At 53.7% G+C, this 137389-nt stretch overlaps 8 protein-coding genes and 1 pseudogene across 23 annotated transcripts; 2 read left to right on the forward strand and 7 right to left on the reverse strand.

Annotated features, from left to right (window-relative positions):
* Positions 1–721: 721 nt before the first annotated feature.
* LOC142014956 (uncharacterized) lies at positions 722–1538 on the reverse strand (annotated as a pseudogene).
* A 6568-nt stretch (positions 1539–8106) lies between these two features.
* LOC142014937 (uncharacterized) lies at positions 8107–20926 on the reverse strand. 3 transcript variants are annotated; one of them, XM_074998238.1, is made up of 4 exons: positions 20697–20920; positions 18707–18858; positions 16742–17995; positions 8107–9095 (listed from the first exon to the last, which is right to left on the reverse strand). In XM_074998238.1, the coding sequence occupies exons 2-4, from the start codon at positions 18843–18845 to the stop codon at positions 8359–8361; spliced, it is 2130 nt and encodes a 709-aa protein (XP_074854339.1). In that variant the 5' UTR covers positions 18846–18858; positions 20697–20920; the 3' UTR covers positions 8107–8358. The 3 variants fall into 3 exon arrangements, with proteins under 3 accessions (XP_074854339.1, XP_074854337.1, XP_074854338.1); XM_074998236.1 differs by lacking the exon at positions 8107–9095 and having other exon boundaries at positions 16073–17995; positions 20807–20926; XM_074998237.1 differs by lacking the exon at positions 8107–9095 and having other exon boundaries at positions 16073–17992.
* Positions 20927–27090: 6164 nt separating this feature from the next.
* Positions 27091–37456, reverse strand: RNF40 (ring finger protein 40). The gene is made up of 20 exons (XM_074998185.1): positions 37379–37456; positions 36575–36777; positions 36205–36372; positions 35645–35810; positions 35218–35451; positions 34979–35100; positions 34673–34819; positions 34348–34422; positions 34012–34131; positions 33596–33775; positions 33202–33337; positions 32614–32735; positions 31766–32199; positions 31543–31660; positions 30475–30624; positions 30121–30333; positions 29032–29157; positions 27995–28135; positions 27807–27908; positions 27091–27712 (listed from the first exon to the last, which is right to left on the reverse strand). Exons 2-20 carry the CDS (start codon positions 36704–36706, stop codon positions 27536–27538), a joined length of 3063 nt encoding a protein of 1020 aa, XP_074854286.1. The 5' UTR covers positions 36707–36777; positions 37379–37456; the 3' UTR covers positions 27091–27535.
* A 959-nt stretch (positions 37457–38415) lies between these two features.
* LOC142014922 (general transcription factor II-I repeat domain-containing protein 2A-like) lies at positions 38416–41149 on the forward strand. 2 transcript variants are annotated; one of them, XM_074998204.1, is made up of 2 exons: positions 38416–39095; positions 39656–41149. In XM_074998204.1, the coding sequence occupies exons 1-2, from the start codon at positions 39048–39050 to the stop codon at positions 40772–40774; spliced, it is 1167 nt and encodes a 388-aa protein (XP_074854305.1). In that variant the 5' UTR covers positions 38416–39047; the 3' UTR covers positions 40775–41149. The 2 variants fall into 2 exon arrangements, with proteins under 2 accessions (XP_074854305.1, XP_074854304.1); XM_074998203.1 differs by having other exon boundaries at positions 38416–40781; positions 40924–41147.
* A 9847-nt stretch (positions 41150–50996) lies between these two features.
* On the reverse strand, positions 50997–75087 carry PHKG2 (phosphorylase kinase catalytic subunit gamma 2). 4 transcript variants are annotated; one of them, XR_012646073.1, is made up of 10 exons: positions 74128–74264; positions 72054–72229; positions 65560–65614; positions 65158–65223; positions 64868–65031; positions 64442–64532; positions 63788–63941; positions 63451–63576; positions 62082–62598; positions 50997–51024 (listed from the first exon to the last, which is right to left on the reverse strand). XR_012646073.1 is itself a non-coding variant. In XM_074998245.1 (10 exons), the coding sequence occupies exons 2-10, from the start codon at positions 74220–74222 to the stop codon at positions 62287–62289; spliced, it is 1239 nt and encodes a 412-aa protein (XP_074854346.1). In that variant the 5' UTR covers positions 74223–74264; positions 75063–75087; the 3' UTR covers positions 61722–62286. The 4 variants fall into 4 exon arrangements, 3 of the variants coding, with proteins under 3 accessions (XP_074854346.1, XP_074854344.1, XP_074854345.1); XM_074998245.1 differs by lacking the exon at positions 50997–51024 and adding an exon at positions 75063–75087 and having other exon boundaries at positions 61722–62598; XM_074998243.1 differs by lacking the exon at positions 50997–51024 and adding an exon at positions 74509–74893 and having other exon boundaries at positions 61722–62598.
* CFAP119 (cilia and flagella associated protein 119) lies at positions 51217–61542 on the forward strand. 7 transcript variants are annotated; one of them, XM_074998268.1, is made up of 9 exons: positions 51217–51321; positions 58006–58037; positions 59120–59185; positions 59415–59584; positions 59960–60030; positions 60180–60296; positions 60708–60765; positions 61070–61156; positions 61334–61542. In XM_074998268.1, exons 1-9 carry the CDS (start codon positions 51295–51297, stop codon positions 61510–61512), a joined length of 807 nt encoding a protein of 268 aa, XP_074854369.1. In that variant the 5' UTR covers positions 51217–51294; the 3' UTR covers positions 61513–61542. The 7 variants fall into 7 exon arrangements, with proteins under 7 accessions (XP_074854369.1, XP_074854367.1, XP_074854366.1 ...); XM_074998266.1 differs by having other exon boundaries at positions 51219–51321; positions 60708–60789; XM_074998265.1 differs by lacking the exon at positions 51217–51321 and adding an exon at positions 52148–52535 and having other exon boundaries at positions 60708–60789.
* Positions 75088–78158: 3071 nt separating the features above from the next.
* On the reverse strand, positions 78159–84264 carry TMEM265 (transmembrane protein 265). The gene is made up of 2 exons (XM_074998291.1): positions 79082–84264; positions 78159–78332 (listed from the first exon to the last, which is right to left on the reverse strand). Exons 1-2 carry the CDS (start codon positions 79295–79297, stop codon positions 78174–78176), a joined length of 375 nt encoding a protein of 124 aa, XP_074854392.1. The 5' UTR covers positions 79298–84264; the 3' UTR covers positions 78159–78173.
* A 300-nt stretch (positions 84265–84564) lies between these two features.
* LOC142014918 (uncharacterized) lies at positions 84565–93438 on the reverse strand. Its single transcript, XM_074998195.1, has 2 exons — positions 93421–93438; positions 84565–93133 (listed from the first exon to the last, which is right to left on the reverse strand). The coding sequence occupies exons 1-2, from the start codon at positions 93421–93423 to the stop codon at positions 90962–90964; spliced, it is 2175 nt and encodes a 724-aa protein (XP_074854296.1). The 5' UTR covers positions 93424–93438; the 3' UTR covers positions 84565–90961.
* Positions 93439–103489: 10051 nt separating this feature from the next.
* SRCAP (Snf2 related CREBBP activator protein) lies at positions 103490–133140 on the reverse strand. Of its 4 annotated transcripts, none has more exons than XM_074998169.1 (35): positions 130695–132692; positions 130372–130492; positions 130176–130249; positions 128697–128929; positions 126529–126768; positions 125933–126118; positions 122612–122752; positions 121945–122179; positions 121381–121634; positions 120973–121060; positions 120756–120845; positions 119912–120067; positions 119558–119829; positions 119304–119481; positions 118860–118996; positions 117110–117279; positions 116807–116999; positions 116169–116305; positions 115525–115711; positions 115078–115247; positions 114271–114602; positions 113702–113992; positions 113447–113611; positions 112341–112565; positions 111842–112165; positions 111516–111760; positions 110823–111163; positions 110322–110524; positions 109982–110151; positions 109550–109746; positions 109309–109423; positions 108806–108934; positions 108539–108721; positions 107497–107580; positions 103490–106826 (listed from the first exon to the last, which is right to left on the reverse strand). In XM_074998169.1, exons 2-35 carry the CDS (start codon positions 130410–130412, stop codon positions 103545–103547), a joined length of 9468 nt encoding a protein of 3155 aa, XP_074854270.1. In that variant the 5' UTR covers positions 130413–130492; positions 130695–132692; the 3' UTR covers positions 103490–103544. The 4 variants fall into 4 exon arrangements, with proteins under 4 accessions (XP_074854270.1, XP_074854269.1, XP_074854272.1 ...); XM_074998168.1 differs by having other exon boundaries at positions 120973–121063; XM_074998171.1 differs by lacking the exons at positions 130372–130492; positions 130695–132692 and adding an exon at positions 133120–133140 and having other exon boundaries at positions 120973–121063.
* Between the last annotated feature and the right edge of the window lie 4249 nt (positions 133141–137389).

Here is a 137389-nt window from a genome sequence, read left to right on the forward strand (position 1 = left end):
ACCTCATTTTCTAGATCATTGATGAACAAGTTGAACAGGATCGGTCCCAGGACTGACCCCTGGGGAACACCACTAGTTACCCCCCTCCATTGTGAAAATTTACCATTTATTCCCACCCTTTGTTTTCTGTCTTTTAACCAATTCCCGATCCACGAAAGGATCTTTCCTCCTATCCCATGACCGCCTAATTTACATAAAAGCCTTTGGTGTGGGACCGTGTCAAAGGATCAAAGCAGATTACACTTGAAATCATACAAAACACACAAACTAAGCTTAAAATACCAAAGAAACTGGGTACAGGTAGTAATTTCTCACCCTAAATGTTGTTTTAAGCAGGTTGCAAACAGCAGGGATGACAGGCACTGCAGACCCCAGGGTCAGGTGGTAGGGGCAGTACCGTGCTGCCAGAAGGGACGTGGCCAAGTGTGGAAGAGGTGGGAAGGCAGTCAACTTTTAGCGCTACTCCCTCCACCTTCACAGCCGCATAAGGCAGCAGTGGGGCCTGGAGCTCAGGCCGCCACTGCTGCTGAAGTAGGGGAACTGCCCTGGCTTAGCTCTTCAGCAGTTCTTTTCACAGGCCAATCGCTTTCCAGCCTAGGTTCAGCTACCTGCCTTCTCCCCCTCTGCCCAAGCTGAGTCTCCCTGTTCTCCCATGTTTTCAGTCATAGACAAGACCTCTGATTACCTCATGGCCTGGCATGAAATCGGATTTACGTGTGGCCGGAATCCTCTCTTTCTCAGTGTGGTTGCCCGCCTGCCCAGTCCCTGAGGTGCTTGCTCTGGTGTCTCTTCAGGTGTGAGCTCTGCGGAAAGCTCCTGCCACAAGCAGCACAGCGGTACAGCCGCTCCCTGGTGTGCGTGTACTGGTGCGTTCTGAGTGTCGAGCTCTCTGCAAAGCCCCTGCTGCAGCTGACGCAGTGGAATGGTTGCTCCCCTGTGTGCACTCACTGGTGCGAGCTGAGCTTTGACCTCTCTGCAAAGCTCTTGCCGCAATGGGCGCAGTGGTAAGGACGCTCTCCGGTGTGCGTGTGCTGGTGTCGTTGCAGGTTTGATCTCTGTGCAAAGGCCTTCCCGCAGCTGGCACAGCGGTACGGCCGCTCCCTGGTGTGCGCACGCTGGTGTGTCTGCAGAGTTGAGTTCCGTGCAAAGCCCTGGCCGCAATTGGCACACCGGTACGGCCGCTCCCTCGTGTGCATGCGCTGATGGGTTCTCAGGACTGAGCTCTGTGCAAAGCTCCAGCCGCAGCTGGCACAGTGGTACGGCCGCTCCCCCGTGTGCGCACGCTGGTGCACTCTCAAGTGCGAGCTCTGTGCAAAGCCCTTGCCGCAATTGGCACAGCAAAGTGGCTGCTCCCCTGTGTGCGTGCACTGGGGCCGGGTCAGTGTGGAGGTGTTACTGAACATCTGGCAGCCGTCAGTGCAGTGGTGGGGAAGCCAGGCCATGGGGAGTCGCTGGCACGTGGCCGTGTCTGGTGCCTGGCTGAGTCTATCCTGAGGAAGGGCTCTGTCCTGCACCTGGCTCCCCCTGTAGGATGCGGGATCCTGCTTTCCTGCCGCGCTCTCCCCACATGCAGACTGTGTCCTCGTTCCTCCTGGGACCCTGCACCCTGCTGGAGAGAGCAGAGGCCACCACAGCGTTAGCTCATGGGTAGGGCTGCAGGTGCATCAAGGAAGGAAAAAGTCACTGAGTGATTTCCCCATTTATCTGTGACTGTTTTAGGGGTGGGCACCTCCTGCTGCGAGGCCGCCCCTGTCCCACAGAGCTGGGCCCAACACCTCCCACCGGACCCCAGGACCCGGCCTGTGTTGTTCTACTGCCACGCCGCTCTGCCACTGCTGCCTGCAGCCATGATGGTGGGGGAAGAAGGTCAAATTCAGGGAGTGGCATCACCACCCAGCTGCACTCTGGCCTGCCCCGACTTCTCTGGGCCAGGCGGGGTTTAGGTGTGTGATGGGGGTCAGGGGTCCCCCAGTACTGCACCCCATTTGCAGGCAGGAGTGACTCTCACTCAGCAGGTAGAACGGGGAGTTTATTAGTCGACAGAGGCACAGCTCAGCACAGAGGTGTCAGTACAGCAGGCAGAGACAGTCATTCCAACCCATCCTGGGGAGAGCAGCCCGAGGGGTGCCCCATCTGGGGTGTAGCTTCTCCCTAGCCAGGCTGGCTCCTTCCAACTCTCTCCCCCACACCTTCTAACTGCCGCCCCCCATTCAAACCCAGCTCGGCTCCTCCCTGCTCTTTGGTCAGGTCAGAGGAGTTACCTGCCAGCTTAGGTTACAGCCCCAGGGGGTCGTCCTGAGCTGCCCTGAGCTGCTCTGCCTGTCACACACACATCCAGCCCGAGTCTCTCACGCACCCCCCACGCTCCGTCACAAGGCTGCAATGCTGCAGGGAGCTGGATCGTCCCCACTGAGAAGCAAAATATGGAGCTGCGTAGGGCACCCAGAGGAAAGCTTCCCAACTCTAAAGGTAGTTAAACACCAGAGCGAGTGATCTAGGGAGGCTGCAGAATTTGCAGCACTGGAGATTACTACAAGTAGGTGAGGGCAATGTGACCAGGACGATCTAGGAACGTGGTCCCCAACCTTCTCATGCCCAAGATCACTGCTGGAATTTAAGGGCAGCCCAAGATCTATCCTGGCCCTTTCCTGGGGTCCAGCCCCTTCCCCGAAGCCCTGCTCAACTCACTCCATCCCCACCTCTCTGACACTCATTCTCCCTCCTTCGCTTTTACTGGGCTGGAGAATGGGCTTTCGCTGCAGGCTCCGAAAGAGGGCTCGGGGTGGGGCTTGGAGTGCTTGAAGGGCCATGGGGGGCAGGCTCTTGGGGGGGTGCAGGCTGGTGCAGGTGTGTAGGGTACAGGAGAGAGCTCAGGGTGCAAGAGTGGTATGGATGCTGGCTCTGGGCATAGAGTCAGGGCAGGGGTGCAGGAGGCGGCATAGGGTGTTAGCTCTGGGTGGAGGGTCAGGATTTGTTGGAAGGGGTTATGGGGTGAACAATGTGGGGCAGGGGGGCAGGAGGAGGTGCTGGCTCTCAAGGAGTCTGGGGTCACAGGTCAGACTCCTGCCGGGTGGCACTTACCTGTCCTGACACGGTGCGCTGCGAGGTACTATTAAAGTGGCGCCCCTTTGCCTGGCCCAAGTATTTTAGCAACACCAACATAAGCTTACAGAACTGGAAAACTTGATGCATGTGTAACCCGCACACCTGGGCGTGGGTCACTGTCCCAGGGAGCCGCACCTCAACCACTTACACAGAGCAAGAGGGAGTCTCCTCCACAGCCCTAGCTGAGAGCCGGCTGCCTTTTGGCTCAAGCACTACGCTGCAGAGGCGCCAGGTTCTGTTCCGCCTGGGGGTGGTTACACTTGCTCTGCCTTGTACAGCAAGGAGCCCTCTCCTAGCCATTCGGTAACTCAGAAAGAACTGGATTATTATGACTCACCTGAGGAGGGGCCCTCAGGCTCTGATCTCCCTCTGGACTCCTCAGCATCCCGGATCCAGAGCTCTGCCTCCCCCAGCTTGATGCGGCAGATTAAGTCGGGTGCGGAACCAGAGCAGCCTGTTTGAGGGGATGCAACGAGTTTGATCACTAACATTTCGTTGATGCCTTCGAGCCGCCCAGCACAACAGGGCCTCGGTCACGGTGTGTCTGCACAGCACCTGGCACAACAAGGCCCCAATCCCAGACTCTGCTTCAGGGGCAGAAGCAAAGATCTCAAGCAGGAGCGTAACGAAATAAACCTGCCTTAGCGGAGAGCTCTTCCTGTCTCCCACCGGGCAAGTCCACTTCCTACTGGGAACTGACAACATCTATGATCCTTCTTAATATTCTTTGGGGGCAGGTGTGGACAGGGGCCGCCATTACAGACCTGCCTGTTGCTTTGCTAAGGGGGCAAGCATTGTTCAGCTGTACGGTGGTTAAATTGACACCCTTCTTCATTCCTTTGGGGAAGGGAGGGAGCAGTTACAAGCAGAAGGAGAGTTTTCTCCATACCCTGTTTCCCCAAATGCAGCCAGCCCCTGAGACAGAGCCACTGCCCTGGGCAGCTGGGGGGAGGGCAGGGAGGCGGTCCTGGAGGAGGTTGTTGGTCAGTGACTGTTGATGACCACCTCTGTGCCAGGCCTGAGGTCCACAGCGCAAGTAAACCAATGACACTCCAGGCTCTGCAGCCCTGAGCTCTGCTCTACCAAGAGGCCAACCTGGCCGGGGCTGAGATGTGCCACCGAGCGGTAGCACGTGGCAGCTGTGGCTGGGGGCAGCCCGGACGTTTCCCTGCAGGCAGTACAGAGGGAATGGGCCTTACCCAGGGACAGGAGGGCCCGGTAATTGCTCAGCATCTAGTCACGGTACAGCCGCTGCTCTGGCAGGGACGGGAGCTCCCGCTCCTCCCGGCTGAAATACAAAGCCACGGCCTCGAACGCCGCCTCCAGCTGCGGGCACAAGTCATACACTCGGCACCGCCCGCTCCAGCCCACCCGGGGCCCCGCGGGGGAGACCCCAGGGACCCCCACCCGCCTGTGCCCCGCCCCGCCCAGCTCCCCCGGGCCCCGCCTGGCCACTGCCGCTGCCCCGGGCCCGACCCTGCTCTGCCCCCACCAGGAGCAGCCAGAGCCCGGCAAGCCCCGACCCCCCAGCCCCTACCTGCCCCGACCCCGCCGCAGCCATCGCCTGGCAGCGCCTCCCGCCCCGCGCCTGCGCCGCCAGCTCCAGCCGCGGGGGTAGAGGGGCGAACCCAGCCCAGCCCCCCTCCACCCCCGGACGCCTGTGTCCAGCGCTGCCCCTGGTGCCCGGCGCCCGGGCCCCACCAGGGGGACGTGTCCTGCGACGGGGGGTGGGGGGCAGTAGGAGTGGGCGGTGCGCTGGGGGAGACGGCGCGATGCTGGCGGGTGGGGTGCCGGGGATCACACCCGGCCACGCTGGAGGCTCCAACCCACCCACCCTGGCTGGGCTCCCCCCGACCCCACGTGAGCTAACTCCGGTACTGTGACAACCACCAGACCTGTCACTATGGCAACCCAATACCCAACCAGCCCAGGCTGTGCCGTGCACACAGGCTGCAGGGGGGCTGCAGATGGGCGTGTGTTGCACGCGGCTGTGTGTTCTCCAGCGGGTGCGCGCCACGTGCAGGCCCGGGGCTCGCGCATGGCTGGAGTGTGTGTGTGGCGGGAGGCTGTGGAGCTGGGTGGTAGTTACCCTTAGGGGAGCTCACACACGGGTGCTGCGTGTGGTGCAGGAGCTCACGCCCAGGTCCCAGCCCAGCTGCCCCATAGAGAAGCGTTGTTGTGGCTGGGGGGTGGGGGCTGGTACAGCCTCCCCCCGCCTTCCCTACCTGGTCCTCCCTACCATTTCTGTACCAACCCGGCCAGCAGGCTGAAAAGTTTGCCCCTCCCAGCCTAGAGGCTGCAGGGACCTGGCAGTCACTTCCAAGGAGCACCAGCCTGGAGCCCCCTCCCACACCCAAACTCCCTCCTCGAGCCTGCACCCCCTACACCCCTCCAGTCCAGCCTGGAGTCCCCTCCTGCAGCCCAGCCCTCTTCTCCCTGGTCCCCCTGCAGTTCCCTGTGAGCTCAGCGCCCGGGACCTCACCCAGAAGACATTCAAGGGCCGCCCAGCTGATTGGCAGAGAGCACACTGGGCCCACAGCCAGCAGCATGTTTCTATGGCTGGTCCACCCCCGCTTGCACCTCAGTGCACAGGACATTTATTCCACACTGGGGTGGAGGAGAAATGGAACATTGGCCCACATGCCCAGCAGGAGCCCACGCCCGCTCCCCCACCTTCTGAACCTCTGGCCCAGTCCAAGCCCCCTAGTGCACCCCAAATACTGGCCCCACACCCTCCCCTCCCCTCCCCTCCCCAGCCTGGTGAGAGAAAGGGTGGAGAAGAGCGAGAATAAGGAAGAAGGGGCGGCAGGGTGTTCAGTTTAGTGAGATTATAAAGTTGGTGGACCCAGGTGAAGCCCAGCAGGTGCCTACAGGCAGAGGCTGAACTACAGAGGGTGTATGTGGCTAGGAAGAATGCTAGAGACAGAGCAAAACAAGGCTGTATAGGGATAGAGATGAGAGGCAATAGAGGGCTCTAAGGTGTGTGTGGAGATAGTTATCCCTCCTGCCAGCAGCTAGCCAGGGCCCTATGCTCAGAGCTGTGCACCCTGCCCCCACAGCACCAACAGCCTGAGGCCCATGGGGCTGCCAGTCAGGGGCATCTTGCACCCCATTTGCAGCAGTCAGGAACTCTCCTAGCATCAGCCTCAGCCCAGGCTGCTGGCACACAGCAGAACAGCCCTGGCTGGGATTCCAACCCAGGGCCTTCCCTTCCAAATCACAACACGTTGCTACTGGCAGCAGAGCATCACCCCTTGCAGGCAGCCACAGTAAGCTCTTATCTTCCCTGTAGAGCCAGCCCCTGCCCTGAGGCACCAACACCAATGAATCTGAAGCCTTTGGGAGACTCCTCCCTCTGGCTTTCTCCTGTTTGAGCCAAGCAGCAGTAGGAGGTTGTTATTCTTCCTGAGCTGCCCATCAGCTCTGAGTTCTGCAAGGTGTTCCCCTTTGCTGGTAGCAGCAGTGAGCTGTTATTCACAACGCAGGTTGGCTGCGGGGCACAGGGGGGTGGTACGGCAGAGAACTGGGAAGAGAGGATTCGTCGATCACTACTAGCTCGAGACGGTTTACGTGGTTTGTCCTGGACACCCTGTTGGCTCCCTCACCCATGTTTCCTGTCAGCGGAACGCTTGGGCAGCTGACCAGAAGAAATTCAGAGCTACCCAGCTGATTAGCAGAGCAGCACAGCACCCAGAGCGAGCAGCGTGGGTTCCTCTGGGTGGTGCAGATCCTCACCCGCCCGAGTGCACAGAACAAAATTTATTCCATCCGATCTGGAAAAAATTAGAGGGAGCCCCACCCTGCACCTCCCGCACAATCCAACAAAGCCCCTACCACAGGGATCCCTCACCTCTGACCCCTTCAGTCAGACCCCAACCATGACCAGGGTTCCCTTGTGCCAGTTGCTGCACAGACCCCAGCTGACCTCAGGGCCCCATTGTGTTGGCATTACACAGAACCTGGATGAGGTCCGTGTCCCATTGGTCCAGGTGCTGCCCAGACCCTGACTCAGCTCAGGGCCCCGTTGTGTGAGCGCTGCACTGATCAGGGGACTGATATCAGCCAATGGGACGATTCCCAGGGGTTATCACATGATGCTGCAAAACAGATGATGTCCAAAATTACGCAGGAAGCTGGAGCTCAGCGAATGGGGAGGCAGGATTTGCGTCTCTCACCCCCAGCCCTGCAAATGGAGGATCTCCCAAACAGGAAGATTTCTGCAGCTGCTCTGTATGCCTGGCTCTAGCACCCCAGGGGAGCTGGGCTGGAACTGCTGGGTGCAAACCTTGGCTTGGGGAGGGGAGCAGGGCCTGAATCCTGGGGATCAGAGCAGGGGGTGGGTGCCAGGATTGCAGGGGCAGACTACGCTCCCTTCCTCACCAGCAGCTAGTCTCGTGTTTCTGCTCTTGGACCAAAGCTGCTTTACTTGCCCCCTGGATTTCAAGGGGGTTGAAAGAGCAAGGAGGGATTTTGTGAGGGGCAGGGGGGAAGCATCTGGTATTCCCACCTCAATACAGACCCACGCTGGTACTCCACAAGAGCACAGCACGCATCCACACACACTCCCACTTCCTTCTAGGAGAGAGCAGTGCTGTGCACGCACAGCCCTGAATCCCTCCAGCAGGGGGCAGTGTTGCAGCAAACAACTCATGCATCAGACGAATCGGGTCTTTGCCCACGAAAGCTCATGCTCCAAAATCTCTGTTAGTCTGTAAGGTCCCACAGGACTTCTTGCTGTTTTTGAAGACACAGACTAACCCGGCTCCCTCTGTGACAGCAAACAACCGATTCTCCCCCGTAGAGGGCACTGCTGTATAGGCACAGGGACACAGTCTTACTGTACGCCAGTGTTCCCTGTAAGCTGAGCGTGCGGGCTGCTGCTCAGCAGAGAGCCACGTGCCGCCCAGCTGAGTAGCAGAGTGCACACAGCTGCCCACAGTGAGCACCACAGGTGGTGCACATCCACACCTGCCGTGGTGCGCATAATATTTATTCTGCACATGGATGGAAAAATTAGCAGGAACAGTGCTGTGCGCCCTTTATTAACAAAGTCCCCAGCCCTCCTCTCCAGCACATGAACTCCCCTCTGGAAGCCTGTTCAGTTCACTGCCCAATCTCCCAGCAGCACATCCGAGTGACGGCCAATGGGGCTGTCTGTGCCGCAAGTCCTGGCTGGACGTCTGACAGAGTCTGACCTCTAACCTCAGGCTGAACGGTGGTTCTTCCTCCTCTCTGACCCCTGCCATCCCTAAACTACATGGTTATCTGCAGCTGTTCAGCCAGGCCCTGGGCAGAGCGATGGAGGGCCTGGTGCTGCAACAGGTTGGATCTCTGGGTGAAGGCCTTGCCGCACTGGGGGCACTGGTAGGGCCGCTCCCCTGTGTGGACGCGCCGGTGCTGCGCCAGGTGTGAGCTCCAGTTGAAGCCCTTGCCGCAGTCAGGACAGCGGTGGGATTTCTGGCCCGTGTGCAGGGAACGGTGCTGGGCCAGGTGCTTGGCGTGGCGGAAGCCGCGCCCGCACTCGGGGCACTGGTAGGGGCGCTCCGGCGTGTGGGTGCGCAGGTGCTGCAGCAGGTTGGAGCTGTCGCCAAAGCCCTTCCCGCAGTGGGTGCAGACGAAGGGGCGCTCGCCGGTGTGGGTGCGCCGGTGCTGCAGCAGGTTGGAGCGCTGGCTGAAGGCCTTGCCGCACTGGGCGCAGGGGAAGGGGCGCTCGCCGGTGTGGGTGCGCCGGTGCTGCGCTAGGTGGGCGTTGTGGCGGAAGCCGCGCCCGCAGTCGGGGCAGCAGTAGGGCTTCTCCTCGGTGTGGGTGCGCCGGTGCTGCGCCAGGTTGGAGCTCTGGTAAAAGCTCTTCCCGCACTCCCCACACTTGTAGGGCTTCTCGCCTGTGTGGATCCGCTGGTGCCGGATCAGGAGGGTGCTGCGGACAAAGCTCTTCCCACACTCGGGGCACCGGTAGGGCCGACCCAGCCCGCCCTGCCCCTGTTCCTGCTCTGGAGAGGTCCCAGGTAGCTCTGCTCCCACAGGCCCAGCCTGCTGGGGCTTCTTCTCCATCCCGGCACCTGCTGGGACAGAGACAATCTAGCCAGTACGGGGGGGTGGGGTGGGGTGGCCAAGGGCTTTGTGACACAGCAGGAAAGCAGACGGGCAGGAAGCCAGTCCCCCAAACCCTTCCCTAGAGAGGAGAGGGGCCAGGGCTGCCCCAAGAGCCCAGCTGGGGGCAGGAAGGCTGGGGGAGGAGGAGGCTCCTGCCAGGGGTGGGATCGAGGCGTGACTCCTGCCATGAGGACAGGGGGTGACACCCAGGGAGACAGGCCAGGACTGGCTGCGCTGGGACCCAGCTTCCCCCTTCCCTCCCAGCCGGCGTTGCGCCTTCCTCTCCTGTCTGGGCACCTCTGGGGACCCCACTCCCTCAGGGCCCTGGAGATCCACGGCCCTCAGCTATGGAGCGGGGGGATCACATCCAGACTGGGGGACCCTGCTCCATGGGGAGTGGGGAAACAGGCATAGCAGAGCAGGGTGCAGTCTCCCCCAGCACGGGGTGCAGAGAACACGTCCAAGGCTTTAACCCCAGCCCCACTCTCTGCCAGGGGGACACGGGATCTGCCTTGTGGGGTGACCATCCCTGCCCTGCTGGATCTGGGGGCAGCAGCGCCGATCCCCAGGAAATCTGAGCAGGGAAGAGCCCTGAGCCAAAGCTGCCCAGGGCCCATCAAAGCCCCCGGAGATCCTGATCCCTTGGGGGGGGGCGGGCAGGGGCAGCAGCTCCTCACCCTGCGAGGTCAGAGTCTGGCAATTCTCCTGCATGAGGTCCCTGCAGAGCTGCCTCCGCCCTGGAGAAACCCTCGGCCCCTCCCGGACCCACAGGGGCAGGGAGCCGCTCAGCACCTGCCGCTCTGGGTAGGAACGCAGCGGGGTGGGAAGGTGCTGGGAGCCCGCCCCCCTTTTAGGGCTGCCCTCCCGTTGCAAGGGACGCTGGGAAATGGAGTTCCCTGAGCAATGCACCACGAGCACGGTGGGCGGTGTGGCGCTTTCTGACCCACCTCCTCTTGCATATTCATCACGGGGGCGGGGCCTGGCAGGGGCCGGGCGGAAAGGAGCCTCAATGGAGCAATATCAGGGAGGGGGCCGGGTTCGTCTGTAGCTTCGAGGACGAGAAGTCCTGGGGCACCTTAGAGACTGACAGAGATTTTGGAGCAGAAGCTTTCGTGGGCAAAGACCTGCTTCATCGGATGCATGAGTGGGGGGAGGGGCTTCAGGGGGGTATTTAAGGAGTGGGGTCCCACTAAGAGGGAGGGTCAGAGCTGCCAAGGTCTGTTCAGCAGGGTGGAAATGGCCCAGTGTCAACAGCACTTATCAAAAGAGGGGAAAACAGGTCAGATAAGACAGGGGGGTGGGGATATGACCCACTGTCAGTCAAATGTGGAGATATTAACACCCAGGGCAGAGAAGCTCCTTTTGTAAGCTGTGAGCCACTCCCAGTCTCTGTTTAATCCCTGGTTAATGTAGTCAAATTTGCAAATACATTGCAGCTCAGAGATTTCTGTCTCCATTTGATTTTTGAAATGTCTTTGTTTCAGGACGGCTACTTTTAAATCTGTTACTGAGTGGCCAGGGAGATTGAAGTGTTCACCCACAGGCTTCTGTACATTACCGTTCCTGATGTCTGATTTATGTCCATTTATTCTTTTACATAGAGACTGTCCAGTTTGGCCCATGTAAATTGCAGTGGGGCATTACTGGCACATGATGGCATATATTACACTAGTAGACGTGTAGGTAAAGGAGCCCCTGATGGTATGGTTGACGTTAGGTCCTGTGATGATATCACTGGTGTAGATATGTGAGCAGAGTTGGCAGCGAGGTTTGTTGCAGGGATTAGTTCCAGGTTTAGAGTTACTGTGTTGTGATCTATAGTGGCTGGTGAGGATTTGTAGGCGAGGATTTGTAGGCCCAGGCCTGCCTCCCAAGGTCTGTGAGAGTGAAGGATCATTGTTCAGGATGGGTTGCAGATCACTGATGATGCGTTGGAGAGGCCTTAGGTTGGGGCTGTACGTGATGGCCAGTGGTGTTCTCTTGTTTTCCTTGCAAGGCCTGGCTTGTAGCAGGTGGCTTCTGGGTACCTGTCTGGTTCTGTCAATCTGTTTCCTCACTTCCTTAGGTGGGTATTGTCGTTTGAGGAAAGCTTAGTAAAGGTCTTGCAGTTGTTTGTCTCTGTCTGATAGATTGGAGCAAATACGGTTGTACCTTAGCGCCTGGCTGTATACAACGGATTGTGTAATGCACCCTGGATGGAAGCTGGAGGTGCGTAGATAAGCATAGCGGTCTGTGGGTTTTCGGAATAGGGTGGTATTTATGTGACCATCGCTTATCTGCACAGTGGCATCCAGGAAGTGGATCTCTTGTGTGGACTAGTCCAGGCTAAGATTGATGGTGGGGTGGAAACTGTTGAAATCACGGTGGAACTCTTCAAGATCCTCATTACCCTGGGTGCCGATGATAAAGATGTGATCAGTGTAGCGCAGGTAGAAGAGGCGCGCAAGGGGACGAGAACAGAGAGGCGTTGCTCCAGGTCAGCCATACAGATGTCAGTATATTGTGGGGCCATGGGGGTGACTATACCAGTGCCACTGATTTGAAGGTATAATTTGTCCTCAAATCTGAAATAGTTGTGGGTGAGGACAAAGTCACAAAGCTCCGCCACCATTTGTGCTTCGGTCTTATCAACGATAATGTTCCTAACAGCTTGGAGTCCATCTTCATGTGGGATATTGGCGTAAAGGGCCTCTACATCCACGGTGGCCAGGATGGTGTTTTCAGGAAAGTCACCAATGGATTGTAGTTTCCTGAGGAAGTCGGTGGTATCTCGAAGAAAGCTGGGGGTGCTGGTAGCCTAGGGTCTGAGTAGAGAGTCCACATATCCAGACAATCCTGTGGCGAGGGTGCCAATGCCTGAGATGATGGGTTTGGGTTCAAGGGGTTCAAACCTGGTTTGGGTTCAAGGGGTGTGTCTGTGTAAATTTGTTCCTGTGTTTTTATAGGGAGGGTCTTGAGCAGATGCTGTAGTTTCTTCGTGTATTCCTCAGTGGGATCCTGGGACAGAGGCCTGTAGAATGTGGTATTGGAGAGTTGCCTGGTGGCCTCCTTTCAGTAGTCTGTCCTATTCATGATGACAACAGCGCTTCCCTTGTCGGCCTCTTGGATGACAATGTCAGAGTTGTTTCTGAGGCTGTTGATGGTGTTGTGTTCTGCACGCCTGAGGTTATGGGGTAAGCGATGCTGCTTTTCCACAATTTCTGTCTGTGGACGCCGGCGGAAGCATTCTATGTACAGGTCCAGTTTGTCATTTTGACCATCGGGGGAGTCCATGAGGAATTCTTTTCCTTGTCCCCTAGATGGGAGGGTACCTGTGGGTCAGTGCGCTGTTCCATGTCATGTTGGAAGTATTCCTTGAGTCAGAGATGGCGAAAGAAGGCTTCCAGATCACCACAGAACTGTATCAAGTTTGTGGGGGTAGTGGGGCAGAAAGAGTCCTCGGGAAAGGGCAGATTCTTCTGCCAGGCTCAATGTGTAGTTGGATAGATTGACAATATTGCTGGGTGAATTAAGGGTACCACTGGTGTAGCCCCATGTGGAAAGCAGGAGCTTAGATGGAGAGCAGAGGTACTGCCTTGATCCTGCCCCAGGGCAAGGCCTGGCTGACCTGCCACCTGCCCGTCCTCCCCAGGGGCACCTCTGCCAACCTGGCTGAAGGGCAGGGCCTGGCTGGCTCTGGGAGTGGGGGATGGGACACAGGGCCTTTGTGCCCTAAGCAGTGCTGCCCCTGCTGACTGGGGTCTGTTACACACACTCAGAGAGACTCTTGTTGGGGAGGTTGAAACCTGAGAAGATGGACAAGCACCCGGCTGTGCCTCTGCCGGAGGCCGACAAGGGGCACGGGCAGTACTGCTAAGCTCGACTGCCCGGATACCGCAAGTCAGGCTCAGCAAAGAGCGTGAGATTGGCTTTCAGGGCATGAGATTATGTAAAAATAACAGATTTAGTCGTTTGCTTTGCCTTCAGCTTTGCAAGCCTTTAGGCTGCCCTGGGGTGGCATTTTGAAGCTTTTCTCTGTTGCCACAAGAGCTAGAAACTTACTTTGTCTGTAAAAGTAAAGGCTGAAGTCATCATGTAAACATGAGAGTCGAGGAAGTGGGGCTTAAAACAACCCCGAGACCTCCCACTCCAACCTACGCGCACCCACACAATCCCCTGCCCTGAGCCCACCATGCTCCAACCGACATTCCCTCCGTTTTTTACCATCCACGTGGGAAATAAGTTTTGTTACGCGCGCCAGTACGTAAGTGGATGTGCATCACCAGTGGACACAGGCTGCCAACCATGGGGGCGCTGTTAATCAGCTGGGTGGCATTTGAATCTCTCTTGAGCCCAAGCACTCAGATTACAGAAAACGCTGCCCCGCCCCCACTGGCCTGAGGGTCCCCCGCCCTCATATCCCAACCCCCTGGCCTGAGTCCCTGCACCCAGAAACCCCTCCCCTGACTCCTGCACCCCTCCCCTGCCCAGTGGCCCCACATGGGGATTGTGATATGAGAGTACCTGTAAGAAATGTAAGTTGCTTTCACCCCTGCTCTGCCAAACCACGTTTCCCGAAGTCCAACCCCTCCCTCCCAGGGCTCCCTGACGATACAGCCCTGATCCCCCACAGCATAGAGATGTGGCTAGAGTAGCTGCCTGCATTGGTCCACTCTATCCATCACTTCACCCAAGTCACTAGCATTCTCTCTGGCTGCAGGCCAGCGGGGAGAAGTCCTAGGGTAGTCTCTATGGGGACTCTTCCAGGTGTCCTGCAGGGCTCTAATAACCACAGAGTCTTCTCCAGGCTGCAGAATTACGGCTAGAATGATCACCTATGTAGTACACCTAGCCTTGTCACTATCTACCTCTATGGCTAGGGGTTGGGGAGTATTAAGATCTAGGGCAGAGCTGGTTCTAGGAATAAGCACACTGAGCAAGTCCTTAGGGCCCCAAGCAACTGGGGGGGGATGACCTCCGTTCATTTGTTTTAGTGAGGGGCCAGCCCAAAAATATTTCTGTGTGGGTTCCCCAATGGGCCAGTCACATGCACTGATCTAGGTATCACGACACCACGAAACCGCTTGCTGCCTTCCTAAACTGTATGCGGGAGATCTCAGGGACCAGCACTAGTCCAGAGACCAGTCGTTGAGAAGTGCTGTTCAAGGGTATGGCGCTCTGGAGCTTGTTACGGCCTAAGTACACTCCTGCAGAGCCTCTGCTATTTGGTTTCCTGTTGCAGGTACGCTCTGGGACGTCTTGGATGCACCTCTATGGTTTACAGAATCCTGAAGGAGTCTCGGAGGGTGCAGGAGGGTTGCTATGACGTTGAGACCCGAAGGGATTGCATGGTGGGAGGATCTCTGAGGGGTCTCTACGATTCAGCGTTCTGATGGGGTTACATGAGGTAGAGCTGAAAGGGTCTCTATGGTTTAGAATCTTGGAGGCGGTTCCATTCTGGAATGTGGCAGATCTCCCAGGGGTCTCTATGGTTTAGAATCTCGGAGGCAGTTCCATTCTGGAATGTGGCAGATCTCCCAGGGGTCTCCTGGTGGTGGTGAGGGGGTTGCAGTCTGGAAGATCTCCCAGATGTCTCTATCAAAACAGTCTGCCCGCAGCACAAACCTGAGAAGCTCCTCGCCCACCTGGAAGCCCAAACAACTTCTGAGCTGCCCAGCTGGCACACCGACACATGCAAGGCCATTCTCACCCCCAAGGTGGGTTCACAGCACAGCACAGCACAGCACAGCACAGCACAAAGGGAGGCAAATCACAAGGGAAAGGAGTTTATTTCCTATCAGACACAACTTGCTAAAACAACAAGAGACTCCATCAGTCACAAAATCCAGCAGGGGAGCAGGATCCAGGCGCCTGTTGGGAACAGAGAGTTATGGCTGCGGCCAAACAGATTTCTGGGGAACCACTCTGGCTGCTCAGGGCCCTGGAAGGGACAATCCCCAGGTGTCACTAGGCTCCTGAAAGAGTATCTCTGTGCACTGCAAAGAGAGGCGCCAGGCACTGCAGTGGAGCCAGGCTGCCCCGTCTGGATCCATCCATTGTCCAGCTTCTCGGGGAGCAGCTTCTCCAGTACACAGCAATCTCATATGCCTGTGAGAGGGGAAGGAGCGGAGAGCGGGGTCCAGAGGTAGCGAGATTCTGGAGAGTGAACATGTCCCCACTGGGATGGCAACAGACAAGGGGACAGGATGTTAAAGGTTAACTGGTTACTCAGCAGGCGTTAGGCTTACTGCACTGTTTCTGGGTAACTGGTTAACGAAACCGTCCCCAAACCCAGTGGGCAGCCAGTCACCTCAGGCCAGAGCAGCCCCAGATGTGTTGGGGCGGCAGGCAGGGCCATGTGGCAGGCATGCAGGATCCTAGGTCCAGCAGGCAGGTGCGACCTGGCCCTGGCAGGCAGGACTCTAGCCAAGGCCACACTAGAGCAGCCTGGCCCCATCGGCAATGGGCTGGTTGGCCTGGAGCAGCCCTCACTAGGCCTGCCCCATAGACCCAGCAGTGCCACAGCCCTGGGGGGACCCCAGACCCAGCTGCCCGGCGCCGGCCCACCACAGATAACCGGTTAAACGATATCACTTTCATCATGAATCGGTTAACTGTTCCCGCTGCTATTTACATCCATTGCTAACGATCCTCACTGAGCGGGTGTGGGGAAGCGAGAGCAGGACCCCAACCTGGGGCACTCTGCCCCCAGCTCCTGCGCAGATGGGATTCCCAGAACACCCAGGGAACCTCAGCTCCTTCCTTTCTCTACCCTTCCCCTACGCCCTCCTCTTCCACCGAGCCCCCCCCCGACCCAACCCTCCTCCCCATCCGCCAGGTGAATTCCAAGGCACCCACCTGCCCCCAGTGCAGCTGCCCCCACCCCCATTCTGCTCTGAGCCTCTTCGGAGGCGCCTGCTCATCAAACCTCATTCCCAAGCCAATGCTTCTCAGCCCTGCATCCCGAGGCACTGTGCCCCCAAGGAACCTGAGCGGCCCGGCTCCCTTTGTCTAGCTGAGGCCCTGAGGCACAGACCAAGGAAAAAACTTACCAAGGGCACAAAAGCCAGAATCAGAGCCGGGTTAGAACCCAGGAGTCCTGTCTCCCAACCTCCACCTTGTTCTCACTACTAGGCCCCACTCCCCTCCCAGAGCCAGGAGGAGAACCCAGGTGTCTTGTCTCCCTGCAACTTTCTCTCCCCTCTGGACCCTGCTCCTCTTCCAGAGCCAGGGAACGAACCCAAGTGTCCTGACTCCCCAGCTTGCTTCTCCAGTCCATTAGAGCGGTGGTGTCCAACCCGTGCTGAGCCAGTAGCCACTAGAGTGGCTACAGCTATAGTGAACCAGCCCCATTATTCTGTATTGTCCAAGCCAAATAGCCACATTCCACCGGCCAAAAACCCCATCACGGCATTAGATGCAAGCCCCAGAGAACCCAGGAGTCCTGGTTCCCAGCCGTCTCCCCTCCCCAGGACTCCCCCGTGGGGTCCCCACGCCCCCGGCGGTCAGCCGAGGTATTTCTGGATGTGTCCGAGCAGGCCGGGTCCCCCCGCCGCGTCCTCGCGGTGGGTGCGCCGGTGCTGGCGCAGGTTGGAGCTGAGGCTGAAGGCCTTGCCGCACTGCAGGCAGGCGAAGGGCTTCTCGCCGGTGTGGGTGCGGTGGTGCTGCAGGAGGGCGGAGCTCTGGGCGAAGGCCTTGCCGCACTGGGTGCAGCGGTAGGGCCGGTGCCCGCGATGGCCGCGGCGGTGCTGCAGGAGGTTGGAGCTCTGGCTGAAGCGCTTGCCGCACTCGGGGCAGGCGTAGGGCCGCTCACCGGCGTGGCTGCGCTGGTGCTTAGCCAGGGTCGAGGAGACACTGAAGCTCTTGCCGCACTGGGGGCAGCAGTAGGGCCGCTCGCCGGTGTGGGTGCGCCGGTGCTTGGCCAGGTCGGCGCTCTGGCTGAAACCGCGCCCGCACTCGGCGCAGGCAAAGGGCTTCTCGCCCGTGTGCACCCGCCGGTGGGTGGCCAGGTGGGAGCTCTTCCCGAACACCTTCCCGCACACCCCGCAGGGGTGGGCCTTGGGGGCGGCCGGGGGGCGGCGGTGGCTCTGGCGGTGCTGCGCCAGGGCCGAGCTGAGGGGGAAGCAGCGCCCGCAGGCCCCACAGCGGTAGGGACGCCGCTCTGTGTGGTCCTGCACGTGCTGCAGGAAGGCCAGGCTGAGGGCGAAGGCCCGCCCGCAGTCGGGGCACTGGTAGGGCGGCTCGCCCCGGTGGGTGCGGCGGTGCTGGCGCAGGTGGGAGCTCTCGGCGAAGGCCTTGCCACAGTCAGCGCACCGGTAGGGCCGCTCGCCCGTGTGCGTGCGCTGGTGGCGGAGCAGGTGGGAGCTGAGCGTGAAGCTCTTGCCGCAGGCGGCGCACTGGTAGGGCCGCTCCCCGGTGTGGGTGCGCCGGTGCTGGCTGAGATTGGAGCCCCGGCTGAAGCTCTTCCCGCAGTCGGGGCACTTGTAGGGCCGCTCCCCGGTGTGGGTGCGCTGGTGGCGGGTGAGCAGCGAGCTCTGGCTGAAGGCCTTGCCGCACTCGGCGCAGGGGTAGGGCCGCTCCCCGGTGTGGGTGCGCTGGTGGCGCACGAGGTGGGAGCTCTGGTGGAAGCTCTTCCCGCACTCAGGGCACTTGTGGGTCTTCTCGCCCAGGGGGACACGCTGGGGCACCAGGATCTCCTGCCGGGGGCTCTCGCACGACAGCTCCCAGGCGGGCCGGCCCTCCGCTGGCCTGGTGCTCCCGTGGGGCTCCGCTCCTGCCGGCCCGGCCCACGGGGGAGGCTCTTCTGTTCTGGCACCTGCTGGGAGACAGAATCCAGACGGGGCTCATTCCTGATGGGCAGGACGCAGCTCTTCAGAGAAGGGAGAGGAGAGGCCACGTCTGCCCATTGGGGTCCCGTGACTGCTGCCCTCCCAGCTCCCACCGGGATCCTGTCTGCTCTGCCCTGCTAAGCAGGAGCTGGTGTGTTTGACTCCTGGATGGGAGACCCCTACACCCAGGAGGATGATGCTACCTCCAGAGATCCGCACCCTTAGGTGTCTCTCCTCTCTGCCCCCTGGGGCTGTCCTGGGAATGGGTCCCAGCTGAGCTGCAGCAAGGACACCGTCTCTGGGGCAGAGAGTGGTCATGCCCCAAGAGCCACACAAGCTGGGCAGCTGCAGTACTGCTGGCTTGGTTCCAAGGTACTTTTGGCCTTCATAAAAGTGGGGCTGTGGAGTGTGAGGGGCCCCACCAAAACCATAGAGCAAGGGCCTAGCGCACGTTTCTCTGGCCTGTCCATACCATAGAGACAGGGCCTAGGAGGTATATTGTCCTGCCTGCCCACCACCATAACCACAGAGATGAGGCCTGGAGGTCCTACCCCCATCTAATGCTAGTGATGGGGGTCCCACAGTAACAGGGTTGGAGGAGTGATAAAGAGAAGTGGGGGAGGGGCTCCCAGCAGCTTTGCAGGGATCCCAGCTTCTCTCCTCATTCCTGGTCTCTGAAGCTGGTGCCGCTCACTCCTCACCTGTGTCGGTGCCTCTCAGGATCTCCCTTCCCTCCGAGCCCTGGAGATCCGGCATCCTCCGCTCTTCCCCTGGCTCCATCTGGGAGATCGTGGCCGGGTTGAAGAATCCTGGCACAGGGCCAGGCATGATTCCAGTCATGTGGAGTGAGTTGCTGAAGTCAAACACATCATTAGGTTTCCCCCTTCTCAGTCAGGCGAGCACCTGACATCCAGAGCCTCAACCAAGAGCTTAATTATGATGGGATCTAATCACAGCACCACCACTGACTGCCTTCCAACCCTGATTTACCACCATGGAAAGATGCTTTATTCCCCACTGATTCCACTTCCCTTAATCTCAGGCCCCATACAGAACACACCACAGCTGCTCTAGGCGTTATCTAGCCCAAGGGTGAGCAAAGTAAGGGGCCAGCCTCCTCAGGGGGCATGGAGCTTCATAAGGGGTGCCCATCTCATTGCAAACATTGCAACCTTTTACTGTTTTTTTGTCTGTGCGTTTGCATTTATAAACTGATAAATAAAGTTTTCACATTCTACATGAGTTTTCTTACATGTACCAAAGGGTTTTTTCCCCCCGTATGAACATAACCAACATTTCCATCAGTTTGGTTACATGACACAGGCTTGGAGGCCCTGCTAATTGCTGGGATGAAAAGTGGGGCCCAATATAAAAAGTTTGCTCTCCCCGATCTAGCCCTAGAAAGTAGCAGCTGGTGTTGAAGAGTTTTCCATTTAAAGATGGTCATTTCCTCATTTCTGAATTGAGGCAGGCAAGATACAGAATCAGACGAAACCGAAGACCAGAAGAGATGTGTATTAGGTGCCCAGAACGCACAGATGGCAGAACAGCGTTCCCTGTTAGCTGAGTGCTCGGGCAGCCACCCAGAAGCAATTCAGATGCTGCCCAGCTGGTTAGCAGAGTGCCCACAGCCGGCAGCGTGTTTCTATTCCTAGTGCACTTCTGCACAGGCCTTGATGCAGAACAAAATTTATTCCACCTGCTGATGGAAAAAAAAATTTGAGGGAACCCTGAAGTACGACCTCAGCGGTCACTAAGGGCGAAAAATGTTTCTAGCTGTCCTACATGCACAGAAAATCCAAGAATTTGACCCAACATCTGCCTGAGTCTGCAGAGAGCCTGAACTGACCACTCCCAGGCCTGGGCCACACGGCACAGCTACATTAATCTAGGGCATTACATCCGCACAGCTCTGTGATCAGTAGCTCCCACCGATCGATGTAACTCACCCACCGCACCGACTTAATAGCTCCACCTGTGCCACAGATGTAGAGCGTAAGTCCATGGAGTCAGGTCGACACAATGCTGCCGACATTGACTGTGCTGTTCTCCAGAAACTACCCCAAGGCCCCACGCCAACAGCTAAATCACTCCCAGCGAGGATGCAAATCCCTGACACAAGGCGCACAGTGTGAACGTGTAAAACAGATTCAGTTCCTGCAGCGGCTGCACGTCGACATAACTGAGGTCGACCTAATTTTGTAGCGTTGCCTTGCCCAGAAATGCATGAATTGCCTCCACTCTTCTCCGGGGGCGCATCTCCTCTGGACCCTAACGCCGGCGTGCCAGATGGCAAACACCCGCCTCTTCCAGCTCCTGCGCTTATCACAGGCCCCACTACCCCCAACACCCGCAGCCCATTCCAGCAGACTAACAACATCCCCGGAGAAACCACTGGTGCCTGCCCAGAGAACTAGGGGTGAGGGAGAAGATTCACGCTCAGGACGCCTGAGTTCCAGGCAGTGTTCCCTGTGAGCTGCGCACTCAGGCGGCCGCCCAGCTGGTTAGCAGCGCGCCCACAGCCGGTGTTTCTATGGGTGGTGCACATCCCACGTGCCCCGGTGCACGCAATAAAATTTATTCCACCACTGGCTGGTTCAAAACAGAGGGAGCCCTGGCTCCAAGCCCGACCCGGAAACGATAGGCCCAGGGGGAGGTATTGAAACCAGCCCCTGGGACACTGGCACGTACCCGGGGGCAGCTGTGCGGGTCGGGGTTCTCTCTGCTCCCGGGAGTTCTCCCGGCCGCACCCCGGCGCCGGCAGGGGGTGTCTCCGATCCCGGCCCCCTTCGGCCCCTTACCGCTTCCTCGGGGCGGCGATTGCCTGCCCAGCCCGGCCCGGCCCGGCGGGGCCGCAGACAGCGGGGCGCTAGCCGACCCTCCGCCTCTTTGTGTGCGTGCGGCGGGCGGGCAGGCTCGCCCCACGCCGGGGGATGGCTGGGAACAGGAAGGTCCCTGCCTTATTCCGTCCCCTCCCGCCTCCGTTTCCCGATCTCCGCCAGGAATCGCCCGGCGCAGGGGTGGGGGTTGCCAGCCCGGCCCCGAGCCCGGCTGGGAAGCGAGCCGGGGGTCGGAGCAGCGTCCCTCCAGCCCAGGGCTCCCTGCCCCGCCAGCGCGCACCCTCGGCAGCGTGGCTGGATCGGGGCAGGAGTGGGAAGGGGTGGTTGCCCCCAGGCTCCACTAGGGGGCGCTGGGCCACGCACCCAGGAGCAGGGGCTGTTCTCACCCCACCCCGGCACGGGCCGACCTCCAAATGCCACACGAGGGGGGTGCTCTGTACTCCCCGCAGCACCCCCTGCTGGCTGCCCGCGGCGTTGCATGAGCCTGGCCCAGGCTCTGCTAGGGGTGCTGAAAGCTGGGCCAGTCCTGAACTTCTGGGCCATAGAGCAGCGGAGACCAGGCCCTCTGGAGCCTAGTTGCAGAGTTTGGTGTTTCTCAAGGACTCAAGAGTCTGGACCGCGGGAGGTCCCTTCCAGTTCTATGATTCTCTGACTCCCCACCTAGGGAATGAGGGGTGAGTGGGTTTGAACAGGGGTTCCTGCTGGTCTGTATATTAATGCCGGAAGGAGGAATAAACAGGAAGAACACAATGTGCGGGTGAATAATCACACTTAAGCCAAGACAGACATCACAAGGACATGGTGGGACCATGCAGGAGGCTGGCGCTGGGATAATGGTGCAGGTGATACAGCTTGTTCAGGAAGGGCAGAGGGGAAAAGGGAAGAGGCATTTGTCAAAGCTGCATCACAGTGCGACTGCAAGAGAAGGGAGGCGCATTACTGACTTTCTCCAAGAAAGGATGACAGAAGTAAAATTGAAGGGGAGGGCACAGGGAGGCCCTCAAACGAGGAAGAGGTGGATGAGGCTTTTTGAAACAAGAAGTTCTGTGGCACCTTATAGACTCTCAGATATTTTGGAGCATGAGCTTTTGTGGGCAAAGACCTGCTTTGTCAGATGCATCTGATGAAACGGGTCTTTGCCCACGCAAGCTTATGCTCCAAAATATCTGAAAGTTTGTAAGATGCCACAAGACTTTGTGTTGTTTTGGAAGATATAGACTAACTCAGCCTCCCCTCTGATACTTTGGAAGAAAAAATTGTGGATACACCTTTCCTAGAACTGGAAGGAACCTTGGGAGGTCATCTAGTCCAGCCCCCTGCCCTCTTGGCAGGGCCAAGCACCATCCCCGACATTTATTTGCCCCACTCCCTAAATGGGCTCCTCAAGGACTGAGCTTACAATGCTGGGTTTAGCAGGCCCATGTGCAAACCATTGAGCTACCCCTCCTCCAAGCACAAGCCTTGGGCAAACCTACACTTGAAGTCGTGGAGCTGCACAGCAGAGCCCGTGACTGAAGCCCTTCGCGGCTGATAGGAAGGAGCTCGCTCTTGGGCATAGTGCAATGTTCCCCAAATGGTGGTCCAAAGAACCAAAGTGAAAATTTCCACAAGAAAATTCCATCACAAGAGCTGACTCCTCGGTGGCTCCCTGCCCTGCCGCCACTCAAACAGCACCGCTCAACTGAATTGGTTTAACAGCCGGCGGGAGGGATCCAGCCCTTCAACCAACTGAATATAGTCCTGCTATTTCAGCGGTGGCAGGGCAGAGAGCCACAGAACTTCTCACTCGCCCCGCGACCCCACTGGCCCCACCCCTCCACTGGGCATGGCTCAGCTCCCCCTCCACCAGCAGAGCATCTCCCCACCAGCCTTCCCTCCCCATGGCCCATGGATGGGTGAGGGGGCCAGTTTGGGGCTGAGGTGGGTTAATCCTGGGGATGTGGGGTAAAGCCTGAAGAGAGGGGCAGGTTTGGAAGCTGAGGGAGGTAGAGCCTGGGAACAGGATTCCACAAAATTCTTTTGAGTTTAAAAGGGTTCCGTGGCCAAGTAAAACTGGGAAACCCTGGCGTAGTGAGTCCACCTCCCTGAAAGGCAGCCATGGTGTCACGGCAGAAGACCTCCTCTTGGCAGCGCTCTGGGCTATTAATGGTGCACATCCACACACGCCTCTGTGCATGTAAAATTTATTCTGCCCAGGGAAGGAAAAAAAGAGGGGACACTAGTGTGTGTGGAAGAGGAAGGAGGGGTCTGGCTTTCAGCACCCTCCTCTTAAAAGAGTTCCAGCACCACTCATGTGATTGTGACAAGGTCAAGCTCCTAATTTCAAAGACTGGCAGGACTGAAAACAGACCAGACTAAAGCCCATGGAACTTGAGAAGGCGGTGGTTGGCAGGCACAGCATGGGCAGGGAAGAACCCGTGAGCAGCAAGTTTAAGGGAGACAAGAGTGAGGGGACTTGGCAGGTTTTAAAGGAACGTTAGTGAGTAAAGTCGCACCAGTCACAGGAGGCAGGTATCACAAGTGGGGGGAGGCAGAACCCCCATCACCTGCACCCAAACAGCCTAGTACAGCCCCATCTATGTTCTGCTCCCAGCATGCCCCCTCCGGCAGGGCAAGCTTGGGTTGGACTGGGACCTGAGAGCCTGTGGCAAGGACCTGGGGAAGCTAGAGCAGGTGCCCTGACTGGTGTTGCAGTCGAGGGCACCATCCACTGGGTAATCTGCATCTTGCAGCACCCACCTTGCACTCTGGGGCTGGAGGCGTTTCTGCCTGCAACATGCTTGGGGGTGAGGCAGCCTGGCCTGGGCACAGGAGGGCCAGCAAGCGGGGAGAGGAGCCGCTGGCTGCAGCAAGGGACATAAGACAACAGGAAAGGAGGGAGCCACAGGCAGAGAGGAAAGAGGATGGAGGGTGGCGGGGTTAGCCTCCCTTTTCTGCTGATCCACCCATTTCCCCTGATCTCCAGGCTTAGGAGAGAGTAGACCACCCTAGCCAAACCCCATCATCAAAAGCAGTCATACAAAAAGTGGAAAGTAGGTCAAATTACAAAGGCTGAGTATTAAAAACAATAGAGCACGTACGTAGGGACAAAGTTCTGACGTCCGCAGCACTAAACAAGGTTCCATAGCTGGGAGCATAAAGGGTAACAAGGGAACATTTTACAACTACATTAGGAACAGGTGGAAGACCAAGGCTGGGCTGGGCCCGTTACTCTTAAGGAAGGAAAGATAATGACAAAAAGTGCACCAACAGCCAGCATTAAATTGCCTCTTTGGTTTCAGTTTCCTGGAACAGATTAGCCACGATACATGTCTAACACAGCGAACAACGCTGCAAGTGGGGTAGAATTGGAGGCTAAAACAGGGAAAGAACGAGTTAAGATGTGTTCAAGCCATCAGGGTCTGATGAAATACAAAGTGGAATAGTAAGAGAGAGAAAGCCACGCAAGTCTATATACTATCAAAACAAAAGAGCAGTCAAGTAGCACTTTAAAGACTAACAAAATAATTTATTAGGTGGTGAGCTTTCATGGGACAGACCCACTTCTTTGGACCATAGCCAGACCAGAACTGGCTATGGTCTGAAGAAGTGGGTCTGTCCCATGAAAGCTCACCTAATGAATTATTTTGTTAGTCTTTAAAGTGCTACTTGACCGCTTTTTTTGTTTTGACAACCTGAAATAGTTAATGAACCAGCTGCAGAGATCTCAGAGCCATTAACAAAGTATCTCTGAGAACTCCTGGAGGGTGGGAGAGATACCAGAAGACTGGAAAAGGGCAAATCTACTGCCTATTTGTAGAAAGGGAAATAAGGTCAGATGAGTCACACCTAGATGGGTGGTGAAATCTCCATCCTTAGAGGTTTTTAAGTCCCAACTTGACAAAGCCCTGCCTGGGATGATTTAGTTGGGGTTGGTTAGGCCAAGGGCTAGACTCGATGACCTCCTGAGGTCTCTTCTAGCCCTAGGATTCTATGACTAAATTTAACTCCAAACCCAGAAAGATAATGGAGGAAACACACAACTTGTAAGCTCCTAGAAGAAAATCAGGTGAGAAGCAACAGGCAACCTGAATTTGTCATATCAAACCAACCTAATGGCCTTTTTCGGACAGGCCTGCAAGACGTGTGGCCCAGAAGGGGGAAGCAAGTAGATGTTACACATCTCAACTCTAGTGAGGCTTTTGATCCCATCTCACAAACTTTACAGCATTGACCTTGTAAACCCAGGACTGTGAGTTCAGTCCTTGAGGAGGGCTTTCAAGACTTAGGGTGGCATTAAGGCCTGCTTGTGAGTGCAGGGGACCGGACCTGATGACCTTTCAAGGTCCCTTCCAGTTCTATATGATTCTGATTCTCTCAGGTAAACTAGGAAAATAGTGTGCAGGTGAAGGAAGCGGGTGCACAACTGGGTGGCTGTGGTTCACAGTCAAGGTGGAAGAGCCCCTCATGCGGGGTCCTTCAGGGATCTGTCCTGGGCCCAATTCCATCATCTTCATAAATGATTTGGACAATGTCACACAAAGCACATCATCACTCATCCCTCGCTACACGAGCACAATCGGTTCCCAACTTTGTGCTCGTAGGCGAAAATTCGTAAGGAGGACATTAAATTACCATTAAAATACACGTAAAAGTCTCTGATTGGTCCCTAGTGCTCCTAACTTGGGGCAGGAGCAGCAGCAGGTTGTACTGCTTCTGAAAGGTAAGTGAACCTTGGGTTTGGGGGCTGGGGAGGGTTAAAGGCTGGGGGCAGTTTGGGGTCATGAGCAGGAGGGAGGGTTAAAACTTGCTGGCGGGTTGGGTCCATGCGGGGGCAGGTGGGAAGAGGGGTTCAGGCTCTGGCAGGTCGGGTCCATGGGGGGGAGTCAGGCTGTGGCAGTTTGGGTCTATGTGGGGGTGAGGCTGTGGCAGTTTGGGTCTGCAGGGCCAGCGGGGGGTGGGTTCAGGCTGCAGTGGATTGGTGCCATGGGGAGGAGGTTAGGCTCATATGAGTGGGGAGAGTTCACTTGTGCAGTGAACAAAGGTAGATGTGTGTGTCCCTCGCTTAAGCGGGTACTTGTAAGTAAAGTACCCGTTTAACAAGGGATGAGAGTATAAAACCTGCAGGCAATGCCAAGCTGGGAAGGGTTAAAAGCACTTCAGGGGGCAAGAAACTTAATAAGATCCTGGAAAACTGGAGAAACAGTCAAAGAAATAGGGTGAAATACAATAAGGCAAATGCAAAGGACTCGAGGTAGGAGGAGGGTACAACAGGGGTGACAGTGGCCCAGAAAGGACTACCACAGAGGAGGATCTGGGGGGCGATCCTGGACCACAAACTACGCGTCAACAACACAATAGTATTGTAAAAAACCCGGATCGTTCTGAAAAAAAGGAGAAGTCCTGGGGCACTCGACAGACTAACAGAATTTTTGGAGCAAAAGCTTTTGTGGACAAAAACCCACCTCCTCAGACATAGGCAGCTGATGAAGCAGGTCTCTGCCCACCAAAGCTGATGCTCCAAAAATTCTGTTGGTCTGTAAGGTGCCCCAGGACTACCTGTTATTTTTGCAGATACAGACTAACACGGTGACTCCTCTGACACAACCATTGGGAGACGTGTCATCAGAAAGATGGGAGAAGTAATTCTTCCGCTGTACTTGGAAGTGACAAGGTCTCAAATATGGACAAGTTAGAGGACGTCCAGGCAACAACAAAGAAGTCTAGAAAACATGACAAGTTAAAAACTGGGTTTAAGACTGCAGGGGGCCATGATGACAATCTCCAAGAGGTAAGCAGTGGTTACAAAGAGAAGGAAGATATTGTCCTCTCTGTAGGCAAAGGACAGGACAAAGGTAATGGGTTTACATTAACGCAAGAGAGATTTAAGCTGGATGTTATGAACAACAGCCTGTCGGGGAGTTAAGTACTGGTACAGGTTACGAGTGAGGGTGAGGCATCTTTTTCCCTGGAGGTATTTAAGAACAGGCTGCAGTTCACACACCGGTGTGGGACAGTCTGGACGATAATACTTGACAGTCTTGCTGACCTGTGGTGGAGACCATGACCTGGGACCCTCACACCTCACAGGGTCCTAGAGCCTTGGATTCAGACCAAACCCATAACTCGATGCTGCAATTAAAGAGCCTTCAGCCCAAGTCAACCACGGGGTTAACACTGTAAAAGCTGCCCATGCTAGTGCAAGGCCCATGTATGGAGTCCTCCAGCCCTTCCCTTCGCCAGGCACCAAGACGGACTCTCCCAGGTGGGGATCTGGCCCCGGTGGGACTCTGCAACCTTTATTTCCCACATAAACATATTTAAAAATAAAATAAAATCCAAAGAGAACGAGCAGTCCCTCCCGCCACAAGCAGTGGGCTGCTGCCCTGCGACCCTTCACCCTCAAGGGGCCAGCCTCTCGGCACCACAGGGCTCTCACTCGGGTTCAAAGAGTAGCAGGAGACCAGCCCCAGGGGACCCAGCAGAACCCGGGGCAGGATGCAGAGAACTGGGAGGAGCAGATCCTCAGAGGATTGGGCACATGTGTGTCGGGGGTGGGTATCTACAGGGACAGGTCAAGTGGACCCTGGCAGCATGTGGGACAGAGGAGGGACACCTCCCCGCAGCAGACCCTGGAGTTCTGTGGAAGGGAAGGCAGGTGGGGTGGGGTGGGGTGGGGTGGGGGAAGGCTCCGCAGTGCCCTGGGGGCGCTCAGCTGATGTAGATGCGGTGGAAGTCGTTGGCACCAAAGGCTGCATTGCACTTCGGGCACTTGCGCTGGCGGGTGTCGTAGCGCGTCTTGACGCAGTCAAAGCAGAAGACGTGGAAGCACTTGGTGAGCACCGCGTCCTTCTTGCGTGTGTTGCAGCAGGGGCAGGTCAGCTTGGCCTGGGGGACAGGGAGCACACCGCCCATGTTATTGGGCTGGGTCCCTTCCCCTCAGTCCCCAGGGCCGGGGCACCGCCCATCACCCCCTCCTCACCTTGTACTCCTTGATCTCTTCCTGCAGGATCTCATCAGCGTCAGCGTACACCTCCACCTTCTTCTGCTTCTCCAGCTTCCGTCGCAGACGGGAGATGTCCTCCTGCAGGGGGGAGGAGCCAATCAGCAAGGGGATGGGGGCCTTCTCCTGCCCCTCCCCTAATATGCCCCCCAGGCCCTGCCCCCGACCTGGGCTCTCTTGAGGTTGAAGGACTCCTTCTCCTTGGCAGCCCGGTTCTCAGCCATGCAGGCCTGGATCTCCTTCAGCTTGCACTGCACATGCTCCAGCTGCACCTTCAGGTCCTCGGCCAGCTGGGCCGCTTCCACCGCCTGGAGGGGAGTTGGGGGAGAGTGTCATTGCTGTGAGCTTCCCTCAAGCAGTGGCTATGGCATAGTAATCTTCCCCCGCGGTAATATGCCCGCAGAGGAACACCTCGAAGCACGGCCAGCTTACCCAGCCTGCTTCCCCCCACTAAGGCCCCAGGCAGAAAGTCCAGCCCAATGTTGTGAGCTTCCCTCCAGCAGTGCCACCAGCAGCCATGGGCATTTCTGTACCACCTTTAAAACTAACTTCTACGAAAACAACAAGAAGTCCTGTAGCACCTTATAGACTAACCGATATTTTGGAGCATGAGGTTTCGTGGGCAAAGACCCCTCATGCATCTGATGAAGCGGGTCTTTGCCCATTAAAGCTGATGCTCCAAAATATCTGTTAGTCCAAAAGGTGCCGCAGGACTTCTTGGTGTTTTTGAAGACACAGACTAACTCAGGTACCTCTCTGATACTTGTAACGGGTGACTCGCTTTCCCCACCCTTGAGCAGAATTGGGCAGGTGACCCTTTGGGCAGAGGGAGTGAGGCCTGGCCTAGCTTCTGCAGAAGATCAGGTGCGCAGGGTCCACACCTCAGGACAGCCTGCCGTGTTATGGACCACAAGGCAGAGAGAGTCTTGAGTACAAGGCGGCTGGGCTGAGGCAGCCAAGTTAACATCTGGCTCACAAACACACAGAGCTTAAGGAGAGGCACCAACAATGGATGTCCTGCTAGGAGGGGCACTGATTAGAGAGGACTCTCCTCCCGTGCAGACAAAAACCCTCTCCAACGCTGGATCCCAGCTGACTTGTGGCTGCCTGGCTCCTGATAGGACAAAGGGCTCAGAACAGGTGCCTGACCTGCTGTGGGAGAACAGGAGGTGCTGGGACCCAGAGCCCTGTCCCCCCACCTCACCTTCCTCTTGTTGAGCTCAAGGGCCTGGCTACGCAGGGTCAACTCCTTCTCCACTGTGCCCAGGTTCCCCTGCAGCACCCGCTCCTTCTCCTCCAGCTTCTGTACCACCAGCAGCTGGGCATCCACCTGTAACACAGCCCAGTCAGGGGAGCACCACCTGCCGCCAGCCAGCTGTACACTGCCTTGCCTGCCAGGTGAGAGAACCAGTGTTCCAGCTCATTTTTAATCTCCATGTGCAGAATTCATTTTGTTAGAAGTGATACTATGGAGCTGATGCCTCCACTTGGGCGCACAGGATAAAATTCATTCTGTATGTGGATGATCAGCGGCACGGGTGGGGCTCAGGGGTTCAGAGTGTGGGAGGGGGCTCAGGCTGGGGAACGGGGGCTCTGGGGTGGGGCTGGGGTTGAGGTGTCTGGGAGGCGACTGGATGGGGATACGGGCCCTGGGTGAGAGCCCCAGGAGAGGGCTGGGGGTGTGGGGTCTAGGAGGGAGCTCAGGACTGATGCTCTCAGCGGGGAAAACAGGGGGTTCCCCAGGGCTCTTGCTGCCTGTAGGTGAGTGGGGATATTCCCACCTGCAGCTCCCATTGGTCACAACTCCCGGCCAATGAGAGATACATGGGCGAAGCCTCCGAGTGAGGGTAGGGTGGGGACAGAGCCTCCGTCGCTTGCAGGGATGCAGCCAGGCGGAAGGAACAGCAGCATGCAGAGCCACCTCCCCACCTTGCCAGGAAGGTCTGGCCGGGAACACAGGGGTTTTACTGTCTGCAGCCCCTAAAGCCCCTTGCTTATTGCAGCCGAGCTGCCACAGCTGGGGGGCGGGAAGCCACAACAGCTCCGTGCACGGCAGCCCTGAGCCCCTGCGGCCAGACAGCTGAGAGGGAACTCTGGAGAGCACCCCAGTCCTGCTCCCAGCAGCGCAGCGCCCCCTACTGCTGCTCTGGGGCACTGGACTCAGCACTGACTGTGAGGCTCCAGCCCTGCTCCCTGCAGCACAGTGCCTCCTAGTGGTGCACTGGAGCAAATTGAGCATGATGAGACAGCACCCCCTACTGAGCCCCCCTCCCACTGGCGCAGTGCCCCCTACCTGTGACTTGAGAGCCAACACCTGATCCGCCAGCTCATCCTTCTCCTCGCGCAGCAGCTTGTGGATCTGGTTGGACTTGATCCGCTCGGACATGAGCTTGAAGTTGGCATCATCCTTCTCCCGCAGCTGCTGCATGAGGCGCATGTTCTGCTCCTGCATGTCCTCGAAGGCCTGGCCCGTCACGTCCATCTCCGACAGAAGGGCCTCCTCTTCCTGCAGCAGGTGGGGCCAGGTCAGGGGGGCCAGGCCACTGCCCCAGCCAAATCCTTTCTGCCAGCTCTCCCCCACAACAAACCCTACCCATTAAAGGGAACCTCCCACAACCTGCCTGTCCCCTGCGCCCCATCCCAGCACCTGCTTGGTAGCAGCCAGTTTCTTCTGCAGGTGCTCGATCTGGTCCTCTGCCAGCTTGATCTTGCGCAGGGCATCCTCATCCGCCATCTTCTTGCTCTCCTTCTTCTCCTTCTCCTCCAGCTCCCGCACACGTCCACGCAGCTCCTCCACCTGGTAGGGCAGAGAGACAGCGTCACACCCCAGAACACACACACAACCCCGCAGGTCCTCCACCTGCCAGGGCAGAAAGACAGTGACAGTGTCCGAACACCCTCCACCTGCAGAGGGCAGAGAGACAGCATCAGACCCCAGAGGCCCCTTCTTCCTGCTGGGACAGAGAGGTCCACAGCCCCAGAACCCCCCTGCCTACCAGGGGCAGGGAGACAATGTCACACCCCAGAATGCCCTCCACCTGATAAGGGAGGAGAAACTACCACAGCCGCAGAATGCCCCCCCACCCAGCTCCTCTGCCCGCCACGAGCCCACACCCACCCATTCACAGTGCCAGGCAGATCCGATCTCTCAATCTGCACCCTACCCCAGGGGTTCCCAACCTTTTCCGTCACATGGTGCACTTCTATGGTACGAACAATTCCACGGCGCACCCACTTTTCCTGCTGAATCGATTTCTCACAAACGCCACGCTGACTTACGTTTACCAGGGTCACAGTCTCCCTAGTGAGCTTTGCAATCTACCCTCCCTGACTCTCTGCAGTGTGTGTTGCGGGAGTCGGGGGGGGATTGAGCCCCTAGGTGGCACCGTGTGGCCAAGGAGCAATGCTGCCCGGGTCCGAGCTAGCACAGGGTTGACAATTTCCTTCTCTCAGCTGCTTTGCAAAGCCTCTGTGAGGGGCAACAGACCAACCCTGCACTAGCTGGGAATCGGGCAGCCTTGGTGCTTGAACCCCGGGCTGGTTTGGGGTCATCTGAGCGTGCTGTGAAACTTCATCAATTCCCCTCCGCTCTGGCTCTGCAAAGAGCTGCAGGGAGGGGAAACTGATGAAATAGCCGCTGCACACCGGTTAAAAACAGCTGCCCTAGCCATAGACTCGCCCCCTAGACTGTCCGTCCCACAAGGGTCTCCCTCACCTCAGCTTTGGTCTTCTTCTCGGCAGCCATGAGTTGCACCTTGTCCCTCTGCTCCTTGGGGGCTGATTTGTACATGTCCAGCAGCAGCTTCATCTCCTTCTGGCTCTCCTGGGCCTTCCTGGAGAGGAGAGGAGAGGGATCAGGGCCCTGCACAGCCAGCCCAGCCCAGCCTCCCACCCCACTCCTCCCTTCCCCTTCACCCCAGACATCAGGGTTCTCTCACTTGAGCTCAATTCGCAGCTGCTTAAGCAGGTCTGAGTCCTTCTTCTTGGGGTCGTCGCTGCCCTTCTGGCGGTCGCGCTCCCGGGCTGAGCCATCCCTCTCCCGGTCCCGCGAGCGCTCCCGGTCCCCTCCGCGGCCTCCCTTGGGGCGCTCCGGCGGCTCCTTGATGCGGGGAGGTGGGGGAAGCTGGGGGGCTGGTGGAGGCGGCTCCTCCTCCTCCTTTTTCACCACCACTTCAGGCGGGGGCACCACCTCTTCCTTCTTCACCACAGCTGCCACGACCTCCTTGGGCTCCTTCTTTACCTCCAGCGAGGGTACGCCCCCCTCCTCCTCCTTCACCACCACAGCTGGGGCCCCACCCACCGGATCCTCCGGCCCAGGGGTCGGGGGCAGCACAGCTGAGCTACAGGGGAAACTGCTCGACTGCATCCGGATCTGGGACAGGGAGAGACAGCATCAGACCCCTGGGCTGCTGCCCCTCCCTAGCCCCTGCCCTGGGCATACTGCCCCTGACCTACCCGGTAATCCCAGAACACAACCCCTCCTTGCCACCCCCCACCCAGCATACCCCTAAAATTAACCCTCCCCAGTGGTCTCCTTCCTCCACAGATCCCCCGTTCCCAGCCACATGGACATGGATCCTTAAACACAACCCCGCCCCAGAGCAGACCCACTCCTGCCCCCACCGGCTCTCTGCGTACAGCCCCTCCCTTCCCGCGGCTACCCTGCTGCCCCCATAGCATCTCTCTAAAAGGCTCCCTCTCCCCTGCCCTGCCTCCAGCCCAGGCCTCCTCTCCCCCGAGAGCGGGCCACTGAGCGCCCCAATCCCTGTCCCATGGGCGCTCTCACCTTGTTGATCTCAGCCTGCACCTCGCGCAGCTTGCGCTTGTAGCGCTGCACGTCGCCTTTCAGCTGATGGTTGTGGTTCTGGAGGCTGCTGATCAGGTGGCGCATCTCCCGGTTGATGGGACCTGGGCGGGGAAGGTTACACAGGGGCATGATGGGAGCTGCTGGGAGGGGCGGGTGACTGGTGGCAGGGCACCAGTGGGGACAAAGCTCCCTACAGCGTAGAGATCCTGGGAAGCAGTGCCCAGGAAGCAGCCCGCACCAGGGCACTGCTGGGAGGAAGCTCACTGCACTGAGAGTGAGGGCAATCTCCCTGGGCGGCGTGCGGGGTACTGCTGCGAGGACACACACCACTCTGGGCCGCGGGGGCTCCAGCTGGGCGGCCAGCCACACTGGGTGAGGGGGGGGCACTGCGGCGATGGAAGCTCCCAGCAGACAGAGACAGCTTCCGCTTGCGAGGGGCCTGCCAACCCCACTGGGCTGTACTGTGGGGGAGAGGGGTGCACGCCGCACAGGGCCAAACCACTGAGCTATGCAGGGGAGTCGGGACATACCACAGGGCTGGGCATAGAGAGGGTGTGTCTGTCTCACCCGCTTGCTCGTTGGCAGCCAGGTTCTGCTCAAACTCAATGCGCAGCATCTCATACTCCTTGCGCACCTGGGCCAGCGTGTCCTCCAGCTGAATCACCTCTGTGCGCAGCTTCTTCTGCAGGTTCAGCTCATCGCTCTGCAGTGGGGCAGGCGGAAGCTGAGACATGGGGCAGGAATTGTCCTCCCCCAACCCCCGTTGGCTCGCCCACAGTCAGCAAGGCACAGACTCCTCCTTCCCCAGCCAGAATGGTACATCCCCGGACAGTGCCACACTGCAGCACAAATGGTGTGTTCCAGCACAGAGCAGTAATCAACTTATGTGCATCGGGCCCACCAGCCCCACCCCCTCAAAAAGCCCCACCCCCCAACTATGACTCCTCCCCCCCAGCCTCACCTCCATGTGCTCGATGTGGCGCAGGTGGCTGTTCTTGGTGGTGAGCAGCAGGGCGCGTGCCTCATCCAGCTGGGTCTTCACCTGCAGGCTCTCGTTGTAGAGCAGCGAGAACTGCGACTGCAGCACCTTGTAGTCCAGGGTCTCCTTCACCGCCTCCTCTGGCAGCGACCGCAGTGCCATCTGGGGGCAGGGGGTGTCACTGCCACAGGCATCACCCTCTACCTGCACCTCCCCACGGGTCTGGCCCCACCCCCTAACCCCAGTCAGGCCCCACTGCAAGCCTGGCTCCAGGGAATGCTGCCCACCAGGCCCATGGCCCAGCCTGGCCCCAAGGGATGCGGCTTTCCCCATTCTCCTCCCAGCCAGGCCCCACCAACCAGCCTGAATCCAGGGAGCACCACCCTCCACCCCGTTACCTTCAGCTTCTCATTGGTCCTGACAGCCTGTTGCAGCTCCTGCTGCAACTTCTCCAGCTCAGCCATGCGGCTGTTGGCCAGCTCCTGGTTCTCCTCCAGCTCCGCATTCAGCATCTCGAACTGCCGAGACGGGGCTCAGATGACAGAGGCTCTCTCCTACCTTAAGGCCTCCTCCCACCCAGGACTGACTCTACACCTGCCCACTCTCAAGATCCTCCCTTCTCCAAGGCACTCCCCATCCCTGTGCCAGAGACCGCCACCCCCTCTGCACTGGGTCCACACAACGCCCCCCGCCCCAATGCCAGAGATCCCCGTCTCCCCTCCCTGCCCCCTCACCTTCTGCATACTGAGCGTGATCTGCCCACCCTGGAAGCCCCCGGAGCTGCCTGACACGTAGTAACCAGAGTTCAGCTGCAAAAGATCAGAGAGAGCATCAGCAACCCCCACCCCAATCAGGCCTCCCAAGTGCTTGGGGAATGGGCACAGGCAGCAGCAGGGCCCAGACATGGGGGAGGTGGAGGGGAGCAGAAGTGGGACTCAGATACAGGCAGCAGAAACTACAGCCTGGGCTGCAACAGGGGCAGACAGGAGCAGTGAGACACAGGGATGGGACGGTGGGTGAGAGAGAAAGAAGGAATCTGTGGGCACGGGGAAAGTTCACCTGCTCCAGGGCCTCAGCAAGGTGCTTGTTGAGCTTCTGCTCCCTCTTGCGCAGCTTCTCAATGTCCCACTGCAGATCCTCCACCGTTGTCTCCATCTCCAGCACCTTGGTCTCCGACGACGTCACCTTGTCCTGCAGCTCTGTGTACTGTGTCAGGCAGAGAGAGGAGTAAGGGTGCCGGGATCCACTTCAAACCAGCTCCTGCTCTTCAAGTCAGCATTGGTGCCCTGTCAAGGGGAAAGGCCCCCTGTCCCATTCCCCATCCCTGAACCTGCCAGCCCCTCTGCCCTGGGAGCTGGCTCCTACCTCCAGCGAGATCTTGTGGTGTTTCTCCTGCAGCTGCATAGCCAAGTCCTGCAACCGCTGATTCTCTCTCATCAGCTCTTTGTTCAAGGACTTCAGTGCCTCATCCAGCTGGTCCAAATCATCTGTAAAGGAGCCAAAGCTTTAAGAACCCAGGCGTCCTGACTCCCAGTGCCCCAGCTGGAACCTGCTGGCTCCCACCCGCTCCCCAGGCTGGTGCGGAACCGGGGCATTTGGCTCACCACGGGTGTGGATCTTCTGGCACAGCTCCTCTGTGCGCCGGTGGATCTTGTTGGAGACTTCCACCACCCGGGACACAGCAGCCTTGGAGAACTCCATGCGCTCCTGCAACTGCAGCTCAATCTCCTCGCTGCTGCTGCTGGCCAGCGTGGCCAGGAACGAGAGGGCTGGCTCATTCAGCAGGAGCCCCCCGGCCTTCCAGGGCGTGGAGGGCGCTGCATCGGGTGGGGCTACATCTGGGGCGGAATGTGGCGGAGAGGAACAGAGACGAGTTACGTGCTATGAGGAGCTCAACAGAGCCTATGAGAGGAGAGCGCGAGCCATGCTGAGCGCCCCGCCCTCTCACAGCGGTGCCCTTTGGCCAAGTCACAACCCCGTCTCCTCCAAAGTCCTGTCCCAGCACTGCAGCCGGTACCCTGCCATGCTCACCTGTTCCATCTAGGCCATCAGTACTAGGGCTGGCTGTGCTCTCAGGGTCTGGGGCTGTTGGCTCCGGCCTGGGCTCCTCTGCAGGCTGGGGAGCAGGGGTCCCGGTAGGTGGAGGCTCACAGTCCCCATCGTAGCGTCTCAGCAGGACCTGCACATTTTCATCCAGCTGTAGGGAAAATGGAGATGGGGCAGGGAGTCAGCCTGGCTCATGCCTGCGGAACAAATACCACCTTTCGCCACCCCGCACTGGGAATCCATTGACTGGGGAGATGCGTGTGCAGGAGGGGAATCTATGGGAGGACAAAATCTATGGTAAAAAACTTGAGAAAGTGGCAAGGGTGGGAAGCTAGCAGAGCAAGGCTGGGGGAGATGAGTGACAGGAGTATCAGGGTGGAGGGGATTGGGACTCGACCGTGGAATGCGCAGCTAGACAGCGGTGGCTGGGATTGTACGGAGGTGGGTATGGAAAGTCCAGGTGGAGGAGGACTGGGCAGGAGAGACTGTGGGGGGAGGGCCGTGGCTGGGGAAGGGAGGGATCGTGGGAGAGGGAGTGGTCTCACCTGGCTCCAGTAGCGGTTGACAATGAGCAAGGTGGCATCATCAGTCGCCTGACGCTTCTCCAGCTTCTCGATGCGCTCACGCAGCTCATCCTCGAAGGCCTGACGCTGCTCCAACCGCTCTGCCAGCTTCTTGTTCTTAAACTGCAGCACCTTCAGGTCCATTTCCTCCTGGGGGAGCAAAAGGGTAGGTCAGCAGGGGCTCCCTGCTGTGCCCCCATCCCATAGCTCTTTGCACTCTCTTCCCCCACCAACTGCCCAATTATGGGTCCCAAATCCCTTCCATACCCGCTGGTTTCTCTTGAACTCCCCCAGATATTCTCTGTGCACCAACCCCCATGTTGTCTTGACAGTCCCCACACCAGGCACTGACCGTGGAGGAGATGCCCCCCAGGCGGATGGGTTCGATCAACGTGGTGGTTGTCTTCTCCTCTTGGTTGGCTTTTTTCTCAGGGGGCCCAGAGCCTCCATCCCCAGCCGCCCGCTTGCTTCCAGGCCCTGACATGGTGCCAGTGGTCAGGAGGCTCTGGACAGCAGGAGCAGGGCAAGGGGGTCAGCCCGGGGGTTACGCCTCACCTGGAAGGGAAGAGGTCAGGGTCAGACATCTCCCTACCCTTGTCATCTCTGCCCCACCCCACAACTCAGCATGTACCCTTCCCACCATCACTACACCACTCTTGGCCCAAGTCCATGCCACTCCTACCCCATGGCACCCTCACTCCCTTGTGATCCCCTGCCCCAGAGCACCCTCACCCCTTCCCACATCCACTCAATGCCCCGTAACACTCACACTCCTTTGTCACTCCTATCCCCTGCCCCATAGCACCCTCATCCCTCAGCACCCTCACTCCTTGGTACCCTCCCCCTCTGCCCCATAGCACCCCCACCTCCCTCCCCATAGCACCCTCACCCCTCATCACCCCCACCTCCATGGCACCCTAACTCTGTACCACACCCACCACTGCCCCATTGCGCCCACACTCCTTTGCCACTTCTACTCCCTGCCCCATAGCACCCTCATCCCTCAGCACCCCCAGGCACCCTCACTCTCTGCCCCATAGGACCCCCATCTCCTTCCCCACACCCCTCATCACCCCCACCTCCATGGCACCCCCACCCCAGGAGACCCGTCCGCAGAACTAAGAAGAGGTCGCAGCGCACTCAGCCGGGCTCTCACCTGCACCGCGCTCCCAAAAGCGCTACCCCCGAGGCCCACCCCAGGGCCTCATTGCGCACGCGCTCTCATGGCACTCCCACTACCTACCCTTTCCTCGCCCACAGGGGGGGTTCTGCACATGCGCAATTCGAGAGTTTCCTCTTTTTTTCTCCATTGGATGAGAACGAGGGAGAGGCGGGGTTTGTTGCCCGGTGTCCCGGTCGGAGAGTGGTTGAAGTTAGAGACGGGCTGGGGATTGGCTGAAGATGAAAGAGGGCTCCTGTGACGGAAACAAAGAAGTCGGCCGTCAAGAGAGGCATGCGCTGATTGGCTGAAACGCCCCTCAGGCGGAAAAATGACCCTAGAGATTGGCTGTAAAAAGGAAACCACGGGAATTGGCTAGCAGGCTCCCACGCGTCAAGTAACGTCTTCCCCGATTGGTTCCTACCTCCATACTTTCCCTGTTTGGCGTGGCAGGGTTGCCGTGGCGACGCGTGCGAAGCATTTTGGGAACCCGGCGCCGAGAAAATAATGGGACAGTGAAGCGGCGTAAAGGCAGATGAGCGCCGCCGTGAGAAAAACTACTCTGTCGCCATGGCAACCGCTCACTCGCCTCTCATGAATATTAATCGCCTCTGCACACAACTTATTAATATTCATAACCCAATGACTATAGGTGTGCGCGTCGGCCAGGAGATTGATATGCGTCGGTTAATTCGTATTCACCTCATCGCCGGGCTCGGCATGGCTCGGCTCGTTAGTATTCACCCTAATTAACACAGCGCGGCTAATTAACATCAGCCGGCCAATTAACACAGCTCGATCCATGTGTTCTGCCTACTTGGCGCTCGTCGTGTCATTCATATGCATGGTCTAATTAGTATTAATTACCTCACTTAGTTAATGAGTTTCACTTTCATGCCTCTTTAATCCTCCACTCAGCTCACGCTCCGAAGAGCCGCTCCCCGAGCCACGCCCTGGGCACGTCGTTAATATTCAGCAGCTATGAATATTCATCAGCACTTCCCTGCGTAGCAGCTGATTCGCTCAGGGGCAGCCAGCCCTTCCCAGCTCCGAGAGAGATCTCGCAGACTAGGTCAGAGGTGTGCAAACTGCGGCTCCCGAGCCCTATGCGGCTCTTTGCGAACTTCTTTGCGGCTCCTTCCTCTGTAATTGCAAAATAAAAAACCCTCCTGATTATTTTCGATAAACGGTGAACCTCTAAAAGCCCTACAAAGCACAACGCGTATTTAAACAGGAAAGAATAGGTGGTCTCAAAGGTTGGATAACTTCCCCTTTAAGATGTGCAGTGCATTGTGGGATAGGCGGCTGTTCTGGGTTTTTAACGTGCTGCTGATAAAGTCTTGATTTTACAAAGGAAAAGGAGGCTGGGGGTATTCCAGCTGTGACGGGCAACTCACCTTTGGGGAAAGAAAACTGAAATTAAACGTGAAGTAAAATTGGCAAAATTAGCCTGGGCTTGGAATGACTACAAGAAAGAGGAAAATCGAAGAGGAAAACAGAAAATTTCAAACTGAATGGACCCAATCCTATGCATTTGTATCCAGTTCAGATGGGCTCCCTATATGTCTCATCTGCGAGGAGAGCTTAGCCAACAACAAAAAATGTAACCTTGAGAGGCATTTTCTCAAAAAACACTCCACGTTTGCTGAACGGTTTCCAGCTGGAGATGCCAGAAAAGAAGCCGTGGAGGCGCTGCTGTGCAATGCACTGGAAAGTAAGTACACGTTCTCTGAATGGGTAAAATCTCCAAGTAGCATGACTGTGGCTAGTTTTGTGGCAGCTCAAGAGATCGTGAAACAGGGGAGGCCGTTCACGGATGGCAAGTATATAAAAGAGTGCTTTATCAAAGTATCCGAGCAGCTGTACAGTGATTTCGAAAACAAACATGAAATTGTTCAGAAAATTAGAGATCTGCCATTGTCTGCAAAAGCGGTGAGGGACAGAACTCTAAAAATGGCCGCAGATATCACCAGCCAGCAGATTAAGGACATTAATACAGCCCCAGGCTTCTCCCTTGCTTGTGATGAGTTAAGTGATGTTGATGACATTGTGCAAGTTGCCCTTCTGTGCAGGTACGTTAATTCTGAGGGACCCCAGGAGGAGCTTGTTAAGTTGCTGACGCTCAACGGCCAAACGCGGGGAGAAGATTTTTTTTTAGCTGTCATCGACTGCCTAAAAATGAAAGAAATAAACACCAGCCACCTCATCTCAGTTGCGACTGGTGGGGCACCAAATATGAACGGGGCACATCGAGGGTTTGTTTCTCTGTTGCAGAAGATGCTGGATCATAATGTGATATTGTTTCACTGCTTAACTCATCAAGAAGCCCTCTGCGCACAAATCTTTCCACCTGAGATCACGGAAGTAATGACCCTGGTAACACAGATCATCAACAAAATAATGAAAAAGGGCTTGAACCACTGGCAGTTCTGTGCACTTCTTGAAGAGGTCAGCTGTCAATATCCCGACCTCCAGTACAGCAAGATACGGTGGCTTTCCAAGGGAAAGGTGCTTGTGCATTTTGCAGGCTGTCTGGAAGACGTGAAGATGTTCATGCAGGAAAAGGGCTGTGCATATGCAAAGCTGAAAGATCCTGTGTGGCTGCAGAAATTTCACTTCATGGTGGACATCATCTCACATTTAAATGGCCTTAACAGAAAGCTACAAGGAAAGGGAAACACAGCTCTCTTGCTTTTAGAAGAGGTGCGATCATTTGAGCGAAAATTAACGTTGTTTGCGAGAGACATTGATACAGGTTCCCTGGTGCATTTCCCGTCACTGAAGCAATTTAAAGAGTCAACAAAGTACGAACTTAACACTGCAAACCTAAAAAATCTGATACTGAAAATGCAAGAAGTCTTTGCTGGGCAATTTCAGGAATTTAAAAAGGAAAAGGCAACTTTGTCGTTTGTGTTGAAACCCCTTGAAGCTGATACCTCTGCACTCAACTTTTCCACATTTACAGGAGTGGACCGAGCAGAACTGGAACTGGAATTGGCTGATATGCAGGACAAGGACATGTGGGCTTCTAAATTCAGAGGCTTGGTGACTGAACTCGAAGATCTAGAAAAGCAGAAATCTACCCTGGCAGTTCAGCAGAGATGGACTGAAATGCTTGATCTTAAAAAACAAGACCAAATTGTGTTTGATGTTTGGAATTCGTTACCAGATGCATATAGTAACATGAAGAGATATGCATTTAGTATCCTCTCCATCTTTGGATCTACTCACCTGTGCGAGCAAGTGTTTTCAAATATGAATTTCATAAAAAGCAAACTGAGACGCCAACTGAATGATGAAAGTCTGCAGTCCTGCTTGAAATTGAAAATGACAGCCTACTCTCCAGACTTTGAACGACTCTCTGAAGAAACTCAGCAGCAGAAATCGCACTAAAATACTGGTAATCTGAAAACTTTATCGGTTATATGTAGGATACTGAAAATAAACAAACATCCTGTTTTGTTGATATTAATTCACATTAACAGTTCATTTTGTTTGAAACATCATAACTGTTTGTCTCTCTATACTTACCGATCTGACAGGCAGAAGCAGATGACACTAGTATCCTCCAGAGAGAGAGAAAGAAAGAGAAAGAAGGTAGGGGAATTAAATCAAGAAGACAGTGGTACAAACACACACATGTCAAGTGTGAGGAAACAGAATAGGTAAAAAGTTTGTGAACATTGTACAGTAAATGTGAATCACATCACAAATCACTGTGTGCCCTGTTCTTAAAACAGGGGGACAAAACATGGTTTCATGTTATTCCTTAAGAATTGTTTTGCATTCACATGCATTGCGGCTCTTGAATTTATTGAGATTTTCACTGAATTAAAAAAAAAAAGGACTCTTCTTGCTGTTTTCGCTGCCAACTTCTGCACTGGGTGAATGGGGGTGACCTAAGACTTGGCCACTTGCTCATAGTTACCAACACGCAAATATTCACTGTCTGATTGCAGAACTGCCAGTGGCAGTTGCCTGCTAAATAGTCATCACCTCACTGAGGGGGAGCGTTCAGTAACGCACGACGTCACCTCAGTCATTAGCCATTTTGTCACTTGTACGTGATCTGATCAGCATCGCCATACCCCGACGATCAGCCCACGCCCCCCTTGTGCTACAACAGTTGCTGCCCCAGACGGCCGACAGTCTCGGGGTCAAACAAGGCACCAGATGAAACAAGACTGACCAACATGGGAGCCCAAAGGGGACGACAGTCACCTCTGTAACGGGCACACACCAGCAGCCTAATCACAGTCAAGTGTTTTAATTGTCATCATAATTCAACATGACTGTTTCCCCCATCACATTCTTAACATGCATCGTCTCCTTAAACTTCACCACCTCATTTACACTGCTCACACTTGGAATGCTCAAACACAGCCTTACCAGTAAATAAAGAATTGTCCTCGCCTGACTTCTTTTCCTTCAGTAAAATTTGTCATCTGCCAAACTTCCCCAGTTTTGCAAACATTCATCATTGTGGGTATATTTATACTGTGGACAGACACTACAGCGGCATGATTTCCTTAAACTTCACCACCTCATTTACCTGCTCATGCTTTGAATGCTCAAACACAGCTCAGCCATGGAGTTTTATTAGCATTGCAGGGGGTGGGACACTCAAAATGTTGAGAGCCTCTAGTGTAGTGTTTCTGGTGGAGGCCAACCCTTAGGCCTCTTAGTTTTGTACACCTGTGACCAACAGAAGTGCACTGCTGCACCTTTCAAGAGCAGCTCAGATGTGAATTAATAGCAGAGAGAGCAACAACATCCCATAAGAAAGTTCAGTTTCATTAACATGGAAACACTGAAACACTTGGCAGACATCTGTCGATTATAAGCCAATTTTAATAAGGTTTGGACTCCGTCCTGCGTGACATTCTCATGAGCAAACTGAGGTAGTGGGATCTATGTGAAATTACAGTCGAGCAGACCTGGTTGAAAGGCGTAAACAGTGGTTCCCTGTTAATCTTTGGGAGCGTATCCAGCTGCATCCTGCAGGGCTCAGACCTGGGTCAGGTATTAGTCAATATTTTTCAGTGACTAAGGTAATGGATCAGAGAGGATGCGTATAAGATTTGCAGAAGCCATCAAGTGGTAAGGGATTTTAAGAATTTTAGAAGGCGGGATTCAAATCCAAAAGGGCTTGACAAATTGGAGAATTGATCTGAAGTCACCAAGATGAAACTGAATAAAGGCAAATGGAAAATATTTCCCTATGGAAGGAAAATCACATGCATGACAACACAATGGGAGTGAACTGCCGGAAAGGAGCGGGAGGTGTAGGGGAAAACGAATGCGAGTGAACAATGATGCTGTTGGGGAAAAAAGGTAACATTCTGGGGAGTTATTCAGAGCCATTTTAACAGGGGCACTGCAGAAATAATTGTCGTGCTCTGGTCAGCAATGGCCCAGGCCGAGCTGGAGTACTGTGGATACTGCACTTCAGGAATGATGTGAACAAATTCGAGAGAATCCAGAGGAGAGCAACAAACAAGACAAAAGGTTTGGTAAAGCTGATCTGTGAGGAAGGGGTAAAAAGAGAAAAGAAGACTGCCGGGGACCTATTTACAGTCATTAAAACAAGATAAGGGCTGTTCTAAAGCAAACAGTGATCAGTTGTTCTCCATGTTCATCCAGGGCAGAACAAAGAATAATGGGCTTAATCTACAGCAAGTGAGATTTAGGTTGGAGATTAGGAAAAACTTCCAATTATAAGGCTAGTCCCATGGAAATCAGGTTCCGAGGGAGGCAGTAGAAATCACCATGATTGGAGGTTTTTAAGAACCGTTCTCAGGGATCATCTAGATTTGTTTGAATCCAGGAATGGGGGCTGGACTATCTGACCACTGGAGATCCTTTAAGAACATAAGAACATAAGAATGGCCATACTGGGTCAGACCAAAGGTCCATCCAGCCCAGCATCCCATCTGCCGACGGTGGCCAATGCCAGGTGCCCCAGAGAAGGAGAACAGAAGACAATGATCAAGTGATTTATCTCCTGCCATCCATCTCCTGCCCTTGTTCTGAAGGCTAGGGCACCATACTTTATCCCTGGCTAATAGCCATTTATGGACCTAACCTGCAAAAATTTATCAAGCTCTTTTTTAAACCCTAATAGAGTCCTGGCCTTCACAGCCTCCTCGGGCAAGGAGTTCCACAGGTTGACTGTGCGCTGTGTGAAGAAAAATTTCCTTTTATTAGTTTTGAACCTACTACCCATCAATTTCATTTGGTGTCCCCTAGTTCTTGTATTATGGGAAAAGGTAAATAATTTTTCTATATTCACTTTCTCCACACCATTCATGATTTTATATACCTCTATCATATCGCCCCTCAATCGCCTCTTTTCCAAACTGAAAAGTCCTAGTCTCTCTAGCCTCTCCCTATATGGGACCCGTTCCAAGCCCCTAATCATCTTAGTCGCCCTTTTCTGAACCTTTTCTAATGCCAATATATCTTTTTTGAGGTGAGGAGACCACATCTGCACGCAGTACTCAAGATGTGGGCGTACCATAGTTTTATATAGGGGAAGTATGATATCTTTTGTCTTATTATCGATCCCTTTTTTAATAATTCCTAACATCCTATTTGCCTTACTAGCTGCCGCTGCACACTGCGTGGATGTCTTCAGAGAACTATCCACTATAACTCCAAGATCCCTTTCCTGATCTGTCGTAGCTAAATTTGACCCCATCATGTAGTACGTGTAATTTGGGTTATTTTTTCCAACATGCATTACCTTACACTTACCCACATTAAACTTCATTTGCCATTTTGCTGCCCAATCACTCAGTTTGCTGAGGTCTTTTTGTAGTTCTTCACAATCTGTTTTGGTTTTGACTGTCCTGAATAACTTGGTGTCATCTGCAAACTTTGCCACCTCACTGCTTACCTCATTTTCTAGATCATTGATGAACAAGTTGAACAGGATCGGTCCCAGGACTGACCCCTGGGGAACACCACTAGTTACCCTCCTCCATTGTGAAAATTTACCATTTATTCCCACCCTTTGTTTTCTGTCTTTTAGCCAATTCCCGATCCACGAAAGGATCTTTCCTCCTATCCCATGACCACCTAATTTACATAAAAGCCTTTGGTGTGGGACCGTGTCAAAGGCTTTCTGGAAATCTAGGTATATTATGTCCACTGGGTGCCCCTTGTCCGCATGTTTATTAACCCCTTCAAAGAATTCTAATAGATTAGTTAGACACGACTTCCCTCTGCAGAAACCATGCTGACTTTTGCCCAACAATTCGTGCTCTTCTATGTGCCTTGCAATTTTATTCTTTACTAGTGTTTCTACTAATTTGCCTGGTACTGATGTTAAACTTATCGGTCTATAATTGCCAGGGTCTCCTCTAGAGCCTTGTTTAAATATTGGCGTTATATTGGCTGTCTTCCAGTCATTTGGTACCAAAGTGGATTTAAAGGATAGGTTACAAACCACTGTTAATAACTCCGCAATTTCACATTTGAGTTCTTTCAGAACCCTTGGGTGAATACCGTCTGGTCCTGGAGACTTGTTACTATTCAGCTTATCAATTAACTCCAAAACTTCCTCTAATGTCACTTCAATCTGAGTGAGTTCCTCAGATTTATCACCTAAAAAGGCTGGCTCAGATTTAGGAACCTCTGTAACATCCTCAGCCGTGAAGACTGAAGCAAAGAAATCATTTAATCGCTCCGCAACGGCACTGTCTTCCTTGATTGCTCCTTTTATATCTTTATCATCCAAGGGCCCCACTGCTTTTTTAGCGGGCTTCCTACTTCTAATGTATTTAAAAAACATTTTACTATCGTTTTTTGAATTTTTGGCTAGCTGTTCCTCAAAATCTTTTTTGGCTTTTCTTACTATATTATGACACTTAATTTGGGAGTGTTTATGTTCCTTTCTATTTTCCTCACTAGGATTTGACTTCCACTTTTTAAAAGCTGCCCTTTTCTCTCTCACTGCCTTTTTAACATGGCTGTTTAGCCATGGTGGTTCTTTGTTAGGTCTCTTACTGTGTTTTTTTATTTGGGGTATACATTTAAGTTGGGCCTCTAGTATGGTGTCTTTAAACAGTTTCCATGCAGCTTCCAGGGATTTTAGTTTAATTACTCTACCTTTTAGTTTCTGTTTAACTAGCTTCCTCATTTTAGTGTAATTCCCCTTTTTGAAATTAAATGCCAGAGTGTTTGACCGCTGCGGTGTTCTTCCCAACACAGGAATATTAAAAGTTATTATATTGTGGTCACTATTTCCAAGCGGTCCAGTAACAGTTACCTCTTGGACCAGATCCTGCGTTCCAGTCAAGACTAGATCGAGAATTGACTCTCCCCTTGTGGGTTCCTGTACTAGCTGCTCCAAGAAGCAGTCATTTAAGGCATCAAGAAATTTAATCTCTGAATCCTGTCCTGAGGTGACATGCACCCAATCAATATGGGGATAATTGAAATCTCCTATTATTACTGTGTTTTTTATTTTGATAGCCTCTCTAATCTCCCTTAACATTTCAGCATCACTATCACTGTCCTGGTTAGGTGGTCGGTAATATATTCCTAATGCCATATTCATATTAGAGGAATGAATTGTTATCCATAATGATTCTATGGAACATTTTGATTCCTTTAGGATTTTTGCTTCATTTGATTCTATATTATCCTTCACATACAGTACCACTCCGCCACCCGCACGACCTGTTCTGTCTTTCCGATATAATTTATATCCCGGTATGATAGTGTCCCACTGATTGTCCTCATTCCACCATGTTTCTGAGATGCCTATTATGTCAACTTCCTCCTTTGATATGAGGTACTCCAGTTCACCCATCTTATTAGACAGACTCCTAGCATTAGTGTAAAAGCACGTTAAAAATCTACCACTATTTATATGTCCGCCTTTCACAGACGCCTTTCAGCCCTTCATTTGTGTGATTTAATTGCAATCTTCAATAGACAAGCATCAAAACTATTTGTCTTTCCACAAGAGAAATAGTTTTCATTTCCACTTTGTTTAATATGGACTGTTTCATTCATTTTAATATATTTCTATGTAGTATTTAACATTAGGTCAAATGTTTTACCACAGATACAATGTTATATATTTCTCTTCATCACAGGGTAGTTGGGAGGACAAATGCACTAAAAGATTTTGAGAGACAAGATGAACAAAGTAATATCTTTTATTGGATCAACTTATTTTGGTGGGAGAAAGAAGGTTTGAAGCAACGCAGAGCTCTTCTTCAGGTCTGGGAAGGATACTCAGAGCATTGCTGCTAAACGCAAGGTGGAACAGGTTGCTTAGCATAGCTAGAGCTGTGACAGAAGTTGGTCCATGAAAAGATATCTCACCCGTCTTGTGTGTCTAAGATCCATGGACCAGTCCAGCTCCAAGTACACTTCATACCAGCATTTCCTGTAAGTGAGCACTTGGGCAGCTGCCCATGACAGATTCAGGTGTCACCCAGCTGGTTAGTGGACCATCCGCAGCCGGCAGCATGTATTTCTATTGGTGCACATCTGCACATGCCTTGGTACACAGAACAAAATGTATTCCGCACATGGATGGAAACAGAGGGACCACTGCTTCATATAACCACTGAAGAGTGTGCAGCACTTTGAAATTATTGAGGAGAAGCATTAAGAGCTTGGAGTTGCTAATGTGTTATTACTGCGATCAAAATAAACAATTGGATATTGGCAAAATTAGGCAATTTGATGTTATTGGAATGTAGCATTTTGATAGTTCCTGAGTGCATGTCCCATGAAAAGTCAGCATCTGCTGCTGAGTAATCATGTTCTCATGAATATTAACCATGTCATTGATCATCTCATGAATAAGCATCTTGTCCTGCCAGTTGAATGTCTCCTCAGTGATACTGAGCACGTGGATTGGCTCATGATATTTGCCATTGCACATGGGAAAATTGTCTCTTGGATTCTGATAATCTGATATTAGACTGCAGTAGTGATAACCTTGAGCTGTTACCAGACCTTAGAAACATCAACCGACTGGTTAACTGCACCCATCTTTCAGGGTTAACATGACACACACTCTCTCTCTCTCTGAATCAGGAGCACAGTGGCCAGGCCCCACTCTTGGAGGAAGGTGGGAAATGTGGGACCTGCCGTTCCCCTTAGCCCAGTGTCTCATTCCCACTCCACACTCGGATTGTACTCACTGATGCCCCACACTGCTCTCTCGTTCAGCCCCAGAACCATGAAGCCAGGATCTGCATGTGGTGAGTAGTGTCCATACCTTCCGAAGGGGCTGTTCAGAGCAACACTGCTGTGTGACTGTCACCAGCTGCTTGACTCCAGAGCTGCCTCCATCTCAACACTGGATGAGCCAGCCTCATGTTGTGCCTCTGCAGGGCTCTTACCCACCTCCCCATTCCTCAGGCAGCTCCATTTCAGTGCCATGTCCAGATGGGGCAGCTGTTAACCAGTTACCCCACCTGAACTGCAGCTTCTCAGACTTGTTGATGGTTGTCTTATGGAACTCTCAATACACAGGTACACAACAGACAAGACAGAACAAACAATGAAACAATGCAATGTGGAGAGCAAGGACAGCAGAGACATCTTAGTTTCCCTCCGCCAATCAGAGGTGTCAAAAAAGGTCAGACCAGATCTTTTCAAATTTCTCCAAAGTCCTTCATCTCTGAAGTGTTCCCCCACCTCAGCCGCCAGGTCAGCTCACTCACTGTGCCAGGGTTCTGCTCTTCCGTCTCGCGCCTTTAGGTTGTGTGGCTCCTACTGCAGCTCTAGAGACCCGAACCTCCTGGGAGCTGACATGTTTCTAAGCTGTTGGGGTTTAGCCCAAAGCCCAGTCCTGAGAAGTCCTTCTGAAGGACCCTCCTCATGTTTGTTCTCCTACTTATGTCTAGCCAAGGGGGTGCATCACACTGGGCTGGTGGCTCTCCATAGCTTACAGGCGGAGTTTGTAATGGTTTGCGTGGCACTGCCCCGTAGTCTGAGGTTCCACGCCAAGCATGCGCCACTCAAATTACACACAGTCTTGGGCCAGGGAGTCACACTGGCCTGCAGCTAGCCAGGTAAACTCTCTCCTCATCCTTTCTGGAGTGTCAGGTGCAGCTAACCTCTGTCCCTAAGCTGCAAGTTACACCACAGAGCTGGAGCAAGGAGGAGGACTACCTGGAATGACAAACTGATCCTCTTGGCTCAGCTGAGAGGCGCAAAGTATCACCTCATCCCATCCTATGAATGGTCTCTTAGCCATGTTCCACAATGAGCAGTCGAAGGTCTTCAAAATAGTACTCAGGGCATTGGGGCCCCTCTCCCTAGTGCAGGAAGTATCTGAACATTCATGCTATGGCCCTCATTGACAAAGTGCAGACCACCAACCACTTTTAGGACTCTGGGAAGGCTCTGGGTCAGTGTCCCCCAGCCCTGGGGAGAGGTGCCCATTCCCTGAGCTCCGGCTTTGGGGGCATCTCCCTATTGCTGTTCTGCTGGAGGGAAAACCACCCCCTATGCTCTCAAGGCCTGCATAGAACTCACGCTGGATGGTGCTCCTGAGGAGGGGGGAGATGCCCACCCCTGCAGTCAGTAACTTCCTCTCCGCAGGGTTCTGGCAGAGCTCTTCCAGCTCTAGGGCTGGGTGTCAGACCCATGTGCCGCCATCCTGCTGGATCTCTGCAGCTCCAGCCTGGGCCTCTGGGGACCTGTCAGCTCCTGAATGGCAGACAGCTGTCTGGGGAGGGGGAGTTCCTGGCCCATCCCCTGCCTCATGTCTCCTCTTCCCCCCAGCGACCTCTGTTCAGCATCAATCTCTTCAGCCAGGAGCAGCTGGCGCTCACGAGCGACTACATAGTGAACATGTACTTATGCCGCTTCAACCTGTACAAGTACGCCTTCACCCCGCAGATGTGGTGCCTTTGAGGAATCCCATGGGGAACGGCCCCCCAGGGGATCTGGTATATAATGATCAGCCACACACAGTAGCCACCAGCTGACTTGGCCTGCCCCACAGCTCCCATAGGGTTATCCACACATAGCCTGTCTCCTGAGTCCCAACCAGTGTTCCTTGTAAGCTGAGCTCTTGGGCAGCAGCCCAGGAGAGATTCAGGTGCCGGCCAGGTAATTAGCAAAGCGCCCACAGCTGGTAGCATGTTCTTCTACTGGTGGTGCACATAAGCACCTGCCCCAGTACACAGAACAAAATGTATTCTGCCTATGGATGGAAGCAATTGAAGAAAATCCTGGTCCCAAGCAGGGCAGGACTGACCTAGCCCAGCCAGCAAGCCTACCCAGCCCTACCCATCCCCAGCCTCAGTATCAGCCCCAGAGCTGCTCTGCTTTCTCCTCTCCTAGATCCAAAACCAAGTTCAACACCAAGCTGGCTGTGCTGGAGAAGTTGGCACCTCCCTCCAGGGGGGCAGCCGAAGCAGCCGGAAATTAGGTAGAGGAGAGTGCAATAAAGTGCTCTGAATCTATGGTGGCTCCATGTCTCACTGCCCTGGGGACCCCAGTCTCAAAATCTCCCTTAGGCCGCGTCTACACGTGCCGGCTACTTTGAGTAGCGGCGCCAACTTCGAAATAGCGCCCGTCACGGCTACACACGCTGGGCGCTATTTCGAAGTTGAAATCGACGTTAGGCGGCGAGACGTTGAAGCCGCTAACCCCATGAGGGGATGGGAATAGCGCCCTACTTCGAAGTTGAACGTCAAAGTAGGGCACGTGTAGACGATCCGCGTCACACAACATCGAAATAGCGGGGTCCGCCATGGAGGCCATCAGCTGAGGGGTTGAGAGACGCTCTCTCTCCAGCCCCTGCGGGGCTCTATGGTCACTGTGCACAGCAGCCCTTAGCCCAGGGCTTCTGGCTGCTGCAGCGGTAGCTGGGGATCCATGCTGCATGCACAGGGTCTGCAACCAGTTGTCGGCTCTGTGGATCTTGTGTTGTTTAGTGCAACTGTGTCTGGGAGGGGCCCTTTAAGGGAGCGGCTTGCTGTTGAGTCCACCCTGTGACCCTGTCTGCAGCTGTTCCTGGCACCCTTATTTCGATGTGTGCTACTTTGGCATGTAGACGTTCCCTCGCGGCGCCTATTTCGATGTGGTGCTGCCCAACGTCGAAGTTGCCAGCCCTGGAGGACGTGTAGACGTTATTCATCGAGATAGTCTATTTCGATGTAGTGTACACGTGTAGACGTAGCCTTATTGACCCCGTCTCAGGGACAGTGGCCCTTTGCTGGGGAGAGACACCCCAGCCCCTGCTCTGTCAGCCCTGGGGCCCTTGCTGGGAGGGTAGACAAGGGAAGGTGCTCCAGGAGCTGGAAGGGTCATGATCCGCCCTTATTCTAATTGACAGGAATTCAGACAAAAATGAAAATTAATCCAGCTTCACCAGCAGGGCCTGGCTGAGCCCTGCAGGGAGGAGAGAGCACGTGGCCCCATCTCCCCAGCTCCGCCGCCGCCTGCGGGGAGGGGAGCCGCTGGCCCTGTCTCCCCTGGGACACAGTACTGACCTAGCACAGGAAACCCAGGCTAGAAGGATGTGACTTGCCCCGGCGCCCCACACACATGCGCACGGCAGACCCTTCCCCTGCCAGGAGACTCCTCCCTCCCTGCCGCACGCTCAGGGTCCCTCAACCTCACCCAGGCAGGACCGCCCCTTCCGGCCGCCTGCCCACCTCCCACCTCGCCGGGCACTGAGACCGACCAGCCATCCCTGATGAACCCCCATTGCCGAAAGCACGTTTTTGATTGGCTGGTAGAATGAAGGCTCGGGAGGATGTGCCTCTTGATTGGCTGTAAAAAGACAAACACGGGGATTGGCGAGCGGCCTCCAGGACGTCTTCTTCCCTAATTGGTAACTGCCGAGATACTTTCTCTGATTGGCGGAGCGGCGTTGCCGTGGAGACGCGCGTGGAGCGTTTCGGGGACCCGGCGCGGCGGCCACAATGGGACCTGGGGACGTCCTGAGGCAGGTGAGCGGCAACTGGGGGGCGGGGGGGGGGAGAGCTACGCTGTCGCCATGGCAACCTCTGACTCACGTCATGAATATTCATCGACTCAGTAGATAGCTCATTAAGAGTCATAACCTAATATCCGTGCGTGTGCGCGTCGGCCAGGTGATGGATGTGCGGCGGCGAAATCATATTGACCGCATCATCGACCCCGGCATGGTGAGTGGCTAATTAGTCGCGTTTCTGAGCTCATTAGCATTCACCCTAATTAACACAGCCGGACACCTAACACAGCTCGACCCCTGGGCGATACTGTGTTCTGCCTTGCGGGCGCTCGTCATTTCATTCGTATGCACGGTCTAATTAGCATTCGTTACGTCACTAGTGAATGATTCGCCTGTCGCTTCAATCCTCCACCCCGCTCACGCTCAGAAGAGCCACCCCCCGAGCCGCTCGCTTGGCACGTGGTTAATATTCATAGGCTCATGAATATTTATCAGCACCTCTCTGTGTTGCCGCTGATTCGCTCTTGGTGGGGCCAGCCCTCCCCAGCCCCGCGGGAAATCTCACGGATTAGGTCAGGGGTCTGCAAGTTGCGGCTCCGGAGCCGCATGCGGCTCTTTACGAACTTCTTTGTGGCTCCTGAAACTGTACTTGCAAAATAAAAAACCCTCCTGATTATTTTCGGTAAACGGTGAACGTCTGAAAGCCCAACAAAGCACAACGCGTATTTAAATAGGAAAGAATATGTGATCTCCAAAGGTTGGATAACTTCCCCTTTAAGATGTGCAGTGCATTGTGGGATAGGCTTCTGTCTCCGGTTTTTTAACGTATTGCTAATAAACTCTCGATTTTTGCAAAGGAAAGGGAAGCTGGTGGCATTTCAGCTGTGTCGAGCAACAGTGAAAATTAAAATTAAAAATTAAAATTAAAGCTGAAAATAAACGTGAAGTAAAATAGGCAAAGTTGGAGGGGGGTTGGAATGCCTCCAAGAAAGAGGAAAATTGAAGAGGAAAACAGAAAATTTCAAACTGAATGGACCCAATCTTATGCATTTGTATGCAGTTCAGATGGGCTCCCTATATGTCTCATCTGCGACGAGAGTTTAGCCAACAACAAAAAATGGAACCTTGAGAGGCATTTTCTCAAAAAACACGCCACTTTTGCCGAACGGTTTCCAGCTGGAGATGCCAGAAAAAAGGCTGTGGAGGAGCTCCTGTGCAATGCAGAGGAAAGTAAGTACATGTTCTCTGAATGGGTGAAATCACCAAGTAGCGTAACTGTGGCTAGTTTTGTGGCAGCTCAAGAGATCGTGAAACAGGGAAGGCCGTTCACGGATGGCAAGTATATAAAAGAGTGCTTTATCAAAGTATCCGAGCAGCTGTACAGTGATTTCGAAAACAAACATGAAATTGTTCAGAAAATTAGAGATCTGCCATTGTCTGCAAAAGGGGTGAGGGACAGAACTCTAAAAATGGCCACAGATATCACCAGCCAGCAGATTAAGGACATTAATACAGCCCCAGGCTTCTCCCTTGCTTGTGATGAGTTAAGTGATGTTGATGACATTGTGCAAGTTGCCCTTCTGTGCAGGTACGTTAATTCTGAGGGACCCCAGGAGGAGCTTATTAAGTTGCTGACACTCAAAGGCCAAACGCGGGGAGAAGATTTTTTTTTAGCTGTCATCGACTGCCTAAAAATGAAAGAAATAAACACCAGCCACCTCATCTCAGTTGCGACTGGTGGGGCACCAAATATGAACAGGGCACATCGAGGGTTTGTTTCTCTGTTGCAGAAGATGCTGGATCATAATGTGATATTGTTTCACTGCTTAAATCATCAAGAAGCACTCTGCGCACAAATCTTTCCACCTGAGATCACGGAAGTAATGACCCTGGTAACACAGATCATCAACAAAATAATGGAAAAGGGCTTGAACCACTGGCAGTTCTGTGCACTTCTTGAAGAGGTCAGCTGTCAATATCCCGACCTCCAGTACAGCAAGGTACGGTGGCTTTCCAAGGGAAAGGTGCTTGCGCATTTTGCAGGCTGTCTGGAAGACGTGAAGATGTTCATGCAGGAAAAGGGCTGTGAATATGCAAAGCTGAAAGATCCTGTGTGGCTGCAGAAATTTCACTTCATGGTGGACATCATCTCACATTTAAATGGCCTTAACAGAAAGCTACAAGGAAAGGGAAACACAGCTCTCTTGCTTTTAGAAGAGGTGCGATCATTTGAGCGAAAATTAACGTTGTTTGCGAGAGACATTGACACAGGTTCCCTGGTGCATTTCCCGTCGCTGAAGCAATTTAAAGAGTCAACAAAGTACGAACTTAACACTGCAAACCTAAAAAATGTGATACTGAAAATGCAAGAAGTCTTTGCTGGGCAGTTTCAGGAATTTAAAAAGGAAAAGGCAACTTTGTCGTTTGTGTTGAAACCCCTTGAAGCTGATACCTCTGCACTCAACTTTTCCACATTTACAGGAGTGGACCGAGCAGAACTGGAACTGGAATTGGCTGATTTGCAGGACAAGGACATGTGGACTTCTAAATTCAGAGGCTTGGTGACTGAACTCGAAGATCTAGAAAAGCAGAAATCTACCCTGGCAGTTCAGCAGAGATGGACTGAAATGCTTGATCTTAAAAAACAAGACCAAATTGTGTTTGATGTTTGGAATTCATTACCAGATGCATATAGTAACATGAAGAGATATGCATTTAGTATCCTCTCCATCTTTGGATCTACTCACCTGTGCGAGCAAGTGTTTTCAAATATGAATTTCATAAAAAGCAAACTGAGACGCCAACTGAATGATGAAAGTCTGCAGTCCTGCTTGAAATTGAAAATGACAGCCTACTCTCCAGACTTTGAACGACTCTCTGAAGAAACTCAGCAGCACAAATTGCACTAAAATAGTGGTAAGCTGAAAACTATAAGTATGCGTCGGACATTGAAAATAATTAAATGTCCTGTTTCTTTTATATGAATTCACATTAATAATGCAGTTGTTTGAAACGACATAATTGTTGTTTCTATATGCTTCCTGATTCGACAGGTGGAAGCTGATAACATCTAGTGTCCTCCAGAGAGAGAGGTTTGGGAGTGAAATCAGGAATACAGTGGTACATATAGATGTCAAGTGTGAGGAAACAGAATATGTAAAAATTTGTGAATGTCATGCAGTAAACATGTATTGCATTACAGATCATTGTGTGCCCTGTTTTTTAAAACAGTGGGACAAAACATGGTACGATGTTATTAATTAAGAATTGTTTCATATTCACATTCATTGTGGCTCTTGAATTATTGAGTTTTTTACTGAATTGAACAAAAATGGCTCTTCTTGCTATTTTGGTTGCCAACCCCTGCCCTCGGTGAACTTGGGCGAGCTCAGACTCGGTCTCTCATTCGTAGGTACCAGCATGTGAATGAATATTCACTGTCTAATTGCAAAACTGCCAGTGGCAGTTGCCTCCTAAATAGTCATCACCTCACTGAAGGGGAATATTCGTTAACGCATGGTGTCACCTCAGTCATTAGCCATTTTGTCACTTGTACGGGATCTGATCAGCTTCACTGTACCCCTACGATCAGCCCATGCCCCCCTTGTGCTAGGCATTGGCCTTGTGCTACAACAGTCGCTGCCCCAGACAGCTGACAGTCTCAGGGTCAAACAAGGCACCAGATGAAACCAGACTGACCAACAAGGGAGCCCAAAGGGGACAACAGTCGCCTCTGTAACTGGCACACACCAGCAGCCTAATCACAGTCGAGTGTTTTAATTGTCATCATAATTCAACATGACTGTTCCCCCATCACATTCTTAACATGCATCGTCTCCTTAAACTTCACCACCTCATTTACACTGCTCACACTTTGAATGCTCAAACACAGCCTTCCCAGTAAATAAAGAATTGTCCTCGCCTGATTTCTTCCCCTTCAGTAAAAGTTGTCACCTGCCAAATTTCCCCAGCTTTACAAACATTCATAATTGTGGGTATATTTACCCTGTGGACAGACACTACAGCCGCAAAGTTTCATGGATTAGACACAACCTACTGGTAGTTTTTCTGCCAAAAGAAGGATCTCATCTCCCCAGACCATGTTCATTACTTTAACAGAGGTGCCCTTCCCTAACTGGCTCTATGCTGGGGAATAGGTCAAAAGAGCCATGCCAGCATGAGACTGGTCTGCACGCTAAGGTTTGGTTGGCTTCAGTACGTCACTCACAGCTGTGAAAATTTTTATGCCCTGTACAGTGTGATTAAGCCAATCTAGGCCCCAGTGCAGATACGTCATGGGAAACCCCTGCTACAGAAGAAACCCTTTTACTGCTGTGATGCCTGTGCTGCAGTGGTACAGCAGCAGCAGCAGCAGCAGCAGCACTGGAGTGGTTCTCTGCCAGGAGCCTGGGGGCGGGGCTATAAACAGGTTTTAGGGGGGACACCACAATGGAGGACATTAGCCCTGCTAGGGCTGAGGGCAGAAAGCTGAAGCCCACCACACAAGTCTGCAGCCTGGAGCCCTGAGTTCCAACACCTGGGACGTAACATAGGTTCATGGTGCCCCTTCTGGCACAGGACCCTTGTCAGCTGTCCTGCTTCTTTCCCCCTCAACGTGAGCACCACCTGTTATATAGAGAAAAACCATTGTGGCACAGGTGGACCATGGAGTTTTATTAGCATTGCAGGGGGTGGGGTGCCGTGAAAGTGTTGAGGACTCCAACTGTAGTGTTTCTGGTGGAGGCCAATCCGTAGGCACCTTAGTTTTGTACACCTGCGACCAACAGAAGGGCACTGCTGCACCTTTCAAACGCAGCTCAAATGTGAATTAATAGCAGAGAGAGCAACAGCATCCCATAAGAAAGTTCAGGTTCGTTAACATAGAAAAATTTGGTAGTCATCTGTCTATATAAGCTGAGCAAAGTGGGGTAACGGGACCTAGATGAAATTACTGTCAAGCAGACCTGGTTGAAAGACTGCAAACAGTGGTTCTCTGGAAACAAAAAAGCAGTCCAGTAGCACTTTAAAGACTTACAAAATGGCAATGAGCTTTCGTGGGACAGACCCACTTCTTCAGCCCATAGCCAGACCAGAACAGACTCAATACTTAAGGCACAGAGAACCAAAAACAGTAATCGAGGTTGACAAATCAGAAAAATATTATCCAGGTGAGCAAATCAGAGAGTAGAGGAGCAGAAGTGGAGGCAGGGGAGTCAAGAATTAGATAAAGCCAAGTATGCCAAAGAACCCCTCTAATGAGCTAGAAAATTCCCATCCCAGTTCAAACCACATGTTAATGTGTTGAATTTGAATATAAAAGAGAGTTCAGCAGCCTCTCTTTCCAAGTTGTGGAAAGTCCTCTTCAGTAAAATGCAGACTTTCAGGTCATTAACAGAATGGTTCTCTGTTAATCTTTGGGAGCGTATCCAGCTGCATCCTGCCGGGCTCAGTCCTGGGTCAGGTACTAGTCAATATTTTTCAGTGACTAGGGTAATGGATCAGAGAGGATGCGTATAAGATTGGCAGAAGCCATCAAGTGGTAAGGGATTTTAAGAAGTTTAGAAGGCGGGATTCGAATCCAAAAGGGCTTGACAAATTGGAGAATTGATCTGAAGTCACCAAGATGAAACTGAATAAAGGCAGATGGAAAATATTTCCCTAGGGAAGGAAAATCACATGCATGACACACAATGGAAGCGAACTGCCGAAAAGGAGCGGGAGGTGTAGGGGACCACTAGTGCGAGTGGACAATGATGCTGTTGGGAAAGAAGGTAACATTCTGGGGAGTTATTCAGAGCCATTTTAACAGAGGCACTGTAGAAATAATTGTCGTGCTCTAGTCAGCATTGATGTGGGCCTAGCTGGAGTACTGTGGATACTGCACTTCAGGAACGATGTGAACAAACTGGAGAGAGTCCAGAGCAAAGGGACAAACATGATAAATCTGATCTATGAGGAAGGGGACCTGTTTACAGTCATTAAAACATGATAAGGGCCGTTCTAAAGAAGACAGTGCTCAGGTGTTCTCCATGTCCACCCAAGGTAGAACAAAGAATCATGGGTTTAATCTGCAGCAAGTGAGATTTAGGTTGGAGATTAGGAAACACTTCCAATTATAAGGCTAGTTCCATGGGAGTCGGGTTCCGAGGGAGGCAGTGGAAATGACCGTCATTGGAAGTTTTTAAGAACTGCTGTCAGGGATCATCTAGGTTTGTTTGGGCCCACGTAAGGGGGCTGGACTATTTGAGCACTCGAGAGCTTTCCAGCTGTTCATGTGCATGATTCAATTGCAATCCTCAATATCTTCATATTAATCACATTATCAATCGTCTCATGAATAAGCAGCACCTCCTGCCAGCTGAATGTCTCTTCAGGGATACTGGGCATATGGATTGGCTCATGATATTTGTCACTGCACCTGGGCAGTGTATTGGATTTTGATAATCTGATATTAATTAGCCTAGTGATCACCCCAAGCTGTTACGAACCCTTAGAAACATCAACCAACTGGTTAACTGCATCTTTCAGGGTTAATACATGACGCACACGCACTTTGTTAATCAGGAGGTTCACTGGCCAGGCCCTACTCATTGAGGAAGGTGGGGAATGTAGGACCTGCCGTTCCCTGTAGCCCAGTGTCTCATTCCCACTCCACACTCGGATCGTGTTCACTGATGCCTCACACTGCTCTCTCTTTCAGCCCCAGAGCCACGAAGCCAGGATCTGCATGTGGTGAGTAGGGTCCAGACCTGCCAAAGGGGCTGTTCGGGGCAACACTGCTCTGTGACTGTCACCAGCTGCCTGACCCGAGAAAGTCCTCCATCTCAGCACTGGATGAGCCAGCCCCATGCCATGCCTCTGCAGGGCTATTATCCACTTCTCCGTCCCAGAGGCAGCTGCACCTCAGTGCCATGTGCAAATGGGGCAGCTGTTAGCCAGCTGCCCCCACCCAAACTGCAGCTTCTCAGACTCGTCGATGGCTCTCCTATGCCCCCACCAAAAAAAAAAAATCAAGTAGAAAACAGACAAGACAGAACAAACAATGAAACAATGCAGGAGAGCAGAGACACCAGAGACGTCTTAGTTTCCATCCCCTGATCAGAGGTGTCAAAAAAGGTCAGCCTGGATCTTTTCAAATTTCACCCTCATCTCTGAGGTGTTCCCCCTCCTTTGCCGCCAGGTCGGCTTACTCACTGTGCCAGGGTTCTGCTCTTCCATCTCGCACCTCCAGGCCATGTGGCTCCTATCGATCCTCTAGAGACCCAAACCTCCTGGGAGCTGACATGTTTCTAAGCTGTTGGGGTTTAGCCCAAAGCCCAGTTCTGGGAAGTCCTTCTGAAGGACCCTTCTCATGTTTCTCTTCCCACTTATGTCTAGCCAAGGGGCTGTATCCCACTGGGCTGGTAGCTCTCCATAACTGACGGGTGGAGTTTGTAATGGTTTGCGTGGCACTGTCCTGTTCGGTAAGATTCCAGGCCGAGCATGGGCCACTCAAATTAGGCACAGTCTTGGGCCAGGGAGTCACACTGGCTTGCAGCTACTCAGGTAACTCTATCTCCTCATCCCTTCTGGAGTGTCAGGTGCAGCCAGGACAGAGGACCTCCTCTGTCCCTAAGCTGCAGGTAACACCACGGAGCTGGATCAGGGCGGGGGAACTACTTGGTATAACAAACTGATCCTCTTGGATCAGCTGAGAGGCACAAAGTATCTCCTCAGCCCGGCCTACGAATGGTCTCTTAGCCATGTTCCACAATGAGCAGTCGCGGGGCTTCAAAATTGTGCTAACGCCATTGGGGCCCCTCTCCCTGGTGCAGGAAGTACCTGGACGTTCACGCCATGGACCTCATCGACAAAGCGCAGACCACTGACCAGCTGAAGAGGTAACTGGCTTTAGGACTTTGGGGAGGCTCTGGGTCATTGCCCCCCCCAGCCCTGGGACACGTGCTCATTCCCTGAGCTTCGGCTTGTGGGGGGGTCTCCTCATTGCTCTTCCGCTGGAGGGGGAACACCCCCATGCGCTCAGGTCCCGCCTCATGCCCCCACCCTGCAGGTTGCCCCTGAGGAAGGGTGAGATGCCCTCCCCTGCAGCCAGTGGCCTCCTCTCCCCAGGGTGCTGGCAGAGCTGTTCCAGCTGCAGGGCTGGGAATCAGACCCACGCGCCGCCATCCTGCTGGAGCTCTACTTCTACACGGTCCAGTTCAGCCGGGAGCAGAACTTCAGCCGGGAGCAGAGCTCCGCCTTCTTCGCCATCGTTAAGGACACCCACGAGGCCTGTGTGGGTAAGAGATGAGCCAAAAGGCAACGCCCTCGGGGGGGGGGGGGGGGGGGGGGGGGTTTGAAGGGAGCGGGGGCGGGGTCTGAGGTTCAGGGGAGGAGCCTGCAGGAATGAGTGTGGGCTGTACAAGGGCTGGACATGGGGAGGGGGAGGAGTCTACTGGGCAGGTGTGCCAGTAGCAAGGGGTGGAGCCTATGGTGCTTAGGGCTTTTGGAAGGCCCTTGGCTATGGCTACTGAGCGTGTCTATAGGAGTGGGTAGCTACAGTGAGGGAAGGGGAGGAGCCTGGCAGATGGGGGGGGTCATTGTGGGAGGAGCTTGCAGAGTGGGTGTGGCCCTGGGGTGTGCAGCTCCCTCACAGCCATATCTGCTGCCCCCAGAGACACCACTGCCGAACGTGGAGGAATGTTACCACTACTTCACTGAGCTGCTCTTCTGCCACGCCATCCGGGTGAGTCCCACCACCCTGCCCCGGGCACGCTGGGCAGCTCCAGCCTGGGCCTCCTGGGTGCTGCCAGCTCCGCAATAGCAGGCAGCTGCCTGGGGGGTGGGGGGAGTCCCTGGCCCATCCCCTGCCTCACGTCTCCTCTCCCGCTCCAGCGGCCCCCGTTCAGCATCGATCTCTTCAGCCAGGAGCAGCTGGCGCTCATGAGCGACTACGTAGTGAACACGTACTTCCGCCACTTCAAGCTGTACAAGTACGTCTTCACCCCGCAGGTACGGCGCTCCAGGGGCTCCTGTACATAACGGTCAGCCACACACAGGACCCCCAGGAGACCTGGCCTGCCCCACGGCTCCCATAGGGTTATCCACACACAGCCCCTTTCCTGAGTCCCAACCAGCGTTCCTTGTAAACTGAGCTCTTGGGCAGCAGCCCAGGAGAGATTCAGGTGCCTCCCAGTTCATTAGCAGAACACCCACAGCCAGCAGCGCGTGTCCATTGGTGGTGCACTTGTGCACGTCTCAGGGCACATAAAATTCATTCTGCCCATGGATGGACACAATTAGAGAGCACTCTGGTCCCGACCAGGGCAGGACTGACCTAGCCCAGCCAGCCGGCCTGCCCAGCCCTACCCCTCCCCTGCAGCACCATCAGCCCCAGTACTGCCCTGCTTTCTCATCTCCTAGGTCCGGCTGGACATATCGCTGTCTTACACGGGAATGCCGGAGCCAGCGACTGAGCTGGGTGAGCTGACGATGCTCCCTGAACGTGAGTGAGCTCAGGGGCTTTTGAGCCTCCTTTGTTCCCATGGGACATTGCAGGGGGCAGGGCTCAGGGCTTTCCTTTCTGCTGCTGGTCATGGTGAAGATGCTGTACACTGGAGAACATTGGGGCAGTGGCTGCTTGGTGCCAGCAGAGCAGGGCGCTGGCGGGGGCTGGGCAGGACATGCTCCCAGCACTAGGAGGGGGTGTTAGGAGGCACAAGAGGGTGGAACATGCAGGGGATAAGCTGAGCTCCACCCTGATTATCCAACACTTTCACTCCCAGCGGGAGAGACGGGCGAGAGCCTGAAGGAGCCTGTCCCCCCAGCACCAGAGGAGGAAGCCGAGAGTGGAACTTCAGCCCCAGCTGAGAGTAAGAGATCTGCTGCCTCAAGGAATGAGGCCTGGACTGAGATTGGGAGCCTTACCCCGGGGGGGTTGGGGCCTCCAGCGTGGCCCACGGGTTGGGGAATAGAGCCATGGCAGCCCTGGTCCAGCTGCAGGGTTGGAGGCTGGCTGGCTGCTCTTTTCACCCCTCTCCCCCCTACAGGTCCCAGGGCCCCACTGCAGGAATATATCTCAACTCAGCTCTGCCAGGAACTGGCCCAGCTGCGGCTGGCGGTGGAGGAGCGGCTCCGGGCCAGCGAGGAGCAGTTCAATGCCAAGCTGGCTCTGCTGGAGAAGGTGCCAACCTCCCCCAAGGGGGGCGGCCGGGGCCGCCGGAAATGAGGGGAGAGGAGAGTGCAATAAAGTGCTCTGAATCTATGGTGGTTCCATGTCTCACTGCCTTGGGGACCCCAGTCTCAAAGTCTCCCTTATTGACCCTGTCTCAGGGACAGTGGCCCTTTGCTGGGGAGAGACACCCCAGCCCCTGCTCTGTCAGCCCTGGGGTCCTTGCTGGGAGGGTAGACAAGGGAAGGTGCTCCAGGAGCTGGAAGGGTCATGATCCGCCTTTATTCTAATTGACAGGAATTCAGACAACCAGACAAAAATAAAAATTAATCCAGCTACACCAGCAGAGCCTGGCTGAGCCCTGCAGGGAAGAGAGAGCACGTGGCCCCATCTCCCCAGCTCTGCCGCCACCTGCGGGGAGGGGAGCCGCTGGCCCTGTCTCCCCTGGGACACAGTACTGACCTAGCACAGGAAACCCAGGGTAGAAGGATGTGACTTGCCCTGGTGTCCCACACACATGCGCACGGCAGACCCTTCCCCTGCCAGGAGACTCCTCCCTCCCTGCCGCACACACAGGGTCCCTCAACCTCACCCAGGCAGGACCGCCCCTTCCGGCCGCCTCCCACCTCCCCAGGCACTGAGACCCCCCAGAGATCCCTGATGAACCAGCATTAGGGTGCCCTAGGCACACGTTAACCCCTCACCCCATGCCATGCCCTGGGGCCTTCCATCTCTGCAGGGAATTCCCTGGCTTCATGTTCAGCGCTACCATCCCACCCCTCCCATGCAGTCCCCGGGCTATGGAGGCCAGCCTAGCTGGGTCCCTGATGCCTAGTGGAGAGGGGCGGTGGTGCTGCCCAGCTCCGCCCCTTCCCCATGGCCAGGCTCTGCCCCCTCTGCCTCCGCGCCCAGCAGGGCCAGCAGCAGCGCCTTGGGCAGGTTCTCGAAGAGGGCGGCACGGTTCTGCTGCTCGCCCTTCTTGACCCAGTGGCCGTAGATGCGGAAGGCGCAGGCGTCGATGAGCTTGCGCACGGCTTTCAGCGCGTAGGGGTCGCGCAGCAGCAGCTCCCGCGTCACCGGCCGCGTCCGCACCCGGTAGCTGGAGAACATGCGGATGGAGGCCAGCACCGTCCACACCAGAACCTATGGGGCAGGACAGACCATCAGCTGGGGGATGGGGGGCAGGGAGTGTGTGGGAGAGACCATTATCCTTCTCCAGTCTGGGGGGAATAGGGCAGCAGGAGAGACCATCAGCACAGGGCAGAGGGGAGGGAAGGAATGGCAGAGACCATTATCCTGCTGTGAGGTGAGGAAGCCAAGCAATAGAGAACAGACCGTTGCCTCCACCATGGGCAGGGGGAGCATAGGAGAGGCCATTAGCCCACTGTGTGCTGGGTGGGGGTGTTGATCCAGCAGAGGGGAGAAAGGAAAAGGAAGAGCAATTGAGGGAGTCAAGAGTCTTGTAAAGCAGCAGAGGACGTGAGCTGTGAGGAGCCCAACGGAGCCCCCCCAGCTCAGAGCAGCAGGGAGCCAGGGAGAGCTCCAGCGAGAAATCTAGGGTGAAGCTATTAGCTCATTGCAGCCAGGAATCTGGGTGAGCCCATTCGCTCTGAGCAGCAGGGGGAACCCGGGGAGCTCAAGCCAGAAAACCAGGTGAGCCCATTAGCTCAGTGCAGTGGGGGAAGCCTTGCGGAGCACAAGCCAGAAGGAAGGAGAGAGGGGAATGGGAGACACCATTCGTAGAAGGGGAAGGGGTGTGAGGAACTTTGGATCACTCAGTACAGCAGAACAGGGGAACCTGGAAGAGTAACTCAGTGCAGGCAAGAAGAGGGGGAACTGGGAGAGCCCATTAGCTCAGTGCAGGATCGGGGGGGGGGTGTTTGTAATGGGGGACACCAGAACCCCCTGCCCCAGTGTGGGAGGGGGTCTTGCTGGAAGGGCCCATTACAGTGATGGGGACAGCTAGTGGAGGGAGGGGAGAAGGGGGCGACTCACCCTGAACTGGCGGTAGGGGCAGAACTGCCGGACCGGGCGCCCCACGCAGCGCTGGAAGAAGGGATGCTGCAGAGCCTGCTCTGCTGTCAGTCGCTCCGTCGGCTCCACACGCAGCAGCCGTGAGATCTGCAGGGACAGGAGGAGTCCAAGAGGGGGCCGACCACCAGACCATGGTGTAGGGGGACAATCCACTAGGACCAGGGCATGGGCTGGGAGGGGGACAGTCGATTCAGGATGGGGCGGGAGGCTGATTCCTTCGGGGGTGGCGTCTGTAAGGGATGCGACTGCAGGGGGAGGCTGAGCCTCTCTGGGTTGGGCGAGGGCCTCCTGCTCTCACCAGGTCCTTGACGGTGTCGGAGCGGTCGTCCCACTCTGGAGAGCTGAACTGGTAGCGCCCCTCCATGATCATGCGCAGCATCAGCATCTGCTTGCGGTGCCAGAACGGGGGCGAGCCGGCCAGCAGGGTGAAGAAGATCACACCACAAGCCCACCTGGGGTGGGGGGAAGAGCAGGGGTGGGATCACAGCGCCATTCTAGGATACCCAGGGCAGGCAGAGCCCCAGGAGGGGCCAATGGACAAGAACAGACAGACAGACTGACCAACAGATGACTCCTGTGCCTGGAACCCTGGAGCCAGCCACCACTGTTCCCAGGGAAGGGGCCAAGCGTGGAGAATCATCAGCAAGGGGCCAGTGGCAAATGGGACCACGTGGATGGGGCTGGGACATGGACACAATAGGTGGGAAGAGTGAAGTGCTTCCAACTGGCCCCAGCAGGATTCTGGTGCTGGGGGAAGCCACTGGAAGGGGAGTTGAGCAGGGACTAAGACCCCTCTCCCCCCGCCCCACCAAGCACACATGGCCAGCGGCCAGCCGGGGGTGTCCAAAAGCCATGGGGAGAACTGAGGTAGACATGGCACACGCCTCTCCCTCCCCACAGGAACGAGCCCTTCACCCACAGCCCAGCGGTGGCTGCTGGAACAGGGACTCACAGGTCCACCTCCTGGCTATAGCCCGGGTGCGTCTCATCCATGGAGCACTTGAGGATCTCTGGGGCCAGGTACCCGGGGGTCCCACACAGCTCTGAGGTGGGGGGAGAGACACGTCAGGCATGGGACAGCAGGAACAGCACTTTTCAGTTCCCTCCTGGATCAGCCAGGCCCCTCGTCCCCTGCTGGAACAATCCCCAGCAACCCTCCCTCTGCCATCCCACCAGCCCAGCTTCTCCCTCCCTAACCCAGATCAGCCCCAGCTCCAGCCACCCCTGCACCCCCCACTGGGCAGGCACTTGGCCTCTTCCCCTCACCCCCTGGATCAATCAGTCCTCGCCCAGTGCCATAGATCAGCTTGCCCGGCCCTCTCCCACCACTGCTGTCCCCAGGGCCCTGCCTGCTGCCCTTCCCCCAGCCTGCTCCGACCCCGCAGTTTCTGCCCCGGCTCCAGCCGGCAGGAGAAGCCGAAGTCAGAGAGCTTGACGTTCAGCTGGTCGTCCATGAGGATGTTCTCGGGCTTCAGGTCCCGGTGGATGATGTGGCTGGCGTGCAGGTAGCTCACCGCCTCCAGCAGCGCACGCATGATGCACCTGCAGGGGGAGCCAGGTCACTCCTACAGGCACTGCCTGGCCCAGCAGAGGGCGCCGGTGGGAGCGGGGTGGGGGCGGAGCTCCCCGCTGCTGCAGCTTCTCCCAGCAGGGGGCGCTGCTCTGTACCTGGTCTCCTTCTCGCTCAGGGTCACTTTCTCCGTCAGGTAGTCAAAGAGCTCCCCGCGGCGCATGCTGGGGAGAGAAGGGGGTCACCCATCAGCTGCAGGAGGGGGGCACGGAAATCAGCCCTGGTGGGGTGGGCGGAAATGGGCCTAGGAAAGCAGACGGATGAGCTGGAGGGGAGCTTGTGCAGGCAGCGCAGGATTGAGGCCTTGGGCACAGGCACCCACATGCCAGGTCTGCAGGAGGCTGGCTGGCTCCATTCCTGGGGTGAGGCCGATGGGGACCCCTGCAAGGAACAGGGTTGCATGTGGTGTGGCTCCTGGAAGGAGTGGGCGGGGGGCACATAGGCCCTTCTGGGGCAGGACCATACAGGCGCAGGGCGGGGGGAGGGGGTCTCATACTCACAGATCGAACACCAGGAACATGAAGGTGGACGACTCGTAGGAATCGATGAGCGTGACTGTGGGGAGAGAGAGGAGTGAGAGGCTGAGGGGGGTACAGCTGGGCATTCCTTGCCATAGAGCAGAGGGGGTGTCAGGGCTGCGACTTCCTTCCATAGGGTCCCAGGAGATTTGGGTGTCAGGTATAGAGGCACTGCCAACCAGGTGTGTTTTTAACTGGGGTCAAACCAGCGATAGACACAGTGACTTGGGTTAGCAGGGGGTCCTCGACACCAGCCCTCTGGTCTTCACAGCACTGGGAATACCAAACCTAAGGGAGTCTCATGTACGGTGGCCAGAAACTGTCCAGGAGAGGCTGTTGCCCGTTTGCTTAAAGACAGAACAGGGAAACCGAACCAGGATGACAGCAAAACCAGCAACAGCAAAACCACTGCAGAGCCAGTAGGCAGAAGCGACAAACAATACGAGCTCCAGAAATGGCAGCCAGAGAAGAGGCCGAAGGAGCAGGAAGCTGCCTCTTGGAGAGAAGCAGCTGCCCAGCTGGGGAGCTGAGAGAGAGATCAGAGAAAAGGTGCAGCAGATGGGTCACCTGGACATGTCAGTAAAGCACAGGCAGGTCCCAGAGTGTCAGGTCTTTCCCTCCACCCCTAGCTCAGACAAGCTGTGTCCTGAGTGCAGGCTCAGCCTGCATGAGAGAGCGTCAGGCCCCTTTGGAAAGGGCTCGGAGATGCCAAATATTCCTGAGGACGAGGACGTCCCCGCAGTGCTGTGCCCTGGACGCTTGTGCAGCCACTCAGGAGAGATTCAGATGCCGCCCAGCTGATCAGCAGAACCTTCCCTGGTGCACGCTGGCACGTGCCTCAGTGCACACACACACATTTACTCCACGCAGGGCTGGAGGGAAGGCTGCCCCACACTGCTTGGGGCCCTGTCTGGTAGAGCTGCCAGTGTAGGTAAGATAATGCTGGTTCCAGAAGCTTTGCTGGCCACTGCATTTTAAAAAGCTCCTTTTCAAAGGTTTCAGGTGATCCCAAAGTGCACAGGTGGAAATGGAGAACTCTGGGGACAGGTGCTGGCTGGAGCCTTGCAAATATGCCTCGGAGACATGGGACAGAATCAAGGGGACAAGGGCTGAGGGTCAGGACCAGCGATTTACTCTCTTTGCTCCAGAACAGAGGTTCTCACCTAGGGGTAGGTGTAGCTGGGGGAAGCAGGCGTACTCAGAGCAATTCCACAGGGCATGTGGGTCTCAACTTTTTTTATGAATAAAAATAATTGGACTTATTTTATGTTCATGTAATTTTTTCATTTATCCTTTTTGCATAATTACAAGTATGGGTGGGAGGAAGAGCTCAGTGGTTTGAGCACTGGCCTGCTAACCCCCAGGCTTATGAGCTCAGTCCTTGAGGAAGCCATTTAGGGATCTGGGGTAATTAGGTTTAAAAAAAAAAGTGAGGGTGCTTGGTCCTGCCAAGAGGGCAGGGGACTGGACTCAGTGACCTCCCAAGGTCCCTTCCAGCTCTATGAGATGTGTATCTCTCTATATATACGATGGCAAGTTTATCACCTGTAGCCGATTTCTTCCAATCAAATTGTTACAATGAACTTATTCAAACAAATGTGTTGTAACAGTAGAAAAAAAAGGTGGGTGTCTGAAAACTGGGGCTATAGTGAACTCTTTCATACCTGGCCCTTCCATCCTCTGGAACCCTCAAATAACCGGCATTTTAAGCATGAGTAAGTTGGAGTTACATTTGCCAGAAGGACAGTATAGTGACAGTAAATACAAATAAATACAGCAAATGCAGTATAAGTTTACAGTGTACAATACCACTGTTGCTGAGAAAGTACTCTTCATGCCTTTGTTTGCTTCTTGATATCTAATTTTGTTTTTCTTTAGTGTTACGCGTTGCTAGGCATACCTCTCTCTTACCCAGAACATTTGAATAGCCAGCAGGCTGCTGGATGTAAAACAGTTTCCAGTACTGGGGGCACCTATAATTTTTTATTTTTTGACAAAGGGGTACTTTATAAAAAAAAAAAAAGGTTGAGAAACACTGGCCCAGAACATTTCCTGCCTACGGACCCTGACAATGCTCGGGACAATCTGTGCCATGAACTTTTAACGCTGTGGAAGAAATGGTGCTCTGGGTGACTCCTCTGTGTGAGCCCAGCTGTCTGGTGAGCGTGAGCCCCTTTCACCCCTGCGAAGGGGGACTCGCCCTGCAGAATCATTCACCTCCTGGAAGTCCCCATCACAAACCCCTGGGAAGGAGAGTCCAAGCTGGTGTTCCCAGTGGGAAATCAATGGCGGGAGCCCCAGCCAAGCCACGGTCATGTACCAGCGCTACCCGCAGGGTCGAATGAGGAGTGTGGTGAGGACTGCCCCAGAGGGACTAGCTTGGGAATGTATTAAGGCTGCCAGAGAATTCCAAGGGGCACGGGATGTGGAGAGCCGATCCCTCGGGTGAAGGAACGCACCGACCAAATCTCTGACCTGCTCTCACGCTTCTGACTGAGGGAGGAGATAAAGTTCCTGTACCTTTAGCCTGGGGGCCTGCAGACTGGGAAGGTTTGGAAGGCATTGTGGCAGTGGGGTTTCTGGCAGAGGTGGACAAGTACTCCAAAAGTTACTTGAGTAAAAGTACAACTGTATAGGGTGGGAGAGAGACTACTTAAGTGAAAAACACACATATCACAGCTTCATTGTGCTCAAGTACTCAGCCATGAAAGTAGCTGCACTTTTACTCCAGTGAATTTTTAAGGTACTTTTTCCACCTTGAGTTTCTCGATAGTACCCCCAGGGAAGTGCTTGTTGGGGCTGATATTTGGCATAGGGCTCCTGCTGTTAATGGGGTAACTTGTAGTGTAGCAACCCTGGATAGAAACATATTTTGATAGAAATGTATCTTTTCTTAGAATCTTTGTCTTACCCTGTATCTTTGAAAGGAGCTTTGTATTACTTTGTACCCTTGCACTACTCTTTATAGTTATTTCACACTTCTTTCTATCTTTGTATTATCCTTCATATTTATTATTTCGTATTTGACACTTTGTATCTAACTCCATATTGTACCTAAGACTCCATTTTGAGGGTGATGCTCTGTTGTCTTAGCCTGTAAACCTCGTGCTGTCTCTGCGTGAGGATGGGTGTGCGTGAGATGCATCTGGAAGGGTGAATGTGGATGCTTAGTGAGTCACCCTCTGGGACCCGCCTGTCTGGACCACAATGACTTGGTGGCTGGAGAACAATGAGAATTGGATTCTACAGTAATGACCCACCCAGAGAGGAAAATTAAGTCTCATCTGCAGGTGTTGAGTCACACAGAAACCTGGGGTAGGGTAGGACCAACCCCATCGCCATTGACTGGGGACTCGTGGTGCCTGGGGCAATGGGACAGAACCAGAACAATGGACTCAGCCATATACAAGAGGGGTGCACCACTACGGGTTGGGTTTCTCTCGTCTGGTCAACATCAGAGCAATGACCGATCAAGGGAACCTGGCTCCACGCTCGCATGTAATCCATCCGGCCAATGGGTTGGAGTGAGCAACCTTCGGTAACTATAAGCAACCACAAGACAGTGTGTGCCTGTGAGTAAACTAAGTCGATTATATGCATGCAATAGGATGGTGCTGTATTCTTCATAAACGCCGCGTTCCTGCCTTCTCCCTCGGAAAAGATCCCCTGTGCTTCTTATAAGTACAACAGTAGCACAAGGGAATAGGGTGCTGGGATTGCAGAGGGAGCGGTGACGCCCCTGAGGCTGCTGAAGCGGGAGGAAAGTTCCAGCTCACTCTTTTCCAGCAGAAGGAAATGGTGCGTTCCCAGGTGTAGGGAGGGCTGAGGCTGGGTCCTGCTTGGCAGAGACAAGCAGGGCACCCTCCGGCCCGGGAGTGGAGCAGGGGAAGGGAGGATCCCTGCGACCCAAGCTGTCCCAGGTGTCAGCTGCCAGTGTTTTGCAGCTGAATGAAGGACAGACCCCCCCTTTAGGGACCATAAAAGCGCATTTCCTAGAGGGAGCCCAGGAAAGGAAGATGGGAAATTTCAAGTCCTGGGCACCTCTGTCAGCAGCTGGCAGTGCCCACCCAGCACAGTGGGGAATTAATGCTGTTAGCAGGACGGGCCTTTTGCCGATTACTTGGGGGTACACGGAACCTGGGACAGGTTAAAGGCACATTTCTACTGGCCAGGAATACACAGAACGAGGTGAGGAATTACTGCCAGAGGCCTGCAGGCCTCCAGGCAGTTCCTGCCGCACCTCTGGCCTGTGAGACGAGAGGCATTTCTGAGGGTAGCAATGGACATGCCCAGCGTCCTGCCCTTGGGATGGAAGAATCCCAAGCAGTGGTACAGGCTGAGGACTGACTGGCTGAGCAGCAGTTCTGTGGAAAAGGACCTGGGGACTACAGTGGACAAGAGGCTGGATATGAGTCAACAGTGCGCACTGGTAGCCAAGTAGGCTAATGGCATATTAGGCTGCATTTGTAGGAGCCTGGCCAACAAGTCAAGGGAAGTGATTATCCCCCTCCAGTCAGCACTGGTGAGGCCACATAATATATGAAGATACACATCTCACAGGGCTGGAAGGGACCTTGGGAGGTCATTGAGTCCAGGCTTCTGCCTTCTTGGTGGGACCAAGCACCGTCCCTGACAGATTTTTTTTTAATCTATTTGCTCCAGACCCCTAAACGGCTCCTCAAGGACTGAACTCACAAGCCTGGGTTTGGCAGGCCAATGCTCAAACCACTGAGCTCTCCGCCCCCCCGGTTTGGTGTATTGTCAGTGGTGACAGACAACAGAATGAGAAGCAATGGTCTCAGGTTGCGTTGGAGGAGGTCTAGCTTGGATATTAGCAGGAAAACTTTTTCACGAGGGTGGGAAGCTCTGTAATAGGTTACCTACCTAGGGAGTTTGTGGAATCACCATCCTTAGGGGTTTAGAAGGCCAGACTTGACAAAGCCCTGGCTGAGGTGGTTTAGATGGGGCCCATGTGGCTTTGGACAGGGGATGGGACTAGAAGACCTGAGGTCTCATCCAACCCTAATCTCCTTGATTCTGTGACTGCACCTAGGTAAGATACAAGGGGTGGTGCCAGGGTGGAACTCCCTGCCACAGGGGCTTCCAAGAGGCTGTGGGGGGTGTGGTGGATAATTAGCTGAGCATGAGCTCCAAGCACAATGCTGTGGCCTGAAGGGCTAATGCGATCTTGGAGCACGTCAATGGGGGAATCTCAAGTATGAGCAGAGAGGTTATTTCACCTCTCTACTGGGCTCTGGTTCTACCACAGCCAGAAAACTGAAAGCTGGGGCCCACAAGCCATGAAAGATGCTGCTAAATGGGAGAGGGGTCAGAGGAGAGCCAGGAGAGTGATTCAAGCCATGGTCCTCACACTTTTCCCATCAGTTTCCCCCATACTCCCAGGAGCAGAGCCACAGCTCCAGAAGGAGTCTGAGGCGGGGGCCTGAGCAGTGCTGGGTTGGGGTCCCTCCCCACCCCAAACATTCCTCTGCACCTCCTGAAGGGGGTGCACCCCACAGTCTGGGGAGCACTGGGTTCAAGGCTGGGAACCCTTGCCTCACAGAGACAGCTTGAGCTCCTGGAGCCCATTTAGTTTAACGACTGAGGAGTTGGCAGGGTGACTTGATCACAGGCTACACATACTTCTAGGGCAGGGATGGCCAACCAGTTACACTAACAGCCAAAAGAGCCGTCGATAGCAGGCAAAGAGCCGCCTATTAAATCTATTTTTAATCAAGCCATCTATATAAAATCCACACAGCCAGGCCCTGTTCTAACCCATTCCTTTCCCAGCTCGATAAAAATAAATATACAATACATTGCTCAATGCTCTCCCCACAGAGCCAGGCAATCTCACACCCACCGCTCTAACCCAAACCCCCTCCCCCAGAGCCAGGCACCCCCAGCCCCCCACCTGAACCAGCACCACTCCCCCAAAGCCAGGCTCCCCCAGAGTCAAGCACCCTGAACCTCCCCCACCTGAACCTGCACCCCTCCGCTCCTCTACAGCCAGGCACCCCCATCCTTCCCCCCTAGCTCAAACCCAATGCCTGGGTCACACCACTGCCACTGCTATGCACTTCGCCCTCCAGTCGCTGGGGCGTGCGCGCAGAGCAGCAGAGAGCAGTCCCAACGCGGGGCTCCCAGCAGGAGCTGAGTTTCACTGCTCAAAGAGCCGCATGCGGCACAAGAACCATGGGTTGGCTGCCCTTGCTCCACGGGGAACAGGCACTTCGCTCTAGGAGACAAAGGCTTAACACCGGCCAAGGCCTGGGGATCGAGAGCCGACGAATTCAGCTTGGGCACAAAGCGGCCATGTTTAAACGGCGAGCGTAACGAACCACTGCAACGAATCACCCGGGTTTAAACCGAGCCAGGCTGGCTGTGGGCCCTTCTAGACTTGGGCCCAGAGGCCACACCCATGTGTTGCAGTGAAAAAGCACCCATGTACTGACCCGGGCGGGGGTGTCACTCACTGATGTAGGGGTGCCCTGCCACCTGCCGCAGGATGGCGATCTCCTTGCCCGTGGAGGTCCGCACCTCCTCCAGCTGCTGCGGGGTCATCCGCTCCGGGGTCACCTCGATGATCTTCACCGCAAACTCCTGGCCCGTCTGCTTGTGAATGCAACGCCGCACCACACTGCTCACCCCCCTGCCACAGACAGACACCGCCGTGAGACGGACAGACACCCACAGTGATGATTTAAATGCTTCATGAACCACCGGGATCATCTAATCAACCCTCCTCCACGACACAGTCCAGGGACTGCCCCTGAATTCACGCACCTGTGAACGAGAGCAGACATTTTTAAAAACCACCCAGCCGTGATTAAAAGTGGTCCTTTACAGAGGCTCCATCGCAGCCCTGGCTAAATTGTTCTACTGGTTAAATACTTGCAACATTAAACACTCACATCTTATTGCTGCTCTGAATCTGTCCAGGTCCAACTTTCAGCTGTAAGCTCACGTCAGAGCAGAGGCCAGCAAACTTTCCGAGGTGGCGTGCTGAAATTTGACCTTCTGTAGAGTCCGAGTGCCGGTGACACTGTTTAAAGTCACTCATAGGCCAACTTACAAGAGCTTCATTAATACAAAAATGAAGCTGCAGCGTTTTACCGTGTAAGTGGTGGTCGGTAGCATTAGCTGGGCTTTTGTTAATCCACAGGCAGCCTGGCTTTGAGCCAGCTCCTGGCTGCACATGGGAGGAGGGCCGGGCTGAGCTCCTGCCTCACGTGCCGACGAAAATTGGCTCATGTGCCGCTCTTGGCACCTGTGCCGGGGGCTGCTGACCCCGGACTGGTTAGACCTCTCTCCATGCGACTGAAAAGCCCACTATCAAGTTTTTGCACATGGATCCTTACAGACTGTGATCTAGTCACCGCAAACATTCTCCTTCTAAAGTGTAAATCAGGCGTGTCCAACCCGCGGGCTGCATGTGGCCCTGGACAGCTAGTAATGCGGCCCCACAAGATCATGAACTTTTAACATTATTATGTGATTTACATACATTAAACTATATTATATATTTTATATGCGGCCCAAGACAATTCCTCTTCACTCAGTGCAGCCCAGGCAAGCCAAAAGGTTGGACACCCATGGTGTAAATCAATTGGGCTCCCTGAATCTGTCATTATAAGGCAGGTTTCCAATCCTCTGATTGTTGTCATGCCTCTTCTCCGACCCTCTTCCAACTGATCAACATCCTTCCTGAGTTGTGGATCCCAGAACTGGACAGGATTTTCCAGTAGCAGTTGTATCAAAACCCAGCAGAGGTAAATAACCTCTTGACTCCTACCTGAGATTTCCTGTTTGTGCCTTCTAGGGTTGCATTAGCTGTTTCGGTCACTGCATCACACTGGCAACTCCTGTTCAGCTAATCAGCCACCATGTACCCTAAATCTCTTTTCGGAATCACTGCTTCCTAGGATAGGGTCTCCCATCACCCACGTTCAGCACTCTTCTTAGTTCCCACAGGTCCACGCTCACATTTAGCCATAGGAAAACTCTAATTGTTCGCTTGGGCCCAGTCTCCATATGATTCCAATCGCTCTGAATCGGTGGTGCCCTCTTCATTATTCACCACTGCCCCAACTTGTGCATCTGCTGCAAACTTTAAGTTGGGTGATTTGATGTTGTTTTCTTCCAGGTCATTAATAAAAGTGCTGAATAGCGGCAGACCAAGAATCGATCCCTGCAGCGGCACCCCACTAGAAACAGCCCCACCGGATGAGGCGTTCCTGCTTACAGCTATGTTTTGAGAGCCTAGCTTTTAGCTCACATGGGCCATGTTCATTCTGCAGCATTCTACGTTTTTTAATCAAAATATCATGAAGTACCAAGTCAAACACCTTCCGGAAGTCTGAGTACATTACATCAGCTCCATCACCCGCTCCTCTGCCTGCCACAGACAGGCAGACACGTATGCTCTCCCCAAACCATGCAGCTCACCTCCCTGATATGGACGGATACCGCCCCCCACAACACCATGCACCCAAAATGCCCCTGAAAAATCCCCTCCCAACCAGTGAGCAAGACTCTCCCCTGTCCCACCTGCCGATGACGTCCTTGGGGTCATATTTCTGGTAGAACTCCTTGGCGCCGGCCCAGTCCGGCAGTTCATCCTCTAGCCCCACGCCTTGGGTCATGCTGGCCAGCTCCCTAGGAGCTGGGCTGTGGGACCCCCACACCTGCTGGGGGAAGGAAGAGTCAGACAGCAAGTGGGGCAGGATCTCTGTTCCCTTTCACAGACCCCAAAAGCATGGGAGACCCCAGCAGAGCCAGCTGACTCCATTTCCCTGCCCCAGTTCCACACTTGTCTTCCCAACTCCCTCTTCCCCAGCTAGCTCACTCCCTCCCATTCCCCTCCAGATCACCCACATCCCTAGACTTTCATCCCTCCCTGCCCGCTTCCCAGGCCCAAGGTGATCCAACCTCAGCTAGAGCCACTTTGGGGAGGCCATGTTGGAAGGTTCTAGACAGGAGCTGGAAGGCTGGGGGAGCATGGTGGCAGGGTGGAGCAGGAGGCCAGAGATCTAAGCCTGGCCAAGCTGGTGGTCAGGACTGGGAGTGCAGGCTGGGTGGCAGCAAGGAGCAGAACGGGGCTGGGTGAGGGGATAATGGCCAGGTGGGTCAGTGATGGTTAATGGACAGGGGAGCATGTGGGGCTCAGCCAGCTGAGCAGGGGATCCGACCTGCTGCAGCCACTGACGGGGCCAGAGCCAACACCCGGCACAGAGCACATGGGGGGGCCGTCCCTGGGCCCCCTCCCAGCCTACCTCCCACAGGGCACCCCCTCCCTGTGCCCCTTCCAGCATCTCCCCCCAGGGCACCCCAGCCCCAGCCCTATGCACCTCCCAGCCTCTTTCCCACAGGGCACCCCCTCCCCATCCCTGTGCCCCTCCCGGCCTCCCTCCCACAGGGCACCCCCACCCTCCCTAGGCCCCCACAGCCTCCCACGCACAGGACAATCCCTCCCCACCCGGCACCTCGATTTCGAACCGGACGCCCAGCCCCACCCCCTGCGCCAGCCAGGATTGGTCAGCACAGCCCCCGCCCTTCCCACCGCTCGTGGGAGGAGAGGTAGGGCGACCAATCAGCACGCAGGAAGAAAGAGTCGCTAGTCGGGGATCAGGAACGGGAGAGCCATAAGGGGCGGATCTAAGAGTTGAGTAGCAGCCCCATAGACCAATCGAGCTGCTGGGTCGTGGCCGGAAGTCCCGAATGGAGGGCAGTTGGACGGTGGGGTTGAAAGATGAATGAGGGCTCAGTTGACCAATCAGCAACGAGAATGAGGAGACGCACTAAGATTGAGAAACTAATCAGCCAATCAGATAGAGGATAGAAGTGGGTAGTACCTTATAGTTAACCAATCAGGAGCCGAGAGCGGACCTGGGTAAAAGGGGTAGCTCGGGGCGGGGGTTGGTTTCGTGGGTCAACACGGGGTCAGCCAGGTGACCTCTGACCCTAGACCAGGGTTAAGGCCCCTCAGCCAAGAGGTCACCGCTGCAGCCTTGTCACGTGAGCTGAGAGCTCTGTCACACGGTGAGTCCTGACCCCACGGTGACCTCAGGTCACCTGACACCCCAGCTGGGAGGTCCCCAGTGACGGGGGCCTGCCTGGGGCTGCTCTGGGCCCCCAGCTCCCCTGAGGCTGGTGCACAGGCCGGTGACTCCCCCTGCGCTGGGCCCAGCTGCCGGCTCGGCCAAAGCGCCTCACAGACAGACCCTGGGCCCAGGCTTGACAGGGTCGGCTCCCCAGTGCTCCCGCCCTGCCTCTCCGCCTGGCCAGCGGGAGCCACCACACCCCCCGCTCTGACCCCCTCCACCCTATGCCGCAGCACCGCCCGCCACTCGCCCTTCTCAGGCCCTGGCTGCACGACTCCACGTTGGTCAAGAGGCATTTTGTTTGAACCGGCTCAGCTGCCTGTGACCCAGGGATGCCTTAGGGCAGGGGTGAGCAAACTGTTTATGTCCGGCCCCGCTTCTCGTCCCTGCCCTCAGCAGAGCCTCACCCCCGACCTGTCTGATGTCATCCACACCGACGGAAATTACAGTTATGTTGGTATGAAAAAACAAAGCAAAACCCTTTCGCCCTCTGGAAGAACGTGTGTGTGTAGAATGTAAAATCTTTATTAATTGCTATAGAAATATGAGTACACAAATATAAATACAGTAACAGTTCACCATTTTAATGAGATGGATGAGCCTGAGCCCCAGCAGCCAACTGAGCTGCGCCCACCCCTCTTAAGAAATGTCACATCCTCCCAAGGGGACCTGCCCCTCACTTTGCGTACCCCTGTCCTAAAGGCCAGATGGCATAAGTGAGGCATAGAATTTAGCAGGGATCCTCTGGAGCTGGTGTATGCATAATACAGGTTAGACCTCCCTGGTACGGCACCCTTGAGTCAGCAAGGGAGTTTGCTGGACCAGGGAAGTTCAGGCCTCCAGGCTCTGATGGGGGAGGAGGGGTGCCGGCCTCCCTGTGGACTTCACTGTCCCTAGCCTTGTGGCCCAATGGCTGCTGACCCACACAACTGGCTTCACTCTTGGCTGCCAGCAAACTCTGCTGCTGGGCTCCCTGGTCCAAGTGTTCTCTGATTCTGCCAAACCACAGAGTTTGCTGGACAAGAGTCCTGGACCAGAAAGGTTCAACCTGTAATTCATCAACCTAGGGCCATGTAAGGTCTCTACAGAGCCCATAGGCTGCTAATCAGTTTACTCTATGCTAAACAATGGCAGTTCTCAAGAAGTTCCCTTCCTGTAGTAGGGTCTGTAAATTAAGACAGGTCACCTGCAGTTGAAAATGCTCCTCTCTCCTTGGTTGACCCTGAGAACCCTGCACAGACAGAAATATCCATCCACAGATGTGGACAGCCACTGTGAGCAGCAGACCTGCGGGGTTCAACTCCCCGGGGACCCTGCAGCCAACAGAGAGAACTGTTGCCTGTCGCACCCAGGGAACCAGCCCTTTGTGCCGGCAGCTCCCGGCAGCATGACTGCAGCTTCCAACCCCACCGTCAACAGGGCTGTACAGCCCCACACAGGAGATGCTGAGGGTGGGTGGGGCCAAGTGACTAATAGCCCACAGAAGCTGATGCCCAAATACATTTGTTAGTCATAAGGTGCCATGGGACTCCCTGTTGTTTTTGTTGAAAGCGACTAACATGGCTCCCTTTCTGAAATCTGATGTATTGTGCTGAACTTTTCAGCAGAATGTCAAATGAGTCACTCGCAGCACTAACCCTCTCAGTATATTACAGCTGCACAGTTGCTTTTATCCACCAAATTTGTCACCTAGCTAAAGAAATGAATCAACCGGGTCTTACAAAACCTCTTTGCCATAAAATGCTGGTGTGGCTTTAATCACATCATCTCAGTCTCTGTTGATGGAATCCCTTCTCTGCTTTCCCCTTAGGCTCCCTGGGCCTGATGTCAAGCTAACCAGTCCACAGTTCCCCTGCTCGCCTCTGACCACCTGCGCAGTGTGAGCATTCTGCCAGTCTTGCAGCATTCCATTCCAACACGTATTAGAATAAACATTCGCATGTCTGTGATCTCCTCAGCCACCTTTGTTAGGACGTCGGGGGATGCATTAGGCAGACCTGTCATTTGAAAATATTTAGAAGACGTTGAACAACCTCCTTGGCTACTAATGGCTGGAAAATACATCATCATCCTCATGAGGAGAGTTCATCATCCTGCTTCTCTCCAAGCACGACTACTTATTGCACACTGCTGCCTTTTCAACGTCAGCATTAACAGTTCTACCATCTCCGTCTCGGAACGGAAGTGGTCTTGTCCTTAGCCCTGCCACCCCTGGATTTTTCCTTGATGTTTCTGGGTTCCCTTATTGTCATCTCTGCTGGGAACAGACAGGTGAAGATGATCCTGTCCTACACTACTCTGAGCACCCCGAAGTCTCAGTCCCAAGCACAGGCAAGCTGGAGCTGCCCTAGAACCAGCAGGGCTGGGGCAATTCCAAGCCAGGTGTGGTATGATGCAGCCAGGGCAATTCCCAGCCTGTAGTCCCGGAAGAGGAAAATCGGATCTGGGAATCCCTCAGCCCCGCCCCAGAGCCAAGAGGGATGTGTCAGGAAATCACTCGGCTCTGGCAATCAGGTAGGAGATGAGCCCCATGAGCAGCGGCACCAGGATGAGCAGAGACACCCAGACCCCAATGCTCAGTAGGGAGAAACGGAAGGACTTGCGAGCCCAGAGAGCCGCATCAGGGGATTTGGTCTTCTGCTTCTCATTGGCCTGGGGAGAAAGAGGAGAGTCACCTTAGCACAGTCCTGTCATCCTCCCTTACTGCTATATCCCATCCCTAGTAGCCCCCCAGGAATGAGACACAGCTCTGTGCCCCCTCCGCATATCACAGTCCCTGATAGCCTCCAGCCCTGAGATATGGCCTTGTGCGCCCCTCCCCTCCTCCATAGCACAGTCCCTGGTCCAGCACAGAGATATGACTCTGTGTGTACCCATCCCCCATATCACAGTGCTGTGGGCTACCAGGGACTGAGATACGGCCCTGTGTGCCTCTCCTCCCCATATCACAGTCCCTGATAGCCTCCAGCATTGAGGTATGGCCCTGTGCGCCCCCTTCCCCCATATCACAGTCCCTGGTAGCCCCCAGGACTGAGACATGGCCCCCATGTCCCACCCACACAATATCTGAAAGTTCTCCCCCGTTCCTTCCCCCCCCCAGTTATATCTCAGTCCTTGGCAGCTCCCAGCACCAAGACATGGCCCATGCTCCCTGTATTCCAGCCCCCAGTAGCCCCATGCCCCAAATACCTGAGACTTCTGTCCCAGCCCCCAGCTATAGCCCTGTCCTTGGGAGCTCCTAGCGCCGAGACAGGTCCATCCCCATCTCCCAGCACTGCCCCCCCCCCCTGTATTTCTCTGCACTGAGACACTGGCCAATACCCCACCCTACCCCACTGTTGGGAACCTCCAACATCGAGACATGGCCCTGCCCCCTACCCAGTACATCCCCATCCCCTCACCTTGACAGCATAGATTAGGGCCAGCACGCCAAGGCAGGAACAGCCACAAACAATGCTACCTATGGCCAGGTAGCGCAGGGCCCGCGGCCGTGGGCTCCAGGCAGACGGCTCAGGCTGTGAGGGCCCCGCCTGGATCATCACCACAGTCTCTGTCCCATCCCCCGTGGGCTTCCCAGAGCAGCCGTTCCCCACGCCGAGCGCCATCTCCTCCCCCATGCGGCACCTGCGGGACAGAGACCCAGCTAGTCATGTGTCGCAGCTTCAGCTCCTGCAGCCCCAGGCCTGGTCTTGTTCCCAGCCCTTCCCTCGACCTGGGGATGAGGTATTGAGCCCCCCTCCCTTCACCAGCTCCCCTGAGGCCGGTTCCCCACCCCCATCCCTCACAGGCTGTGCGGAGGGGGGATCGTCTGCACCCGCCCTGGGTTCCATCACCCTGAGTCACTCCCAGCAGGGGGTTCCCCAGCTGCCTGGAGAAGGAGGTGGCACCCTATGGACTGCACATTCCTGAGCTTCCAGGAGCAGCAGCTGCCTGTGCCAGTCATGCCCTGCCCCCAAGAAGGGAAAGACCCTACGTTCCCCAACCCCCTGCCGGCTGAGCCAGCTAGTGCCCCCCAGTCTCTAGTTCAGAGCTGTTCCCTTGTCCTGAGCACAGGGCAAGCCCAACTCCTGGGCTTCTCAGTCCCCTAGGTGCCATTTCTTCAGCACCCCTCATAGCCTGCCAGGTCCTTTAAGGGGTGCCCAGGCCCAACCTAACAGCCTGGGCTGCTTGCCACCCCGTAGGGGAGGGGACAGGGAGTCTTCAGCCCACAGCAGGGTGTTAAAGGGGACAACTGGCCTTTAACACCAGGGCAGCTGCGAGTCTGGTCTAGGGAAGTGGGGAGACAAGCCACATGAGCCCTGATGGGGAGTTCCCACCTCTGCTGGAGATACAGACTCGGAGAACAGGAGGTGGTGAAGCTGAGGAGGGGTGGGATGGAAGGAGAATTGTTGTCTCACCTGGTAGCAGAGTCCTGAGCTACGATCCCAGCTGTGCCTGTCTCCTTCTGCCTGTTGTCTGCACCCCTGGGAGTTCCCGCTCCGCTCTGCATTTGGTAGTGCCTCCTGAGGGCTGGGTCCACCCTCCTAGGGTGAGCTCACTCACTCTGACTCAAAGTTGGCTGGCCGCCGCCTCAGACACACCCACCTGCCCGGCTCCTCGGGCTGGTCCCGGAGTGGATATTCAGGATGGGTTAGTGGCTTGAGCGTTGCCATCCTGCTGCCTTGGGGATGTGAGAGAAGGCAGCTGGTCAGTGGACTGGGGCTAGCTCCTGGGGCAAGGGGAACCATCTGATCAGCTATGGCTGCCCCCTTTCTTAGGGTGGTAGTTTTGCTCTCTCCATGCCCTGCCAGCGACTCCACATCCCACGTGTGGGCAGAGCTAGTAGGACAGGTGAGTGTCTCTGTCTCTCCTCTCAGCACGAGTCTCTCCAGGGAGTGGCCCTGAGGCCCAGTAAATGTGTCACAAGCCACCGCTCCCTTTCCAGGGAGCAGAATCAGGAAACACTGGGGGCCTAGGCTTCAGACAGTCCTGGGGCAGGTGGGGTTGGTGCGATACCTCCCCTTGCCCTTACATGACCCCGCTGGGGGCGTGTCACTTCCACACTGCCTTATATGGCACAGTTGGGGGTATGACCCTGTTTCCATGGCCTTATGTGGCACTTACAAGTGTCATGTTCCCAGCAATGCTTGGGGAGGCTCAAGAGCAACAAAAGAACCACAAAAATCTGGAGAACATGAGCTCTGAAGGAAGGCTGAAAACTGGGTGTGTTTAAGTTTGGAAAAGAGAAGACAGAGGGGACCTGATAGCAGCTTTCAAGTACCTAAAATGACGTGATAAGGAGGAAGGAGAAAAATTATTCTCCTTAACCTCCAAGTATAGGAAAAGAAGCAAGCAGGCTTCAATTGCAAGGGAGATAAATTGGACATTAAGAAAATGGTTAAACGCTGGAATAAATTGCCTAGGGAGGTTGTGGCCTCTCCATCACAGCAGATATCTAAGAACACGCTGGACAGGCATCCAAGTCTTCACACAACACCAACTCCTATCCTTGTTGGACATGACAAACAGCTGATCACCATCCTCTTTGTAACAGCCCTTAACCTTTTATCAGGTCCCAGCTGAGTCTTCTTGTCTCATGACTGAAAACACCCATTTTGAGCACCTGCTAGGTCAAGTTTGCTAAACCTTTTATCATTTTTGTTGCTGTCTTCTGGATTTCCTCCAATTTGTCCACTTTTCCTAAAATGAGGTGTCCAGAACTGGACATAAATGCTCCAGCTGAGACCTCACCAGTCCTGAGTGGAGCTTCATAATTACCTCCCATGTCTTACAGGCCATGCCCCTGTTAAAAACACCCCAGAACCCCAATGGCCTTTTTTTAACTTTCACAACTGAATCCTGTTGGTTACTCGTATTGTATTTGTGATCCATTAAAACTCAGAGCCTTGTCTGCAGTACAGCTGCCTAGCCATTCAATTCCCACTTTGTATATTTGATTCTTCCTCTCTAAGTGTAAAAGTTGGCACTTGAGTTTAGACTAATTCTTTACGTTAAAGTCATTTTGAATTTTAATCCTGTCCTCTAACGTGTTTGCAACCCCTCACAGCTTGGAGTGATTGACAGATTTTATAAGCACACTCTGCATTGTCCAAGTCACTAATGGAAATACTGAACAGTACTAGACCCAGGACTTACCTACTGGATAGTATGGGTTCCAACCAGTTTTCCACTACCTTACGGTAGTTGCATGTAGCCACATTATCCTTGTTTTCTTATGAGAGTGTTTTGTAGAATTGTGTCAAAAGCCTAACTAAAATACAGATATATAGCCTCTATCGTGTCTAACCCCTAGGTCACTAGCCCATCAATGAAAGAAATCAGGCTGGTTTTGCATAATTTGGTCCCATACCCACTTCCATTTCACCTGTGCCTTTTAACTCCTCCCCTCCCCCATTTCTCTACATTAGGGCTCTTATCCAACCTGTTCTCAGTCATTTTGCAGCTCTCTTATCTATTGACTTGACAGCATTAAGTATCTAGAGTTAGCTTGCATTAAAGTAAAATGTAAAGTTTGATTATTTCAGTGGTTTCTGATATATATATATATATATATATATATATATATAAAATTCTTGATGGGTCTTAATTGTGATAAAAACAAAGAATGTGCAGAGCCCTGTGCAGTTACAAAATTCATATCTACACCCACGAACATATCCACAAAAATGAGCCATGGATATCTACATAGACAGATTGGATATAAAGTGGATATCAAGCACTTGCAGGGCTCTAAGCTTTGTAGATATTGCTAAAAATATCGTCCTTTCTGTATACCCTCCAGTGCTTCTGTTAATTTTGTTTACTGTGCGAATAATCCATTGAGCAGGGTAAAGAATGCCTCATGAAAGCGGGGAGAGTTTACGTATGACTAACACTGAGCCACACAAAAGCAGAACAGCCAATCAACAATGGTTACACAACTGTTTCAGTTACAAAGGATTTCAGTCAGGTTTCCGTGTTCCCGTAAAATCCAGGCCAGCTTACTTATCTCTGGTTTGTTTTTTTTTTGTTTCTATATTGAACTTCTAAAAGTTCATAGTTTATTTTGTACAACTTTGATGTTATTAAAGACCTACCTTTAGGAGCACCTGGAAATGGTTGCCATTTTACACACAAAACCACATTTCAGGAAGAGAGGAGGGAGAATAGAGTCTGACTCTTGCACAACAGTGCCACAGGCTGCAGCTTTATCTCTGCCCAGTACCCAGACACAAAGGTCTAGTACTTGCCTTTTAACGTTTTATTTTTTCATTGTCAAATCCTGGAACTGACCAGATTTTTAGCAATACTTGGAAGATAAAACTTTTGTGATTGAGCAGTCATGAGCCTACTACAAAGTTTATGTCCCATCTGCGTAAACTGCCGTTAGAGAAGTTTTTTGATCGGTTAGGCCAGGTTTTTCTAGTCTCCAGGAAACACACATAGGAAAAACTGAAAAAATAAGCTGTTTTTGTAGCTCTCTTAAACACTGAAATCTACTGTTTATTTAACTGTCTCTTCTTTCATTAACACAAAACCAAAATGCTGAATATTCTGCTTCACCTTGTATTTAGCTGTGAGAGTAGCTTTCCAGTTCAGTTGATAATTTGTACACTCACCTCAGCTGTATGTACACACCAAGGCCTTACCCGAGTTCTTAAAACGAGACCAGAAATGAAATGTTACAGCCTGCTAGAGAACAGCAGATCTTGAAGAGACTTTGCATTGGATAATGGACTGTTGAAATAAGTGTAAAGAACATAAAAGCACATGGTGGAGTGTCTATGTGAACTTTACATTGGAGATTTTAGCCATTAGCAGCAGTGATGGAGGAACTGCAATTTGAGCCTGCAGGACTGCAAAAATTGGCTAACAAATGTAAAGAGCCCACAGAAAGCATCTTGTGGAGGTAATCTGCTGTTTGGCACAAACAAGCCATGATCAAGGTATGTTCTTAGTTGTATCAACACAGCTTTTACACAAGCTGATGAGATGAAGCATGCTGCACAAGACGAGCACGTTCCAGTCCTAGCTGAAAAATCTCAAAAAGCTGATACTTAATTTCATGATGGTGAGAGAGGAGGACTCATTTTGGTTGAACATATCAAATCTTCACCATCTGCTTGGCGGACACCAACACTTCCAAGAAAAGGAACTCAGCTGGTCTCCTTCAGCATGCAACTTCGTGAAAGCTGACGACACCTGAAAAGAGGATGACGACTGAGATCCCGAGCTGATCCCTTAGGAGTCCTCTTGGTGACATGAAGTACCTGTCACAGATAGGCACCTTCAACTGACTCCATTTTCCAGCCATTCAAGTTGCCTACTAAAGCACTTGGAAAAGACTGTGGTCATGTGTCCTTCGCTTCACCTCTGTTTGCAAGATCATCTCTGACTGTGAATAGTAAAAGTGCTGAAAGCTGCCAAGCAAAAATCTGAATATAAACAACACACTGCTGGGTGATGACACAAGTCAATCAACTGACTGCTTCCTGAAACTAGTTTTCTAATTAGTAAGGAAGTATACATGCTCACCTATGAGCTGTAAAGATTGTCAGAGTTACAATGTGTGCCCTTGTTTTGTAGCAAATTCCAATCAATACTGTTGTACAGGTTTGAAATTAAAGAAATTAGTTAATATAAACACTGTGTGTACCATAATTAATATTCCATGCCACCGTCTCAGTTCAGAGCAAGTGCAGCTGTGTCTGCTCTCAGTTCAGTGGGGGACACCCAACACTCAGGCTTCCAGCACCTTAGCTGTTGCCTGAGTGGAGGCCTTGACTTCTGCTGAGAATTTCCAAGATGGGCAGTTCCCCACCTTTGCTCTCAGCAGTCTGCTCAAACAGACCTGCTTGCTCTCTTTTCAGAGACTGGCACAGCAATTTCCCACAATATATGTTCTCACCAGCTTTTCTAGGCAAGCAGACTTTATTAAGGTACAAAGCATGACAGAGAAACCATTAAGACCAACAAAAGAACCGGCACACACATTAATAAGCTTACCAGAGTTCACCCCAACTCTCACATGGGCTCTGGCAAGAGCCATCTTTCAACCCTTGTCCCCAGGGACTTCCTTGCGATCACAAGGTCAGCAGAGCTTCAGTGACAAGTATGCAGTCTTAGGAGTCCTCCTAGGCCAAGTCTTTCCAATCTTCCCCTAAGGATTGGGGCTCTGCATACAGCAAAGGTGTGGTCCATTTTCTGGATCAGGAAGAAAGCCCTGAGTCCATCTTAGCTGTTGTCTGTGGGTTCCTGGAGAATCCAGCTGGAAGTAATCTATGCATATCTCCTCAGGGGGCTTCAAAGGCAGATAATGCAGATAGTTTGTTGGCACTTCACTCCTTACTGGAGGGTACATCGTGTTCCAGTATCACGCAAACAGCTACATTTTTAACACCCTGTGCCTCACAGGCACGAGCCCTAATTCAGTAAGAGGTACTTTAACTCAGTAAAGCTCCTCTTCATTCCATATGATTTTTCAAGACATTACAGGGTATTGTCTGTGTGTCACACCTGCTGGTCAAGTTCTAGGCATACAGCCATTAAATGAGACCAAGCGTGCAAGTTTCCTGACCTGCACTTAGCCTACACACCTGGTTAGAATGTAGGAATTCACCTTAGCTACTTAGGAGCATTAGAACCTGAGGCTATTCTCACTCCTTGGGGAACAGGTAACAAGCATGCTTCCATGCGTGACTACTGCATTACTGACCAGACTGTCTTCTGTTTAGCTTTAAGGTTTTCAGCAGCACTGAAGTTGCTTATACCAGTTTGTCAGTGAGACCCTGTTTTGAGTGAGAGTAAAAGTGTTTTTGATTGTGGTTGAAACCTACATGGTCATATTGACCAGAGTTCTAGTTTACAGAGCCACATCCAACACTATTCTTACTTTTTAAACTCCTGCCGGCGTCAAGAATATTTAATCCAATTCAACTCCCATAACTTCTTTTCAAGTTAAAGAATCAACAAGAACCCTAAAAAAGATGAGACAGCAGTTGCTTTAACAAGGTTTTACACCCTGTATTTTTTACAAAAGTGCCGCCCATTTCTTGCTGCGTTGAGCAAAATGACTTCAATTAGAGCAAATCATTTCAGCCCTGATGTGAGAGACAGGCAGAGAACAGGGTGTGGAGTGGGAGGGAACTGATCAGGTGAGATACCCACATGCTTCTAGCAGGCAAGCAGCCCACGACAGAGGAAGGTCAGAGGAGATGGACATAGCCTTCAGGGAATGGGAGAGTGGAAATGGCACACACAACACAGAGGCAGAAGATATGCTGGTGGTTTTTCCTATTTTTAAGAGCCTTCCCCTGCCTCTCTCCTGAGGCTTGGTCTCACAGCTCCCCAGCCACATAACCCCCTGCTCCCTCCAGTCCTGCTGCACAGGGAGAAATGTTGTATTCCCTTACACAGAACACTGAGGGGTCAGTTGACATACTGACCAATGATACATCAGTTAACCGCCCCTTTGGTCAGTTTATTAAGCAAAGATAGATTGGCACAATTCAGAAAAAGCAAAGGTTAGCACTGTGCCATCTTTGGGTACAGGCTCACAGCAGTTTTCAATTTGTTCCTAAATCATGAGCTTAACCAACAGGCAGAAAATCCCCCAGATCTCACCATCACATCAAAGACCTAACGTCCCTATTGTTAGGTATTCTCCTCATGTGTTTTCAAGGTCTAGAGACATCCTGACCAATTATCCCATAACATCTGCACCAATCATGCCCATGACTTTACACCCTGTATCTCATAGATTAAGGCACATCCTCACTCCGAGGAAGGTTGACGCTGACGCAGTCTACCTTTTGGCGTTTGATTTAGCATGCCTGGTAGGGACGCGCACAATCAAACTGTCAGAGCTCCCCAGTCTGTGCCCTTACTCCTGCCTCTCGCTAGGCACAAGGGAAGTGATGGAGTTAACTTAGCTGGAGTTGCATATCTTAATTCAATTTTCCCCTTTAATGTAGGTGTGGCCTAATTGTTATTTGGCAAACCTTAACAGAACATACATCTCATCTCTAACAGTTCCTATGGTTTACAAACAAGAGAAGTAACATAAGTTCACTGCATAGCCTTTGATTAATTTAGCGTGCACAAGTCACTGATCACAGTACTCACAAAGCCACGTAAAATTTATCATACGAACTGAGATTGGGCAGTCTCACATAGATCTGAAGACTAACACCCAAGCGTAACCAAAAAGTAAACAGCAAATTGATTCCCTGTCTTGCACATACTCAACCTCAAGGAAACCATGAGAAACATCACAGGTGAAGAGGGAAGAAAGAGTAAATGAAAAAATACCTTAAGTAGGCATGTTTTAATTTCCAGCATCCTGTCATCTCAGTATATGGGGTTGGTCTGACCACTCATTTGCTTAACATTTATCAGAGACCATGTTCATTTAGATCTCAGCCCCTTGACCAGGTTTGTTTTTCCAGGGACTGAGGTCCACCACATTACTGAAGACCATAAACAAGCATTACTAGCAAAGAAGAAACTTTTTCTTTTTAAATATGGACCTTTCAAAACCAAACTTTGATGTCACAAATCAACAAATGTAGTCTTAGCATGAACACCAAGTATGAGAAGAGTCTATTTCATAGTTACACAACTTAGACTAAGAGCAAAATATACAAAACTGCCTAGAAACATACGATATTGCTAAAAGTGCTTTCCTCTGCAATTTATAGCAACAGGGTGGCTGACACCCTGGAGGGAAAAAAAACATGTACATAGCTACGTGAAAGCATTTAAAATGAAATTTATGCTGTTCTAACAAAACACTCAACAAAACTGGTATGTACAAAACCAATATCATTCAAGCCTCAAGAGTAATCTCTATCCAAGTGTTCAACAGCATTTCTAAGTCACCATCATGCACATGATTATCTAGAGCTTTTTCTGCTTTGTGCATGACATTGTTAACTGAGATGAGTATCTTTCCAATCTAATGCTTTTACATTTGAGGTTCGTGAATTCATGTGCAGGGTAAACAACTGATATTATTTTTCACTTTCATCCTGGTGACATGGTTCACTCTGGATAATAGACTCATTGATACCTGTTCCAACCTACACATTATGGTTTGACTTGTGAGGTCTCCAAAGGTAATTCTGATTGGTTATTATGCAATACCATCTTTCCATAGCCAAGGTCACCTTAACTGCCAGACATCAGCACTTGGCAAACTTTGCAGGTCAAGAGTCAGTTGCACTTTGTTCACCCATCTGATTGAGGCATGTCAGGCTGACATGGCCACATGCAAAGCTGAAATGTCAAAGACTTTACACAGCCACATGTACCAATAGACAGCAGCAGCCTACATGTGGTTGGACCCAGGTTTATACTGCTGAAAGAAATACCAATAGCTGCGGTACATCCTGATGCTCTTTGTACATGTCTTCTTCTGGGTAACCAAATGAATGGACGAATGTCAAATTATTAACCATGGTAGCACTAAGTTTCAGTACATGGAGGTCAACACAGAACAAGACTTTAGATCAGTAAGTACCTTTTATGGTGAGGTGTCACTGAACCCAAATCACAAACTGTGCACAAGGGAATCTCTTTACAGGATTTGAGAAGTTTTTGGTTTACAAGAGCCTTGGAGGTACACTGAGTGAAAACCAGTTTAGTTCATTGTCCTTGATAAAATCAGGAAATTTATTTCAGATCACTTGACAAACTGATGACGGCAGTGAACACAGCTAGCACAAATCATGCAAATCATCTCCTTACCTATGCCATGTTACTTATTACAAATAATTCATTACTCTGAGCAGTTTATCAATGTCATTCTTATTATCCACACTGTACCTTTCCTCAGTAGTTAGGCTATTAATGCCATATTATTGGTTTAGAAACTGTTTCCATAATCCGGTGCTTGAAATAATTAATGCATATTCTTATATTTTCTACATCTCCCCTGTTCTACATAGACTTGCCTCTTTCTAATAATCCTAAAATGGAATCAGTATTTCCTTCAAAACTTCAGAGTTGCCTATTCTGAATGACTGCAGACTATGTAAGCTTCTCAAGCAGCTCCCAGATTTCAAACTTGTGCCTAATGCCATTACATCTAATGACAAGGGTTCAGACAGCAACAATATATTTCTTTTTACATGGTGGAAAAATTCAGCAATATTCCATTGAAAAAGATTTAGAATAGACCTGTGCATAAATTGCACATTAGTAAACAAAGCAATGAAAACAGAAGTAATGATTTGGCTATGAAGGGAGCATGGTCCCATCTTAGAACAGTATAACATCCCTATAGCCAACTGTATACTCAATTGTTCTTACATAGTAGGCAGAAGTGTAAGTGGCTCATCTGTCATTGCAAGTTTATCCTTTCCCATCTGATGTCTGAGGGATTTCTTCACCATGCACTGATAAGTCTCAGTATCTTTTACCTGGTCAATGAGCCTCTAAAACAGCTGAAAATGGTTAGCATGTTAAACTTCATCCACATTTCTCTTATTCCCAGCAATCCATTTACACACACAGATAAGCTTAATTTATCTTCAGCTTTATGGGAGCAAGCCATTTACTATGCAAATTATGTTCCAACAACAGAAGCATGGCCTGGTCTTCTACTTTACAGTAATTTTCTTTTCTGTCAAAATACACTTTTGCTTTTCACTTTAATAGTCCTAATTCTTAAGCTATGCACACGTCCTTTAAAGTAGTCTTGACATTTTTGCATAAAACACATTTTTTTCTCTCAACACTGCTTACCATTAGTTTTTCACAGACATCTCAAAATTACTATTACTCCATGCATCGTTACTTCAAACAAAATGCAATTTGTTCCACTAGCAAAGCAGTCCCGATTACCATGTGATGTGATGGAGTGAGACTGTTGCAAACTCTCTCATCATCAGTTCACTGGTTCTGTTCATCATTTCCACTTGTCCTGAGCACAGTATGGACCGTGGAACTTCTGTTTTATCCCTTATCCCAAAAGACAATTTTGTGAGGTTTGCTTTCCTGTACATGTAATTCTTTGATCTGATTTCAATTTTGCCAGTCAGGCCAAATAGGAGGACATCTGGACTACCAACACACAAGCAACTGCCGAAGCAAAAAATACTTATTTTGTTTTGCTTGTAGGTAACAGACCTACAAAATGAATCTACAGTGTGGACCACCATGCTGGATTTTTATTCAGCACTGTTGTTAAGATCATTTTGGATACAGATTAAACAATTGTCCCAGTTTTATTTAACATTTCTGATCTCTGGTTACAATTCTGTCTTTAATTTTGGCTGGTTTTATCAGTGCCTTCCTGTCCTCTTGAGGGAACACAATGGACCAAATATTTCCATATTTTGTCTCATACTAGTACCTTGTTCCCTTTTTACATAAGCAGTTCTCCATGGCTCTGTATTTTGGTTTGTAAGATTCTTGATGGCTCCAGTTTTGTTGCATCTGACAACACTGCAATCTACCTCTGCAGAGCCTACAAATTAGGTAGTCTCTGCAAGGCTGAATGGTAAAACAAAAGTGCCCACAATTTTAGGGAAAGAACCCACCACTTCCTTGCTACCCTGTGAACACTTGCTTTAGCAAGACTTAGTGATATTTTTTCACTGATGGAGCCAGACAACTCTTTGTTCACGAACATACCGGTGAATATCTCTGCCCTTCCTGCAGCAGACTGTGATCTGATTCCCGACAGGGAGGTTGCACTTCAAGATTTATGAATTTACCAGTGATGATGGTAAGAACAGAGTACCTTTTAAACCAAGTAATGAAATGAAAAGGGTGAGGTCAGACATATACAAAGAAAACGATGAAGCATGCAAGTGTGCGCGCACACAAATAATTCTAGGAGAGCACAGAATATGAGAGAGAAAACATTATAAGAAATGAGAGGTGAGAGCCTATGGCCAAAGTCAGCACCTCAGACTAGATGAATCTCAACAGTCCCTTCCAGCCTTGGAGTCTAGGAAACCTTTATAATAAAAGGGCAAGGATGATGCAAGGGAAGCAATCTCGGAAAGAAGCAAGATCAGGGCAGTTTTTTTAGAAAGGTATGAATTCTGTAGGGACGTTACATACCCACATAGAACTGGAAAGCAAGGTTATGAGGAAAACAGTTCCAAATCACAGCCAACAGCAACAACTTTGGCACCCTGAGTTTAGTGAGGCATGAAGAAGGAAAGAAAGGAGCAGACCATAAACATCAAAGCCTTTGAGTTAATATATCTTCATCAGTGCTGTGGGAATTTGAAGGTTTAAAGGTTGCTCTCTCTTCTTATTAGGCCTGTTCCTTTCTTTTTTTTTTTCTTCTACATTCTGAGTGAGACACTCATAAGTCCTGTTTTACTACTGCTCACTGCTGCTGTGCTGCGGGTGGAACAACTTGGAGGGTGCTCTGAGGCACTGCTCTCCCCAGCTGAGATGCCATCTGGCTCTGCTTCAGGGATGGCATTCTGGGGTGGGAGCAGGGTCGAGGTCTCACTGCCCATCTCTGTTTTTTCTTTCTGCCAGGGTGGAGCCATGCCGTCCTCACTATCTAATGAGCTCTCGCTGCCAGCCTGGACCGGTTCCTCCTTCCTCCATCGCCGCCTCCTCTTGCGTCCAGGGAAAGGCGGCTCATTCTCAGCAGAGGTGTCACGGTCCGAGACTGACCCGGAGCACATGGCTGCCACCTCCATGTGGGGCGGGGCTGGGCTCTTGGAAGGCTGGCCCCGCTTGCGCTTGGAGGGTGATTCAGCACTGGTAGCAGCCGGGGCCCAGGGCACCTTGGGGGGTCGGCCCCGCCTCGGCTTCTCCAGAGGGCAGCCATTCTGACTGTTTACTGTCTTGCTCCTAGATGAGGTTGAGGCTGGTTCAGAGGCACTGGTTCCTGGCTTCTGGGCACGTGGCTTTGGGGCGCTGGGGGATGGCTGTGCTTCCCCCTCCCCCTGAAGTTCTGAGGTCCTGCTCCTTGGAGAAGAGGGTTCAGGCATCTTGATCTCCAGTTTAACAACACGGGGCGTGGAGACATCAGGTGATGGCTGCACTTCCCTATTGTTGATGTCTGAGGGTTTGTTTTTGGAGGACCGGTGTCGCTGATGGGATAAATCAGTAGCAGGAGCGACTAGGGTACGGTGCACCTTAGGAGGTCGGCCCTGCTTGCGCTTCTCGAGGCATGAGGTGCTCTCACTGCTGTCTGTGTCACCCTCAGGTGAGGCCAATTCAAGGGCCTTGGTCTCCAGTTTCCTGATGTGGGACTTAGGGGTGCCAGATGGTAACTGTGCCTCCCCTTGGCTCAGCTTCTCTAGAGACTTGCTCTTGGGAGGCCGGCCCCGTTTGCGGGGTGAGTCAGTGCTGGAGATGACCAGAGAACACTGTGCCTTGGGAGGCCGGCCCCGTTTGCGGGGCAACTCAGTGGTGAGAGCAACCTTGGGCAGCTGGTCCTGCTTGCGGGGCAACTCCGCGCTGGGAACGACCACAGAACACTGGGCTTTGGGAGGCCGGCCCCGCTTGCGGGGCACCTCAGTGCTGTGGGTAGCCTTGAGAGGCTGGTCCTGTTTGTGGGGCAACTCCATGCTGGGGGCAGCCTTGGGAGGCTGGTCCTGCTTGTGGGGCAACTCCACGCTGGGGGCAGCCTTGGGAAGCTGGCCCTGCTTGTGGGGCAACTCCACGCTGGGGGCAGCCTTGGGAAGCTGGCTCTGCTTGTGGGGCAACTCCACGCTGGGGGCAGCCTTGGGAGGCTGGCCCTGCTTGTGGGGCAACTCCACGCTGGGGGCAGCCTTGGGAGGCTGGCCCTGCTTGTGGGGCAACTCAGTGCGATGGGAGATCAGAGAACTCTGGGCCTTGGGAGGCCGGCCCCGCTTGCGGAGCAATTCAGTAGTGGGGGCAACCTTGGGAGGCCGGCCCCGCTTGTGGGAAGACTCAGCGCTGGGGGAGACCAGAGAACTCTGGGCCTTGGGAGGCCGGCCCCGCTTGTGGGGTGACTCAGAGCTGGGGTTGACTGGGACACACTGTGCCTTGGGAGGCCGGCCACGCTTGCGCTTCTCCAGGGAAGAGTCATTCTCACTGCTCTTCTTGCTGCTGGACAAGGAAGGCTCAAGCACCTTGGTCTCTAGTTTCCCTGCACGGGACTTAAGGGTACCAGACGGGGCCTGCATCTTCTCCTGATTTGGCTGCTTCACAGATTTGTTCTTGGGGGGGCGGCCCCGTTTAAGCTTGAGGGGCACTGAGGACAGGTTGGCGGCCATCTCTAGCTTAGAGCCTTCGGCCTGGCTCTCCACCTTAATCCTGCGGCCGGTGGGCAGGGTGCTGCTCTGCAGCAGTGCCTTGCTTGTGGAGGACAGCGCCAGCTCTGAGATGTGGCTGGCCCAGGTGCCGCTGCTGTTATTTTTCTGGTCCAACTCCCTTGCACCACCCAAGTCTGGCAGTTTGTCTTCGAGTCCCATGTCCTGGGTCATGCTGGTCAGCTTCTCCTGGGCTAGGCACACTGCCCTGCGTGTCACCTAGAGAAGGGGAGAGACAGACAGCAAGTAGGGAGGAGCAACAACCCCTCCCACAATCTGTACTTCCCCACTCTGCCTCATGTCCCCTCTGAAACATCAGAGCCCCAACCCCTGCTCCTCCCTCCTTCGCGAGCCCGTCCCTCCTCCAGCCAGGCACCTGCCTCCCCGGATACCATTCGCCCCTCCCCCCACCGACTACCTCCCCGGGTACCATTCGCCCCTCCCCCCACCGACTACCTCCCGGGATACCATTCGCCCCTCCCCCCACCGACTACCTCCCCGGATACCATTCGCCGCCGCCGCCCCGCAACTGCCTCCCCGGATACCACTCGCCCCTCCCCCAACCAACCGTCACCCCGCTCCAACGCCACAGCCGCTCACGCGCGCGACGCCTCCTCGATTCCGACCCGCGCTGCCAGGCCCAGCGCTGATTGGACCGCGCCGAAGCCACTTCCGGCCAAGGCAGCGCGCGCGCGCCAGAAAGAGAGGACTGTCACTGGCTACGGGGCAAAACTGGAGCGGGCCTAAGCATTGAGCGGCAATGTGTTAAACCAATCGCACTCCAGAGCTGGGTGAGTGTCGGGCAGTGTGGCCAAGCAGACGCTAAGGGAGGGGCTTGAAGTTGAGTGACGACTCAGGGACTCGATCAACATTGGACAGGCAGAGAGGCATTATGAGTGACGTACGGATCAGCCAATCAGACATGCAGAAAGCACATTAATACCCAGTAATTAACCAATCAGAAGCAAAGAACAGGGAACGAACCAGCCAACGGTTGGAAGAGGGGCACACGTCACTGGACAGCTTCCGGGATTAAAGGGAAGGGAGGGTATTTAGCTCGTGAGCTTTGACCCTAAGCCAGTGTTAGGGGCCCTCAGCCAAGAGGTCACAGCTGTAGCCTGGTCACATGGAGATGGCTGAGCTCGTGCTGCCCCCGTCATGTTATGCCACAGCCTGGCTCTCCTGGGCTGGCTGGCGGGGGCGGGGCGGCTCTGGGCCCCCCCCAGGCAGGGCCCAGGTTCCCCCAGGCCAGAGGGGCCTGTCGGGCTCGTGACGCTGCGGTCATGCCGAGAGGCAGAGGGACATGAAGGCCGGGGAAGGCATTGCCCGCCCAGACAGACGTGGGGGCAGTGCCCAGGCAGGCCCCCTCCTACCTGCGCCCTCAGGGATGTGGGGGGGGGGGCCTGTGTCCTCACACCGCCGTTCACCCACTGCCACGTGACAGACACTCGGCTCTTGGGCTGCCGCCGCCCATGCATGGGGCTGGACCGGACCAGGCCCTGCCAGGCCGTGGAAAGGGGAAAGCTCCCAAGCTGATTGCAAGAGACAGCCATAGCTGATCGTACAGCTCTCCCTGCCCGGAGACTTGATTTTGGCCTGTTGCTAACAACTGTCCTGTTATGCACCCCAGAGGCATGCGAATTTCAATAGAAACATGTCCTTGACAAAAAAGGGAAACTGAGGCACAAAGATGACGAGACCTGCATTAAGGGACCACGGAGGGGCTAGGAACTTAGTCCTCCTGACTCACAGGGCATCCTCTGCTCTAGCATACAGCCTCCATTCCCTGCCTTGCACTAGGCCTAGAACCCAGGAGGTCTGAGGCCCAGGGACCATTGCTTGAACCAGGTTGCACGTCTACCAGGTCCTGGTCTGGGCTTGGCCAGACGGTGGGTGTGTCTGAGGAGGCAGCCGGCCAGCTTTGAATCAAAGTCAGCAAGCTCACACTGAGCCGCTGAGCCCAGCCCTAAGGCACTGCCAAACCTGAACCAGGAACTCCTGGGGGTGCAGACAACAGGCAGATGAAGACAGGCACAGCTGGGATCCTAGCTCAGGACTCTGCTACCAGGTGAGACAATTCTCCCATGGTGGGGCACCACCTTCCACCCCACCACCTCCTCATCTGCTCAGTGTTCTTCCTAAGAGTGTGTAGCCCTGGTAGAGATGGAAGCTCCCCATCAGGGTCATCCAGGCCGCCCTATCCTCTCTCCTTTCCTGCTTTTTCCTATAGCAGACCACACTCACAGCTGCCCTGGCAGTCTGGGGTAGTTACTCCCCTTAGGAGCCTTGCTGTTGGCTTGAACCTGGTGGATGATTTGCCAGCCAAGTCTGTTAAATTGCACCTGAGAGTCCCAGTAAGGACCCAGCAGGGCTTTGAGAGGTACCAAGGAAAGCAGTGGGACTGAGAAGCCCAGGGGCTAGTGTGTGCTCTGTGCTGGGAGCATGCCTTTGAAAATGGGAGACACAAGGTGAGATGAACTGGTACTGGGCTTCCTTATGTTTGTGTGAGAGATGAGCTTAAAGCCACACTGAGCTCTTCTTCCCCTGCTGGAAAGGTTCTCCTAGCCTCATAGGAGCAGGATGTTTTGCTTAAGCAGGTAGCTCCTATGCTAACGGACTGTTCAAGGTGAAGTGGGAGGGTGTTTGAAATGAGTTCTGAAAGAGGCAAGAAATTAAACCTGGGAATAGGAGGGGACGTGATTGTGACCCACAAACTGGGACGACTGACTGGTTCAGCCAGGGGAAGGAGATATGGGGTCTGCCTCCACCCTTGGGGGCACTGGAGGATGGGGCCTTGCTGGCTGAAGCAGCTGCTAGTCCTGGGAACTGAGAAATGGGCTGTGCCCAGGCATTCAGTGCCACCTTGCCTTCATGGGGCACCTGTGGGATGCTAAGCACAGCCCAAAACGGGGACCCAGTGAAGACAAGAGTGTCCCGTCCTGGGCTCCCCACAGTGCGAGTGGGGCCTCAGGGCACTGCATCATTGCTCTTTGCTTAGCACACCATGCTGGAGTTGTTGAGACCCAAGCACCCCGATTCCCCTGCTCCAGGGCAGAGCTGGAAGCTGCCTCAGGAATTGCAGCAGCCGAAGCAGGGCAGGGCAGAGAGGTGAGATTGTGCCTGCGTCTTGCCTATGCTGTCCCTCCCAATTGGTTTGTATCCCAGTCCTGACCTGGGGGAGCTACAGGGGAGGAGATGGCACTCGGCCTGAGGACCAGCTGCACTGGGGAACCCATGGGAGATGAGGCAAAGACAGCAGTGATGATCCAGGTGGTGCCCGTGTGACCTGAGCCATCTTGCTGTTGGAGGTTCCAGGGGCTTGGACTAGCTGGGGAAAAGAGCTGCCTTGATGCAGGTATAGTGGGGAGCATGGGGCTGTGTCTCAGCAAGAGATATTCCAGGGGGTAGGGATATAATAGCGTGACTGGGGCTGCTGGGATCAGATCTTGGCCCTACACTGTTTAATATTTCTATTAGTGACCTGGCACGAAACTAACTCATCCCTGATTGAGCCTGCAGGCAACACAGAAACTGGGGGAGTGGTAAATATGGAAAGCAAGAGCCAGTGTCCCCTGTAAGCTGAGCTTGGGTGGCTGCTTAACAGAGATTCAGGTGCCAACTAGCTGATTAGCAGAGCACCCACAGTCAGCAGCCTGTGTTTCTATTGGTGGCACATATGTGCACATAACAAAATTTATTCTGCCCACGGAGGGAAAAAATTAGAGGGAACCCTGACCAGGAGGTCATTGATACACAGCACTGGGGCTTACCAGGCAAAGGGGTTGTAACAAGTACTGTGAGTTCTAATAGGGCTAAGTCTCATTGCGTGGAGGTAGGAAAAAATTCAGGCCAGGTAGAGAGCACGGGCTGGATGTGGGGCAGGCAAGGCATAGAGCGGGAGAGGTGCAGGACATGACATGGGCTGGGAGTGGGGTGCAGGGAGGGTAGGGTCTGGGGGTGGCCACAGTGCAGGTGGGGTTCAAGGTTTGGGCAGGTGGAATGCTGGGTATCCTCAAGGCAGAGTGGGGATCTGGATTGCTCAGAGGCACCACACAATATAGAGGACTCGTGTGTACACACACAGAGAATAATCAAAAGGTCTTGAGTAGTCTCCTGTGTTGGGCTGTTACTCCACCAGCTGCATTTGAGAGCAGAGAGGGAGTGGTGTGGGTTCAAAGGGCTTGTGCTGGCCATCCACGTTCCCAGTGTCCAGATGTATCCCCAGGGTATGCCCTGTGCCCACCCTGAGTAGGCCTTTGCACTCCAGCACACAATCTCTCAGTAGTGAAGTTAACAGAGATCAGCCACCCCTAGGAGCAAGACAGCCTACAGGGTATTAGCAGTGATGCTGGTCAACCTTTCTGAACAAGGCAGCAGCTATTAATATGGCCCCACCAAATTCACAGTCTGTAGGGGTGAATTTCATGGTCATAGGATTTTAAGAGTTGTAATTTTCCTGATTTCAGCTCTTTACTTCTGAAATTTCACAAGTTTTAATGAAGGGTCCTGACAATTATCCCTCTAACCTTTTCCACCCACGTGTGGAATAAGTTTTTATGTGACCCGAGACTTGTGTGAATGTGCACCGCCAGCAGAAACAAAACACTAGCAGTGGGCACTCTGCTAATCAGACAAATGGCATTTGAATCTCTCCTGAGCAGCCACACAAGGGCGCAGCTACAGGGTATGCTGGTCCTGACCCAAAAACGAGTTGTAGGGGGACTGCGGGGGTATTACAAGGTTTGTGCAATACTGCTACAGGTGGAACTCTCTAGGCCAGCATCATCCATAGCCCCGCATGATTTTAGTTCGCAGGCTGTCCATTTAACCATGGGTGTGGCAACGTTTCCCCATGGTTTCATAGTTTGTTTCCAGCCACCAGGCCTGGCGCTTAGTGGTCTGTGCTGTTACTTAGTTGGAGTTTACCACCACCGTAAACCCTTAATTTAATGGACTAATGGGAAGGGGTGTCTGTTAATGCCAAAAGCCTGTTATACCCAAATGGTTATAGTGTATGATGATGCACTGACCTTCCCAGTCCATCACTCACTCCTGTCCTCTGCCCCCCTTCCCACCTCCTGCCCCATTCTTCCCCTCACACCTCCATCTCTCTCTGTCCCAATTACCAGGAGAGGAGCTGAATGCTGGCCCAGCTCCTTCCACCTCCTGTCGCGCTCAGTTGCTGGGGCTCCTCCAGCCCCTGGCTCCGAGCTGCCCACAGAAAGGTAGAGCGTGGTCACTACCAGCCTGCCAGTGGGCAGCAGCCTCCAGCACCATGGCTGCTGCTCACCGCCATTGCAGGCAACGGTGGGCAGGCGCCAACATGCTCCATGCACAAGGGGCTGGGGGAGGAGAGCTCCTGCACACCGCCACAGCCCCCTCCTGGCTGCTCTGGCTCCAGTCACTCATGCAGCTCCTCCAGTGGTTCGTTCTGGTGAGTCTCTGGGATTTACTTAGGAGGGGTGGGGGGCGTTGGCAGAAAGTGTCCGTTATTTCTGAAGTCCATTCTATCATGGTCTGTTAAATCAAGGGTTTACTGTAAAAGTCTGGTAAGAGCCCAGTAAGCAGTGGAAGGGGTGTTAATGCTGCTCGTCAATATTGACCTCTCAGGGCCTGGCATAGTCTGTTGTTCGGCACTGATCGGCTTCCAAGGGTGCCAGAAAAGAGGTTCAACCTGTACCTTCTGCACTGCTGCTGAGGGCACTGCAGCCTTCAGAGCCAGAAAGCTGGATAGCGGCTGCTGGCTGGAAAACCAGCTCTGAAGACAGTCGCTGCCAGCAGCCACAGGGATAGGATGGTACGACATTGCTCTGCTTACTTCTACCTGCAGAGCAGGGCCCTCAGTCAGCACCTGCCCCTATCTGTCTACCCCGCTCTGAAGGCAGTAACGGGGACAAAACCATGACCCCATGCAACTCTTTTGGGTCAGAATCCCTGATTTGAGAAACTCTGATCTCCTCACAGAAATTGCTATCATATAGGATAAAATGCACCCAAAGGACCAGATTTTCAGTCACCTAGGAGCCAGGGCAGTGTAGACAAGCAAAGCTTCAAAGGGAATCCCCACTGGGACAAGCCATGGTCCGGGACTGCCCTGCTCTATTGAGGTCCATCTCCCTGCAAATTCCTTTGGCACCTCATGCTTTTCTTTCCAGCTGCAGGGCATTTCCACTGATGGCCCAATTGTGACTCTTCCCAGCACAGGGGCTGCCCTTCAGGGGTGTAGACTCCAGCCAGTTCTCACTGAGCTTTCTGGGCTCAGTTAGAATATGAGACTCAAACCCAATCCCTGATCTCCTCTGACCCAGGCAAAGAACTTTCCCTCCAGGGGAGCAGTACAAAGTCAGAACAGACCCTGAGTCAGTCATCAGAGTAGGACAAAAAATTCCTACTCTTCTCACACTCCAGCCTGGCAGCTGCTGTCCCACATGCACCAGTACCACTGAACGCATGGGGAAGTGTCAGTGTTTGGGTTGTGGCTTACTATCGGCACAATGATGAGCCATGCCCACAGCTGAGCCATACAAGGACGTGAAAGATGCACGTCACTTGGCTGAATTGTACAAGGCATGTGACAGATGTGGCATCCATGTGGTATCCTTGGGGAGCAGTGTAGTTTGAAGCCTAAAAGCCACTATTACTGAGTGAGTGCAGACAGTAGGAGGCATAGATTATTCACAGCCCTTTGTAGCAATACAGGTGATGACAATGTGTGTTCTTGCTCACTGGGCTTTCTCCCCTACCCAGTAAGGGGTGATTATGAAAGCTCCTGTGCCCAGGCACGTAGCTTCCTAGCCCTCGAAGCCTGACCCTCTCAGGATCAAGGGCAGGGTTTCACAGAATCATAAGGCTGGAAGGGACCTCAGGAGGTCATCTAGTCCAGCTCCCTGCTTCAAGCAGGATCAACCCCTACTAAGTCATCCCAGCCAGGACCTTGTCCAGCCGGGACTTAAAAACCTCAAGGGATGGAGAATCCACCACCTATCTAGGCAATGCATTCCAGTGCTTCACCACCTGCCTGGTGAAGTAGTTTTTCCTAATATCTAACCTACACCTCTCCCTCTTCAACTTCAGACCATTACTCCTTGTTCTGCCATCTGACACCACTGAGAACAGTTTCTCACCCTCCTTTTTAGAGCTCCCCTAAAGGAAGTTGAAGGCTGCTATTAAATCACCTCTAAGTCTTCTCTTCTGGAAACTAAACAAGCCCAAATTCCTCAGCCTCTCCTCGTAGGTCATGTGCTCCAGACCCTTAATCATTTTTGTTGCCCTTTGCTGAACCTGCTCCAGCAAATCCACATCCTTTTTATACTGGGAGGCCCAAAACTGGACACAATATTCCAGATGTGGCCTCACCAGTGCCGAATAAAGAGAAATAACTGCTTCTCTAGATCTGCTCAAAATGCTCCTCCTAATGCACCCCAGTATACCATTAGCTTTCTTGGCTGCAAGGGCACACAGTTTAGTCATATCCAGCCTTTCATCCACTGTAACCCCTAGGTCCCTTTCCATCGTACTGCTGCTGCTGAGCCAGTTGGTCCACAGCCTGTAACAATGTTTGGGATTCTTCCGCCCCAGGTGCAGGAATCTACACATCTCCTTATTGAACCACATCAGGTTTCTTTTGGCCCAGTCCTCCAATTTATCCAGGTCCCTCTGGATTCTCTCTCTACCCTCCAACGTATCTACCTCACCCCCTAGTTTTGTGTCATCCGCAAACTTGCTGAGGGTGCAACCCAGTCCCTCATCCAGGTCATTAATAAAGATGTTGAATAGCACCGGCCCCAGGACCGAGCCTTGCGGCACTCCACTTGAAACAGACCGCCATCCAGATATTGAGCCATTGACCACTACCCATGGGGCCCGACCATCAAGCCAGCTTTCTATCCATCTTACAGTCCAAGGATCCAATCCATATTTCCTTAACTTATGGACAAGAATATTGTGGGAGACCGTATCAGAAGCCTTGCTGAAGTCAAGGTATATCACATCCACTGACTTCCCCATGTCCATAGAGCTTGTTACCTCGTCATAGAAGCTAATCTGATTGGTCAGGCAGGACTTGCCCCTGGTGAATCCATGTTAGCTACTTTTGATCACTTTCCCCTCTTCCAAGTGCTTCAAAACAGATTCCTTGAGGATTCCCTCCATTATTTTCCCAGGGATTGTGGTAAGGCTGATGAGTCTATAGTTCCCTGGATTGTCCTTTCCTTTTTTAAAGATGGGCACTACGTTTGCCTTGTCTTGTGCAGGCTGAGGGTCAAGTGAGACTTTTGTTCTCAAAAGGCTGAGCTCAGACAGGCGGAGGGGCCTACCTGCTTTGTGATTCAGCTAAGGGAGAAGATCAATGGTCCTAGAGTGGCCCCAATGCTTATGAAAGGGCTGAGAATAGGGTGGCCCACCAGCCTTCACGACAAGCCATTCCTAGGAATGGTTAGGAAACTTTCTGGTACTTTATTTTCTAAACTATTTTCTCTGTAATGTTTTTGCCCAAAGAATAAATGCAGCAGAGGCTCTTGTTTTGGAAGTGCCATCTTGTGAGGCTGGGGAGAGTGTCCATCCCCAGGAGTCATCCAACACAGTGGAGTGACAAGAATGGGATTGGTTAGAGGTAGAAAGGAGGTAAAGGAGAGGTGGGGTTTAAAATAGTGATGGGCTGAGTAGGAGAGCCTGTTTTCTTCAACTTACAGCACGTGAACAAGAGTAGTGAATTGCAGTAAGGGGAGTTCAATACGAGACAAAAGAGATCCTTTTCCAAATACTGTGATTCGTCTGGGAGACTCCCTGCCACCTAAGGACCAAGACTTTCAGAGACCTGGTAAAGTGACTGGTCACGTCTTAGGAATGGATCTGCCAGGGACAGTACACCTCCTCTTGGGGATCTTTAATTCTTTGAGAGAGAAAGGTGCAAACTTGAAGTAGGGTCAGATTACCCTACACCTGCTAACCAGGCTGTTCACACCCTGTCCTCTTCAGTGGCTAGTGCTGGGGGCTGCCAGACAGGATACAGGGCTAAATGGCCACTGTTGTGAAGCCAGTCTGTCTCCTCACAAAACCACCATTTTAGCTTGGCCATCAGATACAAGAGTCAACACTGGATTTGTGGCGAGGCTCCAGGTAGAACTGTTTTATGGCTTCTCAACCCAGAAAAAGCCCAACAGAGCATCTAGTCTAACCGATTGTAGAGCACAGGTCATTAAATCCCTCCCCAGTTCCTGTGTCAAGCTCAATGACTTCAGACAGCCCAAAGCATTTCGGTCCTGTTGTGAACCAACAAGAAAAGCAGTAGGAGGAGACAGCTGAGATGCCACCACTGCCCAAGACCCCTGCAATGTCAGGAAATAGGTGAGATGAGAGATCCCAGGAGTGTGAGCATGCCATGCTGCAGGGAGAAGTGAAAAAGCACAGTGGTGCATGATACAGACAGGCCTAGCCATAAGAGGAGGCTGGGAAGATGGAAAAGGAGCCAGGCAGATGGAGGAGGCACAAACCACACCGCAGAGGCAGGGGCTGTGCTGTCAGTTTTTCTTTTTTTTTTTTTCTTTTAAACACTTTATTCATAGCATTATTCTGAAGAAAGATTACACCGGATCTCTGTACACGTTCTGAACATGCTTCAGTAGGAAAAACAGCTCCATGGGAACACCTCCCCCCAAGTCCCTACACCCCCTGCTCCGCAACCACACACTCCTCCCCCAACCCGAGAATGGCTGCCGCCCCCAGTCCTGCCACGGAGGGGGGAATGGTGTGCTCCCCTATACAAAATAACCTTTGCATAGATTATGTTCAAAAGAACCTATTTTACAACAAGGGCTGTACATATGGGGGGGGGGGGGGGGGGGCTGTGTGTGGCGAGGGGGCAGGGTCCAACCAATCAGAGCCCCAAGAGTCCTTGGAGCTGTGAGTCTGAAATGTACATAATTAAAAAGAGAACAATTTCTCCTGTGTGTTGGGTGGCTGCTGCACCCCATATTCCAGTCTGTCCCTAGCAGCCACATCTGATTGCTGCAGCCTGACACCCTGGCTCCTGCACCGAACAGCAGGAAGGAAACAGAGGTGGAGGGGGAAAGGGGCGCGAATTTGGTCGCATCAGTTAAAAACCAACCCCAGCTAGTTAAAAAGAAGGGGTGAGTTTCGAGAAACTAGGGGGAGCTCCCTCCATTAGGAAGGAAGTGGAGGAATTGGAACAAGCCCTGAATTGGGCAAGAGAACAGAAATAAAATGCCAGGGCCAATCCAGCCAGGCCCTCAGGCTGACTTCGTGGCCAGAACCGGGGGAGCCACACATCCTACCTGCCTTGGCTGCCGCCCTGCCTGCTCCATGACGCCAGGGAGCAGAGCCCCCTTCCCTCCCAAGACACATCTTCCCCAGGGCCGGAGCAGCAGGATTGCCCCAAGCTGCTGAGTCTTGCAGCCGGGATAGCTTGTGCCCAGAGCTGAGTGTGTGTTGGGGCGAGGGGAACCAGACAGCTCTGCACCAGCCCCTCCTGAGTTCAAGTAGTGGTTCAATAGTCCCGATGGGGTTGGCAGGCTTGCGGGAAGCATCCGAGGAGGGTGGGAAGGGGGCGGGTGGATAGGTGAGCTCCGATCTATCCCAATGAGAAGTGACTCTGGTGTCTTGCAGGTTATGGTCACGTTTTGGGCTTGCGGCCTCTGATACTTAGCGAGGAGGTCACCATGGCGGCAGGAGCAGCGGTGGCTGAGGGGGTGGGAGCTCCGGCAGCTGAGCGAGTGTTGCTGGCTGGGGTGGCAGCAGCACTTCGCAGGATGCGGTCAGCCGAGCTGCCCTGGGGGCACTGCCGTCTCCTGCTGCTGGGGGCTCGGGCTGTGTGGCGGCATTGGCGCTTGGGCCGCCGTCTGCCCTCCTCGCCACTCAGCTCTGCCGATGACTCTGACTCGCCGCCCCCCTCCTCCTCCGATGAGCCAGCAGCTGCTGGGGACTTGCCCCCCTCCAACAGGCACGCCCGCTTGCGCCTCTGATGCTCCTGCTCTAATGGTGGCATCAAACTGCCAGGCCGCTGGCGGGTTGAGCGAGCTGGGGTCTGCTCTGACATGCTGCTTTCCCCCGACGAGGTGCCCTCCAGCTCTGGCTTAGGGGTGGCACTCTGGGCTGGGAGCAGGGCCGAGCATTCGCTGCCTGACTCCAGCTTCTCTTCCTGCCGGAGCCGGGCCAGGCGGGTGAGGGGCCGGTTCTCTTCCCCATCGGATGAGCTCTCGCTTGGGGCTGGGCCAGGCTCTTCCTTCCTCCTCCGCCTCCTCTTGTGGCCGGGTGGGGGAGGCTCTTTCTCGGTGGAGGTGTCACGGTCTGAGGTTGAGCCAGGGCGAGGAGCTGCTGGCTCCACGCGGGGGGAAGCTGGGTTCTTGGGGGGCCGGCCCCGCTTCCGCTTGGGGGGTGACTCAGTGCTAGGGGTGACAGGGGCCCAGTGTGTCTTGGGGGGCCGGCCCCGCCGGCGCTTCTCCAGGGGGGAGTCATTTTCACTACTCTCTGTCTTGCTTCTGGGAGAGGCTGGCTCAGGGGCCTTGGGCTCCAGCTTCTGGGCACGTGGCTTTGGGGTGCTGGGTGGTGGCCGTGCTTCCCCCTTGCATGGCTGCTCCAGGGTCTTGGTCTTGGGAGAGGATGGCTCAGGTGTCTTGATCTCTGGCTTCCTGACACGGGCTGTCTGTGTGCCAGGTGGGTGCTGTACTTCTCCTTGGCTTGACTGCTCTGGTGACTTGTTCTTGGGGGGCCGACCCCGTTTACGCTTGAGGGGAGGCGGAGGCAGGCTGGGGGGAGGTTCCAGACCAGAGCCCTCATCTCCCTTCTCCTTGGTGGCCCGGCTCTCCAGCTCAATCCTGCGGCGGGCAGGTAGGTCACGGAGCAACGGCAGCTCCTTGCCTGACGGGGACAGTTCTAGCTCTGATATACTGTGTGCTGAACTGCTGCTGGGACTCACCACAGTGCTGCCAGTGGCATCCAGCTTGTTGATGCGGTTGCGCCGGCGTCGGATTAGCTCTTTCTCCTCCACCACAGTGACCAGGCGGCCCGGCAGCTTACGCAAGACCTTGGCAGCTGGGCCTTCCTGGCCCTGGTGGTTCTGCCGGATCTCCACGTCAGCGCTGGTGCGCCGGCGTGGGGTTTTGGCTGGTGATGGGCTGTCCGAGGAGAAGGTTGTCCCTGGCTGCATTTCCCCCACTTTGTCTGGGTGCTTGGGATTGTCTTCCTGGTCTCCCAACCCCCTCTTTGGCATCTCTTTCAGGCTGCTGCTGCCACCGGTTACTTCTGCTGACTCCATGGTGCCCAGTGCTGGCTCCCTGGGCTGGGACTTGGTCAGGCTATTGGAGAGAAGGGAAGGCTGCTCTAGCCCATTCTGCTCCTTGCTGGGGGAAGGCATCTTCAGTCGAGACAGGGAGTTTGCAGCATCCACTGGCTGGTTCAGTGAGCCCATGAGAAGCCAGGATGGCTGGGAATCTGCCTCTCCAGGGACACTGCCATCTGTGGAGATGGAGAAAGGTTCAGCAGTGTGCAGTTCGACCCCTCTCTTAGCAGCACCAGGGGCAGGCATGTCTGGTGGGAGCTCTACTGCAGGCCCATCAGGCGTTGGACTTCCTGGCTCCTCCAGGACATGCCTGACTGGCTCTGCCTTCTTCACATCCACACCATGCAGCTCTGCTGAGCTTTGGGCCAGCTCACTGGCTACCTCGGCTTTGCCCAAGAATCTTGTGGCTTCTCTGGGGGGCTCCTCCCCAGCTGCCGGTGTCTCTGGGCTTGGCATCAGCTTGTCGGGAGCTGGGATCTCCAAGCTGCAAGGGGCTGAGAGGAGAACTTTCTCTGAAGCAGAAGGCTCTGTGCTCCCCATCTCTCCAGTCACGAGTTCCATGGATCCCAGCACCTTTTCCCTGGTGGGTGGACGCTCCATCTGCAGCTCGTGCTTAGCAGGGGACGCATTTGCAGCCAGCTCCCTTGTGCGTGCTGTGCTCTCATGCCCTATCAGGACTGGTGCTCCCAAAACCACCCCCATCTCAGTAGCTGGGAGTGTCGGCTGGAGGGTCTCGTCTCTGGCAGCTGTTATCTCTGGTTTTGGCTGGAAGTGTTTCACCACAGTGGCTGGTGCAGTGGGTCTCAACTCCTGCTCCCTACAAGGAGGTGCCTCTGGCCTGAGCAGGGCTGGCCGGGACAGCCTGTCCCCAGGAGCTTGTACATCTGTCCTTGGGGGAGCGCTGCGAAGCACACGCTCCATAGCAGCTAGGGGCTCTAATCTCTGCAGGGTGCCTCGTAGCACCCTGTCTCCAAGGACTGGGGGCTCTGTTCTCTGAGGGATAGCACGAAGCACCCGTTCTATGGCAGCCAGGGGTTCGGCTCTCTGGGGGGTGCCTCGCAACACCTTGTCCCCGGTGGCAGGGGGTTCAGGTCTCTGTGGGGAGGCCCGGAGCACCCTCTCCCCAGTGACGGGGGCCTCTGTTCTGTGAGGGATAGACCGCAGCACCCTCTCGCCAGCTGCTGGGACCTTGGTTCCTGGCTCCTCCCTCTTGGCTGTAGCCCTGCGGGTCAGAGCCAGTGTCTCCTCCCGAACCAGTTCCCTGCGGATGGCAGCACCACGCGTGTGCTGGGCCACCAGTGACAGGTGATCTTCTGGCTCCTCAGCCTCCAGCCTGGCATGCTGGCCCCGCGGGTGGCGCAGGCTGGGGAGCCGGGTGTGGTGCAGCTCAGTGTCTACTCCATCTGCCTCACGCAGGGAGAGGCGAGTGCCACGCAGTCGCTCACTCATGCGCGTTCCAGCCCGCTCTGGGCCCACACGGCTGGGCACCTTGGCCTTCTTGCTCTTCTTGCTATAGCCTTCCTCACTGAGGCGGCCCTCATCTTCGTCATCAGGCAGCTTGAACACTACCTCATCCTTGGCCTGGTCAATGTCCTTCCGGGCAGCTTCCACCTGCTCCTAGATCGGTGTGGAGAAGAGGAAGAAGAGGAGAGAGGGGTAGCAGTTATCTGCCAGCAACAAGAGTACCTGCTCTGAGCCAGGAGGGGGGTAGGATATATAGGGAGATGGGCCCATTGCCCTAATCCAGGACAGGATATTGGGCTAGACTGGTCGGCCCATGGGTCTCAGCTAGGGTAGCAGGGAGCAGGCTGATGTAGAGGGCAGGATAAGAGAGGGATGCCTGTGCCTTGCTGGTCCCATGGGTGTGATCTGGGGCAGAATACAGGGCATTAGATAATCCTAAGGATGTGACTGGGAGCAGACAGGGGGAAGGGATACCCAGCTAGATGGCCCTTGTGATTTGGGGCAACAAGGGGGACAAGATACTGGGCTAGACAGGATTATGCTATGCTTCAATGCCCTATGGCCACGCTGTCCACCACCCAACTGATGCCCCAGTGTCATCTCCATGAAAGGTCATAAGCCCAGGGGAGTGGAGCTCACAACAGCCTGGGAGATGGTTGCTGTGCGGCCACACCACCAAAGCTGCGTTGCATGTGGGGAGCCACGCACTTGAGGCTGGGAGGTGCCGCTGAAGCCAAGGTTGTGGACAATGCTGCTGTGGCAGCCACAATGAGATCCTGCACCCAGCCCCAAGCCATGAAGAGTTAAAGGGGGTCACATTCACCTCTGCCTGCTTCAGCTCCTCTCGGCTGATATCCTCCAGAGAAGCCTCCAGGAAGTTCATGGCATAACGTTCAATGGGGGTGAGCTGTGAAGGGAGGAGACGAGGCACAAAAGTGACCACAAGGTTTGGGAAGCCAGGACTCCTGGGTTCTATCCCAGCTCTGGGAGGGAGTGGGGTTTACTGGGTTAGAGCAACAGAAGGCAGGGCTCCTACTGCACATAAAAGAGCCCTTGACACAGAGGTCAGTCTAACTGGTGAAACAGAGGGTGCAGAATCTGCTGGAAGAGCTTGAAGATTCTGAACCAACCCACCAAGAGCAGCGGGCACCCACCTCCTTCCCATAGTGCAATACTCCTGCAACAGAAATACACTAGGGCAGAGGTGTCCAACCTTTTTTTTTTTGCCATGAGCCACACAGCAATTTTTGTATGTTCTGGGGGCTGAACACAAAATAGCCCCAAACCACACCCCCCAGAGCTCAAAGTCCTCACAGCCCCAAACCAACCCCCGCCCACCCCTAGGCTTAACTCTCCTCACAGCCCCAACACCCCTCCCACCTAATGCAGAAGGTGCACGTGCTGGGGCGGCTCCATGCTCCAGCTCCTGGTGCTCTGCCACAGGCCCCAAGCCGCAGCCAGCTCTCTGCTCCTGGGGCTGGCAGCAACTCCATGCTCTGTCCACCAGGGCTCTTCCTCCGGGGCTCTGGTGGCTTGGTGTTTGGCTACCACAGGTCTGCTGCAGGCCCTGTGCTCCAGCCAGGGCTCTGCCCCTGGGGCTGGTGGCACCTTGGCAGTAAGGCCACCAGGACTCTGCCGGATCCCGTGCCCCAGCCACAGGGGCCCTGCAGCAGCCAGCCTTTTAAAAATGGCATCGCTGCTGGCTTTGTGGGTGGGATAAAAGGACTCCACAGGCTGGATTCTGGGCCACGGGCTGCCTCTTGCACACCCCTGCACTAGGATATACTGCGCTGCAGGATAGGAACAAGGAGAGGGATGTGATACAGGATGGATTCCCTTTTAACCAAGCTGTCTACACCCTGCACCTGCTCCACAAGCGAGGCAATCTCCTGCTCAGCCTTCGACATCTCCTCCTCCTCCTCCTTGCTTGGCCGCTCATCTGCATCCAGGGGGATGTTTTCATTGAACTCTGCCAGCTCTGCCACCTGCTCTGCCTTGGCCTGTGTAGCTGCCCGGATGTCCTCAGGATCCTCAGCCTTGCACAGCGCCTGCCACCAGACATATTTGCCTCAATGGATGAGACAGTGGAGCTGAAGGAAACCCTGCTCTCCCCATGGCCAGGTAGGGCTTACCTGCTCCAGGATCTGGGTCTGCTTGTTGGCCATGGGATCTTCCTCTTCCTCTGGGGTCATGGCGAGGACCTCCCCGTCCTTCTTGGCTGGCTCATCCAAGGGCATGTCAAAGAGCTCCCGGATGGTTTGCTGAGGGGTAGATGCACCCAGATTAGGCCCAGACACCCCTGGGTTACAATGAGCAATGACCTGCTTGAGGTTGGGGCTTTCTAAAAACCAGAGCAATGCACTTGGCCAAACCTCTCAGGCTGGAGTCTCAGATCAAGGAGATCAGGCTTGGTCTGGACTGCTGGTTCTATGCCCTATTCAGTGAAGACTGCAGGACTCCTGGGTTTTCTCCCCAGCTCTGGGAGAAAAGTGGGGATGAATAGGTCGGGGAGTGCTGGGAGTCAGGACTCCTGAGTTCCAGCAGGAAGTTTCACCTTCCAGCTCATGCCTTAACTGCAGGTCCATGAAGGCTGCAATACAGCAGAGAACATGAGTGCAGCAGCAGGGTGAGGTACCTGTTTGAAGTAAGCTGTGGTGAAGTTCCCGCCCTCAATAGCCATGTCTCCCAGCATCCTCTTCTGATTGGCCTTCTTCAGGATGTTCTCCTCCACCGTCCGCTCACTGATCAGCCTGCAGGGGAGGCAGAGAGGCAACTTATCGACTAAGCCACACAGCCTGGGAGGGGACACACGCTGCACAAGCACCCTCTGCTGGATGGGAGGAAACAGAGAAGGTGACTCTGGGGGCATGGCTGACCTGTAGATGTGGACATCACGGGTCTGGCCAATACGGTGGCAGCGGTCCTGGGCCTGTGCATCCATGGTGGGGTTCCAGTCACTGTCGTAGAACACCACCGTGTCAGCACCCGTCAGGTTCACCCCCACACCTCCACTGCGTGTCGACAGGATGAAGCAGAAGATGCGCTTGTCAGCATTGAAACGCTCCATCAGTGCCTGCAAGGGGGAGGGAAAGCCACAATGAAGGATAGCAGACAGGATACAGGGCTGGTGCGGTCTAGTGGTTACAGCAGCAGGACTGAGTCCGGACTCCTGGGTTCTGTCGTCAGTTCTGGGAAGAGTGATGTAGATGAGTAGCAAGAGAGGTGAGGTGGCTCTGGGGAGTCTAGCTTGGCTGCTGAAGGCACCCCACAAGACAAGGGCACATGGCAAGGGCAGCAAGCCACGATACCTGTCTCTGCTCCACACGCGTGCTGCCATCCAGGCGCAGATAGATGTGCCCATGGTAGTTGAGAAACTGCTCCAGCACATCCAGCATGCGGGTCATCTGGGTGAAGATGAGGACCCGGTGCGCCCCAGCCTTTAGCTGTCGCAGCAACAGGTCCAGGGTCTGGAGCTTCCCTGCAGGAAGAAAAGGGGACAGTGATCAAACCAGCAAGGCAAGGGGTAGGGACCAAGAAGAGTCTGGTCTCTGCTTCTCCCGCCTCCTCCACCTGAGCAGGCCCCTCTGCTCAACCTTTCTAGTTCCCACCCTGCCTGTGGCTCAGCCAAGCTGCTGTCCCTCCACATACCGCAGTCGTACTGTATGAGGCGGAGATCAGGGAACTGGGTGCGCATGTTGCAGATGATGCGATGCAGGCCGCTGGCGCGGGGCGAGATCTCCCGCCGCAGCGTCTCCTTGAAGATGGCCTGGTGGAGCAGGAGTGACGGGGGCGGGTGAGAGGTGTGAATGGTGATGGCAGGCGCCTCCACGGGAGGCATAGCAAAGATGAACCTGCAGATACAACAGGCATGGCTGAGGGCACGAAGAGCCACGGCACAGCAGCAGGCCAGGGGACTGAGGACACGCCTCCACCTTCATCAGCTGCAGGAGAGGAGTGGGATCTACTGGATCACAGTGGGGCTGAGCAGGGAGCTGGTAGTCAGGGCTGCTGGATTCTACCTCCAGGCCTGGTATGGCGAAGGATGGGCCTGAGAGCCAGGGCTCCTCCATTCTAAACCCTGCTCCCCAAGGCAGCTCCCCAGATCCCCAGCCCGCAAAGGATCCCAGTCGTGCCGCCGGGAGGCATTACCTCTCGATGATGTCTGCCAACTGCTCAACCCTCTGCTGGGGTGTCAGGATGGCCTGGGCAAGGGCTGCAGCCCGCTGCCAGTATGCCTTTAGATGCTGGGGGTCCCGCTGCACCTGCGCCACGTAGCAGTGGGTGTAGCTGGCCCCTCTCCAGTTGTGCAATTCTGGGACCATCTCCTGCCCCTCCTCCTGCTCCCGCGGGGGGCTGGGTGGGAAGAGTGTGCAGAGGCGCAGCACCTCAGTGCCGTAGATGGGGGCCAGGTTGCAGTGCTGCTCATTGAGGCGGAAGAGCCGGTCTAGGCGCTCCTCTTTCTGCTTCTTCCGCTTCTCTTCAAGTGACTCCTGCCACCGGGACCGCACGGACAGACAGAGCTCAGGGCTGGCTATTGGACACCACCCCGTCCTGTCTTGCAGCAGAGCTCATCCTCCCATGGCCTATCCCAGCTCCATCTCCATGACCCTCTCCCTTCCATCTTGTCCTGTCTGGGCTAGCACAGCTCCCACCTCCACCAAGAGCTGCTCCCTTGCCCAGCTGGTCCAGCCCCGGCTCCTCCCTAGTCAATCCTACTCCCCCCATATCAAGTCCAGACTGGTCTATCCCAGCCCCTCCTCCCCCTACCCCATCTGATCTAGGCTACCTCAGCACCCACCTCTTCCCTGCAAGCTCAGACCCAGCCCCTGCAGGACGACTCACCAGATAGAAGGGTGACCGGGGTGGGGGAGGGGGCTGCCGTCTGTGCCGTGGGACCCGCGGCGATGGGGGAGGCGGGGTGGGTGTGGTGGAGCGTAGCGTTAGTGTCTCAGGTTCCTCTTTGGGCACTGGGCTGGGTGCCCCTGCAGGCATCGGCTGGAGAGCCAGCGAGGGGGGGCAGACGGCGGTGGCAGGAGGGCTGGGGAGAGGGGCCACTGTGGCAGGAGATGGTGGAGCTGGGACTGGAGCTGTGGAGAGGAAAGTCAGATGGGATTAGTGAGAGTCCTAGGGCACAGCACCCCGGCTAGGAAGACCAAGATGACACTTACCTGGCTGCTCCATGCCAGGCACTGGCGCCTGCACTACCCGTATCATGGGCCGCACTAGGGCCTGGAGTGGGGTGGGGGCCCGCACTGGAACCAGCGGCTGAGTGGGAAGCCGCATGGGTGGCATGGGCGCAACAGGGAGCTGGGCTCGCTGTGCCATCAGAGCGGCAGGTAGGGTAGGCAGGGTGGTGGCTGAGGTGGCTGGAGCTGGGCGGGGATGCTGCTGCTGCTGCTGCTGGAGGGCTGGGGTAGGCACCAGACCATCCCTTGGGGCTTGCCGTACCACGATCTTCACCACGCCAGAGCTGTTCACCATGGAGGAGGGCACTGGGGGACAAGGAGTGCAGGGTTACACATCTACTTCTGCATTAACCACTAGTCCCCACTCTGCTCCCATCACTGGGGACAAAACCCAGGAGCCCCAGATCCCAGCCCCTTGTGCTCGAACCCTCTAACTCTATCCCACTGCTCTGCCTCCAGGCCCCTGGCAGCTGACACTCACCTTGTGTGGCACCTACAGGGACACTGATGGTTGCAGAAGTGGCAGCTGCTGTGGTGCCAGAGGCTGGGGCAGGTAGGACAGTGGTGGGCTGGGGCCCTGGCAAGGCCTGCACTGCTCCCTGTGCCTGTCCACCCTGTTGTGTCATGGCCTGGATGAGAGCCACCTGAGCCGGCTGGCTGATGATGTGGTGCTGCCCCCCAGCAGAGACCAGGTGCACTACATTCCCTGCAGGGGGGAGAGCATAAACAGCGGGTACCCATGAGCCTCCTCACCAGGGTATGCCCAACCCCTGTGCGCCACCTGCTGTGACCCGGCCAGGCTGGCACTGGGGTCTTACAGCACGGCAAGCTCAGAGGTTTGCTCTCTCCCTCTGGTCATCAGACGCCTCACGGACAGAGACGGCTGGAGCTTAGAGGGATCCTACCCCAACCATCTCTCCCACCACCCCCCATGCTCTCTTCCGGTGGCCCCCTCTGCTCCCTGCTCAATAACATACCTTACTTCCCACCCCACCAGCATCCCTGAGCACTCACTGCCCAGCTCACCCACCAGTACCCCTCTGCCCACCACCAGTCAGTCACGCAGAGCACCTAACTTCCCAGCTCCTCCTCTTGGCTGCACCCAGCTGTGGTCTTACTGCACACACTAGAGCCCCGTGGGCTCTTTCGTCCATCCCCCAAGCACTACAGTCTCTCCTACCCCCTCCCCTCCAGGCTGGCTCATGCGGTCTAAGAACTCATGTTTGGCAGCCCCAGCAGAGCTTCGGCTGAGCGTGAGTGGAGGGGAGGAGGAGAAGAAAGCAGGTCAGCCAGTTGAGCAGCCAGAGCACTGGGGGATGAGAGAGGCAATTCAAACAACAGTGGAAGCCAGCGAGGAAGCGAGTGAGGCCGGGAGAGGGCTCTTACCAGAAGGCTCTCAACAAATGGGCACTCCCCTCCTGCCCACACAACCCTATACGGCAGCTAACACCTCCAGGTTGCTGCTGGCCACCAACATAACCAGATGCCTTCAGTTCCTGGCTCCGAAGAGGGCAGGAAGAGGTTAACCCTAAGAGGGCGAGGATGTACAGGCACTTGGGGCCACAAGGGAGGGAGGGGTTTACCTACTTTGCAGCTGTCGAGGCTGGGCCATGGTGACTGGCCGCACCTGGGTGCCCGTCAGGGTGAGCTTGTTGCCTTGGATCTGAAAGGTGAGGGGCTTGCTGCCAGGGGCGCTCTGCAGGGGCCGGTTGGCCAGCGAGGCCAGCTGTGCGATGCTCACCACCTCGCCCGCTGCAGAGAGCAGATGGGATCAGTTCCCAGAAGCGGGGACGGGCACTCACCACCATTCCTCCCGCTCCCTGCAGTGCTCCTGGTACTCACAAGGCAGGCGGGCCTGCATCTCTGGGGAGAGCAGCAGTCTCTGTTGCACAGCACTGGTAGCTGGGAAGCCGTAGCCAGGCAGGGTGTTGGTGGCAGAATGGACAGTCACTGGCTTCATCATGCCCCCCACAGCGCCAGGGGTCAGGGGGTTGGTGGTGAGCCGCACAGCGGGGGCTGGCACTGGGCCAGGCTTGAGGGCAGAGGCAGCAGCAGTGGCAGCAGGAGCTGGCAGCACAGGGGGCTGGGGAGCATTCGGGACCAGCTGGGCCGTGGGCATCAGCGCAGGCAGGACTGTGGGAGGAAAGAGGGGCTCGTTAGAGGAGAGCGGTCAGATAGCCAAGTTACATATCCCCAAAAGGAGAGGGGTCACCAGCCCAGCTCCTGAAGCCTGGGAGAGATGGAAGGGGCCAAGGAAGTTTTACCTGGCTGGACCCTGCCCCCAAAAAGGAGACAGGAGAGAAATAATGAAACCTCCCAGCCCCCAGTAAGACATCCCAGCCCTCACTCAGAGGACCAGGGCCCGGCCCCAGGGGTTTCCAGAGGGAAATCAGCCCTGCCCTGGCCCTTACCCTGTGGTGCAGACACCGGGGCCTGGAGCACAGCAGCAGCGGCGTTGTTCTGGCTCAGCGTAGGCACTAGCGTTGGGCCCTGTGGCCTGGCAGCAGGAGGCACCGGTACTGGGGATGGCGGGAGGGGCAGGGGCAACGAGACAGGTACAGCCATGGGGTGGGGGAGCAGGGGCGGCTGAATGGGCCCTGGGAGAACAGGGCCCATGGGGTGCATGGGGGCCAGAGCCTCTGGCAGCACAGGAGCCATCGGCCTCTGCAAAGGGGTCATGGGGCGAGGGCTGTTCACCAGCACCACGGTCCGGTTCTCTGGCTTTGGCACCGGCTGCAGCATCCTGTGGGGGGGGGGGGGGGGGGATGTTAAAGTGTGTGTGGTGGGGGAGAAAAACCAGCATGCCCCGCAAATCCAGGCCTCCTTCCTCTACAGAAAGCTCAGACTCCCCTCGAACCCCCCATTCTTTGCTGTGCCCCATCCCCAGAATCCCCATCCTAGGCTATGGCGGCCCCTCCAGCGAGAAACCCAGCCCATGGGGGGGAGGGGGGAGGGAGAGAGAGGTGTGTGGGGTGGGGGGTAGAGGAAGGAACTCACCACTCCCTGCTGAACCCTCCCCAGCAAATCCAGACCTCTCTCCTCTATGGAAAGCCCAGACTCCCCTCCAAGCCCCCATTCTTTGCTTTGCCCCAAGAATCCCCATCCTAGACTATGGCAGACCCCCCCAGTGAGATCCCCAGCCCATTGCATCGTCTGCCTCCACAATGAGATCCCTGTGGGGATGGGAAGACGGACAGGGACACACACAAACACAGTACCTGTTTACTTTCATCTTGACAGGTTTGGGTCTGGGCGGGGGATCTGGGGACTCAGCAATCTCCTCGATCAGCTTCCTTGTCACCTTCCACTTAGGCAGGAAGGTGTCAGCCTCATACCGGGACACACGCCCCTCCAGGTTGATGAGGTCGAAAAGGCCCATGTCCACATGCTGCAAGGAGCCAGGCCCAGTTAGGAGAGGACCAGCCCTTCCCAACCCCTTGGAGTAACGCCAACTCCAGGGGAAGCAGGAAGTGGAAAAGTCTCATGTTCCATTCCTGTCCCCTCTTCGTGCCCAGCCACAAGAGCAAACCAGTACACTCTGGGGCAGGCACCCCTAGAGAGGAAAGGTCTTACATCTCTTCCCCTCACCCACCCACCCCATCTTCTCTGAGCCAGCCAAGCCCCTAGGAAGGTACAGCCCCATCCCATCTCCTTTGGGCACCTGCCTTAAAGGGGTCCCTGTTGAGGGCGCCCAGGACGAGGGAGGCGGTGCTGAAGCAGATGCCCTCGGTGATGAAGGGTGAGTGGATGGGCCGGGGGTCGAAGAGGTTGGGGTGGTTGCACACCTTCCGCAGCTGCATCAGGATGTTGATGACGCTCATGAAATGCCCGGTGGCCAGAGTCTCCTTGGTGCTGAAGGGAAACCAAGAGCAAAGTCAGTTAGAGTTTCTGGGTGCTACCGCATGCTGTACTTCTGGGCCAGCAGGCGTGTAAGTTAAGTTGCTGTGTGTTTCTGTGGGACTGATACCCAGCACTGAGGTGCAGCCACTTCTGGGGGGTGGTGCTGCAGCTGGGTCACCACACCGGGATGATCTACAAGGATCCCTCAGTCAGTACCGAAATGCAGCCACCTCCAGGGTAAGGAGCGGAGTCTGAATAACTCAGTAATGCCACAGAGCCATTTGGGAGAGGAAGTGAGGGTGGATTCTGTACCCAACTGAATCTATGGGCAGGACTTAGAGAGGACTTCAAACACAATCACTCCCAGAGCTAGGGACAGAACCTACAAGTACTGGTTCTCAGCCTCCACATTTCTACACACCCCAAAAAGCCAGAGTAGACCCAAGCATTCTGTCCCCCTGGAACTCACGTGGCCTGGGCCATGAAGTCGTCATAAAGATAACGCTGGCGCTTGGACAGCCGGCACTTGATGACATGCTCGTATTTCTTTGGCATCTGCTTCTCCACATCCACCTTCACCCTCCGCAGGAGGAAGGGCCGCAGCACCTGCCCAGGGTGGGGCAGAGCAATCAGATTAAAAGCCAGCCCCCCCTCCCAACAGTCCCAGATGTCCTGATCACTGGCTGGAAAGGCTCAACCTCAGACCAACAGGGACAGCTTACCCTCCCGACCCTCTGGGAAGTGAGGCTAGCAGAACTCTGACCCCTCCCAGAGGCAGCACGTATAGGGATCTTGCTTGCGGATAATGCCCAGACCACACTGATTGGCCCGACTGCACTATTCAAACCCGCAGAAGGCACAGAAAGATGTCTAAGCAACTGCCTTCCTGACCAGTTCCCCATTCTGACCACTAGGTCTGTCACCTCTTCTCTGAGCCCCAGATCAACCCATCCATGTCCTGGTCCTGACCCATCCCTTCTTCCAACCCCAATACCTTAGGGACCCCATCCCACTTCTGATTCCAAGAAGCCCCTGCTCCCCACCCCTCAAAATCAGCCCCCATCTCCAGCAGCTCCCTCTCCCTTCCTGTGCAACCCCCACCCTCACCTTGTGCAGCCGCTTGACCAGGCTCTCATTGTACTCCTGGCTGCCTTCTATCATGCCTGTCAGTGGATTGGAGAACCACTCCTTGAACTCGCGATGTGACTGGAAGACGTGGGGCATCAGGAAGTGCATGAGGGACCAGAGCTCCATCAGGCTGTTCTGCAGTGGGGTGCCTGTCAGCAGCAGCCGCCTCTGACTGGAGGAGACATGGAGGAGTGGAGGGGTGGGGGAGAAGGAAAGGCAGAGCCGTGAGTGTGTTGTGCCACAGGGGGCTGAGGCCCTCTGCCCTCAGCTGGGGGTACCCACCTGTTGAAGTTTAGCAGCGACTGCCAGCGCTGGGATTTGAAGTTCTTGATGTTTTGGGCCTCATCCAGGATCAGGTACTTCCAGTTCTTCCGCCGAAATGCCTGGTGGTCCTGCAGCACCAGCTTGTACGAGGTGATGCAGATGTGGAAGGCATTGGGCTTGGTCCAGCCCTACAGGAGGACAGCTGGGTTACACTGGGAAGGGCTACAAGCCACCAAAGGAGGGGCCAGCCAGATCCTCTTCCCATCCCTAAGCCAGGTGGTTCCATCACTCAGGTCCAAAATAGAGGAGACATACCCTAAGGGGAAAGGCCCTGTGTGTTCCCGACGCCCCCTGAGCCAGCCAGCATCCCGTGTGACCCTGCAGAAGACTGCCTCCTCAGAAAGCAACAGAGTGATAATAATACAGAGCAAAGTGGCATTCTCAGTAGGGATGTCTGGAATATTACATCAGAGCTGGAAGAGCCTGAAGACCAGAGGCAGAAATGGGATGAAATCTAGTAGGACAAAGTAGGGCGTCCTGCATCTGGGGTTTAATAAGAAGAATCTGTGCTACAAGCTCATCAGTTGGAAGCAAGAGAGGACAGCTGTGGGCACTGATCACGGAATAACTATGAGCCACCAGTACACTCCGTCAGTGACAAAGGTAAATAGCATTTCCAGTAGACAGAGGGAAAAAGTATAATGCCATTGTCTAGGGCACTGGTAAGGCATCCGTGGAAACACTGTGCACAGCTCTGGGCATGCTGGTTCCAGAAACGGGAATTCCAGCTGGAACAGAGGCAGAGAACAGCTTGAAGGATAACCAGGCAAATGGAGAGCTGACCCTGTTAGAGGGGGCTACAGGAGCTTGGCTTATTTAGTCTCATCAAATGAAGGGTGAGGAGGATCTGACTAAGCTCCACAAATCCACTGGGAGAGGAGTAAATGCCAGAGAGGGTGAAGGGTATGACTGGCACAAGAACAAATAGATATAAACTGGCCATAAACCAATTCATGGCTAGGAATTAGAAGGGTTCTAACCGGTTGTAGAGCAGCCCCTAGTCAAGTTCTCGGAGCAAAAATCTCTTCAGTCCTAAGAGAAAGCAACTGTCTGAAGAGGTTGCTTGTGTTGGTGGAGGGCATATTTCTTATGTTCAGCTAGCCGCCAGGAGGGGTCCGGAAGGGATCTCCCCATGCATGCCAGGCTTTTACCATCTCCCACCTCTGAAGCATCAGGGATGACTGGGCTGGAACTGGGACACTGGGAGGGCAACCAGGGCTCCATGGTGGCACTGAACTCACATTCTCTTTCGAGTACTCAACTGGGTGGTTCTTGCTCCCAAGTGCTGGGTCTAGCTGTCACTGTATGTGAGGCTAGGAAGGAATTTCCCCCCAGGTCACACTGGCAGGAGATGACTTCCCTTCCTATGCAGCACATGGGGTGCAGCTCATATGCTGGGATCATCAGGGGATCTCATGCTTGTCACTGCTGGGGTTTGGGCAGAGGCACACCTCAGTCCCTCCTACCTGTGGCACACAACACACATTGCCCAATATGTTGGTCTCCCTTCACGCACTGAGGTGGGCTGGTACTCGGTGGTGTTGGTGGTCTGTATTCTAGTTCTAGAGGTCCTTTCTGGCTTTCTTTATGACCGACTCTCGCCCCAACGCCAGGGAGAGCAGACAACCCTGAGCTACTGCACAGAGGTAGTCCTGTACCAATTTGGGGAGTTCACTGGAGATGATGGAGGGGACCCCTGGCTCCTCACCTGCCGCTTGAGCTTGCGCTCCTTCTGCGCCCCATAGTAGGTGAGGATCTTGAAACTGGGGCACCAGCGCTTGATCTCCATCTCCCAGTTCAGCATCACGCTGGTGGGCACGATGATCAGGTGGGGACCCCAGCTACCTGTGTGACCAACACAGAGCAGGGCTGCTCTCAACCTGTGGGCTCAGGAACCTTGGAGCGCCAAGGTGGGCAAAGCCTGGGCAGCAGCATGGCAATCTCTGCCACACATCCTCCTTGCCGAGGAACCTCCCCCAGCCCTGCATCTCCATAGCCTGTCAGCCCTGAGCTCTCTGTCGGAAAGGTGGCTCTTGCAACTTAGGCACCTGGGCCCATGTGACCTGTCCCCACCCAGGGCAGGATTCTCCCTGACTCTCGTACACCCAGCAGAGATGGAGCCGCCCCAGGAAGGCCAGTCCCTCCTGCTCACCCTTCTCGCAGGCTAGGTGAGCCAGCAGGGAAATGGTCTGGATGGTCTTGCCCAGCCCCATCTCGTCCGCCAGGATCCCGTTGAGCTTCTTTTCGTACATGGTGACCAGCCAGTCCAGGCCGATGTGCTGATACTCCCGCAGGGTCCCCCGCAGCAGGTAAGGGATGGGCGTCTTCACCTGTGCAACAGGGGAAGGTCTTAGTCTACTGCCTTCCCCACTTTCCCAGCCCCTTCCACACTGCAGCCCTGTTTACCTGGGTGGTGGCCAGGGTGTAGCCCTTGGGCTGCAGGCTCTCGGCAGTTGCCGCAATGTCTGTTATCTCCTTCTTGGGCCCTAGGGTGGGAGCTGCGTCGTTACCCCCCTCTCCCCGATCCTCATCCCTTTTCAGCAGGTACTCCACACCAAAGTCTTCCTCCTGGCTTGCTGCTGTCACTTCAGCAGTGATGGCATCCTCCTCCTCCTCCTCCTCCTCTTGGCTCTCCTCCTCCTCCTCCTCCTCCTCACTCTCCTCCTCTGCAGTGGAGGCTGGGGAAAGAGCCACCCAGTGTCAGCACTGCCTTAAGACACCCACTTGCTCCTCAGACCCCACAACCTCATCCCTCCATACCTGACTGGCTGCTGTGCTCCTCATCCTCTGACTCCTCCTCGTACTCCGAGGTGCTGGGCTCTGAGGCACCTGAAGAGCTGTCCAACTCGTCCATCTCAAAGTCCGAGGCATAGGCGCCGGCATATCTCTGCAGCAGCTGCTCCAGGGGCAGCTCCCCTGCCAGGCAGCAACAGAATCATGGGCATGTGGGAATGAACAGAAGCTGCCTTGGGGCTGGAGGCCGTATCACATCCCACCCCACCCTAGAACTAGATGTCTCTCCAGATCTGTAACGCAGCCAGTACAGGGAAGACCGGGCTGCAGGTTGCAATGGAGAGGTTCCTTTGAGCACCAGCTACCAAATCCCAGCCTACGGGGCCAAGCAGGGACCTGTTTAAGTGCTCCCTGAATGGAGATCACATAACTTGGAGGATGGTAGATCCTGAGCTCTGGGGATAGTGAACCAGACAAACTGACGCTGTGTCTCTGAGAGACCCATGCCACAAAAACGGAATGTTTGGGCTGGAATTAGTCCAGTCGCACCATGCCTGGTCCTTCAGGACTCCAGAACGAAGCCACAGAGGAGTAGGTACAAGAACTGTTTTCAAAATGAGGCTCCAACATCAAATCTGGAAGGTAGGGATGTGGGGCTCCCAAGATGTTGGATTTGGCCCCGCTGCTAGGGTTAATACCACATCTCAAGAAGTTCTATACACCCTGAGAGCTCCCTCTCACACCAAGTTTGCATGTTAAAACCTCTCTCACCTGTGCAGTAAAAGGATAATGGAGTATCCTGGAGCTATGAGGACAGTTAGGCCTGTCCCAGTCCAATGCAAGACTTACTTTCCACCCATCCCCTCCATACCTTCCCGGGCCAAATCATCCAATTCCTTCTTGTGATCCGTGTCCCCTTCCAGCTTCTCTTCAGCATCAATCGTTTCCTCTTCATCCTCGGCTGAGGAGAGAAGGGGCTGTGTTACCACAGGGATGGGAGAGGACGCTGTCAATCCATCGCCCTCACCACCGGCAGCCAGGTTTCTCCCAGAGCCTAGTCACATCAGCAAGTCCCTTGCTATGCTCACCTTCCTCCTCATGGGCTGTGAACTCCTCATCCTCCTTGTTGGGCTTCCATAGCCTTTTGTTCTTCTGCATGATGGACTGTGCTTTCTCCTGCTGGAGGCAGGAAGAAGAGGGCTGGGAGGAGAAGCTGGGGCCAGGCCCTCCCACCCCAAAAGGAGAACCCTGGCACCTCCAAGCCCTCCTATCCTGGCCTAACTGGGATCATGCAGCTCAGGAGGATCTGAGTGCAGCTGTCTCTCCAGGACAGTGGACTGCAAAGGGAGATGTCTGCTCTGAGTGAAGTGCTGCCTCACTCCGGGGTGTCCTGACTCCCACCTCCCAGACTGTCACTGATCACCAATCTCCTGAGCCTCCCTGGCAGGTCTGACCCGCTCCTCAGCCATCTTTAGCGGTAGAGATTGTTTCTCTACCTCTTCCTCACTCTCCCCTGCCGCCTCCTCCTCCTCCTCGTTTTCGGAGCTGGAGGCAGAGGGGGCAGTACTGCAGGAATTCTCCAGGATCTGAGCGGGCAGGGACTGCAGCAGCTCCTCCAGGGGCAGCTCACTCTCCTGCTTCAGCAGCTCTATCTCACGCCGATGTGACTCCGAGTCGTTCCCTTCCTGCTGCTCCTCCACCTCAATTGTCTCCTCGTCATCTGACTCCTCATGGGGCTGGAAGTCCCCATCTGTGGGAGGAGGAAGCTGGGGTGAACCATCTATCTAGGACAGTGACGACAAGCAGGGAATCCTGGGACTAAGGAGCCCTGGGAATGAGCTCTGGGACATTTCCCCTCTAGAAGGCACCAGCTGATCTGGCCCTGGAGGGACAGGACTGGAAGGCTCAGGGAATGCTCTCCTAAGGGTACCAACTCAAATGCAGCCCCAAAGATAGGAGAGAACGGCCAGCTGAGGAGAAAGGGGCACAAGACCCTATAAGGAAGGACTGGATGGTAGAAGATGAGCCTAGACTGGGAGCGAGTCATTTCAGTGCCCTACCTTCATCGTCAGTGAGATGTGGAGGTGGTGGGGGGCTGGATGCGGTGGAGCCAGCATGGGAGGAGCTGATGTGGGAGGAAGAGCCAGTCTTGCTAGCAATGGGAAAGGTCTCATTGAGGCTCTGAGTCAGCAAATCTGAGTACTTCTCTGTCTGGCCCACAATGAAGTCCAGCTGCAGGTCCAGGGCTTTCTTCCTCTTCTCCTCCAGACGAGACTGCTGCTTGAACTGCACCACCTGGCAGTGGAGGCCCAGGTTAGGGAAGGAACATCAATGTGAAAAAGAAGGGTAAGAGGGAGCTCTCAACAGGGAGCATATTGTCAGGGTTTCGTACTCGCTTCTGAAGATTCTTCCTGCTGGGCCCAGCTGAGGGGCAAAAGGAAATCACCTCTCTGATGACTATTCTACTGCTCAACACAAGACACCGTACTAGAGAACCCACCCTGGAGCAATGGAAAGGCAGAGACCTAGGGCTGGAGAGTCCTGATGCCCAAGCTGATGTGACAGAGAGCAGGGATGCTAAGACACAGGAACCAAACAGCCTGAGCTAGAGCATCCAAGAGATACAACGCTAGAGAGGCCTGTATGTCATGTGACAATTCTTATATGAGGAAGCCCAGGCCCAAAGCCTGCCTAGGGGCTCCCTCCAGTGCTTCACGCCATACCCACCTTCTCCACATTGCTCCAGAATTGCTTGACCTCTTTGGCGATGGAGGAGGCAATGCGCCGTAGCTTGGCCTGCTCTTCCCGCTTAGCTCGTTCCTCCTTCTGTTTCTGCTCTTCATGGTGCCGGATCACCATTCGCACAACCTGGGAGTGCGGGGGAAGGAGATGGGTGATACACATACATGGTGGGAAGTGGAGAGAATGGGTCTGCACCAACCCAACGCTGACTGTACTGTGGATGGGAGAGAGCTCTCTAGCTGGAGCACAGCCCAGGGACATGCTGCCAACCAACAGCTGGGACACCAGCCACAATTTGAGGAGGAGGATCAGGAAGGTTTTTGTTCAGTGCCTAGGCCCATCAGATCAAGCTTAGATGGAACACAGAAACATACATGGATAGAGAAGAGGTTGGATGGATGGACAGATGGACAGTGCCTGCACAGATTACAAAGCCTTTGGAAATACCATCTCTTAAGCCAGAAGCTCTGTTCTCAGGGCAGAACTCCTGGAAAAGCCCTTGAAGAATGTGCCCAGGAGTCACTCCTCTGTTGAGAGCAGGACTTGAACTCAACACATGGAAGCCATTCAGTTACCTTGACACCAGGCAACCTGTAAACCCTCTGTCTTGCAACACAGAGCCTGTCTTACTGCACATGTGCCTCTCTCCCCTGTCTGACACAGCAGGGCCCACAAAAAAAAAAACTATTTTTTTAAAATCAGATTTTCAACATTGAAATTAGCAACAAACTTTTATTTTAAAAATACACCCACTTAAAATTAAATGTGAAATGATAACCTGTCAAGACCTAAACTTACTATATATTTACTGCCCTATAAAATGATTTTAATTAAATACAAAAAGCAACAGTTCACATTTGCTGCCAAGTTTTAAAAAAGCCAAAGCACCGAACTTGTGGAAGTCACAGGCAAATCACCTAGAACCAGCATCTGTTGTAGTGGTAACCAGCTTTTGACAGAAGTAGCCTACCATGCACCCGTAGAATAATTTTCTTCCCTTCAGTTAATTCAAATAATTCAGTTCAATGACTAGTTAATTTACTGTTATGAAAAGAGTTGGGTGTTGACAATGCACAAAAGCTTGTTTTCTCCCCCAGATCCTAAGACTAAATATTAGGTATGAGAGAATGAGATCTACTAGTTTTAAAATTGCAATAGACACAGTGACCAAAGCCACAGTTTAATGTACAGAGTGATTCCTTGGCTAATAAATCAGCTAGTTTTGAATACAAATCACATTTTGATATGCTTTTGTGATCATCTAACTTGTTTAAAACAACTGTATTTAACTATTTAAACACATTCAAACTACTGTTGGTGCATTTTATTTGAATTTCCATCCAAACAGAGCTTGAACACAAATCATACGTAAAAATAAGTCAGCTATCAAACAAGAAAATACATCTATCATTCAATGTTTTCTAAACTAATAAAATGTAAAAATTAAGAATTTGAGAAAACGTTAAATTCAACTATGCTTAAATAATTCCCCGGGCAATTCTGTATCAAAAATGTAAAATTCTGTACACAATACTTTACAATTCTGCACATCTGTCACAATTTTTCAATTATTTTGCTAATTTAGTTCAAAATATCTGTCAGCAATTACGTTCGAAACAATAAGAACAACAATAAACTCAGGAAATATTACTAACAAATAAAAGATTCCTTACTAAGAATATTAACACAAAACTCTGAGTAATCATTCATTTAAACTGCAATACAGAATTGTATATCCTGCCCCCTTCAGAAGAAATGCAAAGATTTGGGGTAGTTGGGATAATGGAGGAGCTGAGAGAGAGGGAAGTAATTGCCAAGGAGCATAGGTGTGAACTTGAAGGGCTACTGGATAGAGTGGGAAAAATATAGACCCAATTTTTCTATTTTGGAGGCTGTTGAAGGCAGGTGGGGGATTGTTGAAGAGTTTCCGCCCATGCAGACCAGGATGACCCTAACCTCTCCCATTCAGTCAGGTACATCTGCCCATCACCACGTATGCCAGCAAGCCTCCTGTCCTCATCTCCACATGTCCCTGCACCCCAAGTCTGTGCGCCTAGTCAGCCACCATTCTTTTCCCCAATGCCTTGTGCCTCCACTTCCATTTAGCACCTGACCCACTCTGTCCTTCTCTACTAGCTCTTATGAGCCCCCTATCTGTGACCACTCAGCATGCCCCATGTTGCCTGTCTCCTGACCTGGCCTGACAGACATAGTAAGAAGGCACTGCAGGCTCTCTCTTTAGCCAACTGGGGCTGTCTGGGAGCTGCTGCTCTGTTCTAGTGACACAGGGCCTTCTAGTGGGCAAAATGCAGAACTGCAGCAACTTCCCAGTAGAAGGAAATTTCTACAGGAAAAAAATTAAATAGACAGGGCACATTAATTATGTGCACATGCAGTGGTACAGGCTTCCCCAGGAGCATAAATGAAGGTATAAGTAGCATATACTGCTGGTTAACTAAAAGAAGCAACAAATTTAGTGTAAAGGGTACATTTAATTGTAAATCAAAGTTGTTACAAAGGTTAACAACCAATGAGAATCAATGTTCCTTTAGAAAAGAAACTAGAGGAAACTTTCATATGCAACAGCCTTGGGATGGGAGGTTGCCAGATATTTAAATACTCTGAATAACAGCGAGGGATACCATAACACTAAAGAAAAACTAGATTAGATATCAAGAAACAAAAATGTATGCAGAGTACTTTATCAACAACAGTAGTATTTGAACACTGCAAGTGTATACTGTATGTATTTATATTTACTTTCCCTAAATTGTACTTATTGAAAACATCCGTAATTTTTTTTTCTGGTTAAAATGCCAGTTATTTGAGAGTTCCAGATGACAGAATGCCAATTAAGACAGAGTTTACTATAGAAATGCAAATCAAGAGTAAAAGGCAGCCTGACTGCAGATTTATAGTATTAAAATCAATTGTTTATAGAGCTTCAATTTAAATCAATATACCCTGCAGTGTGGTTTGACTTATGCTGGAATTCCCAGATTTGACATTCAATTACTCTTATACTGTCAATATCCCAGGGGCCGGTGGGTGCAGAATGCTGGCTGAGGTCAACTCTGAGAGTTGGGGAGGATCACAAAATTACTTTGAACCTTGGCTGCATGTAAAGGTGGGTTAGAACGTTTTGATGTCATGTGATATTTTCACTGGCCAATCTCAAGTTTGGACCATTTACTCTAACCTACAAATTCTTCAGGCAGTTATTTCCAAGCCAAACTAAGCCCTCCTTTGGATTTATGGGGATTTAATAAACCTGTCAGAGCTATTCCAGGGAGAGGGAGAGCTCACCTTCCTGGCCACACCCCTCTTCCAGCGGCGCTCCTGAGCAAAGTCTGCTGAAAGCCACTGCATCTCCTCACAGAGGTAATCCCAGTGCACTTTGGGGCGAACTGGCTCTGGCACCTTGGAAAGCCTCTTCAAGGACCAGAAGCCCTCCTTCTTCATCTCTGCAATGCGGTTCTCAATCTCTGCCTCCTGGAACAAAGCACCCAGTCAGTGGGGATCCCAGTCCCCCGTCTCTCATAGGAGACTGGAAGGCAGGAGATCAGGGAGACCCACAGCACAACTGATGCCCAACAGCAACCATCCTCTGGGCCAAGACTCATCTGACCCAAAACAAAAGGCGATCACCCACAGTGACACAGGAATAAGGGACCTAGAGAGGATCTGAGCCACATAATACTTCCCGCCCAGCTAGAGCACTCAGATGGGATCTGGATCACTATTCCCTCCCTTTCCCCCACCACAGGATTTCCTTGAGTGCCTCTGACTCATATCCCCCACTCTCTTCCACCCCCACCCTCCTTGAGGGCATCTGGGTTATGGCTCTGGGAACATGGAGGGCTCCAGCCCAGGGGACCATTCAGACACAGTCAATTCCTCACGTGCTTGGCCTGTTCAGCGATCTCAGCATGCGTCTTGTCCCACATGCTGGCTGGGTCCGAGGCATAAGCCCCTGGGGACGCCAGAGCTTTGCTCTGCAGCCTGGGCACATCAAAGCCCAGGTGACTGTCCAGGGAGGAATCGTGAGTGAGGTGCGGTGGTGAGATGCTGCCGCTGGAGGCAGGTGACCCCGAAGAGGCCGGTGACACAGGATTGCTCCCCGTCATTTTGTCTGGTGCAATCTGGAGGGACAAAAGAGGATGGTGTGACTGGGATTGTTACAGCCACAGTTACACATGGGACCAGTGAACTCAGCAGCCCTTTCAGCTTAAGGATCACAAAGTGCTTTTTCTGTATGAATACGCTGAAGAAAAACTTGCCCAGTACCGACTTGCAGCTGTCTCTGGTGTACAGGAATACTTCAAATAGCACGTAAGTGCAGCTAGCTCTGGGCTGAGACATGGCCACTAATTATCAGATACATATAACAGTTTTGGAAAGGAGTGACAGAGAATCCCATGGCCACTTGCAAACTGCAGAAGGAATTAAGGAAGCTGAATGGAATTAATTTAAAATTTGGATGAGATAGTAGGAATAACACTCCAACTCTTAAAAAGAGGGCCAAGGCAGCTTTAACAGAACAGGGGTTTGATTTATTTTAAATGTCTTGCTTGATGCAGTGATACTCGGATCTTAGTGATTCAGGAACCAAATTAGGCATCAACATTACCCAAAAGAACTGCAGTAGCATGAATTCCTTATTTTATTTGCTATAGTACTGTAAGTACTATACACACTGGCTACATCTACACTAGTCCAAATCTTCGAAATGGCCATTTTGAAGATTACTAATGAGGTGCTGAAATGCATATTCAGTGCCTCATTAGCATGCCGCCGGCCACGGCGCTACAAAATTGCCACATTTCGCTGCTGCGTGGCTCGTCCAGATGGGGCTCCTTTTCCAAAGGACCCCGCCAACGTCAAAATCCCCTTATTCCTATCTGCTGACAGGAATGAGGGGATTTTGAAGTTCCTGGGGTCCTTTCAAAAAGGACCCCCATCTGGATGAGGTGTGCGGCAGCGAACTGTGGCAATTTTGAAGAGCTATGGCAGGCGGCATGCTAATGAGGCATTGAATATGCATTTCAGCACCTCATTAGTAATCTTCAAAATGGCCATTTCGAAGATTTTGGCTAGCGTAGACACGGCCATTTAGTGTTTATATATGTTCTCACACCAAATGACTAACCAAGTATTATTAATTTATCAACTACACATCCAGGTTGGTTAATAATTAAATCACACAGCATTCTGATACCATATGCTGCGAAGAGTCACACATTAAAAAGCCATTTGTGGTTCCTAAGCTTCAGTCCGAGTATCACTGTTTTAATAGAAAATTTACAAAGACCTGGTCTACACTACAAGGTCAGGTTGATTGATGCAGGCTATTTTCCATCAACCTAGCTGTGAGGGTTCTCTCTTAAATTTGGGTCCTGCCAACATGAAGTGCCTCTCTGTAATGATTTAATAATACCACCTCTCTAAGCAGCATAGTCACCATTGATGTAAGTAGGTTGAGGCAGTGACAACGTACACACTGGGTTGCTTTTGCCAACCGTTGCGGGCTTTCAGAAGCTGTCCCACAATGATAATACAATTGATATGAGCACCCCTGGTCACAACCTGCACCGCCAATACAAGGAGCCAATTGTGCACATGCACAAGTGATTTAATAACTGCGGTGGGTGTATGCTGACAGAAGTTAGGTCAACCTAATTTTGTAGCACAGACGTGCCCACAGTAACTACCAGCACAGCACTGGGGCAAGCACTGACTACAAAGGAAGAGAGTCCCCTGGCTTTGTACTGTGGTCAGTATTCACTGAGGTGACTGCACTCCCTACACTGCAGCACAGCTCCCCCAAGTGCTGGGGTTGGGCACTGGGGTCAGTATTGACTGGGGGTGCGGCAGAAGGGTGGTCCCCTAGTGACCTACCATCCTGCTACTTGTGGTACAGCTCCATCAAGCACCACACTGGGGTTAGCACTGATGATGACAGGTAAGCACTGACCCCCCTCAGCAGCATTTGAGTTTTTTCCGTTCTCCTACCCAGACAGCAATTCAGCATACCCCTCTTCAGCCCCAAATCCAGGCTAGGAGCCCCTACCTCACTGCGCAGTGCATGGTGCTGTCGGGGAGGATTGCTCTGCATTTTACTGATCCCTTGCTCTTCGCCTCGTGCCCCGATAGCTTTGCTCGTGGCTGAAGTTCTGTCGTCCTGCTCCAGTGCATGCTCGGAACCGGCCTCATTCTGGTCAAGCAACCGCTGGGACGAGCTGTCCAGCTCCTGGGTCCCCTGGCAGCCCAGCCTGCGCTCGGGGCTGCCTGTCTCCGATTCACCTGGAAAGAGATCCGGAAGCACCCTCAAACATGGATTCATGCTGCTGGCTGGGCCATCTAAGGGGACTCCTCTGCCACTGAAGGCTGCCCATACTCAGAAGGCAGCATACATCTCAGCTGAGGAGATTCATTTTGCAGAAAAATAAGTCAATGAGAGCATGTCTAGTGGTTAGACCTAGGGGGCTGACAGTCACAGCTCCTGGGTTCTAGCCCTGGTACTGGAAGAAGAGTGGGGTCTAGTGGGTTAGAGCAGGAGGGAACCAAGCCAGGACTTCTCAGTTGCTTTATGCCCTGGGGGAAGAGGCTCATCTTCAATAAAAAAATTCTTAAACTTATAATGACAGAAAACACTGTCCTTGAGTACACTGCCTTTTGCTACCAGTTCTACCTGTCAATCAGCTACTAACACCTCGGAACTAAGCTCGAGACATGGGGCACTTAAAATATGAACAACAATTGAAATTAAACAGCTGCTGAATTTGTAATAAGCAACAATTTGGCCACATCTAAGTTAAAAAATAAATCTGCACTGATTTACATTACACTAATTAACTTGCACCACCTCAGCTTCATGATACAGACACCTTCTACAGGCTTAAGTTGGAAGAGTTTATCAGGAAGTGTTCAAGTTCAGCATCACTGGTATAAGCACAATTCCTATAGACACAGGGCTGAGGCTTGCTGCTGAAATTAACTTACTTATCAAGACTGCTGATATATGATTATTTATATTACACTATTATTGCAGTAGCATCTAGATTCATGAGTTACAAATCAGGATTCAACTGAATTAGGTTCTGTGCAACAACAAAACAAGACAACAGCCCCATGGTGTTCAAGATGCTTTTTTTTTTTTTCTTGCTAGGAGAAAATTTACATCAACATTTTTAAAGAGATGTAAATACAACACCTTCTTTGTTAGGATATCCCCAAGAGTGGCTGCTTCTCAGTTTGACGCAGGGAATCCAAGGGGTTTAACAAACTTCTTCTGCCATCTGACCCCTCAGCCCTTTTCACCAGCAAACTGTGTTTCTCCATTGTTTTTTAGTTTGGGATTCCAAAGAGGTTTTTTACAGGGGGAAAATTTGTTTCCCCACAGCTAAACTGCATTTGTCTGTCCAGGGAACATGACACAGCTCTGGAGACCACCCAAAACTTGTTCGGCTAAGAGCACTGCTACACTGCTGGCATCCTCCAAAAAGGGGGGCAAGCCCTGAGCCACCCAGAGAGTATGTTGCAACCATACCTGTGTGAACTGAGAACTCCTCCTCCTCGTCAGACTCCACTTCCACGGTTTTTCTTTCCCGGGGAAGACTGCTCCTGCAACAGGATGGGACAGGTTGGCAGCATGACTCCAGATCTCCCCCTCACATCATACCTCACTTCCCACCATCCCAGCCCTTTCCTTGGGAGGATATTCCACAGGCATACAGGCTACCTACCCCCATTCCTTCCACTCTTCTCTGCACTCTTGGTCCAACATGGCTCACACAAATCAATCATTGGGTCTAACTAAAACTGTCTCTCCAAGCCTGAAATGCAGTTGGCAGACTACAGACCCAGCTGCAGGATAGAGCAGAGAGTTTTCTCTGAGCACCAGCTACCAAATCCCTGCCTATGGGGAGAGGCAGAGACCTGTTGAGGGTGCTGGGGAGAAGTAGGGATTGGGAAACCCTGCCCATCCTAGTGTGGAGCCTGGAAGACAACTGCCGCCAACAGCAATATTTGGACATTCCCAAGCCAGGTATAACACTTCTGCACTTACCTTGCTGGCTTGACTGGTCTGCAAGGGATGGTGTCCCAGAGGGACAGGGTAGAAATGAGAGCCCAGACACCTGAAGTCTCTTCTCCAATCCTGGCCCACTTTCTCGCCCGTTGCCTTGTGCCATGTTATTCCTGCATCCCCTCTCTCATCCCCACAGTAGTCGTTCTCAGCGCCCCAACCCCTTCTAATCTCCCATGTGCCCATCTTTTGATGCCCTAGTATCTGCTATCTTGGCCTGTCCTGTGACCCCTTTCTGACGCATCCCGTCACCCCACCCCACTGACTTTACCTGCTAACCCCTAGCCCTCCATCACAAACTTCATCCTTCTTTATCACATTACTGCACCCCCACACTGCAACCTGTGTGCCCTCCCCATCATTACCCTGATCCCTGTAAGCCCCAATCCTATTATATTTTCCTGGTTCCAATGTACCCAGATGCTCCTTCTTAACCTATAACCTAACCTCTGATAGTTCCACAGCCCCACTCTTTCAGGTCAGTCAGCCTATGTCCCAGCAACATAAGTTCAGTCATTCCCTGATCCTGCTGTGCCCACTTCACCCAGTCCGTGTCTTTGCTTAACTCAGGCACTCCCGACATCACTCTGCATTGCTGTGCCCTGGAACCTCCTGATCCTATCCCACTATGCCCAACCACCTCCAGCTCTGCCACCCAGACTCCGTACTGCAAGCTTCCTTGCCCTGTATCCCTCTATTGCCAATCCCCACCTCACAGATTCTGTCACCCCAAGTCTCTCCTCATGACTCTGCCCTGACAGACCCGGCACACACTGCCCTGCTCCCACTAATGCCTGACCCTGTCCCACTAACATCCTCACCATGTGGCCTCCCACTGCCAGACGTGCCAGCCCTGACACCTTGAGCCCTACTACCTCTCTTACCCCGAACAGACAACCCTGTCTCACCACCTCCATCCCCTGGTGTCTGGCCAGCCCACATCCCCATCCTGCTGTCCCCGCCCACTTTGGCCCCTTGGACTTTGTCCTGACAACTCAGCCCCTCTGTTTCCTACCACTTTCAACTCACGAAGTCCCAGATCCTGGCCTGTAAGCTCCATCGCCCCTTTTGAACCACTCCAGGTGCTTCTGTCTCCTGACCCAGTCCCACTTTTCCCTCCAGGCTCCTTGACACCTGAATGCATTTTGCCAAGCCTGTCACATCAGCATTTTGTTCCACACCCAAGATCCTGCCACTTTTACACTCTGGTCCTGTCCTGCCAACCCTACCAAATTTGTACTCCTGTAACTTGTGTTCTTCAAACCTGATATCCTGAGTACTGCCACCAAGTCCACTAACCCACTCACCCGCTGACCACATCCTGTCATTGGATATACCTCTATCTCTGGCCCCAGCACTCTCTGAACCCATCCAGCCAATCCTTGTACTTTGTGTCTCTGTATCACTAAACCTGCCAAACCCATCATCTGATAGCCCTATATCCTGCCAACCTCATTACCTCACAACCCTATCTTGCCAAGCCTGTTACCCCCAATACCCTCTCTCAGTTTCCCACCTCCCAAGACCTTGTGCTGCCAACTACCTCTTGTCAACCACCTCTGTTTTGCCTGGACCCTGTCCAGCCTCCGCTGTCACTTCCAACCTTGGCAGAGTGTCCCAGAGACCCTGACTCAAACTGACAAACTCCGGTTTCCTCAGATCCTGCCCCAACACTTCGGATGTCCCCTGATCCTGCCCCACCACCAGATCATGCCCACTAGTTTCTGTACCCCGATACCCCTTGCTCCTCCAACTCCATTACTACCTGTGGTGCCAACTTCTGAGCCAGTTCCATCAAACCTGGGGCCTCCTGCCCCACAACCACCTGTTCCTTGAGCTCTGAGGCCCTCTGACCCTGCTCAGAGGCACTCTGATCTGCTGCCCCCCACCTATCCCACATAAGCAGGAGCTGCGCTGTGCTGGCTCCACAGCCACTGACCCACTGCAACCAAGCCACCCTTGTTCCGTGACCCTAAGCCCTGCCCCCGATAACCCCTATTCCTTCCACCCTTTATCCCCGCAGCCCCACCCCCTCTTGCCCCTTGCTCCCACATCCCAACGCAACACCCTTTGACCTCAGCCCAACACCCCCTCCTCTTTGACCCTTTAGCCCCGACCCCTCCAGCCCACGCCAAGGCCCTGTTGCCCCATGACCCCAGCACACACCCACTCAACACCCTTTTGGCCTCTGACCCGGCTCCCACCCCCCGCACTCCCCAGAGCGAGGCTGCTCCCTCTACGGACAGTGGCGGTTGGTGGCGCGCGGGCAGGGGGAGCGGCCGTTGGCGGCGCGCGGGCTCCCTGTTCCCTCGCGCCCCCTCCCTCCCCTAACGCGTCTCGTGCCCCCATGGGTAGGGGCGGGGGGGGGAGGGGGTATCGTGGAGCCCCGGCCGGGCCGCCATCTTACCTGGGTGGGAGGGGGGAGGAGGGAGGGAGGCGCCTCCTGCTCCGCCTCCTCCTGCCGCCGCCTCAGCCCCAGCGCCGCCGCCGGGCAAGATCCGTCGCCATCCGCGGCCCCCCAGCCGCAGCCACCCCGCCCCTCCCCGCGCGCCGACCTCGCCGGCTCCGATCCGCCCCGCGCCGGCCCCTCCCCCCCGATGGCCGACCCTGATCCAGGCCGCGCCGAGCCGAGCCGAGCCGCCGCGGCAAAATGGCGGACGCCACCACCTCCACCACCAAGGCCGGCCTCCCCCCCTCCCCCCGGGCTCGCTCCGCCGTCTGCTAACTCTCGCGAGAGGAGGCAGAGAGAGACCGCCGCGAGGGGGGACGATGGGAAATGGAGTTCGAACGGGCTCCCGTGGGTTTTTGTTTTTGTTTTTGTTGTTTTTTAAACTTTCTTCAACACCATGAGTCCAGCAAAACCACGCAGCAGTCACGTGGCGCTGTAAAGACTAACCAGCTGATTTCCTAGGTGATGAGCTGTCCTGGGCCAGACCCGCTTCTCCAGAGCTGTAGCATTACCAGCCCAGATCCAGGTCTGTCGCGCAGAGGTCCAAACACAACTGATAAATCAAACCCCTGGAACTGAAGGAGGGGGCGAGGGGCGGGGGGATGTTAAGTGTCTTGCCGGAGAGCATCGAAGGAAGGGATGCAGTCCTTGTAATGCCTGAGGAAATTGCTGTTCCCCCGTTCATACCAAGTGTTAGCGTCTGGAATCGGAGTACGAACCCCAGTTCGCAAATCTCCCAATGCAATCTGCTGTTAAGGTCTCTGTGTTGTTGGACTAGGGCGCCCGTATCTCCCCGACCCAAATATGGGACATTGAGATATGGAGGGGAAGAGGGTGTCTCCTCCCAGCTCTGCCCAAGCCCAGGGGAGTCTGGAAGAAGGTGGTGCCCGCCAACTTTCCCTGAGCCCCAGGAAAGCGGCAGCTATCGGTCCTCTTCCAGCGCCCTGTGGAAGTGGCAGGGATGTGGCAGCCACCCATGCTCCTCTGCTTCCCCAAGGCTTGGGGAAGTAAGTCCTGCCAGCAGCAGCACCTGGTCAGTGGCTGAAAAGCCCAGATATAGAACAATTAATCCCTTTTAAAAAATAAATAGGGACACCAGAAAGGTGTCCCTAATACAGGAAGGACGGTCATCCTATGTAGGATGCGTATTTTCAGGTCTTTGAAAAAATTTATTTTAGGGATACCATCACTGGACCTAACCATGTTAATTACAAGATCAGGAGCTCATTCTCATGTCTCTCCATCAATATTATATATGCCATCATATGCCAGCAATGCCCCTCTACAATGTACGTTGGACAAACCAGGCAAACACTTTGCCAAAGAATGAATGGACACAGAGCAGACATTAGGAATCTCAATACACATAAGCCTGTCAGACTTCATTGGAGTCGGCCATTCTGGTAAAGATCTGAGAATATGCGTCCTACAACAAAGAGACTTTAAAAGCAGATTACGTTGGGAAATTTGTGAATTGGGGTTCAGCTCAAATTCAATACATCAACTCTTGGTATGAACAAAGACAGCAATTATCTCATGCATTACAAGCACTGTTTCCCTTCCTTTGATGCTTGTAATTATCTCAGGCAAGAAACTCAACATCCCTAACCCCTCCTCTTTCAATTCCATTAATTTGATTTGTCAGTTTTTATTGCAGTTTTTTTTTGAACCTCTGTGCTAAATAACTGAGTCTGGACTGGAAATGCAGTAGATCAGAAGAAGTGGGTCTGTCCCATGAAAGCTCATCACCTAATAAATCATTTTGGTAGCCTTTAAAATGCTACATGACTGCTGTTTTGTTAGAATACAGACTAACATGGCTACCTCTGAGGATAGGACAAGAAGCAATGGGATTAAACTGTAGCAAAAGTGGGTCTTTGCCCACGAAAGCTTATGCTCCAAAATATCTGTTAGTCTATAAGGTGCCACAGGACTCCCCATTGTTTCTGCAGATACTAACATGGTGACGCCTCTGATACATATAAACAAGAGAACACCCCTGAGATTCAATGTGCAGACTCATACAACACTAGAATTGGGAGGGACCTTGAAAGGTCATTGAGTCCAATTCCCTGCCCTCATGGCAGGGCCAAGCACCATCTCGACCATCCTCAGTAGATGTCTATCTAACCTGCTCTTCAATCTCTCCAGCAATGGAGATTCCACAACCCTAGTCTAGGCAATTTATTCCAGTGTTTGACCACCTTGACAGTTAGGAAGTTTTTCCTAATATCCAACCTAAACCTCCCTTGCTGCAGTTTAAGCCCATTGCTCCTTGTCCTATCCTCTGCAGCCAAGGAGAACAATTTTTGACCCTCCTTCTTGTAACCCTCTTTTATGTACTTGAAAATTGCTATCATGTCCACCCTAAGCCTTCTCTTTTCTAAACTAAACAAGCCCTGTTCTTTCAGTCTTCTCTCATAGCTCATGTTTTCTAGACTTTTAATCATTCTTTTTGCTCTTCTCTGGACCTTCTCCAATTTCTCTGCATCTTTCTTGAAATGTGGTGCCCAGAACTGGACACAGTACTCAGACTGAGGCCTAACGAGCCCTGAGTAGAGCAGAAGAATGACTGCACATTGTCTCGCTCTCAACAGAACAGTATATCTAGTACATTCATAAAAGGGGGGTGGGTAAATATTCATGCAGATACACCCCCCTCTCGGGGGCTCCTCCTTTTTGAAAGGTCAAATATGGGAACACTATATTGGCCAAGGGCTAGGGGCCATTGTTGGGGCAGGTAAGGCGGGAGCTGCGACTGCTCTTGGTTGTTGTGGAGAGATGTATCAGAGGCGTAGTCGTGTTAGTCTGTATTGGCAAAATACAGGGAGAAGTCCTGTGGCACCTTATAGACTAGCAGTTTTATTAGAGCATAAGCTTTCATGGGCAAAGACCTGCTTTGTGAGATACAGGCATGCATTGCGCTCCAATGCATCTGCTATTTTACAAGGTGCTACAGGACTTCTGGTTGTTTTTGCAGCAAGATGTGTGTCAAAAGCAGTGGCAGGTAAATTCCCAGGCCTGTCGAGTGGCACCCCTCTGTTAATAACCTCACTGACTCTACAAGCCTTGCACTGACAAATCGTAGCAGGTCTGTCAGGTCGCTAAGGGCAGCCTGGGCTGCAGACACACCCTGCCTTAGATTGCCAAGCAATCTGTCTAACATGGCAAGCCATGGAGGGGACAGACAGGTGATTTGCTTGTCTATCTTTTGTAAGTGCTCTGCGGTCTCCTTTTCCACTTTCGTATTCCAGGGTATCTGCAGGGGCCAACTCCCAGAACAGCTAACGCACGGGTGCCCTCCTGCCAATTCCTCCGTAGACCTGCTCATCCACACCGCTTGGGATGTCACTGACTCCCGGGACAATGGGGCTAAGGTGACGGGAGCCGGCCCAACTCTTGTGAGAGGCGGAAGGTGGGGAAAGTGGGAAACGGGAGGCCCAACAACCAGCAAGGTTGGAGCGCTGAGCTAATGGGATTGTGGGAAATGCAGTTTAGCTCGTGGGTAGGGCATGTGGGTTCATGGGAAACATTCCTTGGAGGAGACAGACGTGGAGTCTTTGGGAAATGCTAATTTCATAGAGCTGGGGCGGAGGGGGATGCTGAGAAACATAATTTCAGGATAAGAGGCAGAGGTGACAAGGAAGTGTCACTGAAGAGGCTGCTGGGAAATGTAGTTCTGGCAAATTAACAAGGCTACTGGGAAATGTAGTTCTTAGAGCACAAGAAGCTGCCAGGAAATGTCATTTTGAGAGTACAAGAGGCTGCCACCAAACATAGTTCCACAGACATGTGCACAGGCAGTTCCCAATGAAATTTTTAGGGGGTATTTCCCTTGCACACTTTGGTGGGTAGGGGACTGGCAGTGCTTGTCCCAGAAAACTAAACAAAGCCTTGTGATAACTTTTCTACGCACAATTTTCTGCAGTGCACCAGTCAGAGATGCTACTGCACAGAGGCGATCGGCACCTGGCAGGCTCACCAGCAGGGGAGGGAAAGGGGCAGCTGCCCCAGGGCCCAGCAATTCCAGTTGGCCCAAGGCCCCCTTTGAATCACCACACCATGTGGGGTTCTCCGCATCACTTTGAAGATTGGGAACATGCCCCAGTCTCGGCAGCATTAAGGACACCCCCCACACGCACACCTTGCCTGAGGCCCACGGTGGCTGCTGGCCCCACGGGTGCCTTGGTTTAGATGGGATCCAGGGATGGGCTTTATGGAGAAAGGA

Source organism: Carettochelys insculpta, chromosome 6 (assembly GCF_033958435.1).
Source record: "Carettochelys insculpta isolate YL-2023 chromosome 6, ASM3395843v1, whole genome shotgun sequence".
In the NCBI taxonomy this organism is placed as follows: Eukaryota; Metazoa; Chordata; order Testudines; family Carettochelyidae; genus Carettochelys; species Carettochelys insculpta.

Excerpts from the sequence above, each read along its gene's own strand:
- PHKG2 (XM_074998245.1), bottom strand. The coding sequence starts at position 74,222 with ATGACCCAAGGCGTGGGGCTAGAGGATGAACTGCCGGACTGGGCCGGC. Across the intron at positions 65,224-65,559 it reads ATGTTCCTGGTGTTCGATCT|CATGCGCCGCGGGGAGCTCT; the intron begins GTGAGTATGAGA and ends TTCTCTCCCCAG. Across the intron at positions 63,942-64,441 it reads TATAGCCAGGAGGTGGACCT|GTGGGCTTGTGGTGTGATCT; the intron begins GTGAGTCCCTGT and ends CCCCCACCCCAG.
- TMEM265 (XM_074998291.1), bottom strand. The coding sequence starts at position 79,297 with ATGGGGGAGGAGATGGCGCTCGGCGTGGGGAACGGCTGCTCTGGGAAG. Across the intron at positions 78,333-79,081 it reads CCCTAATCTATGCTGTCAAG|GCCAATGAGAAGCAGAAGAC; the intron begins GTGAGGGGATGG and ends CTTTCTCCCCAG.
- LOC142014922 (XM_074998203.1), top strand. The coding sequence starts at position 38,843 with ATGACTACAAGAAAGAGGAAAATCGAAGAGGAAAACAGAAAATTTCAA.
- RNF40 (XM_074998185.1), bottom strand. The coding sequence starts at position 36,706 with ATGTCAGGGCCTGGAAGCAAGCGGGCGGCTGGGGATGGAGGCTCTGGG. Across the intron at positions 28,136-29,031 it reads TTGAGCTCAACAAGAGGAAG|GCGGTGGAAGCGGCCCAGCT; the intron begins GTGAGGTGGGGG and ends ACTCCCCTCCAG. Across the intron at positions 27,713-27,806 it reads AAGAGATCAAGGAGTACAAG|GCCAAGCTGACCTGCCCCTG; the intron begins GTGAGGAGGGGG and ends CCTGTCCCCCAG.
- SRCAP (XM_074998168.1), bottom strand. The coding sequence starts at position 130,412 with ATGTTGGACCAAGAGTGCAGAGAAGAGTGGAAGGAATGGGG. Across the intron at positions 121,064-121,380 it reads CAGGGGAGAGTGAGGAAGAG|CAGGAGAAAGCACAGTCCAT; the intron begins GTAGAGAAACAA and ends TCCTGCCTCCAG. Across the intron at positions 111,761-111,841 it reads GCCTGGCATGGAGCAGCCAG|CTCCAGTCCCAGCTCCACCA; the intron begins GTAAGTGTCATC and ends TCCTCTCCACAG.
- LOC142014937 (XM_074998238.1), bottom strand. The coding sequence starts at position 18,845 with ATGACTGGAATCATGCCTGGCCCTGTGCCAGGATTCTTCAACCCGGCC. Across the intron at positions 17,996-18,706 it reads CCTGAGAGGCACCGACACAG|CAGGTGCCAGAACAGAAGAG; the intron begins GTGAGGAGTGAG and ends TCTGTCTCCCAG. Across the intron at positions 9,096-16,741 it reads CCAGCACCGGCGCACCCACC|AGCAGGAACAGGGGCAGGGC; the intron begins GCGAGGACGCGG and ends GGACCTCTCCAG.
- CFAP119 (XM_074998264.1), top strand. The coding sequence starts at position 52,488 with ATGCCAGAAAAAAGGCTGTGGAGGAGCTCCTGTGCAATGCAGAGGAAA. Across the intron at positions 52,536-53,095 it reads CCTGTGCAATGCAGAGGAAA|AAGATGCTGGATCATAATGT; the intron begins GTAAGTACATGT and ends TCTCTGTTGCAG.